General features: G+C 36.8%; 4 protein-coding genes, 3 long non-coding RNA genes and 3 pseudogenes across 10 annotated transcripts in view; 4 read left to right on the top strand and 6 right to left on the bottom strand.

Moving 5' to 3' along the window:
* LOC148196526 (65-kDa microtubule-associated protein 6-like) overlaps positions 1-12740 on the top strand; it is a 16636-nt pseudogene extending 3896 nt beyond the window's left edge. The window contains exons 7-11 of the transcript XR_015781037.1: positions 1570-1669; positions 1744-1858; positions 5838-5941; positions 9606-9666; positions 12443-12740. The product of XR_015781037.1 is annotated as a 65-kDa microtubule-associated protein 6-like (transcript). The remainder of the gene's footprint in view (positions 1-1569; positions 1670-1743; positions 1859-5837; positions 5942-9605; positions 9667-12442) is intronic.
* Positions 12741-22501: 9761 nt separating this feature from the next.
* LOC124820143 (chaperone protein ClpB1-like) lies at positions 22502-26032 on the bottom strand (annotated as a pseudogene).
* Positions 26033-40090: 14058 nt separating this feature from the next.
* On the bottom strand, positions 40091-44870 carry LOC148196525 (disease resistance protein Roq1-like). Of its 2 annotated transcripts, XM_088094435.1 has the most exons (7): positions 43997-44869; positions 42457-43576; positions 42296-42362; positions 41865-42091; positions 40966-41694; positions 40555-40870; positions 40092-40520 (listed from the first exon to the last, which is right to left on the bottom strand). In XM_088094435.1, the coding sequence occupies exons 1-7, from the start codon at positions 44518-44520 to the stop codon at positions 40351-40353; spliced, it is 3153 nt and encodes a 1050-aa protein (XP_087950561.1). In that variant the 5' UTR covers positions 44521-44869; the 3' UTR covers positions 40092-40350. The 2 variants fall into 2 exon arrangements, with proteins under 2 accessions (XP_087950560.1, XP_087950561.1); XM_088094434.1 differs by having other exon boundaries at positions 40091-40876; positions 43997-44870.
* A 3067-nt stretch (positions 44871-47937) lies between these two features.
* On the top strand, positions 47938-48417 carry LOC148196524 (uncharacterized). Its single transcript, XR_015780811.1, has 3 exons — positions 47938-48067; positions 48161-48264; positions 48346-48417. It is a non-coding gene; the product is annotated as an uncharacterized LOC148196524 (long non-coding RNA).
* Positions 48418-56892: 8475 nt separating this feature from the next.
* Positions 56893-57261, bottom strand: LOC148196523 (uncharacterized). The gene is made up of 3 exons (XR_015780761.1): positions 57200-57261; positions 57003-57125; positions 56893-56928 (listed from the first exon to the last, which is right to left on the bottom strand). It is a non-coding gene; the product is annotated as an uncharacterized LOC148196523 (long non-coding RNA).
* Positions 57262-59367: 2106 nt separating this feature from the next.
* Positions 59368-61849, top strand: LOC148196522 (uncharacterized). Its single transcript, XM_088094064.1, has 10 exons — positions 59368-59649; positions 59734-59859; positions 59942-60573; positions 60647-60728; positions 60803-60892; positions 60982-61104; positions 61183-61311; positions 61397-61500; positions 61585-61675; positions 61748-61849. The coding sequence occupies exons 1-10, from the start codon at positions 59368-59370 to the stop codon at positions 61847-61849; spliced, it is 1761 nt and encodes a 586-aa protein (XP_087950190.1).
* A 6455-nt stretch (positions 61850-68304) lies between these two features.
* On the bottom strand, positions 68305-69669 carry LOC148196521 (uncharacterized). Its single transcript, XM_088094920.1, has 3 exons — positions 69019-69669; positions 68813-68935; positions 68305-68727 (listed from the first exon to the last, which is right to left on the bottom strand). The coding sequence occupies exons 1-3, from the start codon at positions 69652-69654 to the stop codon at positions 68305-68307; spliced, it is 1182 nt and encodes a 393-aa protein (XP_087951046.1). The 5' UTR covers positions 69655-69669.
* A 1611-nt stretch (positions 69670-71280) lies between these two features.
* LOC148196520 (uncharacterized) lies at positions 71281-78618 on the bottom strand. 2 transcript variants are annotated; one of them, XR_015780929.1, is made up of 2 exons: positions 73401-74597; positions 71281-71624 (listed from the first exon to the last, which is right to left on the bottom strand). XR_015780929.1 is itself a non-coding variant. In XM_088094836.1 (2 exons), exons 1-2 carry the CDS (start codon positions 78616-78618, stop codon positions 71551-71553), a joined length of 1239 nt encoding a protein of 412 aa, XP_087950962.1. In that variant the 3' UTR covers positions 71281-71550. The 2 variants fall into 2 exon arrangements, 1 of the variants encoding a protein (XP_087950962.1); XM_088094836.1 differs by lacking the exon at positions 73401-74597 and adding an exon at positions 77454-78618.
* Positions 78619-88274: 9656 nt separating this feature from the next.
* Positions 88275-90446, bottom strand: LOC148196519 (uncharacterized). Its single transcript, XR_015780623.1, has 3 exons — positions 90046-90446; positions 89635-89739; positions 88275-88519 (listed from the first exon to the last, which is right to left on the bottom strand). It is a non-coding gene; the product is annotated as an uncharacterized LOC148196519 (long non-coding RNA).
* A 12214-nt stretch (positions 90447-102660) lies between these two features.
* LOC124844979 (putative disease resistance protein At5g66900) lies at positions 102661-106618 on the top strand (annotated as a pseudogene).
* The last annotated feature ends 11328 nt before the right edge of the window (positions 106619-117946 follow it).

Below are 117946 nucleotides of genomic sequence, written 5' to 3'. Positions count from 1 at the left end.
TTTATTTTGGTGGTGTTGAAATGAAGAGAAACCATGAGACATGGGTTATAAAAAGAAGAGACAACTGAATCCATATTTTCTAAAAATGAAGTAACTACTTTATCTAATATATTAATATGTCAAAAACTAACTAAATTTAAGATTATATTTGACTGAATTCTAAATTGTAATTTCTTTAACTTACAAAATCATCCTAAAACTTGCATGTATATATAATGACCTCACCAGAAAAATGATTGTCGCGTAGCTATTGGCAGAAAAAATGTAATCTTGAATTAGTTCAACTTAACTAGAAAAATAAATAAAATACTATAATCTTAAATCCTACAGTATACTTCAAGAGAAATAGTGGTTGACCAGCCAACGTCTTGTTTAGAAACCAATTCTGTAAAAATATGTAAAACTTTTGTTACTTAAATATTGTAATAACATTCTTTGGTCATCACAAGGAAGCTCCTCAAATTCATAGGTCTAACAATGATGGTAAAGGTGAATCTTTTAGCAAATCATGTGTACAAATACATGCCTCCACCTTTTCATGTGATAGAGAATTCCAATATGGCTCAAATACTCTTCCTTTTGTGCTGAATGCAGACTTAGAAATCGGCACAACACAACTAATAAATCACGTGCTATGTTTGAAAGGATTGGAAATCTGGATGAATTAATTTTCCACCAATCTAGAATATACAAATCAGCACTTATATCAAGTTCTTCCTTTAAATAATTTTGAAGCTCGGATTTATGTGAAAAGTTTTTATTCAAACCATATGGATCATTCTTGTAACTAGGTTTGTCTACATGTGCTTGTTGTGTGACATTGAGTTCCCCCTTTATGACTTTTATATTCACCAAACACCAACTTCAAAGAAATATCCAATTTTGACTTTAACAATCTTTTGTCTTTTTTGGATCAAAAAGTTGATCATTTTTGTCCATTTCATTTATCTCATTTTATATCTAGGATCTAAGACAACAACAATTAGCTGTAACATTCAATTTGTTAGAATCACCCAAATATTTCCCATTTTTTCAGCCTTATTATCTTAAATGTTGTATTGTTGATCCATTCCAAATTCTTACCACCTCTAACATGTGCATATTTCTAGAAAGATTAGAGGTACCATAGATGCTAAAGTATTTGTTGGAGATCTCATATCAACTAAAAATATAACCAAATATATGAAGGGGATGCAAATGTCGTCATAGAAATTAATGATAATTAACCTGGCAATTATCCCAGCTCTACTCACATGTATTCTAAATCTAGAGTTTTGATTCCATATTAATGTTGATATTCCAATCAATAAACACACATGACAATTACTAAAGACCGAACACATGCTCAATTACTTCAAACATTAACAGAGTTCAAGCAAAACTAATGGAATCAAAGTTTTGGTACTAAGGCTATTCTTTTTTTTTTCTTCTTATTGCACTAAAAAATGAAACATGACAATACTTAATGTACTCAACTGACTATTTATCCAATTTAAATTATAGAAAATATGAAACTATTGTCAGGTGCCAATAATTATATATTTCAATCAAATTATATGGATTTTTAAGTTTTTGGTTGATCTCCATATGTTTTACTAATGAATCTCACCATTTACGGCAGATAAGAACATCTCTTCAGCTTTTGGCTTTGCAGAGGGAGGGGACTGCTGTAAGTGTAAACATCTTTATATCCCAATTTTATTTTCTTTCTGAACTATTTTGGTTATTAAGACTGTATTCCAGGTATCTGTCAAGAAGCAGAGAAGTGCATTTCCTCCTAACTTTGTACATTCATTGGATAGTTCACACATGATGATGACTGCTCTAGCCTGCAATGATGCTGGATTATGTTTTGCAGGTTTGAAATTCTCATTTTACCAAAGATGACAACAAATATATGTGAAGTTTCCCTTTGGAGTAAAATATTAATAAATAGTAGTTGGTACTTTGTTATACTTTTTAAAGGTATTGGAATTGTTTGTTTTGTCTTGTGTTTTTTAATTGCACCACGAAGTACAGATGGAGTTGAAATCTATTACTTTTGCCATTGTGAAAAAAAGAAAGTGCAGTTTTCTTGACGCTTGCGTTTAGAGGAGTTCCTTTCTCATGGAATTTGTAGAGAGAAATAGTCTATATTCATGTGATAGAATTCCCCTTTGGTGTGTTGCCTAGGCTGAGGAACATGTATACATATATCATACTAGCATTACCTAGGGATGGCCCTAACCCATATACAAAATACATCTGCAATACATCTAACCAGATCCATTTTTTTTCTGGTGAAGTTCATCAATAGGGAAACTTATAGAATTGATATATGTATAATAAGTGATTAATTTGTTTTTTTTTTTAGAAAATTGCTTATTTGCTCTCTTTTTGTGAGATAGAAAATTCAATCTTAGTACAATAGAAGTTTCTTTAAACCAGCTTCACTATAATCAATGCTGTCAAACATGAGAGATTTCATAAATGATATAATAATTTGATATTATATGATGCTATAAATAACTTTTTATATTTTCTTACTGGAATATTATTATTAGTTTATCATATATATATATTTTAAAATATATATTTTTCTAATACCGCTATTCTTTTATCATAACTCTACTTGGTTATATGATATATTATACCTTACATGTAATAACGAAGTTGTTGGACTTTAAATAGAGGCCCAACATAGAAACAGCAATAAAAATAACAAAGCTAAAACCCGTGACTCAACCCTCTACTGCGAGCCTTAAATCTGAAATTGCACAAGGAAATGGGAGTAGCGACAATGGCTAACAAATAGAGAGAGCCTTCCATGGGGAGGGAGAGAGAGAGCCATGAAATACATTAGTGCACTTGTCTCATACATTATAACAAAACAGCATGTAGAGAGGAAGAATACACACCTATTCAAGTTACATGCTTTCTAATGTTGAATGCAAATCTCTTGTGCATCATTAGTGAGATGCAATTCTCTCTGTGCTTGTTTTTTAATAAATAAAATGACTTCATCTCTTGATATCAAATTCCTCACTCCACTGTTTTTCCAAATGATCTCTTATTTCATCTCTCTCCTAGAGTATATTTAGTTGTACTTGTTTTGTTCATAATGTCTTTCCAGATTTAGAAAAAGTTTATGCTAAGGCTATTAAATTTTGGGGATATTTTCGTTTTAAAAAAGGGGGTACAAATGATATTCGCCAACTACCAAAAGATACTATGTCAATTGATGTCACCAATTCTTAGGACAACCCTTTTCTTGTCCTCCAAGAAGACCCCTATTTCCATTCAATATGTTCTCCTTGTTCCAACCTGTGGTCCTCTAATTATTTTTGGTTTTGTTAACACCAACTCAACTGATTACCAATCTGACAACTCCACCACCTCTCTTCACATACCAATACGAGGCACAAAGTTCCTCCCATTCTTTTGAACTCTCATGATCCATATCCTCCTCCAACAAACTCTCATGCTATGGATCCTTCTATATCAACTCGTTCAATGACTCCACTTTAGATTAGCCTATTACTCGGGAAGGTATTCAATCTACACATAATCCATTTCCTATAGTTTTTTAAGTTACCATAGTGTGTCTCTATCATATTCTGTTTTTTTTTTCATTGTGTATCACCATTGTTCCTAAAATTGTTCATGAAGCACTTGATCATCCTAGATGGCGATTAACCATGATTGATGAAATGCAATAAATGTCATGTGGAAGGTTGGTTGCAGATGGGTCTATGTTGTGCAAAGTGGTGAAGTTTATCTCTTTAAAACTCAATTGGAAGCTAAAGGATATACACAAATTTATGGATTTAACTGTTGTGATACTTTTTTCTAATGTGGCCAAGATCACCACAACTAGGCTTTTTTTGGGTACTATTCGCCCATTGGCCATTTCATTAGCTTCCCTGTTAAAATGTTTTCCTTCATGGTAATTTTGAGGAAGAAATTTAGATGAACCAACCTCTTGGATTTGTTGCTCAAGAGGAGTCCAGTATAGTGTGTAAGTCTCTCAATGGTCTTAAGCAATCACCTTGAGTATGATTTGGTAATTTTAGTCATACTGTGTAGGTTTCTGGGTTGAAATGAAGTGAGACAGATCATTTAGTTTTCTATTGTTGTACTTCTTTTGGAAAGTGTGTTTATCTAATAGTCTATCTATTTTGATGATATGGTTATCATAGGGATTGATACCACTAAGATCTCTAAACTAAAGGACCACTTACTCAACCATTTTCAAATTAAAGATCTTTGTTATTTGAAGTATATTCTTGGCATAGAAGTGGCTCAATCAGAGCAAGGTATTTTTATTTCACAAAGAAAATATACTCTTGACATAAAGGAGATGGGGGTGGAAAATTGCAAGCGTATTAATATTTCTATGAATCCAAATCGGAAGTTGAAGGTAGACCTAGGTGTCAAATCAAGATGGTTATATGAGGTTGGTGGAAAAACTCATTTATCTCAATATTATAAGACCTAATATTTCTTATGTAGTTGGAGTTGTTAGTCAATTCATCCAGAATCCTCACACTGATTACTGGAGTGATGTTGTTTGCATTCTGACTCAAGGTCAAAGATTGTTATGAGAACTATTGAATATAGTAAAATTAGGTATAAGATTAATCTCCCTTGTGTTTAAAACACACATGGTAATATATTTATAACGAAGAATGATACAAGTATATATGACAACCAAACATAAATATGGTAAATAGAATATATTGTTATATTGTTAAAAAGCCATATCAACAATATTTACCAATATCAAAAGTTTGCGTTTCCCCAATTAACATAAAACACAATATGTAGATTAGGTTGGTTGTCCTATTGATAGAAGATTCACCATAAGATATTGTATATTCATTGGAGGGAATATTGTCTCCTAGAAGAGCAAGAAACAAAATCGTGTTGCTTGATCAATTGTAGAAGCTAAATATTCTGAGTTTCAAATAAGGACCAAGCACATAGAGATCTATAGTCATTTTATCATGGGAGAAGTTGTTGTTCAAGGAACTTTAACTGGATTTATCAACTCCAAGACCAACTTACAAAAATTACTAAGTTCTTGAGAGAGTCTAGAATTCAGTTTACATGTTATAAACATGGTGCATATAATTTATGTGCTCGAGTTTGAGGGCATTGTTAACATTATGGTTGTTATTGTATTGTAAAACTTTCATAAAGCTGCTTTTTGGGTATGTGTGCGTAGTCTAAGGGTGAGTTTTATATGATATACTTTTTCTTTGTAATGCACTTTTCCTTTTTCTCATAATTAAAATTTACATCACTGAGATTTGTACTCATTGGTTTTTCGTCATATCTAGTTTCGAGTAACTCATTCCTTTGAATTTGTCTTTGTTAAAATAGTGAATATACATTAGACTGTATACCGTGTGTAGGAACATACAGCGTATATGACTTTATATAGACTTATTACATCAGTTATGCATGAAGAGAGAGGATATATTTTTCCCTCTAAAATAAATAAGACATAGCTTTAGCAAACAAAATATGCTGTTCTGATTCTCAACAGTCTCATTAAATGTGTTCTGAATAGTGAGTATACAAAAGTTCTTGAAACCGTGGTTGAATCAACTTGCAATTGAAATGCTCAAGACATCTAATCTGTAAAATACCAATAACACAATATCTTACCTTAATCCATTTTTATGAATAAAAAACCCGTTTTAGTTTTCAGGTTCTATAAATATATTTACATTTATTCACATTCTAAGCTGAACTTCGATAAATTTGGAGGGGCTGGGGCCAGTGTCTGTAGAAGAAATGTCTGTTAAGAAGTGATATCTTAGTGCTTAATTATTGTGAAATTATTGTTGCAGGGGTTCATGATTCATTTTGGACCCACCCTTGCGACGTTGAGAAAATGAATCAAATTCTGAGAGAAAAATTTGTGGAGCTTTATAACATGCCCATACTTGAAAATGTAAGTACTTTCTCTGGCTCAAGAATTGTATGCTTATTTTCTTGAAGTACTTGGAATAAAACTTATTGTGGGTGAAACGATGTTTTTTTTCTCTCACTATCAAGCATATACAAATTTCAGTTGACCTTAATTGTGGGTGAAACGATGTTTTTCTATATTTAAAATATAATTATGTAAAATGAAAGCAAAACTGCAAAGGAAAAGAAACTTGCTATGTGGTTAATTTTTCTGAAACATGCCAATAGACAGATGTAACATCCCAAAATACAGTAATCACTATAATTCAGAATTAATTACAATTAACAGTAATCACAAACAGTCTTTGCATTAAAACAGGATTAAAAGCCTAACGGCATCAGTACAGAGGACGCGTATAAACGCATACAATGAAACCAAGAGTGAACGCTCTTAAATACATAAACTAACGAGCACCAAAATACATCTGAGATGAATAAGGCGAACGGCCTTACAAAAATAGGTGGCCGAACGTTATAACTATGCTAACACATACAGCCTAAATCAAACGAGCACTCTAAGGCTCGGCCTTTACTTCAACTTCAACCAGATTGGAGTCGTCCAAATTTTCTTCTTCCAGCATTGCTTCAAGGGATGCTCCACCATCTGCTCACATCCACAACGGATGATCATTGCATTTGACAAGACGGACGTACATATACAAGAGACAACACAATGGAAATGCAAGGGTAAGCTTATAATATTTAATTTATACAATCAACACATACAGTTACAATTCTAAACACACATACAGCATGTGATTCATCAAATAATAATCATAGAAAGACATATAATAAGACAGACCGTCCGGACTGTATGAACCATGTAGTTACAGGCGTCCTTGCACCCGAGTGGTGTATTAACTGATCAATCCCCAGCTGCCACTCGAGGTTAACCCTATCTGTCCGGAGTACTCAATGGACTAGAGCCTCCTGCCATTCCCACGCATGACTACCCCCTTCTACTTGAAGAGGTGTATCACGGAAAATCAGGATGGACCAAGCCAGCATTAACTAACCACAGTCATACCTTACCAATTCAATATTCAATCATATAAGAGACGTTCCTCCCTGGAACGCTCGTAAAAATCCAATTCCAATAATTCGTTCAACATATCATTCGTCCATATTAAACATTTCTCATTTTCACATTTTCATTCTATGTTCCACTCTCTTAAATTCACGAATGTTCACCATTTAATCAATAGGGACCAACATGTTACAGTACTCCTACCTTCTCGTTTCTGAACAAAAGAAACGAACCATTTATCCACTTAATACGTTTCGACACTTAATAATTTGAAGGTACTGATCTTAGAAAATATGGATGATACTTAGAAAGATTTTAAGTATAAAGACTCCAGGTAGAATCCAAAGGATACAACCAGTAAGAAAATATTTAGATAAACAACCAAATATGATTAAATTCAGAAGACAATTCTGCCAGTCCAAGAACGAACGTTAAATAACAATTTGGACGAACGCCAGTTACGTTCGCATCAGAATTCAATAATAAGGACGAGCGTTCAGTTATAAAACCGAACCCTCTTTGGACGAACGCTGGGTCAATGACCGAGCACAAATCAGAACGAACGCTTGGTATAAACCGAGCGCTATCTAGGACGAACGCTCAATCTAAGACTGAGAGCTCCTTTGGACGAACGTTCAATATAATAACGAACGCTCTGTAAAACGAACGTTCGACACTAGGTCGAACGACATTAAGGACGAACGCTCGACTTAAGGCCGAACGTCACGTATTTGTAAAGTTTCAAGTATTTATCTATACTGAGCTGAACCGAACGCTCATTCACAAAATTGGGGACGCTCGTTCTCGAGCAGAATTCCTTCCAAATGAAGGAATTCCAAATCTAAGTTATTTTGCTGAATCCCGAACGGTCTATGACCGTACAGGGACGAGCGTCACTTATCAGAGGGGAGATTAAAATTCCAGATTTCTCAAGTTTAACAGAAGTTTCCAGATTTCAAATTTATAACTTTATAACTTTCATTCCAGATTTAATTCATCACTAACATCATTCTCATACAGATTTCAACATTTTAATCATTCCAACTCTACCATAATCATACTCCATTCATTCGTAATCAAATCATCATGCATTTAAAACCACCAACAATATATACAATCCACACAAACAGTGATCGTTCATGACAGATAAATCAAGATCAGAAAACCAGATTCCATAACAGTGGTCAATCATACAGCTCAAACATCATGCAGTTCATACATGCATAATAACAGTGATCATCCATACAACTCAAACCTTACATTTTTCATTCATACAACTCAGATTACACAACATGCAGTATAAATTAAACACATAAGCTTCCCTTACCCGGATTGAAATTCAAGCTTGTTCTAGATGTATAAAATGGCTTCGTCCAACTACGTTTTGCTTAGGATTCTTGACTCTTCCAGAACCAAATCTAACCACAGATTACAGAACTCTTAGAATACCAGTTTGCATGCAACTAAAACTCTATTTTTCCAGAACCTAAGGACGAACTACGAAAGGGACTCACCAGTGTCAGTCTTTGAAGCTGTTCGGTCCAATGGATAGCTCTTAGTGCAGTGGTTGTTCCTACGGTGCTGAAAACGCGATTGGAGAAGAAACGTAAGGATTACAGCAGAGAGAAGTTTAGGGTTTTTAGAGAGAAGTTGGAGAAGATGAAAGGGTGAGTTCAGAGGTTGAAGATGAGTTCGTGCAAGTGAGAGAGAGTTTTCGAAAAGTCTGGTTTTGGTTAAACCAACGTTCAATTGGAAGAACGTGTCACAGGTTGCCACATGCACACCAAACTCTGATTTAGAAGATTCCAACGTGACAAGTGGCGTGTGTGCATGCAGAGTTTAGTGCGTTTTAATGTTTCAGAGAATGATGAGCGTGGTGCTTCGTGCACGTCAGACAGAATTGTGATCAGATTAGGAAGTGGGTTTTAAATGGCTGGGAATGAGGTGGCAAGCATTAAGGGTGAGGTGCCAGGATTAATTTAAGCTAATTATTAAGGATCTCACAACAGACATCATATGCACACGTTCATTAACAGCCATTTAAATACATGATTGGTCGTGGATTTGGCCTTATGCTATAATGGTATTTGGTTGAGGACACAAGCGCTAGAACTGGAAGGTTTCTACTGCCTGAAAATTTAAATTAAATTTATATTATGGTGGAATTGATGTCAAGTCTTGGGCGACTGTAAGTTTGCTGCCTAGGGACAAGGTCATGAATTTAAATCTTGGAAATAGACTGTTCTTATGGTTGCAAGCCTACCTGCATCGACCCTCTCCAAACCCCTCTTGGTGCGAGTCTTGTGCCTTTTATCTATCTCTTGCATTATTGTTGAATTGACTATTTATTTATTCGCTTTGTATGTATAAATTACTCTCCGTGTGAACTAGGAGCACTTAAAGCTCAGCTGATCCCACTACAAACTATTACAGATGTTGATTGAGAGAATGCTATGTTTATTATGAAAGTATCGTTGGCCAATATTAAACTAGATAACATCTAAGTTGAAAGTAAAAACTCACTCTAAAATATATTGTTCGTGTAATTCAAAACTTCTTTTCATTTTATACCAAACAAAACTCAGGCTATTTTCATGATGAAACTTTGATTTGTTGGCAGTTGCTCGAGGGCTTCGAGTCTACATATCCAGGATTGGCTTTCCCCTCATTGCCAAAGAGAGGTGAGTTTGACTTAGAGAAGGTTCTTGATTCTCCGTACTTCTTCAACTGAACAATTCTCCAGTCAACAATTATAAGTTGCAGTCAAAGTATTCGTACTTCCAATGCAAAATACGGATGAACGCATGGGTTGCAATTCATCCTTTCTGGAAATGGGAATAATGATCCAACATTTCTTCTAGAGAAGACCAGGAGGGAAAGAAAACAGGTTCTGAAAATATTTTGAAAAATTTCTTGTTCTAGAATGGCTATAGCTGGTGTCGAGATGTGTGAGACCCTTAATAATTAGCCCCATTTAATCCTGACACATCACTCTTAATGCTTTCCACCTCATTCCCAGCCATTTAAAACCACTCCCTAGACTGATCCCATTCCCTCTGACGTGCACAAAACACCACGCCCATCATTCTCTGATTTCATTAAAACGCACTAAAGTCTGCATGCAAGCATGCCACTTGTCATGTTGGAAGTTTCTGAAATCAGAGTTGGTGTGCATGTGGCTACATGTGAGTAGTTCTCAAATTTTAACGTTGGTTTAACAAAATCAGACTTTTCGAAAACACACTTTCACTTACACGAACTCATCTTCAACCTCTGAAACTCACCCTTTCATATTCTCCAACTTCTCTCTTGAAACAGTGAACTTCCTTTTTACTGTAAAAACTTATATCTCTTCTCCAATCACGATTTCAGCACCATAGGAGAGTTCGTCCAGCCTTGATCTTCATTTTGGACCGAACAGAAATTAAATCCAACCTGGTAAGTCTCTTCGCGGTAGTTCATCCTTTAGGTTTCTGGAAAATAGGATTTTTAGTTGCATGCAAACTGGTATACTGAGTGTTCTGTAAAATTTGGTTAGATTTTAGTTCGGAAGAGTCAAGATCATAAGAAAAAAAGTGTTGGACAAAGCCATTTCTACACCTAGGACAAGTTTGAATTTCAATCCGGGTAAGGGAAGTTTATATGTTTAATTTATACTGTTTGATTTATGATCTGAGATGCATATATGGAAAGCATGATGTGTGAGTATTTAGAAACGTTTACTGATATGGAATATGATTTCTGGTTTGTTTTGCATGTGTGAAAAATATGAAGTTGAGTTGTTAGAAATGATCACTGATATCTGATATGCATTCTGGTTTGGATGAATCTGTCATAAACTGATACGGCTTGTATGAATTATATTTGATGTTGAATTTGATTTAAATGCATGTTGAGTTGATTATGGATGAATGGAGAATGGCTATTGTGTGGTTGGAATGATTTTAAATGTTGAAATCTGCATGATGATGATGTTTGAAGGGAATTAAACCTGAAATGGAAGTATAAAGTTGGAAAATGGAAATCTGGAAAAATTCTGCTAAGTGTGAAAAATCTAAATTTTCTGATCATTCTCTGTTGCTAAAAGGTCGTTCGTCACTGTACGGTCTTAGACCGTTCGGTTTTTGGTTAACATGACTTAGATTGGAATTCATTCATTTGGAATGAATTCTGCTCGAGAACGAGCGTCCCCCAATTGAGTGAATGAGCGTTCGTTCTGCTCAGTATAGATCAATATTTAAAACTTTATAAATAAGTGACGTTCGGTCTTAAGTCGAGCGTTCGTCCTCAATGACGTTCGGCCTCATGTCGAGCGTTCGTCCTTATTGTTGTTCGACCTTATGTCGAACGTTAGTTCTAGAGAGCGTTCGTCCTTATACTGAACGTTCGTCCAAAGTTGGCGTTCGGTCCTATACCGAAACGCTCGTCCTATAAAGCGCTTGGGTTATAACCAGCGTTAGTGCTGATTCGTGCTTGGTCATTGACCTAGCGTTCGTCCACAGCAGGGTTCGGGTTCTAACTGAACGCTCGTCCTTATTATTGAGTTCTGAGCGAACGTAATTGATGTTCGTCCAAATTGAAATTCTGAACGTTCGTTCTTTGACTGGCAGTGCTGTTTATCTGAAATTCAATTATATTGGTTGTTTATCTAAACATTTTCTTACTGGTTTTATCCTTTGGATTCTACCTGAACTCTGTACACTCAAAATCTTTCTAAGTATCATCCACCTCTTTTAAAGATCAGTATTTTCAAATTATTAAGTATTGAAACGTATTAAGTGAGTACACGGTTCGTTTCTTTTATTCAGAAACGCGTGGTCAAAAGTACTGTAATACTTTCGTTTTATTTGATCAAAGGATGAATGTTGTAAAATGTTAAGGGAATGAAACACAGAATGAGAAAGGGAATAAAGAGAACTGGTTATTATGAACGAATGATATATTTTGAAGAAATTATTGGAAGTGGATATTAAAGAGCGTTCCAAGGAGGAACGTCTCTGATGTGTTGAATGTGAAATATTGAATGGTAAAGTATGAACCTGGATAAGTTAGGACTCGCTGTCCGTCCTGATATTCCGTGATACTCATCTTCACGTAGAAGGGGGTAGTCATGCGTGGGAATGGCAGGAGGTTCTTCGTTCATCGCTTAGATATGGGCGAGGGGCTAACCTCGAGTGGTAGCTGATTAGGTATATCCCGGCTTGTACACCACTCGGGTGCATGGACGCTTGTAACTACATGGTTCATACAGTCCGGACAGTCTGTCTTTTATATTTATTTTATGATTGCGAATTGATAATTTATGTGCTGCACGCTTGAATTGATATGTGAACGTATGTGTTAATTGTATAAATTAAATATTATAAGCTTACCCTTGCGTTTTTCCATTGTGTTGTCTATTGTCCATGTACTTCCGTCTTGTCAAATGCAATGATCATCCGTTGTGGATGTGAGCAGATGGTGGTGCATCCCTTGAAACAATGCTGGAAGAAGAAAATTTGGAGGATGCCAACTTGGTAGAAGTGGAAGTTAAATCGGAGCAGTAGAGATTAGATCCATAGTAGCTGTTAGTTATTTCTGTACTGTATTTTAACAGTTCTGTGTACAGTACTGCAGACGCGTTTTATCCAGAACTGTTTTATATTTTGATTAGTTTATGAACACTGTAATTTGCTGTTTTATTTTGGAGCAGCTACTGTAAATATTAGCCAGTAGGCTTTTATTTCTGTTTTAATGCAAAGACTGTTTATGATTACTGTTAATTGTAATTAATTCTGAATTATAGTGATTACTGTATTTTGGGATGTTACAAGATGTATTTGACATAAGGCGGCATAAGAGATAAACTTTTATCTCCCATGAAATTTATAATCACACCTTGGAGAAGGGACACGCCATAGAATTTTAATGTTGGTGATGTTCAATACCTGAATTGAGTTGCTGCTGCTCAATAGACGTGGCTACTTCTAAACGCGTGCAGCAGAATCTTCTGTACAGTGCGGAACATAGGGCTAGAGCTAAGCTTAACAGTCTGCTTGTAAAATTTATTTTAATTTATTATATATTGTAGATCAGAAGAATTTCGTTACGGATACAATCATGCTCTTATTTTTTATTTCTAATAAAATTATTTATTTACTTGAAATTCAATTTAGAAGTTTCTTATTATATTTGGTTAAATATTCATGGAGACTTGTCTTAAATTAGTTTCTTATTTTTTTTAATTGGGTTCGAAAAATTAATGCAATTGAACTTTTATTATTAATTGTTTTCTAATTGGGTTCTTATATACGAAAAATTAATGCAATTGAACCTTTATTATTAAATTGGTTGAACGATGTTAAATGTCAATGACATGGTTTAATTAAAAGACGTGACAAATTTAGGACATTGATGTAGGGTAATGATATGGATTTTGACATTTTAAACATTAAAAATTTAGTGAAATTTAATTAAAATCAATTGGGAATGTTTTGAGCAAATTTGTATTTTGTAAAATTAGGGTTCACTTATGCACTTTAGGGGTCTATCATCCACATTGAGGTTTGATAGAGTGAAATTGCGGATTAAATGAAGGAAATTATTATTCAGTGAAGAGATTTATGTGTTTAACTTCATCTTTCGGACGTTGTTGCTTGGAATCACGAGATGGTTGCAGGTCAATCACGAGGTGGTTTGAGGTGAATTGCGTCAGAGGTGAGTAAATGTTGTATTGGGTTTCAATTTATTCATCAATGATTTCTATAGTCGTATGACTTTTGTCTTTCCAAAGATGAATATTGCGTTTGTCCCACCATGTTGACATGCCTTTCTAAGTTTATTGTGTTGCGGTCCACTTTTAAAGTTCTTTTTGGTGTGTCATTTTCAGTGCATTCTGCGTTTAATAGGTGTTGTTTTTTGTTGGTATATTATTATTCTATAGGTGTAGAAATATTTATATTGTGTTGGGTGTGATGGAGGAGGATTTTGAGGTAGTTATCTATCATGGGGAAAAGTTCTTAAACAATGTCAGACTGAAGTATGAAAGGTAAATTGATACCTTAAGTTTTGACCCAAACCTTTGGAGTTACTTTGTTGTAGTAAAGTGTAGTGAAAATGTTGAGGTATGTTGGATTCAAAGAGTTGTAGTATTGTGTAGGAGGAGGTTTTGTGGTCGATGACAGGTTGAAGCCTTTGTGTGATGACACCGGAGCCATGTACATGGTCAACTTATATAGCTTAAATGGTTAGGTTCATTTATTCGTGGTTCACATAGTGTCTGAATCTTAAGTGATACACATGCTAGAATATGTTGGTGATGAAATAGCTAAAGAAGAAGTTTCACCTGTGTTACATGAGAGTGGTGAAGGTGTACGTGTAGGTGATGGTGAATGTGAAGAAGATGGTGGTATGACATAAGAAAGGGGTCAATGTCATGTTGATGTTGAAGGTCAAACTGAAATACAGGCTAAGGTGGCTTAGTGTGAACAAGATGTTGGTGCGTCACAAGGGATAGTTGAATGTGATGTGATGTTGAACGTGAGACTGAAACAGAGGTGGTTAATTGTGAGGTAGATGTTGATGTGTCAGAAGACAAGGGTGAATGTGATGAACGTCTTAAAGGTGATATTGAAACATAGGGTGAGGTCCCTCACTACGAAGGAGATGGTGTTGAACACAAGAGAGGGATGACATGAATATGAACCTACCTCAATTGTATAGGAAGAAGTTGATGTTCGCGGTTGGAGTACGTTAGGTGATGATGGTAATGTTGATGTAAATAATGATACTATGGAGAGGCTAGCTGACATAAATGTTGAGTGTGACTTAAGAGAATGATATTATTCTGGTAGTCTGCACATTAAAGTGGAAAGCCTTTCACATGAATATGAAGGGTCATCATGGAGTGATATGTCTGATAGCAATTTTGATGATGACGATATAAGTTGTGGTAATGAGAGAGGTTTGTTAGGTAATGAATGGCAATTTGAAGAATTAATTAGTGCAACACATAGTGATGAAGAAAATAATAAGGTAGAGGGTTATGGGAAGTTCATGACCTTTTCTATGTCGAAAAGTATGGTTAATTTTAAATGGGAATTGAGGACATATTTTTGGTGAAAAATAAGATTTTTTGGATGTAAAATAAAAACCTATTCATTAGAAAATGGTAGAAATTTAAAATTTGTTAAAAATTATAAGAGAAGAATGAGGTTGATATGTGTGGGTGCAAAAGGACAACGCCCCTGGATGGCATATTGGTCAATATAGACGAATATTCATGCACTTGTAGGAAATGGAGCATCATTAGAATACCATATTGTCATTCACTAACAACAATGAAGTTTCTAATATGGATGGAGAAGACTTGATACCTTTTTGTTTTCAGAAGTCAACTTATGAAGAAATTTACTCATCAATTATCTATCATATTAACAACAAAAACACGTGGGACATTACTCCATATTCAGATGTGTGGCCTCCATAAAAAAGAATGTTGTTAGGTAGACCTAAGAAGAAAATAAGGTGAATTATATAAATACAAAGTTGTTGTTAATTATTTGACAAACGTACTACTCTCATGTACATTAAAACTCATATCTTCTCCATTAATATACTAATTATGTAGAAATTACCAAAGTTCTTAAATTATATAAAAACAAAGTTGTGACATTCCAAATATTACATAAAAGTTCAAAACAATCAAATACATAATAAAAGATGTTGCTAGCCAGATGATAATGAACGTCTATCACAAACATTTCAACTTCCTCTATTGGTGGATGCATGTTCTTTACACGACACACAAATTATCTGTAATGTCTCATTAGTACAACCCCAAGGTATAATGTCCTCGTATACATCATGAAAATCAATCATTGTTTGTTCCAACAATCCTCTCCTCACATACACGAGCTCAACAAAGTGCAACCAACAATCATCAATGATTGTTATGACAGCCTCTAGAACAACATTTGACGAGCGCGAGAGGGACTGCTCATACTCAAATTGCCTTAACATGCGTTTGGGTAGATGCTAGTGTACAATCAGACTAACTTTAATCCAACCAAAAAACATATTGATTGCCATATGCGGACAACTAATTCGATGTGATTGATAATGACTCACATCACCCCATCATATGTGAAATCATCCAAATGTGCCATTGCCTCAAGTCGGTTGAAAATCTGCCTCATTGTCACCTAAACTGCTCGTACAAGTGGACTAATGCAACAACTCCTCAAACATATTTGCCATATGACTGCAAGTATCTTAAGAGAAACAAGTACGACACACGGATGAGGGTGTCACTTTTATCCGTAAAAATAGTGCATCCAACAAGATGTAACAAGTAGCCCATGCGACGTACTCTCACTACTGGTTCTCAACACAATTGCTATATATGTCTCTTAACCAGCTCAATCTAACTTGGGGACCATGACATTGTCTCAGCTCAGATGTAGCACTTGCACAATCCACGCCTAATAGGTTAAGGATCATACCCAAAGCCGCTTCAAAGTCTAAGACTTTCATTCGAATATAATTGTCCCACTATAGGCAGATGTAGCAACACATACACATAAACTAGTATATGATGATCATCTCACCGACAAGGACATGAAAAATGTTTAACGATTTATGTCATCTCTCAACAAATGCCAATATCAAGCTCTTATTGGTGTCATCGTAAGAAATATCGCATATAGGCATCAAACCATAATTTATCACAAAATTTTGAACATGTTCTAAATTTGTTTAATTTTTGTTTCCATGTTAGACCCAGTTGATCTTCTCTCTGTTTGGTACAAACAAAGTCCCACATCAGATAAAACAAGAGATGGACATGGGTTTATATACTCATAAGATACCTCCATTGGTAAGAGGCCTTTTGGAGTGGTATCAAAAGTAAATCCGTGAGGGCTTGGCCCAAAGCGGACAATATTTTACCAGTGTGGAGATCTATGTGTGTGTTGTCCCCATGGTTCAGGTCTGGTGATCGGGCTCAGACGAGTACATCTCTCCATGATCAGGTGAAGTCGTGGCAAGTGGCGAGTGACAGATAGCTAGATAAATCATGAGAGGTGGAGAACAAGAGATGCTCAGTATTGTGTGACCGTGGATCGTGAAAGATGGCAAAGAAATGCTCAGTGTTGACCATGGTGTACTCGAAGATAAGAAAGGACTTTCGTTATAGGGGAGACCTCCATTTTACAAACCGATGTTGGAGTTCTCATTTTGACTTCACATTGTAAAGAACTTTTAGCCTAGATGCACTTCACATTCTTACCATTTCTATAACAAACAAAGTCATAATATATTAAAATCAATACACATTAAAAAAATAACTAATTTAAAAAGAATAAATAAAGAAAACTATAAGACAAAAAATAAATAAAACTAAACAAAATATATATCAACGGATAGAGCCTGATCTAGTGTTTAATGTGAGTGTGCATGGGAGGGTGTGTGTGCTTGGTCTCAAGTTCAAACCCTCCTAAAACCAAAGAGACTCCTATTTGGTTCTTATTACCTTGTAAGAATTATATATACTTTAAAGAGCATTTATCTATACTCTTTAACCAAGAGTGTGGGTAAGAGAGTATTGAGAATTCTCTTTCATTGTTGGAAGAGGACCAAAGATCATGAAGGAAGAAGCTTGGCCTTTGAAAGCAAAGAAAAAAAAGAAAGAAAATGGGGGAGATATGATGGGCAATTTACGTTTCAATGGCCTTTCTTGAAAGTGGAATAGAAAAAGATAAGAAAGCATGAAGGTGGTTTTTGAGTTTTAGTTGAGAAAGAAAAAGTGAAAGTTTGAGAGGTGTGTGTATGTGATTGCCGTGTGATGAGTGGGAGAAGTGTGAGTGGTTACGTGATGGGTAGAAAAAAAGAAAAGAAAAGAGGATGGGAATGCATGGGGTGTGTGTTACGTAGAATGAAGAGAGAAAGAGTGATTTAGGTGAGAAATGAGTGACTTAAAGTGGGACCTACTTTGGAAGTGAGAGAAAATGTAAATTTAATGGTTTTGGGGTCCATTTGAAAATATAGATATAGAAGGGAGTGTGTTTAGAGTAAGAAGGGGGTGTATTAGAATTAAGTGTTTTATTTGATGTTGGATATTAATTAAAAAGTGGAGGTGCACTAGAAATGACAATAGATATTAATCATTTAAATTATTGTATATTTTAATTTTTTTATTATATATAAAACTTGATTTTTCTTAATTATTTTTATTTTAAATTTTGATATGCAAATATTTATTCTACATTTTATTTTTTTATTTTTTATTTTAAGTTAGATAATACTTTGTTATTTATCATATAAATATTATTATATTTATTAAACAAATTTAAGTTTCATTTAAAAAAGAATAAGCATTTAAAACTACTATATTATTAGTCTATATTTTTTATAGGATTAAAATAATTCATTTAAATAAAATTCAATAATATCAATAGAGTTTATTTAAAAACAATTCTATAAATATTTAATAAAAAAATTAATTTTACTATAAATATCAATATGATATTTATACAAATAATAAATTTAGTCTAGTTTTAAAGAAAATAATATTGTTTAATTTAAAAAAAATCAGAAAAACGAATATAAAATTTAAATTAAATATAAAAAAGGACACATGATCAGTAATATGTTGCACCCTAAGTGTCAGGTGACACACCACATAATAACATATGGATGACAAAAAAGTTTTAAACAAATTAAAAATAAATAAAAATTATAAATTGATACGTGATATATAATCTAACACTGTTAGTAAAATAATAACACAAAATAATTTAATTGAATTAATTTTTCAAAATTGAAACCTCATTGAAAAAAAAGGTTTTTTCCTTAAGTTGAAGAAAATAGTTTTAAAATTGTTAGTTGATGGTGGTGAGTGGTTAACTCTGAAATGAAGACTTTGAAATTGGAATATTGCATAACAACCGACAAAGGCATGAGTTTAACTTTTACTTTAATAGGTAAATTGAAAAAAGAATAACTAATAATAATTAATTGGCGTAATTAGATGTTAATGATGATGATTGAGATTTGTTTAATAATTAGTGTAAGAGCATATGCCAAAACAATGCATTTCTGACTGACTAAGAACTTTCCACCTATCTCGGTCAACCCACTAACGAAAATTAACAATAAATTCATCAAAATTATTTATTTACTTTCTTAACAACATTTCTCTATTATTCTTATAAATTATACCAACTTTTTTTATATTTAAAATAAGGTAAATAGTCAATTTTTTATATGACTATTACATAAAAAAGTCACAACATTGTTTTGTAAAAATCTTCAATTCAGATAATTTCGTTTCAAATTTATTAATATTTAAGGTAATTAAATACGTATTTAACTTTCAGTATTGGTGTCATAAACTTCTTAAGAACAAATTAAAATTAATATACAGTTAATTTTGAAAGAACAATCAATTATTATAATCTTACAAAACAAAAATAAAAAACAAAAGATTCTAATAACATATTAATTTAATTTTAAACACATGTAACATTATTATTTTTATTATACTAAAAATGACAATATTTATTTAATTTTTAAAAGAAATAGGCACATTTTGTACAACCCCGAAAAGAAAATTTCATATACTTTCACTAATATTCTTTTAAAAGCAAAAAAGAAGAAGAAAGGTTGTATCCTTGGGTTCAAAATATATATTTTCCTTATTATGGTTGATTATTTTAAGATATTTTTATTATTAAGGAATTTAATTTGTTGTTGTGAATTTAAATACGATATATTATATTTATTTACTTTTATAACTATTTACTTTTGATATATGTTATGGTTTTTATGAGGTTTTCAAATAAAATTCAAACTTTATAAATTCATGTTTATAATTTTATTTTTCTATTAATATCGATCAATATACTATATTACATAGTATGAAAGATAAAGTGAAAAATGTTTTATTAAAACCAGGTTAATCCTGAATAAATTTGAATTCATGTATTCAGTGATCAATAACCTATTTTAATAAAACCATGGATTTGCTTTTGGTATTGCTCCAAAAGGATGTATGTTATGTGTATATAAACCCATGTGTATTTCATACTTTATCCGATGTGGGACTTTGTTTGTACTCAACAAGAAAAGACCAAAAATATTTCATTTTTTACCTTATCTCAATATGTCTCGGTTATGAAACCGTTGCTATAATGTGAAAATAATCGTTGTCGTATGTCTTCGTTGCACTAGTGAACGTTGTTAATTTATATCATCTTTTCAAATATGCGGACCTAATCAAAACAAAAAAAATTATTGAACCAATTTGAGATTTTCATACCAAAATAGGGACTAAAAACATAATTAAACTTTTTTTTTATGAGCAAAGAAAACCATATATTTATAAATGGAGTACTTGGGGTACAATTACCCTTACATGATAATTACAACATGGATTGTGATAATATATCTCTTAATTACTTTTTCCTGCCAAACTTGTACATCAGCTTAGAAATATACCTACCCAACCCAACATATTGCGGAAAAAAATTACAAAATATTAGCCAATCTAAGTCCTATAAACAATAGTGCACTAACACATCAAAACACTGCATCAAACACTTATTAGAGTATTGCTTCATTCTTTACAAGGTTTTTCACACCAGTTCAACTCTCTTTCTGTAATCAGCTTTCAAAATCATTTTGTACGCCTTTACAGTGGGTATAAAACTTTGTTTTCCTTAGTGGTAGCTTCAAAATACCTACACAAAATTTGGATACAAACACAAGCATTTCCAGTATCTTATATACTATTCCCTTTCTTTCTCTATTACAAGTTATTTTATCTCTCCCTTTCTTAGCTACCCCTATGTTTAAGTTATACCTCTCTATACTACCTATGAGACATATCCAATGCACTCAATTGGGCATTGAAACCATTCTACGTATGAAAACTTCACAATAGAAATTTTGTGTTTCATCCATGTCCACACTCTTAATTTTCTCATAGAGAAATTTTTCTCTGCATCAACTTTTCCTTGCCTAAAAACAACTTTATTCCTATGACTCCAGATGTTCCATTTGACAAAAATCCATAATCCTTTCCATAGATATTTCCCTTTGTTGTTAAAAGGAAACATGGATATTTTTTTTGGAAATGAACATGTAATTGATTATGGTGTGTAGTGCTTATACCTATCCATCTATTGCACATTTTCCACACCTTGTTGGCTATGTCATAGGTAAAAATATAAACTAGTTATAGTCTCCTCTGGTAACCCACACAATGTGTAAAAGGTGTCTTGTAACATTGTTCCTCACCTCTTAATGAATCATTTACATATTAACATATTTTTCATCAGATAACAGACAAGTGTAGTACTATAGATTTGTAACTTCTTTAAATAGGAAAAATTTTATGTAAAATTATGATAATTATGCTTTATGGTTTAAGGTCGATGGTGTCCGCAAGTTTATATTTTTATGTGCTTCAAAAAAAAAGGAAAAAAGAAATCATTTACATATTAACATATTTTTCATGAGATAACGGACAAGTGTAATTACCATAGATTTGTAACTTCTTTAAATAAGAAAACTTTTATGTAAAATTATGAGAATTATGCGTTATAGTTTGAGGTCGATGGTGTCCACAAATTTATGTTTTTATGTGTTTCAAAAAATAGAAAAAAGAAATCATTTACATATTAACATATTTTTCATCATATAACAAACAAGTGTAATTATTATAGATTTATAACTTTTTTAAATAGAAAAACTTTTATGTAAAATTGTGAGAATAATGCATTATAGTTTGAGATCGATGGTGTCCATAAATTTATGTTTGTATGTACTTCAAAAAATAGAAAAAAAAAATCATTTATATATTAACATATTTTTATCATATAACAAACCATGGTAAAGATTTACAATTTCTTTAAATAGAAAACTTTTAGTAAAATTATGAGAATTATATATTATAGTATCGTGCCAAATTTATATGTCTGAATAATGAATTATAATTTAATGTTGGATTTTTAAGTGAATTAAGTTGGATGAAAGTTGGTAAATGTTGACTAAACCTTTTTCTTTGTATATTTTTAGTGTGTATTGATATCGTTTACTACATACGTTTCTTTAATTTAATATAACCTATAATTGATTTTAAAGTGTAATGTTGTGGACGTTGAATTTGAATAAGTATTATTAGAGTTTAATTTTGATTTTATTTTAGTGTGTGTATGTATTTGTTCTTTTGTGAACTCAATTTATTCTTAAGATTTTTTAGAATTAAATTACTTGTTAAATGTAGTTATGAATTAATATAAATGATTCTTGATTTTAAGAATTTCCAAGCACGTCCTTAAATTCATAAACATAAATAATGAAACAATTTGTTCATTCAGAAGAAAATTAATTTTAATAATTCTAATATCAAGTAACAAATATTTTTCTTAATAAATCTTCTTTGTTTACCTATTTTCTGACCAATACTAATATTCACCAAAAAATGAAGTATAAACTTGCAATTTGCTGAGAAAGTGATTTGAGTGAGATTCAAGATTAGGAAAATAACATTCAATTTATATTTAGCTTATGTCCTGAAACAAAATTCAACAATAGGGATATTCATCCTTCAACAACTCTCATGCAGAAAAAAAGTTGCTTAAAAAAAGAAAATCATCAACTTAGTATGAAAAGAAATTGTTCAAAAGAACCAAAAGCATCAACTTGAACCTCTCTTGGTCATACAGAGTTATTAGCCAACCCTCCGTTCTTTTCCACCCGGTAGATTAGCTCGCTGCCCGCAGGATCAACATCAATGTAAACGGTTGAGTTCTCAACAATTTCTTCCTTCACAAGCATTCTAGAGAGCTCCGTCAGAACCTTTCTCTCAAGCCTCCTCTTAATTGGTCTAGCACCATAAACCTGAAACATAACAAACCTTATTAAGTACTCACAGCCTCTGTTGTGCAGTAAACAATGTTTACAATATCATCATGATAATGATACCAACCGGATCACAGCTCTCACTAAGGATATAGTCAAGAACTGCATCAGTCACTGTCATTGCAATTCCCCTCTCAGCAAGACGAGAAGCAACCTCCTTCATGTGTAACCTTGCAACCTTCCTTACTTGCTCTTGGAAAAGAGGATCAAATACAACAATTTCATCAAGCCGTTTCAACAGTTCTGGCCTAAAATTTTTTCTTACCTGTTGAAAACATATTCAGAAGACACGAGTCACAACAAAGAAAACACACAAAAAACTCAGTCATTTGTAATAAAAATTGTGCCAAGAAATATACCTCCTGCATTGCTTTATCACGAGCTGCTTGCATGGAATATTTTCCTGAAAGTCCAGTAATGAGGTGCTCTGCCCCAATATTAGAGGTTATGATAATGACTGTGTTTCTAAAGTCCACAGTGCGGCCTTGGCCATCAGTTAACCTTCCATCATCCAAGACTTGAAGAAGAGTGTTAAACACAGATATGTGTGCCTTTTCTACTTCATCAAACAGTATCACACTTACTGCTTCAGTTAGCTGACCACCTTCTTTGTGTCCAACATACCTGAAAGTTTAAAATGTGGGTTAGTCATCCGTACTTCACACCCAAAAATCACAGTAAGCTGAAAAGGGAAAAGAGTCAATCCACTTACCCAGGTGATGCACCAATCAAGCTTGAAATAAAATGTTGCTCCATATATTCAGACATGTCAATTCTAACCAACTGATTTTCATTATCAAAAAGTTGCTCAGCGAGGGCCTTTGCAAGCTCGGTCTTTCCAACACCAGTTGGACCTAAGAACATGAAGGAGCACATTGGTTGTTGAGGTCTCCCAAGCCTGGCTCTTGATCTCAGCACAGCGTCTGCTACAGAATTAACGGCTTGTTCTTGCCCTACAACTCTCTGCTGTAATCTGTCAGCAAGACCAATCAACCTTTCTTTATCGTTTTGCCCGAGTCTTGTCACTGGTATGCCAGTCCAGTGGCTAACAACCTCAGCAATGTGTTCAGGTCCAACAGTTTCTGTCAACATTACATTTTCCTGAGTGCTCCCTTCAAGCTCTTGAATTGCAGATTCCACCTCCTGAATTGCGCCATGCCGCAAATTTGCAGCTCTAGCAAGATCATATCGCCTTTCAGCCTCTAGAGGAGCAAAGTTCAGCTCTTCTCTTTTTTGCTTTAGTCTTCGAATCTCATCTATCCTCTCCTTCTCCTTTTTGTACTTCATCATCAAAGGTTGCAGCTCATCAACACTTACTTCTCCTAAACGAGCTTTGCTGGCTTTGTCTTTCTCTTTCTCCAGAGCACGAAGTTCCACTTCTAATTGCATTCTCTTCCTTTCAAGGTTGCCAATTTCCTCTGGCTGACTATCAAGTAGGACTCTCAAATTCGCACAGGCCTCATCAACTAAATCAATTGCCTTGTCAGGAAGATGACGACCTACACAACCGAAATTATTCATTTAAATAACTTATTTAAACCTATAACCTATAACTTATTTAAATAACTTACAATTTCAATCAAAACTAATATACTGTATTGCCAATTAAAGAATACACTAAAACAGAGCAGCACATACCAGTGATGTAGCGACTAGACAATTGAACCGCAACAACCAAAGCATGATCAAGAATCCTTACACCATGGTGACCTTCGTATCTTTCTTTCAAACCACGAAGTATACTTACAGTATCAACAACACTTGGTTCTGCCACGTACACATGCTGAAACCTTCTTTCAAAGGTTGCATCCTTCTCTAAATACTTCCTATACTCCTCATGCGTAGTGGCACCAATGCACCTCAACTGACCACGCTCAAGCATAGGCTTAAACAAATTAGCAGCATCCATGAAACCCTCAGCACCAAGAAACAAATGAATCTCATCAATGAATAGAATAACTTTCCCCTCAGCCTCTTCCACCTCCTTCAAAACTGCCTTCAACCGCTCCTCAAACTCCCCTATATACTTTGCGCCCGCAACCAACGCACCCATGTCCAATGCAATGAGCCTAACATCAGCACGATTCCTAAGAACATTCTCTTTAACGATCCTCTGAGCCAACCCTTCAACCACAGCAGTTTTTCCCACACCCGGTTCACCAATCAAAACCGGGTTGTTTTTGGTACTTCTAGATAAAATTCTCATAACCCTTCGTATTTCCTCATCCCTTCCAATAACCGGGTTGAGCTTCCCTGCTTGTTCCACAAGGTCTCTTCCATAGGTATTCAAAGCCTGAAAACAGAGATATATACGATGTGAGTTATATGAACTTGTTAAATGCTTCACTCGTTTTATTAAACAAATGTTTTATATCAAACTAGTACAACTCATATTTCAAAGTTAACTAAATCATATTATTTCTTTTCAGGAATTATCATCCTACCGATATGAAATTATCAAATTATCATAGTAATCTTAAATCGTACAAAATATACTAAATTAAATTCATTGCGTTTATTCAATCGGAAAAACTAAACCGAAAATCTTATTAGCTCTTCGATAAATTATTTAAGCTAAATTTAGTACCTGAAAGGTTGTGTTACCCGTGGCGCTTTCCACTTTCCTTCCCTCCTTGCCGCGAAGCTTCTCGACTTCTGATTTCACCTTCGGTGCCGCAACACCGGCTTTCCTGAGCAACTCTATGATCTGAGAATCTTCCAGGAGGAGGAGATTGCGAGGACAACTTCTTCAGCGCTTGGCTGAACACTCTCTCCGCCGCCCGCGCTGATTCCTCTCCCGCCGCGTTGGATAGCGCCTGGGAGAAGATTCCCCCTGTCGGAGAGTAGAGAGGACGCCAGATGGAGAGGAGTGAACTGCGCGTGGCCACTGCTCGCCGCCATCTCGTGAGCACTCACGAGAGCCTCATTAGTCTTCTGCGTAAATTTCTCGGGATTCATCACTTCGCCTAGGTTTGATTCCTGAAAATTGAGAGAATAAAAGCGGAAGAACGAACGAAGAGAATTTGAATCAAGTTTGATTTGTTAGAACGAAGAGACAAAATTGAAGAATGAACAAACAGAGAATTTGAATCGATTTGAGTTTTGATGTATGGAGTTTTCGGTGATCGATGTGTGAAGTGAGAGAGAAAGGAAACGTGGCCAGTATAAGAAGTTAGACGATTATTTTCTTTATTATTTTTTCTAAATATCATTTTCAAGAAAATTATTTATGATAATTAGAATATTAGTAAATTATGCAAGCATTTATTTAAATAAATGATAGCAAATTCATGAAAAGGTGTTAATGGAAATTTTGAATAATTACATTATTATTTATCTTGTATTTAAGAGTTAAACACTCACTCATACTTTTCAAAAATCTTAATTAAATCATCAAATTAGTTTTTTTCTCTTTTAAAAAATAATTTTTTTTAAAATTATCACATATCAAATAAAAAATTTGTCACTTAAGACACAACAATACCATGTATTAAGATTGAAAAAAAATATCATATAAGTTCTTTTCTAATATAGTAGAAGTTGGTATTTAAACATATAATATGGAAAACCATTGTTTTTTAATCTCCTTGAGTGTGTATTTTCTTTAATGCATATTTTTATCAAAGGAAAACGATATTTTAATAATTTTTATTTGATAATTTTTGTTAGGTTTAATCTTTTAATAATTTTTAGGCTTAATAGATTACTTCGTCCCCAAGTTAAGAGGTGAATTTTTATTTAGTACCCGGTTTCAAAATGAAGATATTTGGTCCCCATTTTAAGAAAATTGTATAACAACCAACCAAAATAAAACCCACTCATGTTATCTACCCATTGACCACATAACTTAGATAACAAATTCTGACCTATCTTAATACAACTTGGCAAGTATAACAACCAACCAAAAACACTCTTCTCAATGTAACCCTTCTGCTCAATAGTCAACCGTTCGTTCAAAACACCTATCATCTTGGTTCTGCAGTAGTGTCTGAACACTAACTGCATACGAAGTCATGCTTACTAATTAAATACAGTCAAACAACAAATGTTTGGAAATCAAATACAATCCTACGTACCTTCTTCCTTCTATCACTTCCTTTGTCACTTTGTTCACCAAGTTCTTCCTCCATCACACTACACCAACACAAAAACTGAAATTACATTACACTAACACAATCAACTAAAACAACAAATTGGAAATCATAACAAACATTGTCAGCATTTGTTAAAACACAACAAAAAAAAAACAAAAATATAATAGTCATTTATTAATTCATATAATTCGTGCCACATAAAACAACATTTTCAAACACTCATGCTACAGGAACAGTACTGGTACCTTAGGCAAAATAAGTGGGTACCTGGGTTCCAGTTTTTGCACACCAAGGCCAACTACGTCCATCACTCTCATTTTGGGGTGGCTTGTTTGTTTTCCCTCATTTCACCTACTTCTAAGTCATCTGGGAACACTCATGTTAACATTTTTTTAACATATTCGTGCCACATAAAACAACATTTTCAAACACTCATGCTACAGGAACAGAACTGGTACCTTAGGCAAAATAAGTGGGTACCTGGGTTCCAGTTTTTGCACACCAAGGCCACCTACGTCCATCACTCTCATTTTGGGGTGGCTTGTTTGTTTTCCCTCATTTTATCTACTTCTAAGTAATCTGGGAACACTCATGTTAACATTTTTTTAACATATTCGTGCCACATAAAACAACATTTTCAAACACTCATGCTACAGGAACAGAACTGGTACCTTAGGCAAAATAAGTGGGTACCTGGGTTCCAGTTTTTGCACACCAAGGCCACCTACGTCCATCACTCTCATTTTGGGGTGGCTTGTTTGTTTTCCCTCATTTTATCTACTTCTAAGTAATCTGGGAACACTCATGTTAACATTTTTTTAACATATTCGTGCCACATAAAACAACATTTTCAAACACTCATGCTACAGGAAAAGAACTGGTACCTTAGGCAATAAAAGTGGGTACCTGGGTGCCAGTTTTTGCTCACCATGGCCAACTATGTCCACCACTCTGATTTTGGGGTGTCTTGTTTGTTTTCCCTCATTTGATCTACTTCTAAGTAATCTGGGAACACTCATGTTAACATTTTTTCAACATATTCGTGCCACATAAAACAACATTTTCAAACACTCATGCTACAGGAACAGTACTGGTACCTTAGGCAAAATAAGTGGGTACCTGGGTTCCAGTTTTTGCACACCAAGGCCAACTACGTCCACCACTCTCATTTTGGGGTGGCTTGTTTGTTTTCCCTCATTTCACCTACTTCTAAGTAATCTGGGAACACTCATGTTGACATTTTTTTAACATATTCGTGCCACATAAAACAACATTTTCAAACACTCATGCTACAGGAACATAACTGGTACCTTAGGCAAAATAAGTGGGTACCTGGGTTCCAGTTTTTGCACACTAAGGCCAACTACGTCCATCACTCTCATTTTGGGGTGGCTTGTTTGTTTTCCCTCATTTCACCTACTTCTAAGTAATTTGGGAACAATTTCTTAACATTTTATTAACAAATTCGTCTCCCATAAAAATACATTCTCTAGGACCCTTGGTTCACCAACATTACTGCTACCAAACCCGAATGAAGTGGGTTATTAGGTTGAAGTTTTTGACAGCAAGGCCAACTAGGTCCATGACTACCAATCCAACAGAATTACAGCAACAATGCAAGATTAACCAAAGAACATGTATAAAAATGAGTAGCAGAACAACATCCACTTGGGAGACGTTTCATACATAACCAAATGAAATCCAAAAACAACATCATCCATGTATTAAACATTCATTCCACTGAAAAATCAAAAAATAAACCAACCTTGGGTGAAGACGACGTGTGGCGGTTGGAACAGAGACGATTGCCTAAGGTGTGCGTGGGACGGACAACCCGGAAAACCCCTCTTTTTGGTCCACCTCACAGCCCACACTCCGGCGAAGCTCCCGCGGCACTCCGGGACAGGCACGGAAGCACCTGGGGTGAAGCGACACCTTCAACGCCTCCCTAAGTCGCTGGGCCGGAACGGAGGAAACACGATGCCGTGTTCGCGTCGAGCGCTCCACGTCGGAGCTGCGGCGCCGTGAAACGGACCCACCTGGAGGGGTTCGATCTTTTTGAACACGGCCTTCAACAATGAACGGCGGCACTCCGGCAAGGACTCCGTCTCTCTCTCTCGCTCGTGAACCCTTTCTCCAACTCTCTCGTCTCTCTGTCTAGGTCACACCATCCGTCCCCAATGTTCGCGCCGCTTCTCTCTCTACGAAGTTCGAAAATCAATTTCAAATTTGAAACGCACCTTCTAAACTGCCCGTGCCCGTCCCTCGCCACGTCACAGTTGAAGCAGGTTTTCTCAGAATGCAGCAGCTTTTTCCCATCAAAACGTGGACCGCTCAAACGCTGACACGTGTGCCGTGTTCAAATGTTGTCAAATTAAGTTGTTCGAGTATCATTTTCCTTTGCGAAAATGTTGCACAAGATTTGGCATACATATGTATTTAGAGATTAACAGCTTAGATCACGATAATGTATTTCTATTTAGGATGCTTTTTGCTTTTCTCTTCTCTGATTGTGTTGTGATTCTCCTTGCTCTGCCCAAAGGTGGTTCTCTCACAAACTACTGCTTGTCTTCTCCACAAAACACAATATTTCTGAATTTCCATTTGAAGAAGGAAGAAAGAAAAGTTCGTCATGCATTTTCATACAGCTGGCCGTTGTAAGTTCTTTATTTGTTGTTTCCACCTTCAATTTAAAAAAATATTTTATTCTTTCGAGGTGAAAATTGTGTACAATACTTGTCATTATTGAAGTTTATTCTTGGTTTGATTGTTTATTTCTGGTCATCTTAACATCATAACAAGTGTGATTGATGTAATTGGTTTTGGGTTGAAGAGGTGCCAGACACCACAGAAATTATAAGGACAAAGGGATTTGCTTACATAGTTGGTGTTGCATAATTTCATCTTAGACAAGCTCACTTACATTATTTGGAACTTCCTTTCCATATATTTTATAATTTTATATTGAAGAATAGAATTGGGTTTTGAGATTAGGAAGCATAACAAAAAATATATATACCCCAATTGCTTTAGGGCTACTAATATTTTATTTCAACTAAATAACTGACAAGTTATGAATAACTTTTAAATATTTAGAATGTTTATGAACTTGTATTTCACTCAATAAGTAATTAATTGTGAATTTAAATTTTAGAAAAGATAAATAATAAATAAATGTGTGATTATATATTTATATTTTTGTTTTCAAATATTTTTAAATATTTATATCCGTGTAATATAGTAAAGTTTTTAAAACTAAAATATATTCATAGTATAATTTAAGTTTATAAAATATAATTATAATTTAATATAAATACTTTATTTTACAAAATTAAATAATGATATTTTTATTTGATTTATCATTTCTCGAATTTAATTTCATCTAATGTAATGAAATGCATAAAATCACCATTCATGTAAAAGGTAAGATATAGATAAAGGAAAATAAATAGCATATAGTTATTGTTTTATTGTTTAACTTATGAGTAAGAATTCTTCTTTCTTATTCTTGCATAATTAACTTAATAAACAGGCTTAATACCTTATTTTGTCCCCAGTTTCGTTCGAAAATGTTAAATTAGTTCATCTTTAAAAAGTGCGTCAATTACGTCCTCACTTAATAAAATTTGCATCAATGAAATCCCTTCCGTTAAATCCGTATAGTTAACGTCGTTTGTACGGATTTAACGGAAGAGATTTCATTGATGCAAATTTTATTAAGTGAGGACGTAATTAACGCACTTTTTAAAGAATGGACTAATTTGACATTTTGGAGTGAAACTGGGGACAAAATAAGGTATTAAGCCTAATAAATATATAAATACAACAAATAATTAGATAATAGTAAATGTTTTTTCTATGTGGTATGGATTTGTTTAACTTATTCTATCACTACAAGAAATAATGGATTTATATACAGAAGTTTATATACGGATTTAAATCCGTATATAAGATAGATATTATATACGAAATTGATATACGAAATTTAGAAAAAATGTTATATACGGATATTATATACGGTTTTTTATATACGGATGTTTCGTATATAAATTCCGTATATACGGTTGGCGCGTGATAGTGGGAAAATTACTCAAGGATGGAATCCGTATATAAGTGGTATTATCTGTTTGTAATTAGAGTCAGATGTTATATGCGAATATTATATACGGATAAGGGAAATAATTATTTTAAAAAAATATATTTCTGATTAAGGGGAAGCTGGGTGTCATTTCTCAACCTCGAGCTTTCCTCTCTTTGTTGAACCCTGGACATTTCTTCTCTGTCGAACCATCACGCTTTACTTTCTCTTTCGAACCATCTTCGGTCTCAGTTCAGTGTCCTTCTGTGGAGCCATCTTCGGTGTAGGTGTTGGTCTTTGGAGTCGTCTTCGGTGTGGGTGTAGATCGTGCTTTGGTTCTTCGTCGCCTCTCTCTGTCTATTATTGTGACCTTCATCAAGCACTGTGGTTGGGGCTCATTGTTGGGTACGGTGTCGTAGTTCGGCGTTGAGTAGCTTGATCGGGTAAGTAAATCAAACCCTAATGCTTAGTAAATTTGGTTCTTCTCTGGCCATTCTTGTCATCAAGCGATTGTCATCAATCATAGGCTTAATCTCGCACTCTTCCAGTTGCAGAGGAACCCTAGGACTGTTGTTCTCGCACTCCGATTTTGGGTCGCCGTCATTCAGTCTCAGTGACTCTGGTAAGTCTAGAATGTTGTTCCTTTAATATATATCTTTATTTCTTTGGTGTGTAGTGGTTTAATGTTGTGGTTATTCACAGAGAAGAAGAAGTTCGAATGTCTAAGCATCTTTTAGTGTTCGATGTTGTAGATATGTTGAATTGCTGATTGTTGTGGTAAGTAAATTTTGTTCATTCCTAAGTGATTTCATTTGTAAAAGGAGAAAATCATAAACCCTTTGTTCTTTGGTTTTTCGGGCACAAAATGGGGTTTGGTTTGGTTGGTGTGCTGTGGAATACTTTGGTGCATTGTTAGGACATTGAGTGAACATTAAGAGGCGTGTTAAGGTATGTTTACGCAATCTTTAAGGACTATAACATATAATTTATATTATTAATTATATATATGTTTTATATGGTTTTCTTTGGTTGAATTTGTGTGATATAGGACTGCAAAGGATTCGAAGGGTAAGATAAGTGGAGGAAGCTTTTGGGATTCAAAAAGGAAAGTACCACAAAAGGGTAAGTAGTTATTACGTTTTGTTTAATGAGTAAATAGCTATTCTATTCAGTTTAATGGTTTTGATGTGATTACAATATACATTGTTAATTGAGAAGCCATAAGTTAAAATACTCTAGCTTTACATACCTAATCTACATCAGGTGACTGCTACACAAAAAATTGTCCTCTGCTAATTTTATAAACAAATAAAAACCAAGGAAGGAAAAAAAAATTAAAATTAAAAGCCATTGGCAATTCTCACTACTTGAATGCCCCTTTGCAATAAATCAAACACAATTTGAAGGGTCAAAGATATTTGTTTAGAACCATTTACATTTCACAACTCCCTTTGCTTCAATCTCTGTCTGAGGTGTATTAGTTTTCCTTGGACCTGTTTAGGTATATCATCATCAGATAAGCCAATTTCAATCCCTTCTACTTGTTTTCTCTGTATAATATCATGGTACATTGGAAGAAACCGAGTTTGGAAAGACCTATAGGAGAAATAGGGTAGCAACACACACACAACAACCAAAAGGGTTAACAACTCCTTTTGTTTGCAGTCACAAGAGCTTGGTCGGTCTGTGCATGTTGATGAAATATTTCAGCAGACACATATTTGTCAATCAACAGGGGAATTTGTGGACGAAAGGTCTAGGCGGACCCATGTAAGTTTGTACTAACTCTATCACATTATAAATTTTTGGTTTTTAAACTTCATGTGTAATGATAATATTTATTCATTTAACAGGAACGATTTGTTGCAAAATTTTCTCAAATAAGATCTGGACTGCATCTGTTGGTGTCTCAACATCTTCTCCTCTAGACCCTGCGGAGGAGGAAAGATTGAGAAACCGATGTTGGTTAGAGGCTGCTGGTGGAAAATAAAAGGGACGCGTATACGGTATTGGAAATGTCACTTCCCAAGATGATTGTGTTGATAGTTACATCCAACAGACACAGGCATCTTCTACTGCTCAACCACAAAATTCAGAAGAAATTGTTAACCTGAAATCGCAGTTACAACAATATGGTCAGCAGCTTCAAAAGTTTGAAGGCTTTATTGGCGTCCTCCTGCCATTCCTTCCGCCTTCAGCAGCCGCAACTGCACAAGACTTTTTAAACCTTCAAAATCCTCAAGTTCAAAATGAAGTACCCAATAATGTCCAACCAGAACAGCAACCTCCAGAACAGCAACCACCACACCAGCAACCTCCCGATGAACAACCACAAGATGGAAATGATTACATGCATTATTAGGCATTTTATAGAACTTACTTCCATTACTGTTGAACTTATTTAGAACCACAACTACAATTTGTTTATGAACTTACCTAATGTTTATTCTTGTAGTTATATTGATGTAAACAATATTTATGTATTCATATACAATGTTTCCTTTGTGGATTAAATGTATCTGAAAACCTTATTGAATTTATATGTCAATGTGCAATGTATAATGTCCAGGTTTGCTTATAACAATGGTGAATGTTCACTATAATGTCCAGGTCTGCTTGTATATTGTGCATGGGAAACTGCTATATACAGGGTATTTATTTAGATCTTCTTAAACCATTATATACGGAAATATCTGTATATAACTTATATACGGATAAATCCGTATATAATTTCCGTATATAAGTTATATACGGAAATTATATACGAATTTATCCGTATATAAGTTATATATGGATATTTTCGTATATAATTTCCGTATATAAGTTATATACGGATATATCCGTATATAACTTATATACGGATAAATCCGTATATAATTTCTGTATATAACTTATATACGGATTTATCCGTACATAAATCTAGCTACGACGGTATTATATACGGATTTTTGTCCGTATATAAACACGTATTATATACGGATTTTGGGTCTTATATACGGATTTTTGCTGTATGTAATACGCTTTTTTCTTGTAGTGTATTTTGCATCATATTTTAACTTATTCTATTTTGCATCATATTTCAGCCAGAAGCCAAAGAGTTACCCTTTTTAATTCTTTTTTCTTTTAAACCACCAATAATACGTCGAATTCTGTAGGGGTTTCGACATATTATTTGTCAGCCAAAAGTTTCCCCTTTTTAATTTGAGCGGGAAATTGAAAATTCATTCACTTTATCTTAGTGCGCGAGACCCTATTCTCTTCTCAAACTTTTCTTGAACGAAGTTTGACGACCATCACATGTAATCTTTCTTTCATTTGATATAAATGCAAGTTAATTAACTACTTTATGTATAATTTTCGTTTGTTTTGACCAATTATTTTCATGTTCTTTTCCTTCATAGGCGCATTCTGCTTTTTCTCTCACTAGTGGAAATACTTTATTCCGACGAACCCACCTTTTGAAGGTTAGTTTTCGTTTTCGTTTTGAAGAACTTATTTGTTTTTTTTTGTTGAACTTGTTTGTTGTTGTTATTTGGTTCAACTTGTTTGTTGTTGTTCTTGTTTGTTGTTGTTATTTGGTTCAACTTGTTGTTGTTCTTGTTTGATTGAACTTGTTTGTTGTTTGTTACTGTTGTTTGTTTACTATACTACACGTTCATAGTTCATCCTTTATAAAATACTAAAAATTGAAATTTGTTGCTTTTTTGCTTTTCAGGTCTTGTAGAATTGTAAAAAAAGTTCACAATTAATTAAAAAAAACAAAAAATTGTTTAACGTCGAATATTGACAAAGTTCGACGTCAATTTGATTAAGGTCGAATTTTTAAATTCGACGTCAATTTAACGTCTCCCGATATGACGTCTACCTTGAAAGACCAAAAAACAACGACGTTATATGGTATTTTTGTGCTAGTGACGTGTGCCTTGAGGACTTGCTCCCCGATCTCTTCCTTCTTCTTTTTCTTTTCTTCATAAGCTTGCAATGAACCAAGGAGTTGCTCTATTGACATGGCCTCCAAGTCTTTGGTTTCTTTGGTAATGGTGATAATATGTTCGAACTTTGGATCTAATGATCTAAGAATTTTCTCCATAATTCTTACATTATCTAACTTCTCACCATTTCTTTTTAATTGATTAGTAACCGTTAAAACTCTTGAAAAGTAATCAGAGACTAGCTCTCTTTCTTTCATATGCAACGCTTCAAACTCTCTTATCAAAGTATGCAGACGTACCTTTTTTACTTGATTTGCTCTCATGTAAGAGATCTTAAGCTTCTCCCATGCTTCCTTGGCTGACTTGTCTCTCTTCCTTGAGTCTCTCAAACCCTTTTGAGCTTGAGAAAGACTCTTTACATTCTCTGGTTTGGTGTGGCCCTTCTTGACTACCTCCTAGACATCATGTGCACCAAGGAGAGAAATCATCTTAAACTCCAATTATCATAGTTTCTTTTAGTGAGCATCGAGGCTTGAAAGGGAACTCCGATATTTGCCATTTCTATGAAGATCTTATGGCTCTTCATACCACTTTGTTGGGAGGAAATTTTAGAGGCTTGAAGGAAGTGTTTAAAAATTTGGGGAGGTTGGAAGATTTTGAGAGAAGGAAAGGCTTGTTGTATTGTATTGAATGCTTCTAAACTTTTTGGCTTGCTTACAAATGATACAACCATCTCCTATTTATACTAGTGGCACCTCCTCAACCAATGGTTAGGATCTTATCACCACAACATTAATCTAAAGGTTATTATTCATTCTTTAGGAATTTCTAAAACACTTCTAAAATTCTAAATTTATTTAGAAATATTTTATGGATAAACATCCTTAGATATTTTTGTAAATCATTCTAGAATCCTTTTAGATAGGATTTTTTAGAATTATATTTGCGTCTTTTATAATCTTGGACTTTTACCAAACATACAAAATCAATTTATTTTTCAAGAAAACAGTTGCAGTGGCAAACCACAAGCGCCGCAACAACTCCCAGACCTTGCCCATGACAGCAGTGGAACAAGCCGAATGCCGCAAAGTTCGAAACTTTGTCCTCTGAAGAAGAATGAAGCCCAGATTAGATTTTAGTGGGGATGAGAGAGATCTTTGTTATCAGTGCAGGAAAGGGAGTGACCTTATGGGGTAGGGAAAGAGAGGAGAAATGAAGTAAGACAAAAACATCAACATGCTTTACTTTGTTGCTCTTTAATAAAAGCTAGTAAGCTTGTTGACAGACTCTTTCTTTACTTATCTAGATCTAGTATAATAATTTGATATATATTTTTAGATCTCATAAATTTGATATTATTTTATTAAAAATATTTTATTGATATATAATATGTGGTGATTTTTAATATATATTTTATGCACAACTATATAAAGATAGTATGAAAAACTCATCAATATTTAGCTCGGACATAATGATGTTCTTTGGAGCACAATCATAATGAACTTTCTTTTTTTCCTCTCTCTCTAGAGACTCGAAAGCTTGTCTACTTGCTTGTTATTAACAATGTGGTTTAGAATAAATGGTTAACAACAGCTTCCCAAAGTTTCTTGGTCAATAGATTCAATAAAGATTTTTATTCTTATTTTCCAATTTGATAATAACATCACTAAACATAAGAGGTCTATGACAAAAAGAAGTTTGTTCTCGACCATGGTTTTGAAAGATTAAAAGGTTTAAGGCCAAGACGGAGAGGGAGTGGGGTGTTGAATTGAACTTAATTACACCTGTTATTTGTTGAAAACTTTCATTAAATCTAATTGATCAATGGAATTTCAAAACCTTTGTTATTGGATATGAACATTTTAACCGATTACAATAAATTGAAGCCCTAACAATAAAACTGGTTTTTGGTAATTCAAATTACGACACTCAAAGCAGTATTATACAATGCAAATCAAACTGAAACACTAACAATAAACTGATTTTTTTATTTGTGTTTAAACAACTGCGTTAATCATATTTGGATGTGGTAAACCAAAGATCTTGGTTTAAATCAAATGAAAATCAAGAATTTGATCAAAATGTGAAATGTATTTGTAAAACTCGAAAGAAGCAAACAAAAGTCTACCGACCCCATAAATAGTAACAAAGCCTTTTTTTTTATCCTCGATTGTTTTCTCTGATTTAAATATGACATTAGAAGAGTTTGCAGTGGTTTATTTAATGTTAACTTTGCGTATGCGAGTTATTGTGAGACAGTATGTAACATCCCAAAATACAGTAATTACCATAATTTAGAATTAATTACAATTAACAGTAAACAGCAAACAGTCTTTACATTAAATCCAGGTCTAAATAACCGAACTGCATCAGCACAAAATAAACGCGCGTAAAACGCATACAGACGAGGTCTAGAACGAACGTTCTGTGATATAAAATAACGTACATCAAAAGAAACAGAGATATATAGGACGAACGACTTTACAAAAATACTTAGCCGAACGTACAAGCTACACTAACATTTACAGTACTATTCTAACGAGCGTTCTAAGGCTCGGCCTTTACTTCCACTTCCACCAGATTTGCATCTTCCAAATTTTCTTCTTCCAGCATTTCTTCAAGAGATGCACCACCATCTGCTCACATCCACACGGATGATCATTGCATTTTGACAAGACGAACGTACATAGATAGGAGACAACACAATGGAAATGCAAGGGTAAGCTTATATCATTTAATTCATACAACACACATACGTTGAACGTTTCAGTTTACACATACAACATGTAACTTATCATATAATTTAACATAGAATTTAAGTATATAAAGACAGACCGTCCGGACTGTATGAACCATGTAGTTACAAGCGTCCTTGCACCCAAGTGGTGTAGTAGCCGGGATATACCTAATCAGCTGCCACTTGAGGTTAATCCTTCGCCCCTGCTAAGTGAGGAACTAAGGACCTCCTGCCATTCCCACACATGACTACCCCCTTCTACGTGAAGATGAGTATCACGGAATATCAGGATGGACCGCGAGTCCTAACTTGTCCATGTTCATACTTTACCAAATTTAATATTTATCACATCTGAGACGTTCCTCCTTGGAACGCTCGTCCAATATCCATAATCATATAATCACTCCATATAGTGTTCACACTGTAATTCAATATGATTTAACATAAATTTCATCTTTAACTTTATTAGTATAAAAGGACGAACGTTCAGTCCTTTGAAGAATTGGGACGAACGTCCAAATAAGGTATTGGATGAACGGACGTGGCCATCTGATTGGTAAGTTAAAGGAACCGACTCTTATTGAAGGTATAAGGATACTTAGAAAAATTTCAGGATAGAGATCTTGAACTAGATTTAATATAAGAAGGATAATCAATAAGACTTAGAAATTTTCTTTGAAGAAGTTTGCATACAGAAACCTATGCCAGAAATTTAACGAACGTAAAGAAGATGAATATTCTAGAAATTTAACGAACGTAAGAGGATGAATATATCAATAATGGAACGAACGCTAATTTATCCAAATGTTTATTCAATAGGACGAACGCTTTGGTATAAGACCGAGCGATATTTAGGACGGACGCCCGACATAAGGCCGAACGCTATTAAGAACTAACGCTCGACATAAGGCCGAACGCTATCAAAGACGAACGTTCGACATAAGGCCGAACGCTATTAAGAACTAACGCTCGACATAAGGCCCCGAACGCTATCAGACGAACGTTCGACATAAGGCACGCTAAGGACGAACGCTATCAAGACGAACGTTTAGAACGTAAACGAACGCTTTAAACGATTATATTTATAAAGTTTCAAATTTTAAATACCGCTGAGCTAAACCGAACGCTCAGACATCCAAATGGGGACGCTCGTTCTCGAGCAGAATTCTTTCCAAATGAAAGAATTCCAATCTAAGTTATTTTCAATGAAAATCGAACGGTCTAAGACCGAACAGTGACGAGCGTCATTTATCATAGGGACTGATATAAATTTCAGGTTTTTCAACCTTAACAGAATTTTCCAGATTTCAACATTTAAACTTTATACTATATAATTCATAGGATTCTCAAATTTATGAACTTTAAAATTTCATTCCAGTAACTTCATATTAAACATCAACATACAGATTCAATCAATTCAATCATTCCAACTATATAACATTCATACACCTTTCATACGTATCCAAATCAACATGCAAAACAAACCAGAAATCATATCCCATATCAGTAAACGTTCATAAAGACTCAAACATCATACTTTTCATACATGCAACTCAGATCATAAAATCACGTAGTATAAATTAAACATATAAGCTTCCCTTACCTGGATAGCAGTGTTCTTCTAATGCAACTGTTGAGTTGGTCTCTTATACGTTCTACCCTCAGTTTCACTATATACTTTCACTTGATCTAAACACCAACATCAGAGATTTCTCAGATACAGTCCATGTATGAACCGAGAACATGGTTTCGTATGAAACCCTAATGAACGAACCACTTAGAGAAGAAGACTTACCAACTTAGAATCTAGTTCTGTTCGGTTCAAACTAACGTCCGCGTCTCCAGGAACGTTCCTATGGTGCTGAAATGAGATCGGAGAAGAGAGGTGAGATTTACAGTAGAGAGAAGTTTCAGGATTTCTAGAGAGAAGTTGGAGAAGATGAAGAGGTGAGTTCAGAGGTTGAAGATGAGTGCGTGCAAGTGAGAGAGAGTTTTCGAAATTTCTGGTTTTGTTAAACTAACGTTCGTTTGGACGAACGTGTCCCAGGCTGCCACCTGCACACCAAACTCTGATTTGGAAGTCTCTCTCGTGACACGTGGTGTGCTTGCATGCAAAGATTGGTGCGTTTTTAATGTTGCAGAGAAATGATTGTGGTTCGGTTTCAGTGCAGAGCAGAGGGGTTTATCAGATTTGGAAATGGGTTTTAAATGAGATAAACATGGATTGTGGTGTGCATTAATGGTGATATGACAGAATTAATTTATGCTAATTATTAAGGGTCTCACACAGTAATATTAAAGTACCCCATGAGTTACACTTAAAATCTGTCACGATTAAGTCCCTGAAGTTCATGTGAATTCAAAATGAAAAAAAAGAGTAATCGAATGTATCGTGTAAGGAGAGACCATAAGAATATGGTCTCACCTTGTTAATTTTTAAACGAGTAGATTTTACAATAAACAATACTATATCTTGAGAAGAGAGAAGAATTGTGCCTATTCAAGGGGAATTTGAATGCAGTGCTGCTTCTGCTTCTATTGTGCCTCTCCCTGGTTAGATGGTAGCAAATCATACTTCCACATTCCACATTCAATAAAGGCTTCAATTCTTCACTTTGATGCTAACCGTTTTCTTCAAATAAGGAAAACTTGCGCTTCCGAGATGTCAAATCTGAATCAAAGTCAATTAGGTCTTGTTCATTTACCCAGCGATACTTACATTTCTTCACATCCGCCTGAACAACATTCTCATAACCCAACATTCTCATAACCCAACATTTCGAAATTCCACCTCCATTCGTCATGGAGCTGAAAACCATTTATACGAAATCCGGGCTGCACAGAACATTCAATATAGTGTATCAACATGTGATCTGACTGGTCAATGACTAGATCTCTTCTAAAATCCGTTGGAATTTGTTTGTTTCGAAATTTTTTTGTTCTTGAATATTTCACTTTGGTTTCATTGTCTAGACGAAATATTACACAATACAAAACACCAAGCAAATTATCGTCGTGCGGATCGGGAGATGGACCAATGGTTAGAACATCTTTCTCCACCTTCACACCCTCATTGTTGAACCAACTCGGTATTTGACTTCCAGGCATAATACTTCCAAAGAATGGCATGGAGTAGGTCGCCTGGTACTAGCAGAGTTATTCGTTAGTAGTTGTTCTCTAGACAAAAATAAATAATCAAAAATTCAAAGGCAAGAGGAAGGAAAGAGCATCCACACCTTAAGAATTTGTATTGTCCATGAAAAACTCTTTCTCATGCACTGTTCAATCTCAACTAATCCTGGGCAGCTGAAAATGATTAATCCTGCACTTTGATAATCACTTACCTCATCGTCATTCCAAAAATCAAGTGAATCAAATTTTGAAGATGGTAATCTCGGCAGTATGAAAGGTTCTGAGGGCAGGACAGTTTGTAAAGGGAGATCAGGCAAGTATTTCAATCGCTTGCAATGCCCTAAGTTTAAAAAATACAGTCTGAAAAGGTCCTTGAGGTTAGGCAATTCAACAAAATTGTTTCCCTCTAAACTTAGTCTTTCTAAGCAATGTAACTTTCCAATGTCCTCAGGAATTTTAACTAAGTTACAGAAGCTTAGATCGAGTTCACGCAAACAAGGGAAAAGAGAGGAGGGCGACAAACAGCTGATCAAGTGCTCTGCGTTCCTTGCCTCATCTAGTAAGCATTTACTATCTATTGAACAATCACGGACATCCAGACATTTAAGAGAATTCAGGCCCAATATAGTATTGGGTAAGATTACTAGTTTTATGCAGTTTCTCAAATTCAAAAGAACAAGCTTTCTCAGACTCTGAATCGATGGATTGAGTTTTTCGAGCTGTATGCATCCTTCAAGATTTATCCTTTCAAGATTTAGGGCCTCTGCTACATCGGGCATCTCAACTAAACTTTTGCAAAAAGAGAGATCCAGACGCTTCAAATTGGGTAACGGCTACAGAGATTGGCAAAAAAAAAACAAAATTAATAGTGACACTTGGGTTTTCTTTAATTTCTTTTTTTCCATAAATTAATCAAAGAATAAAGGAATTAAAAATAAAAAGTTTGTCATTTATTTTGTTTATTTTTAAAAGAAGTACAAATAAAAAAATTAATTTACACTACCTTTGTGCCTTCCCACAGTCGTTGAATACTGTCCCCACTCAGGATTAACTCAACCAGTTTGTGTGGCTGAAAACTTTGAGGCAAACACTCAAACGGATATCTCTTCCAAATAAGATACCCTAGTTCATTCGAAAGATGACTGAGACTTCCCGAAAACTCCACGTCCCCAACATAAAGCAATTTCAGGTGTTTAATTTTTGATAGACCATCTGCCTTGATGGTTTCATCTGTAAATCAGTTGCATGATTCCGTAAATTTAGGAGCAGTTTTGTAATTGTTGAATAGTCTATGATAATATTAGGAAGTTGCAGGTTACATGCGTGGACAGTTTTTTCTTTTCAGTTCTTTAACCTTAGGTGAGGCTATATATTAGCCAGTTTCTCATTCAATAAAACAGAGGAATTTCTTGTCACAATACAACGTTTACATACCTGGGATTTCAGCATTATCCCACTCCCAGTTAGAATTACAAACTATTGCTTCAAGGTTTCGAGTTGCCTATAACATCGCACATTGTTAGATGTATGTTTTGAAGTATTTAAATTCTAAAATAATTGCAATCTAAAATTTATAATCAAACATTTAACTTTACCTCGTTCTCTGACATAGCATCATGGAGATCTTTGAGTGCCCACAACCTACTCCACTTTATAGGCTCTTTGGGTGATTCTTCCCTAACAATACACCTGCCCAAATCCACTAGCAAGCTATGCATATGTATGAATCCATAGGGATCTTCGGTAATGAGTGATTTATCTTTGAGCACTTCTATGCTATCTTCAGGATGAAATCCACGGAAATCTAGAATTTCCTTCGCATCTTCATCATAATAAGAATTGAAGAAGCAAGCAATATCCAAAAATGTTTGTTGGTCTTTTTCATCCAGTTGAATATAACTTATGCGCAAAATATCCATAATATTTTTACTTTTATTTTCTTTTAGCGCAGCCAATACACTTTTCCATTGTGACAAACTTCGGCCAACCAAAGATGATCCAATTACTTCAATTGCCAAGGGATGGCCTTCAACATGTGATAGTATCTTAGGTGCCAACTTTTCATAATCGCTCAAAATATAATTACCTTTGATGAAAGCATTTCTATAAAATAGTTGGATAGCATCTTCCCAATTCAACGGTTGAACTTGATAAATATCATCCACTCCATGGATCTTCAATATTTGTTGATCCCTAGAAACTATGATGATTCTGCTTCCTCCACCTAAGCATTCTCGCAACAAATTGACTCTGTTTCCACTAAATATCCTCAGTTGTTGAACTTGATCAACGTTGTCAAGAACTATAAGTGCCCTTGCATTGTTCAGTCTGGACCTCACCAAACATGTTCCCTCAATAACATTGCAAATCTCTAGATTTTTCTCATTCAGACACTGAGAAATTAAATGCTTTTGTATGCCTAACGAATTAGAATCTCGATATATTTGGCTTACATCATCAATAAAACAACGATAATTATATTGACGACAAATTCTTTCATATAAAGCCCGAACAAGAGTTGTCTTTCCTATGCCACCCATTCCACTTATTCCGACAACTCGAACATCATTAAGGAGATCAAAACGCAAAATATTTCTTAAGTTTTGAACTCGAGACTCTATTCCAACTAGTTCATCCCTTGGAAGATTTAAAATATTTGGTCCCAAAATATTTATTATGGTTTGAACAATTTCTTTAATCTGTTCATCTTGTGGCCTGAAAATTTAAATGAAATGAATGCAAAACATCACGCAACACAACATGAAAAGAGTATATACATTTTTAGGATAAAATAATGACGTAAAAAATTTTAACCGTCAAACTATTATTATTATTAAACTAGTATATATTTGTACTCAATGTGCAGGTTTCCTCCTGAACCTCTGTTTTTAGATAATGACATAAGACAAATCATAATTAGCATAAAGAAAGTCGTAGAAAGCTATAAGATATTGTGATTAGCCTATGAGCAAAACTAGTTAAAAAGATGCAGAATACCGTATATATAGGCAACCGCAGTTTAATTTTTGTGAAGCACTTCCAAATATCAATAAAGCTAGATTTGTCATCAAATCAATTGATACTTCTATCATGTCCAGGTTACTAATTATTGAATTGAGAGAGAAGAGTACTCACTTATTTCGGATATCCCAACCGGAGAGATTGGCCACTTGTGTGAGAGCTTCTCTCCATCTTTGAGCTTCCTCCGTCTTCACCTTATCCTCTCTGAATCTATTTTTGTGTTCTGCAAATGCTTTCTCATAACATCCACTCTGTTTGCGCACCACCGAAGGATCAACATCGTAAAATATAGGTAAAACACGTCTTGTTGAAGTATTAACGCAGTTAAGTATCTCTGACAGTTCACGTAAGCACCAAGTGGAGAAAGCATAGTTCTTTGAGAAGACAACAACGAAAACTCGAGAGCCTTGAATGGCTTGCAGCAGCTCGGGTGCTATGGATTCACCTTTTTTGAGATATTCGTCATCTTTGAAGGCATCAATGCCTTCTCGACGGAGAGCTCCAAAGAAAGAACTAGTGAAGTTGTTGCGCGTGTCTTCACCACGAAAGCTCACAAATACATCGTATGTGTTAATTGCATGAGATGAAGAAGGGGTGTGATGGATGATGGCGTCGGACGCGGTCATACACTCGGACATGCCGGAGATGATAAGGTCCAGTTCTTTGGCACACCGGAGGATACGCCGGAGAATGTTCAAGACACGCGACTCAAATTTATTAAGGAAATCGGAAACCAAATGGAGTCGCACTCAATACCTCGAACTCTTTTCAGTATGACCACCAGCGGCGCCGCGCCGCAGACAACGGCAGGACACACTGCGACCTTGCCCTTGAGAGCAGTGGAACAAGCCGAATCCCACAAAGTCCGAAACTTTGTTCACTGAAGAATGAAGCCCGGATCGTAGATTTTAGTGGGAAAGTGAGAGATAGTTGTTATTAGAGCAGGAAAGTGAGTGGCGTGACCTTAAGGAGAAAAGAAAGAGAGGTAAAATGAAGGGAAAATGTTTGTTCGACAACGCCCATTTGACAACAAATTAACAACGACACGTGTCGTTGTGTGATTTGCTGTTTTAATTGGAGATTTGAAAAGTAAATAACGTGCTTTGGAGGGTAGTTTCGGAATGAGTCATTGGCGCCCTTACAATTCCGGACACTCTCTCTAAACATTTTCCCATTCGAAAACGAAGCCTTCCACCAAAAGAAGTCCGAAACTCTGCGTCCACTCTGAAGTTTGTCCGAAACTTTGCGTCCACTCTGAAGTTTGTGCACGCCAGCGAAATCGTGTTTGGAAGTATTGAAGTCCGGCATTGAAGTCCTCTGTCTCCGTCCACCATTGAAGTGTTGGGAGGAAGTGTGTTGAAGGGGCAAGCGTTGTCATTTTCTTCAAAGGAGCGGTTTTTTAACGTCGCCGTTGTTCGTTGGAGGGTTGGGGTGAGTGTTAATCGCAAGGTATTTTATATGCCCTTGTTCGTTTTCGTTTTATTGAACCTTGCAGAACGACGGTTTTTTCATTGCGAACCCCTGTTTTCCCATTTATTCCTTTCGCCATTTATGTATGTCCGCCATTGGTTTTCCCGTTTATTGTAAGTTTGATTGAAAAATGTATGTTTTAAAGCTGAGTTCAGGATTCCTTACTCCATGGTATGTGTACTTGCGTTTTGGAAGGAGTTTGAGTAATAGTAAGTTGATCAGCCTTTCCTATTGTAGGTGAATATTTGACAGACGCTATTTTTAGAGTTGAAAATGGAATCCTCTAATAACAATGTAAGTAGACAATAAACAGGAATGTTTTCTTTGTTGTTTTGGAGAAGCAATTTGACTGTTATAATTTTGACTTGTTTTATAGTGGCGCCTTCGAGCTTGGATACATACATCGTACATTGCCAACATGAACTCCTTACTGGCAGCGACACATAAGATGCGCATTTCACAAACTCCGTTTAAGTGGTGTTTAGAAATTGGAGATCCTTTAGAGGTGAACCTAAAATTGTTGAAAAAGATGGTTCGTCGATGGGTTCCCCACCATCAATCGTTTAGAGTTAGCCAACATCTGGTGCCTTTCAATGTGCAGGATGTGTTCATGACTTTAGGGTTAGGAGTTGGGGGTTTGGAAGTTCCTTTTGATGAATCAGTTGTGGGTAAAGTTGGTGAATCCTTTAACTCAAAATGTACGAAATTGAAAGACCTCATAGATATGTTCAATGTGCTTGTAGGTAATGATGATAGTGAGGTAGATGGGGTGTGTCGCCTGTATGTATTAGTTTGTTTTGTGGTGTTTTTTTTTCCCAGGAAGGCACGATATGTGTCCAACATGCCTTGTTCAGTCTTAGATGACTTAGACAGTTTGTCTAGTTATGATTGGAGTAGTGCTGTACATAGATATCTTGTAGATAGTCTAAATAGATGTAATAAGAAACTACTTTCTGGATCGATTGCTGATTCATTGAGCATAAGTGGGAATGCTGTTGTTTTGCAGGTATGATTTATATTGGTTGTTTGTTGCATTAATTGAATCCATAGTAATAACTGTTGTGATTAGTTTCATTGTTTTAACTGTAGCTTTGGGCGTATGAACGTCTTGGTTTGCATGATGATGAATCTGCCAAGGAATTTCCGCGCGTTAGGCGATTTTCTTCGTTAAATTATACAACAAAAAAAATAGATGTTATGTTTAAGACTGCCGAGGTAAGTAACTTTGTTATGAAGTGATGTTGTTATGTTTTAATGATTTTTGCTGTTGTTATGTGATTGTTGTATATTTATTGTCATTGTCAAAGGTACAATTTGATTGGTACCTCAGTGAGAATGATTGTTTAAATCCCATCATACGTCGTGCTTTCAATTTGGATGAGGGATTGAGGCCTGAAGGTTCCAACCGTGAAGAAAAAGTAGAAGAAAAAGTAGCTGAAGATGAATATGATGAAAATTGGCTATTATCCACTTTGGAAAAACTGAGAACAAACAATGCCAGGATAAGAAAAGTCAGAGATGAAATTGCAGCTGTTAGGAAGCTACTTGCTGATCGTGTGAAGTATCAAAAGGTGGGACAATCTCCTTCATTTCATGAACAACCTGCATATGAAAAACATGAAGATCAACCTGGACATGAAGAACCTGGACATGAAGAAGCTGGACATGAAGAAAATGAAGAACCTATACATGAAGAAAATCAAGAACGTGCAGATGAAGAACCAGCTTGTACCATGGTTGTAGAAGAAGAAGGAGTCGCCGCTGACCATCCAATAGTTGTCGTTGACGTTGGCGACGGTGTTGATGATGGTGAAGGAGAAGTGGATGTACAACCGTTGAATGTACTGGCTTTGTGTTCTTTTGTTGGTGATCCAAAAACAGTCGTGGATTTCGACAAGTTGTACCACGCAGTTACGCGAAGAGACATTCCACGGAGGTTAGAACACATTGATTTTTTATAAGTTGTTGTTATCGGTAGTTGAATTTATGGTGAATGATATTCGTAGGTGAATTAATGATGTTGTTTTTTCAGGTACGTCTCTGAAATTATGTATCAACTGTTGAGCACAAGTGAATGTAGCTCTTTAGGGCCAAGGCAATGTGTAGACAACATGGTAATTATACAGTTGACTTGAATTACTGTTGTCATTCAATTTAGAAAGTTCATAAATTTCATGTTGAAGTTGTTAATTGTTGTGCAGGCTTTAATTTTTGCAGCAACAATGTTCATGTACTTTGAAAAAAGGTTGACTGGAGTCATAAAGAGGATTGTATTCAGTCCTATGTTTGGGGTAAATGGTTTAAGTAGGTGTTGTTGGTTTTTGGTAGCCTAGAATTTAACATTGACATGGTTGTTTAATGATGTTTTTATTTGATATTGAAGACCCATGTCCTGCACGACTATAGGAAAAGACCAGTCAATCAACATGTGTGGCAACTTCTTGACTACCAGCCATATTTTCGATATGATCTGGTTCGAGTTGAGGCCTTATTGTCTGCTGATTGGGTGAGTAAGATGTACTTTGTAAGCAGATCCTTGTTTTTTAATGTGGGTTACTATTTTGACATATTCCAAACAATGTGTAGGTGTTCATCCCAATTGTAAGTGATGGTCATTGGTGGTGTTATGCACTGAAGGTCTGCACTTTTCAGTTTTATGTCATAGACTCACTTGCCAATGGTATCAAAGGACGTTGTCGGATTGATAGAAGCATTGTAAGTTTACCTTGATTAAAAAGTTGTTTGGAAAATTACTTCTTAAATCGTACTTAGTTTAAACAAAGTGTTTTCGTTATTTTAACCAAACAGGCTCAAAATATTCAACGCCTTTGGGGTTTGTTGACGGATAAACTTGAAGAGACTAAGTGTCCTTTGTTAGTTGAGAAAGCCAACATCCCAGTCCAACCAAACACGTAATTATATTTGACCCATGTGTTAAAAAATGTTGTCATTCCATTGACAAAATTAATGCATGTCTTTTTGAATTTGAACAGATACGATTGTGGTGTAATCATGATGAAAGCTATTGAAATCTGGGATGGAGAGGACAAATATGATGGGAAAAGCATGCCCGATTATACAAATGTATGTTATATTATGAATTTGTCAATATTACATTATTAGACCGTTGACATTGGTTATGAATTCCAATATGTTCATTTCAGGAAGAGTTGGCTGCGTTTAGGAAAAAGTATATATGTGACTGGATCCTGGACGAGGACAACGCGCGAAGATTGGAGACGCTGCATCATTTTGGATTACTATAGGATTAGAAATGTGTCCTTCGTTTAGATTCTTCATCAGTAGTAAAACAATATACATTGTAGACAATTATACTATTGAAAGTGTATTACTTGGATCTATGTACATGTGAACTTGTTCTAGTAATAATGAATACAGGTGAAGTATTGGTAATATTCATTTTCGTTGTGTTTGTTTTTAGCGTATGTTAGCGAACGAGCGTTCTGAGCTGCAGATAACGGGGGGTGAGGACGAACGTCTTCAGCGAGGCGAGGCGGAGCGAACGAGGCCACGAAGAGAAAGGACGAGCGTCATGAACGACCACAACGGGGACGAACGTCCTGAGCAAGTGGACGACGCGAGGGGCGAGGACGAGCGTACTGAGTGAGGACGAGCGTCCTAAGTAAGGACGAGCGTCCTGGGTGAGGACGACCGTCCTGAACGAAGGGGGAACGACAGCGAGCGTCTAGCTGGCGAGCGGAAGTTGTCGCGGGACGTTCAGCTTGGCGTTACAGTAATTAAGATAGTAGATAAGGATAGAATGATTCTTTCCACATAATTATAATAAATAGGCAATTACTATTGTTTCCTGCCTTTTCTGGAAGGAGTGATTAGTATTAATAAGGGAGGCAGCTAGAGCTTAGGGTATGTTTTTGTTTATTGGAATATTATTAGAGAGGTTATGCTCTCGTGCGACTGAAGGAGACCCTGCTCCCAGTCATTGTTCGTGTTTCGTGATTACCAGAATTCTAATAATAAAGAGTTTTATTCATTTACGTTCGTTCGTTCACAGTACGAGGCAAGTTACGTGGTCAGGCACGTAACAGAAGGCAGGGGTGGGAATGCAGTAATGAGTTGCTCCCCACGTATGGGGTGGACCTAACTACTCTGCCATCGTTGACACAGCATGAAGGAACTGGGTTAGGCAGGGGTGGGAAGGGAGTATTGGGCTTGTGTAATCGATTACAGATACGCTGTAATCGATTACTTTTGACGTGTACCGAAAGTTCGTTGGTGGTACCCTGTTATTATTGAGTTGCTCCCCACGTATGGGGTGGACCTAACTACTCTGCCTTCGTTGACACAGCATGACCTGGTTGGTGTTTGTCTTGGAAACCTGTATGTGTGGATGCAGTCATAAGGGAATGGGACATGATTAGGCTGGCCCCAACATTGTGTTTTGATGACTGCATGAAGGAACTGGGTAAGGCAGGGGTGGGAAGGGAGTATGGGCTTGTGTAATCGATTACAGATACGCTGTAATCGATTACTATTGACGTGTACCGAAAGTTCGTTGGTGGTACCCTGTTATTATTGAGTTGCTCCCCACGTATGGGGTGGACCTAACTACTCTGCCTTCGTTGACACAGCATGACCTGGTTGGTGTTTGTCTTGGAAACCTGTATGTGTGGATGCAGTCATAAGGGAATGGGACATGATTAGGCTGGCCCCAACATTGTGTTTTGATGACTGCATGAAGGAACTGGGTAAGGCAGGGGTGGGAAGGGAGTATTGGGCTTGTGTAATCGATTACAGATACGCTGTAATCGATTACTATGCACGTGTACCGAAAGTTCGTGGCTGGTCCCCTCTTATTACTGAGTCGCTCCCCACGTATGGGGTGGACCTAACTACTCTGCCTTCGTTGACACAGCATGAAGGAACATGGGTAAGGCAGGGGTGGGAAGGCAGTATTGGGCTTCTGTAATCGATTACAGATACGCTGTAATCGATTACTGATAGGCTGTCGTTGAAGCTATCAAATTAATACTACTTTTCAAGGCAACTTCAGTATTGCCAAGTAGTATTCAAGAAGGTAGATAGGGCTAAAGTAACCCTGAGTCGTCTCCTATCTCCATTGTCAATGATCCTGCATGCACATCTATCTTGGTTCGTGCTGTCATCATGAAGGGTCTTCCCAAGATAATAGTTGTTGGACTGATTCCTTCATCATCCTTCATGTCCAAGATATAAAAATCTGCAGGAAAAATTAATTTGTCTACTTGGACAAGAACGTCCTCAAGCACACCTGCAGGGTTAACTGTGCTACGGTTGGCCAGTTGAATGACCACACCAGTAGTCTTAAGAGGTCCCAGAGATAGAGAAGTAAACACTGATAAAGGCATTACATTTATGGAAGCCCCTAAATCTAGCATGGCATTGTCAAACTTTGAATTTCCAATAACACATGGAACAGAAAACATACCTGGATCTTTGCATTTTCGTGGTATTTCAATATGCTTCTTAATCAAGCTTGACACATTCCTTCCCAAATTCACAACCTCATTATCCCTAAAACGCCTTCTATTTGTACAAATTTCTTTCAAAAACTTGGCATATTTAGGGATTTGTTGAACAGCATCTAGCAAGGGAATATTGATCTCCACCTTTTTGAAAGTATTTAAGATCTCTTGATCTAATTCCTCCATTTTTTTGTTTCTCGGCTTCAACCGATTTGGATATGGAGGAGGTGGAGAATAAGATGAAGAAGAATTTTTAGAAGAAGAGTTAGAAGATACTAACCTGGATTTATCAATGGTAGTCTCAGGTGATGGTTCACTCGGTCCTCCATTGTCATCAATTTGTGCTCCTTCTTTCTCCTTATCTTCATCCTCTTGGACTCCTTCAGAGCTTTCTACTTGCTTACCCGTTCTCAAAGTAATAGCACTTACATTTTGCGGGTTGATCACTGTTTGTGCAGGTAGTTTGTTTGATTCCTTAGCCTCTAATTTTTCCACCCTCTGAGTCAAATCTACAATTGATTTCTTGATTTCTGAATTTTGCTCAAGTATTGTTTTCATGAAATCTTGTAGTGACATTTCAGGCTGAGATTGCTGCCTTTGTTGAGGTGGAACATAAGGTTGTCTGTTCTGCTGATATCTATTGGAGGATGAATCATGATAATTCTGGTATGGTCTATTTCCTCCAATCATGTTTGCAGCAAAAGCTTGAGATGGGTTTTCCACAGTGGTCTCCACCAAGCTAGGACATTCATCAGTATAATGGTTAGTTGAAATGCAAATTCCACACTTCTTAGCAATTTGTGGAGTTGAGGTTTTAAACAAATTTGCAATCTCGTCAAGTTTGCTTTCTAGCTTATTTAATCTTTCATCTATCTCTTCCCATCAACTGCACCATTTTCAATTTCATGCACTCCCTTCAGCAAAGTCACTGAATTTTCTCTTGTGCCATACTGTTGATTGTCTACTGCCTTCCGTTCTATTAGATCTATACCATCTTCTGGTGACCTGTCTAAGAAAGATCCTCCACTTGCAGCATCTGCCCATGACCTATCAGTAGGACTTAAGCCTTCATAAAAGCTTAGAATAAAATCTTCCATTTGGAGTTGAGGGCATGAAGAACATAATTTCTTGAATCTTTCCCAATATTCACTAAGATTCTCTCTATCTCTCTGTCTTATATCTTGAATTTCTCTGCGGATAGCTGATAATCTGGATGCAGGAAAATACTTCTCAAGAAAGAGTCTTTCAATAGTTTCCCAATTTGTAATCCGTGCAGAGAGATAATACCACCAATCTTGAGCTGCGCCTTGAAGAGTAAAAGGAAAAGCTCTCATTTTAAGGCTCTCTATTGTGATCCTGGGAGATCTAAAGTTTTCACACAACATGTGAAATTGTCTCAAGTGCTTGTGTGGATTCTCCCTTGATAACCCATTGAACTTTGGTAAGGCATTTAACAGGTCAGGTCTCAGCTCCCACTCCTCATTAGGATATTCAATGTTACTTCGGATAGCTGTATTGTGGGAGGTGGCTAATTGTCTGATGGTTCTTTGTGCCATATTGTTTGGGTTAGGATCAGGTAAAGGATTGGATGGTATGTTTGTGATTGGAGATAATGAAGGTGGAATAACTTCAGATGTAGAAGTGTTCCCTCAGTAGAACACCCAAATTTCAATCTTTTCCGCAGCTTACGCAAATTCCTTTCAACTTCCGGGTTAATTTGATAAAATTCTCCCGGGTTAGCTCTGGTCATGCACTACGTAATCTGCTTGATGTTGTTTCTCTTGACTTCTCTTTTTCTTTTGTTCTTGCTTTAGAGAAAGATTTCAAATAAGAGATAAGAGAGACTTGTTGGATCCACTCCCAGGAAAGAGAGGTGCGTCACACTGGACAACTTAAGTACCAAGTCTTTCCTAGCCAGAGTGTATTCAAACTAGCCTCAAGTATTTCTCAAAAGAAATTCTTAATAAAAACAAGAACAAAGATTTTTCCTAAAATAAGAATGACTAAACGCTACAAAATAACTCAAATTAAATTAAATGTATGTGTGTTAAAAAAAAAAAATAAAGATAAAAAAAAATAAAAATAAAAAATAAAATAAAATAAAATAAGAATCAAAATATTTAAAATACTAACCGTGTTCCCCGGCAACGGCGCCAAATTTGATAGGCTGTCGTTGAAGCTATCAAATTAATACTACTTTTCAAGGCAACTTCAGTATTGCCAAGTAGTATTCAAGAAGGTAGATAGGGCTAAAGTAACCCTGAGTCGTCTCCCAACGAACACGGAATTGCTTTTGAATATCTGACTCTTATGCTATGCAATGCTTATGAATAAAAATGATGTTTGGAGAATGTTTAAAGAACAAATAATAAACTTAAAAACAGTTATGATTAAATAGGCTAATTCCACTGCTTTTCCAAGATAGATTCATCATCGGTTATTCACGGATAATTGTTCAATTGATTATTGTTTAAGTTTCAAATTAATTAAAGTACATTCTTAATTAATTTGAGGGCGATCATGCATTTAACCAAAGTAAATTCTCAATCAAATGCAAAACCTTTCTAGATTATTCACAATAAATTCAACCAAAGTACATTCTCAATCAAATTCTATTGTGTTTAATCATGTCTATTCTTAAATCTCCTAACCAAATTAAAAGCTAATCAATCAAAGTAAATTCTCAATTGATTATAGTTGAAATTATTACTAATCAATCAAAGTACATTCTTAATTGAAAGTAAAAACCATTTAATCATATGAAAGTTTCTAAATTAAATCAAAGTAGATTCTCAATTAAACCTAGAAACCCTAGAACTCATATAATCAATATGCATGTAGATTCAAACACATTATGATGGAAAAATCTTTGCTTTTAATTTGGTAGAGAGATGAAAGACATAGAGAAAACAACTTAAATCAATAATCAAAATAAACAATTGCATTAACTCAATCTAACCTCAGAATCCATAATGGAATTACAGCAGAATTAGCCCTAAAATGCTTAGCTCTCCATGAATGGAGTTGAATACAAGATGAAAGAAAAGTGAGAGGAGTATGAGAGAGAATGAATGTATGAAGTGAAGTCCCCTTTTCTGCCTCCCTTGGGTCTCTTTATATAGGCTTGATTGGGCTTGGACTTTGAATAGTTTGTTGATAAGATATTTTCTGTTGATATATTATATCTTTCAAATATTCATTAGATTAAATCAGTTTCAAAGAATATTTGATAGATATTAACTTAATTATCTTATATCCTATATCTTCCAAATAACTAAAAGATTTAGATAATGATAAAATTATTTGGAAGATATTTTCTATTGATATTCCCAAATTAAATTCAACAACTGAATTTTATCTTTTAGATTTTCTGACTTTCCAAAATTGCACAAATACCCTGAAATTTCCTCTATCTGCACTTTAGCCCCTTCTGAATTTTCCAAATAAAATCTGACTTTGGGCCTTGAATTGCCATTTGGACCAATAAAACTTATATTCTCAGCTGCACAAATAAACATTAGAAAATCCAAGAATAATTTATGCATTAAAACTCACTTTTTACGTCTCTTTATTTTCCAAAGCCAATAATTCCAATCATCACAAATTCACTTAAAATAAACCATTTAAACACAATTATCCCATCAAAATTTTAATTTTCAAACATAAATGTGGGCATAAATATGCACTCATCAATTACTATGCACGTGTACCGAAAGTTCGTGGCTGGTCCCCTCTTATTACTGAGTCGCTCCCCACGTATGGGGTGGACCTAACTACTCTGCCTTCGTTGACACAGCATGAAGGAACATGGGTAAGGCAGGGGTGGGAAGGCAGTATTGGGATTCTGTAATCGATTACAGCTTATCTGTAATCGATTACTATTGACGTGTACCGAAAGTTCGTGGCTGGTCCCCTGTTATTACTGAGTCGCTCCCCACTTATGGTCTGGAACTAACTACTCTGCCTTCGTTGACACAGCATGAAGGAACTGGGTAAGGCAGGGGTGGGAAGACAGTGTTGGGCTTCTGTAATCGATTACAGCGTATCTGTAATCGATTACTATTGACGTGTACCGAAAGTTCGTGGCTGGTCCCCTGTTATTACTGAGTCGCTCCCCACTTATGGTCTGGAACTAACTACTCTGCCTTCGTTGACACAGCATTAAGGAACTGGGTAAGGCAGGGGTGGGAAGGCAGTATTGGGCTTCTGTAATCGATTACAGCTTATCTGTAAGCGATTACTGTTGACGTGTACCGAAAGTTCGTGGCTGGTCCCCTGTTATTACTGAGTCGCTCCCCACTTATGGTCTGGAACTAACTACTGTGCCTTCGTTGACACAGCATTAAGGAACTGGGTAAGGCAGGGGTGGGAAGGCAGTATTGGGCTTCTGTAATCGATTACAGCTTATCTGTAAGCGATTACTGTTGACGTGTACCGAAAGTTCGTGGCTGGTCCCCTGTTATTACTGAGTCGCTCCCCACTTATGGTCTGGAACTAACTACTGTGCCTTCGTTGACACAGCATGAAGGAACTGGGTAAGGCAGGGGTGGGAAGGCAGTATTGGGCTTCTGTAATCGATTACAGCTTATATGTAAGCGATTACTGTTGACGTGTACCGAAAGTTCGTGGCTAGTCCCCTGTTATTACTGAGTCGCTCCCCACTTATGGTCTGGAACTAACTACTGTGCCTTCGTTGACACAGCATTAAGGAACTGGGTAAGGCAGGGGTGGGAAGGCAGTATTGGGCTTCTGTAATCGATTACAGCTTATCTGTAATCGATTACTCTTGACGTGTACCGAAAGTTCGTGGCTGGTCCCCTGTTATTACTGAGTTGCTCCCCACTTATGGTCTGGAACTAACTACTCTGCCTTCGTTGACACAGCATGAAGGAACTGGGTAAGGCAGGGGTGGGAAGACAGTATTGGGCTTCTGTAATCGATTACAGCGTATCTGTAATCGATTACTATTGACGTGTACCGTAATTTCGTGCCTGGTCCCCTGTTATTACTGAGTTGCTCCCCACTTATGGGCTCCATCTAAGTACGGTCTTTTATAAACAGGAAAAAATTATTTTGTTTTCCTTTTTTTTAATTACATTAATTTATTGAAAAAGATTTATTCATTATCATTTAATGTTGATGTGACTTTGAAGAGGCATAATGAAGTAGTGTGGTGCATACCTTTTCCCGCTCTCCCATGCAATTGGTAATCATTTATCTTAATTAATCAGAGTTGCATTTAATGTGGGGAAATGGGATGTGACTGCAACACTCCATGTCTTGCCACCTGCTACGTACTCTATGACAATGCATTAAATGCTTCTTCCTTAAACACTATAATTCCTACCTTGTGCATAACTTCTGCTCCATCATGTACTTTGCATTAAATTATCCAACCCGAATCCCTACCATGTGCATTACTGGTGCTTTTTCTTCCCATTAGGAACTCCACTTTCATTTGTCTGTCTTCGATCTTTGTTAAACTACACATTAAAGGCATTGTTTCGAGGTTGGTAAGAAGCACAACAAGATCATTAAAGACGAAGTAAATTTCTTCCATCACGTTGTCTGTAAGTATACATGGTTATAACGTCCTTTAAAATAGATTGAAGTGGTCCTTTTCAGTAGGGGAAACCCTCGTCATTGGTGGTCTTTCTTACATAACGATGTATATAACACGTCTGAGTTAAATAAAACAACATCACACACTTCATTAACACTGTTACTGATGTCTGTAGTGTAATAAGTTTGTTTATGCCCTGTGTCCACAAAACTGCTATATTATTTGCAATTGTATTCATTAACCAATGTTTGCAGGGAATAAATTATTTTGATGGCCACTTATACCAACAACGTGAGTGTGGTTGGACAAACCATTGACGATGATCACAATTGTAATGACTTGGTTCCTACTGTAAACATGTGTTTTGACACAATGGAAGAAGCAAAGAAATTTTATTCCAATTACGGGAAAAGGTGTGGTTTTGGCGTTCGAACAAGAACTTCTAAAAAGGATGACAACAACGAATTAACTGATGGTTTGACACATGTTTCAATGTTTTCTGTCCTTGATGCACCATAATCATCAAGCATCTGCAATTACATCACAATTACCATTACATAAAACATTCATTCAAACAAATGTAATAAAATGATAAAGTACATACCACACCCGTCTCCATTGCACGTTTAATGAACTTGTCACCAACATTTATATTCATCCAATGCAAAAATCTTGGATATTTATGTACACAAACATTGGAAGGAATGAAACGATCACAAAACCATACCTGAAATACATCATAGACGTCATAATTAGTCATCACAATTCACAAACAGAAAACAATCCATGGAACAAATTTACCTGGAACACGTATACACAACCATCCACATAAACAGTGGTTGCACCTTTTCCTCTATTCCACGTTGTACAAGCTTTGCACAGACTGCTAAGTAGATAATGGTACACTATACGAGCCCAACAAAAAGTTCCCAGATCACTGATTCTATCAACAATTTCAAACAAAACTGGGAATATTGTTCTGCTGCGATTAGGAAACAGTACTTCACTAATTGCTACCAAAATGTACAACCTACAAACATCTATTGAAGGCAACTTTTTGTGTTGCTTCAAAATAAACTCATAGACCAAATCCAATTCATATTTTCCATCACCAAAGTACTTGCGACAATGACTTTCACTGAGTTTGTTTTCATTCAATTTAATCTGGTCACCAACCAAACCCAACCCTAGGCTTAAGCTGACATCTATTTCCTTGAATTCAACAAATTTATCTCTAAAACTAAAACCACCTCTCTCATCATCCCATCTAATCAGTAAATCGCTCAGAATATTCCTTCCAATCTTAATATTACCATGTAATTCTAAAAACCATCGAAAGTGAGTCTTGGAGATTATGGACTTCTGCTCCTCACTCAAAATGTCATTCAAAGAAGCAATACGTTTCGTTTTCAATGAGTGACGAACAAACAGCTGCAAAAAAAAAGTGTTTTTTGGTACAAATAACCAACGTAAGTCACAACCCAAAAGCTACACACACCAAAAAAATTACCAACACATGCAACACCAAAATCCCCTCCCCAAAATACGAATACGGAGACACGAAAAAGTTCATACCTTGTTCGAACAACCATTGTCACCGGACGAACCCATTGCACCAAAAAGGTAACAACTTCCACCAAATCGACACCGAACGAGACAAGGGTAATCTCTAACTCAAAGAAAGAAACTCAATGTCCATAGAGACACCGAACGAGACAAATCCACACCGAACGAGACAAGCATAATCTACAACTCAAATAAACAAACCCAATGTCCACAAACATTCAAACGAAAACAATGGTGACAGGGAAGCACGAGAGAGATCTTCAAAACAAAATGAAACCCTAAAAAAGGAGGAAGGAGAACACTGCTATGAAGAGAGAAGTTGAAATGAAATTAAAATCCCAAAATGGACAGAGAAGACAGTGATAAGGAGAGAAGATAGAGTTCGAAAACGAAGAGGGCAGTTTCGGAATCCAAACTTCAACCCATTTCAAATCAGATTTTAAATTTAAAAAAAGCATTCAAATTCGACCAATTAAAACTTGACACGTGGCGTTGTCAAATTTTTGTCAAATTGGCGTTGTCGGAATATCGCTATCCTAAAATTTTTAACATTTGGGTTTGGCGGTTTAGGGTGCGAAAGTTCAAGCCTTGCTTCATCTCGTTCGTTCAAGCCTTCTCTCTTCGTTCAAGCCTTCTCTGTCGTCCGTCTTCTCTGTCGCTGTGTCGTCCGTCTTCTCGTTGGTTGAAGCCTTCGTTCTCTTTCCGTCTTCGAAGCTTCCATCCTCGGTTTCCTTCTCTCCTCCTTCTTCAAAACGTGCGTTGAAACCTTGGAGGATCTCTGTGGCTGTGTGTTCCATCTTTACCCTACCCACAGCGTTCAACCCTTACATTTTAGTGTAAGTAAAAATGGGCGAGCCCTGACATTGTGTTTTACTCTGTGTTTTTGGTTTTCATTAAGTTGAATGATATAACTGAGTGTGGAATGTTGTCTTCTTAGGGCCGTTGCAATGGAAGGGAAAAAAGCAAGTGTAAGAAAAAAATTAAATTTTTTGTTTATATATTATTTAATTATCTTACGGATTGTAGTTAGTAATAAATTTTTTTTTTTTTTGTAGTGGCGACTTCTTATCTCGATGGATTCATCGATCATTATTGAAATGAATCGTTTACTCCGACAGTGTCATGTGGATCGGATTAGTATGACACCATTTATGTGGTGTTTGAATATTAATAACCCTGTGGAGGTGAATTTAAAATTATTGAAGGTTATGGTTAGCAGGTGGGTTGGAAATGATAACAGTTTCAGAGTTAGTCAAAACTTGGTGCCCTTTAGAGTTGTTGATGTGTTGATGAGCTTAGGTTTAGAAATAGGTGGTTTAGAGATTCCCTTTGATGAAGTAGTTTGTGGATTGGTTGGTGAAATGTTCAAATCAAAAACCATCAGTTTGAAGGACTTGACAGACATGTTTAATGTCATTGTTGATGATAAAAACATTGAAGTCGATGTAGTGTGTAGGTTATATATATTAGTTTGTTTAGTTGTTTTCTATTTCCCTAGGAAATCAAGGCATGTTTGTAACATGCCTTTTGGAGTGTTAGATGACTTAGACCGTTTGTGTGTATATGATTGGTGCACCGGTGTACATAAACACATTGTAGAGAATTTAAATAAATGTAAGAAGAAAATTATGGGAGCAGGTATCCCCCAGTCAGTCACTCTCAGTGGCAATGTGGCAGTGTTGCAGGTAATATGATATGTAGTTCACTATTTTGATGTAGTGCAGAACATTGTGAATTATGTTTGATGAAATAATTTTATGATGTTTTAGGCTTGGGCGGTTGAGAGACTTTCTTTGCATGGTCATCCTTCGCACCGGTTTTTCCCCCGCATAATGAGATGGTTCCCGTTTAAATCAAGGACCGAAAAAATTGAAAATATTTTTATGACCGGAGATGTAAGTGTTTTGTTTTTCGTTATTTTGTATGTTAAAATGGATTGTGTATTTTGTCTGAATTTGTTGTGTGCTTTTGGTGCAGTTAAATATGGAGTGGTATATACGAAATGAAGATCGTCATAGGCCGGAAATCCGTGCAGCTTTCAACTTGGATGACGAAGGATCCTTGGGTGAAGGATCCAAGGTTGACAAAGACGATGATGAAGACGAAAGCTCTGATGACGGGGCATGGGAAGCAGGTGCGGAGGAGAGATTGAGGAAAAATAACGAACATATCAGAGCATTGAATGCCAAGATTGGAGTTTTGACTAGGGAGCTATTTGAAATTTATCAAACTCCAATCTTCTTCCCATGTGCCACTGATGAAGAGGTTGGGGGTGGAGTTGGAGGTGAGGATAATGCTGAAGTTGGGGGAGAACAAGAAGGTGATGGACATGGAGTTGGAGGTGAGGAGAATGCTGAAGTTGGGGGAGAAGAAGAAGGTGATGGAAATGAAGTTGATGACCCCCTAGGTGCACATGCCGAAGTAAGAGGGGATGATGAAACTGTTCGTAACATTAATTTTATTGAAATAGAAGATGATGCTGATGAAGGAGAACCGGAGGTCGTTCCATTGGCTATACCCCCATTGCGGAGTTTTGTTGGTGATCCAAGCACTGTTGATGTAAACCAATTGTATACAGCAGTCAGCATCAGAGAGATGAATGTACACAGGTATGTGGTATGAATTGTAGTTGTGGTTGAGGAATATGTATTGTTTGTCATTGACTAATATTTGTATGTTTAGGGTTGTAAGCGAGATAATTGGCCAAAGCTTGAGCACCACTTCAATTTACACTTTGGCCCCAATGAAATACGTTGATAACATGGTTAGTATTGTCACATTTGGTTGTGTTTCATGTTATAGTTTATTTTAGTAATGTGAAAATTTTTTATTGTGTAGGTGGTGTTCTTTGCTTGTACGGTCTTTATGTACTTTGAGAAAAGGTTGTGCGGTGTTGTTAAGAGGTTTCATTTTAGTCCGTTATACTCGGTAAATAAAATTTGATATTGTCTCATATTTATGATTGAAGAAAGTATTTATGATCGAATTTTTATTGATGATTTTGAAATTGTCCACAGCACCATATTCTTACAGATTATAGGAAACGTCCACAGAATCGCCATGTATTCACGCTTCATAACTATAACACTTATTTGCGTTCCGATCATTTTGGACTTGAAGAATTACCCACGGCGGACTTTGTGAGTAACCTTGAATTTCCAAATCTTGTCGACTTTTGGTTGTAAATGTGTTACTGAAATTGTTTATATTTTTTGTAGTTGTTTCTGCCATTTGTCCACGATGATCATTGGTGGTGTTATTCAGTGAAGTTGAGGTCAATGGAGATTTTTGTGATCGATTCATTGGGGAAGGGGATCAGAGACCGCAAAAGGATAGACGCAGCCGTTGTAAGATTCGACATCTTTCATTGTTGATTACCGTGTGATTATGACCTGCATTGTTTAAGTATTTATTGTTTTTGTTAACTGGTAGGCTGAAAATATGGCACGGTTTTTTTGCATCCTGATGAATATACCGGAAGGTAGTATTGCTCCTTTGACAGTTAAACAAGCAAATATCCCATCCCAACCAAACTTGTAAGTTTCTTGAACTGTAGTGCCGGATTATATTGTGATGTATATGGGCAAAAGTAATCTGATGTTGTGGGTATATTATTTCAGACATGATTGTGGAGTAATAATGTTGAAAGCAATGGAAATCTGGGATGGAGATGAAAAATACAACGGGAAAAGCATGCCTGAATATACAACTGTAAGTTGGAACTGTGTGTTTGATAATATTCTTGTATGTCCTGGTTTCTAATGTGGAAAATGTTGGTTTCAGGAGGAGCTGCTTGGGATCAGAAAGAAATATGTGTGTGACTGGATCCTGGACAACGAGAACACTAGCAGAATGGAAGCCCTATATCTATACGGCATTGTCTAGGATTGCTTAGAAATTATCAAATTTTGACATGTATAAGATGTTCAAATATGTACCTAATGTTATTTGACAATTTTGACATGTATAAGATGTTGAAATATGTACCTAATGTTATTTGACAATGTACAGTATGTGTTTGTAATAAGAATAGTGGTTGGATTTCGAAATGAATTGTTTTTACTTTGCGTTTGTGTTTGTTATAATGACAAAATTAGTGATTGAAAAATGAACGCAGCATTATAATAAAAATTTGAAAAGTACGAGAGCATTTTCACTAAAATTAATGGTAATTAATGCGAAGGATTTGATCAATTTCTGAGTGGGGAGATGGGTGTTGGTGATTGATGTGAACGCAAGAAGCGTGGAGTTACCCGTGATGAGTAGGGGGACGAAGTAGTGCAAGGAATGAGTGAGACTGGTGAAAAAAAGCTCTGGTAATCGTTTACAGGACCCCTGTAAACGATTACCCGAGAGAAATTGCCAATTTGTACAGAAAGTCCTACACAGGTACTCAGTAAGGTCAACACAGGTCACCATTGGACAAAAAAGTGACTTTTAGGCACTTCTGCAACTGTCTGAGGCTTGTGCAGGTGTTCCAGTGGTGGGAGAGGGTGGGTGGTGATGTGATGTGAGTCCAAGGAGGGTGGGGAGACCCCTCATGAGTTGGTGGAGCAACCTGTGCAAGGAATGAGTGAGACTGCTGAAAAAAGGGGCTGGTAATCGTTTACAGGACCCCTGTAAACGATTACCCGAGACAAATTGGCAATTTGTACAGAAAGTCCAACACAGGTACTCAGTCCGGTGAACACAGGTCACCATTGGCAAAAAAAGTGACTTTAAGGCACTTCTACACCTGTCTGAGGCTGGTGCAGGTGTTCCAATGGTGGGAGAGGGTGGCTGGTGATGTGATGTGAGTCCAAGGAGGGTGGGGAGACCCCTCATGAGTTGGTGGAGCAACCTGTGCAAGGAATGAGTGAGACTGCTGAAAAAAGGGGCTGGTAATCGTTTACAGGACCCCTGTAAACGATTACCCGAGACAAATTGGCAATTTGTACAGAAAGTCCAACACAGGTACTCAGTCAAGTGAACACAGGTCACCATTGGACAAAAAACTGACTTTTATGCTAATCTGCACCTGTCTGAGGCTTGTGCAGGTGTTCCAGTGGTGGGAGAGGGTGCATGGTGATGTCATGTGAGGCCAAGGAGGGTGGGGAGACCCCTCATGAGTTGGTGGAGCAACCTGTGCAAGGAATGAGTGAGAGTGTTCAAAAAGGGCTCTGGTAATCGTTTACAGCACCCCGGTAAACGATTACCCGAGAGAAATTGGGAATTTGTACAGAAAGTCCAACACAGGTCATCAGTCAGGTGAACACAGGTCACCATTCGAAAAAAAACTGACTTTTATGGTAATCTGCACCTGTCTGAGGCTTGTGCAGGTGTTCCAGTGGTGGGAGAGGGTGGATGGTGATGTGATGTGAGTCCAAGGAGGGTGGGGAGACCCCTCATGAGTTGGAGGAGCAAGCTGTGCAAGGAATGAGTGAGAGTGCTGGAAAAAGGGGCTGGTAATCGTTTACAGGAACCCCGTAAACGATTACCCGAGACAAATTGGCAATTTGTACAGAAAGTCCAACACATGTACTCAGTCAGGTGAACACAGGTCACCATTAGACAAAAAACTGACTTTTATGCTAATCTGCACCTGTCTGAGGCTTGTGCAGGTGTTCCAGTGGTGGGAGAGGGTGGATGGTGATGTGATGTGAGTCCAAGGAGGGTGGGGAGACCCCTCATGAGTTGGAGGACCAAGCTGTGCAGGGAATGAGTGAGACTGCTGAAAAAAGGGGCTGGTAATCGTTTACAGGACCCCTATAAACGATTACCCGAGACAAATTGGAAATTTGTACAGAAAGTCCAACACAGGTACTCAGTCAGGTGAACACAGGTCACCATTGGAAAAAAAAGTGTCTTTTAGGCACTTCTGCAACTGTCTGAGTAAAGTGCAGGTGTTCCTGTTACGTGCCTGACCACGTAAGTTGCCTCTCACGACTGACAAAGGTACTTAACTGAATAAAAAGTCTTTATTACTGCAACTTTGGGTATCACGATACACAACCAATGACTGGGAGCAGGGTCTCCTTCAGTCACACGAGAGCATAACCTCTCTTACAATACTCACTAATCAAAAACATACCCTAAGCCCTAGGTGCCTCCTTTATTATCATTATGTGGAAAGAATCTTTCTATCCTTATTCACTATATTTATTACTGAAATACTCTGCTGAACGTCCCTTGAATTTCCCGCCTGTCTTACGCTTGCCAGTCGCATCCATTTGTTCAGGACGGTCGTCCTCACTTAGGACGCTCGTCCTCGACCTCGTTCCGCTCCACTTGCTCAGACGCTCGTCCTGCTGTTCGTTCATGACGCTCGTCCTTTCTGTTCGTTTGCCCCGCTCGTCAGAACGTTCGTCCTCGCTCTGCTCGCTCAGGACGCTCGTCCTCACTCCTTGTTGCCCCTCTCGCTCGGCCTCCCACTCGCTCAGACGTCGTCCTTCTCTTCTTGCCCCGCTCGCTCAGAACGTTCGTCCTTGCTCTGGTCGCTCAAGACGCTCGTCCTCACTCCTTGTTGCCCCTCTCGCTCGTCCTCCCTCGCTTAGGACGCTCGTCCTCCCCCGTACTGTGTTCAGTTAATTAAACCAAAACTACTGCATAACGTCTATACTTGCAATCGTGGTCATAACGGCACAAAACACATCCTTCCTCAAATTCGTTCGAAAACTGTCTTCTCTCAGTGCAAAACCCTAACGAAATACAATGGCTGATCGTGGAACGAAGAACAAAAGGCATCTTCTTCCGGTGGTGGACGTCGCCGTCGCCGGAGTCCAACCCCATCACCATCGTCATCCCCTCCTACGCCTACCAATGATCTCTTCTCGTCGGATGAGCAACAGAGAAATATGCCCAAACATTTCGTAAATCGGGAATTTGGAAGAGTTCGTATGTAGAGGACAATACTTTGAAGGAAAAAATTTTCAATTCTATGACATATTACACGAAGCTGGGCTGACTGAATTTGTGTGTTTAAGAAGACATTACCACCCACAATTAGTCAAGTGTTCTATAGCAAACATGTCAATATCGGATACGGGGGTTTATTCGAAGCGAGGTTAGAGGGGTCAAAATTAGGGTGAGCCCTAATCTTTTTCAAAAACTGACTAATCTCCCATGTGATGGTGTTTGTTACGAAGGCCAAAGTTGCAGATGAGTGGAAAAGAACAATACGATTCTGTCACTGCAAGGCAACTAGTGTGTAGAGATGATGGCCATACATCTAGAATACTGCGGGGCAAATGAAGGTTCACCAAGGATACTTCATACGTTCTCACTAGAGTATTAATTCCTCGTGCAACCAATATTGGTCAGGCATCCGAAGAGGATATTATGCTGCTATGGGCATTGTTCAATTCCATTCAAATTAACTGGGGACATCTTATTAGATATAAGATGAAAAAGCATTAAGGGAACGCAAGTTGCCGTATCCACATTTGATAACCATCTTCATGGAACACTTTCAAGTGCCAACTGAAAGTTACCCCATTTCAGAACTGAAGTTCAAGCAAAGAATTGGTTGTGAAGTTGTAGCATCATTTGGTTATATGCAAAATGATGAAGGAGAATGGGTTCCCAAAGGCAACGCCCCCCATCCCCCCTTACAAGAAGGTCACCAGAATCAAGGACAAGATGATGAACAAGGCAGTTCATCTACAACACTAGATAATGTAATCAACCGCATAGAACAACTTCAAACCTTTGTTGGTACAAGATTTGATGCCTTTGAAACTCGCTTTGATGCCCTTGAAACAAGATTTGGAAACATGGACATGGTCATCAGTACAAGGTTTGATGCGTTGCAATCGCGCGTTGGGAACATTGAAGAACAACTGCAACACTTGCCAAGTGCTTCTGCAAACAATCCTCAGACTTAAAATTCCTTGTTTAGGCTTTCTTTACTGCATTTTAAAGAACTATGTACTCCAGTTCCTGCTTTGATCATTTCAAGTATTTAATAAAATGAGGTTGTTTAGTTTCAAAATGGTTCCTCAATTCTCCACATTTATTATGTAATGTTCAATTTATGATACACTTAATACCATGGCAGTTGTGAGTAAAAGTCAGTAACCAATACCACTTAATACTAACCAATAACACTAACCAATACCACTTAATAACACTGCAGTTGTCTGTAAAACTAAAAGGCAGTTTTTTTTCGAATGGTGACCCCTGTTCACCTCACTGAGTACCTGTGTTGGACTTTCTGTACAAATTGCCAATTTGTCTCGGGTAATCGTTTACAGGGGAACGGTCAACGATTACCAGCCCATTTTTCCAGCACTCTCACTCATTCCTTGCACACCTTGCTCCTCCAACTCATGAGGGGTCTCCCCACCCTCCTTGGCCTCACATGACATCACCATGCACCCTCTCCCACAACTGGAACACCTGCACAAGCCTCAGACAGTTGCAGAAGTGCCTAAAAGTCACTCTTTTGTCCAATGGTGACCTGTGTTGACCTGACTGAGTACCTGTGTAGGACTTTCTGTACAAATTGGCAATTTCTGTCGGGTAATCGTTTACAAGGGTCCTGTAAACGATTACCAGCCCCTTTTTCCAGCACTCTCACTCATTCCCTGCACAGCTTGGTCCTCCAACTCATGAGGGGTCTCCCCACCCTCCTTGGACTCACATCACATCACCATCCACCCTCTCCCACCACTGGAACACCTGCACAAGCCTCAGACACGTGCAGATTAGCATAAAAGTCAGTTTTTTGTGCAATGGTGACCTGTGTTCACCTGACTGAGTACCTGTGTTGGACTTTCTGTACAAATTTCCAATTTGTCTCGGGTAATCGTTTACAGGGGTCCTGTAAACGATTACCAGCCCCTTTTTTCAGCAGTCTCACTCATTCCTTGCACACCTTGCTCCTCCAACTCACGAGGGGTCTCCCCACCCTCCTTGGCCTCACATGACATCACCATGCACCCTCTCCCACCACTGGAACACCTGCACAAGCCTCAGACAGGTGCAGATTACCATAAAAGTCAGTTTTTTTTCGAATGGTGACCTGTGTTCACCTGACTGATGACCTGTGTTGGACTTTCTGTACAAATTCCAAATTTCTCTCGGGTAATCGTTTACAGGGGTGCTTTAAACGATTACCAGAGCCCTTTTTGAACACTCTCACTCATTCCTTGCACAGCTTGCTCCACCAACTCATGAGGGGTCTCCCCACCCTCCTTGGACTCACATCACATCACCAGCCACCCTCTCCCACCATTGGAACACCTGCACCAGCCTAAGACAGGTGCATAAGTGCCTAAAAGTCACTTTTTTTGCCAATGGTGACCTGTGTTTATCTGACTGAGTACCTGTGTTGGACTTTCTGTACAAATTGCCAATTTGTCTCGGGTAATCGTTTACAGGGGTGCTGTAAACGATTACCAGCCCCTTTTTTCAGCACTCTCACTCATTCCCTGCAAAGCTTGGTCCTCCAACACATGAGGGGTCTCCCCACCCTCCTTAGACTCACATCACATCACCATGCACCCTCTCCCACCACTGGAACACCTGCACAAGCCTCAGACAGGTGCAGATTACCATAAAAGTCAGTTTTTTTTCGAATGGTGACCTGTGTTCACCTGACTGGTGACCTGTGTTCACCTGACTGATGACCTGTGTTGGACTTTCTGTACAAATTCCCAATTTCTCTCGGGTAATCGTTTACAGGGTTGCTGTAAACGATTACCAGAGCCCTTTTTGAACACTCTCACTCATTCCTTGCACAGCTTGCTCCACCAACTCATGAGGGGTCTCCCCACCCTCCTTGGACTCACATCACATCACCAGCCACCCTCTCCCACCATTGGAACACCTGCACCAGCCTCAGACAGGGGCAGAAGTGCCTAAAAGTCACTTTTTTTGCCAATGGTGACCTGTGTTCACCTGACTGAGTACCTGTGTTGGACTTTCTGTACAAATTCCCAATTTCTCTCGGGCAATCGTTTACAGGGGACCTGTAAACGATTACCAGCCCCTTTTTTCAGCACTCTCACTCATTCCTTGCACAGGTTGCTCCCCCAACTCATGAGGGGTCACCCCACACTCCTTGGACTCACATCACATCACATGTTACTCAAAATGACCACTCAAACACCAACATGTTACAAACAAGCCTGCAACTTAGGAGACAAAAAAAATTACGACATTCTGAAATCGACAAACCCACAACTCATAATAACAATGGTATTGAATAGATAAAATATGAGACCAATTAAAACCAAAACTCAAATTTTATTTCATTGAACCAAATCGAATACATTGAACATTGTTTTCTTAATCTATTTACAATGATTACAATTTTCATTACTTTCCAAATAACATTTTCAATCAACTAAATACACAAATCACTCATTTTTTATTCTAAGCACTACGGTCCCGGTGTATGGAGTCCTAAGAGCTCTTCCCTTGTAACGCCTTCGTGATCCAACCCTAACATACGTCTTCAAAGGTTGTTCATTTCCGTCAATGTCAGTAGGGGATACAAAACCAGTGTTCACAGATGGTTCTGTACGAGGCACACTTTGTCCAACGTCATCTTTATTTTGCCTTCTTGCCTTCTCTTCAGCCAATTGTGCCTCCAAAGTTGCAACCCTCCTTTTAAGTTCTTCAATTAGAAATTCTTGTTCCTCTAAGGCACGCATAAAAGTTTCTCTGCGAGCTCTTTTTTGTTTCTTCTTTCCTCTTGGTTTAGCATCCTTTCTTTTAGGTGTTGGTCTGTATTCCTCCTTATCCTTCGTTGAAGGACCACCATAAACATCGTCAACAACCTGAAATTTAACAACACATTACAGATTACACAACTTTGGTCAATATATGAAAACATAACAAAACTTTCGATAACAAACAACTTACCAAACCTGTCTCCATACACCGTTTAACGAACTTGTCTCCAACACTTATATTCATCCAATGCAATATTCGTGGAAATTTATCAATAGGACCTTTTGGTGGAACAAACAGCTCAAAAAACCATACCTAAAACAAATAAATCATCTTCACTTGTAACAAACTTAATTCAAATAACATTTTAAGTAAGTACATCAAATACTATTAATTACCTGCAGCATGTACACACAACCGTTGACGTAAACGTTTGAAATACCTTTGCCTTTCTTCAAGCCTTTTGAAGCTTTGCACAAACTATGTAACAGAAAATGATAAACTAGACTACCCCAACAATAACTACCCAAAGCACTTAAGTTGTCAACAACATTAAACATTACGGGAAACACTTTCCCGCTACGTTTTGGAAATAAAATCTCACTTATCCCTACCAGGAGGTAAAGGCTACAAAAATGAGAACAAGGAATCTTCTTCTTTTGTTTTCGCATTAGAATTTTGTATATTGAATTCAATTCCTTTGTTCCTTTGCCTATGTATTTCACACATTCACTATTGCCCAGCTCTTCCTTTAAGTTAATGTTTGCACCATCTGTACTCAGTCCCAACCCTAAATAAATATCATTTTCATTTATATTCAAAACTTTATTCCCAACTATAAAACCACTACTACAGTCGTCCCACTTACCCAATAACTCACTCAGTATATTTCTACCTACTTTAACATTGACATTGACATCTAAAAACCAAGCAAATGGAGTTGTCGCAATCAATGATCGATGCTCCTTTGTTAAGCGTTCGTTCAAAGTACATATATACTTTGTTGAAAAAGAGTGACGAACACTCAACTGCATAAACCAAAATCAAATCATCAAAACAACGAAACCCAATAACCCAAGCACCACAACACAACGATACGAACCCCAAACATTAACCCAAATCAAATAACCATGCTACGTGATGCCCAAACCGAATAACCAAGCTACGACATGGAATGGAAAACCACTTACCTTAGTCGTCGGACAATCGTCACCGGAACTTGCCATTACGCACGATAACAGGAGACCAAACTGGCCGGAGACAACAGGATGCAAATGGAACGAAGCGAGACGAAACGCAACCTTCGACCTCTCAAGAGAACGGACCTCGTTTGCAATGGAACAGAGAAAGGGAAAGGCAATGGAACAGAGAAAGGGAAAGGGGTATTTTAGGATTTTCACTCAAAATAAGGGTTACGGTCATAGGTTTTAAAAAAAAAAAAAATTTAAACGAACCAATGAGGTGGCGACACGTGACGTTGTCAAAAGAGTGTTAAAAATCTGTTGTTGGAATATCGCGGTCCAAACAAAAAATATATATCGATACTACTCTAATAATATAATAATATATATTATGATTTTAAAATAAAAACTAATATAATTATAATGAAAATGTTATTATTTAATTGTGTCAAATGAACGTAATTTGTCATTTTTTCTGTCTCAAAAGTTCAATTCTCCGACAAATAAACATTGGAGCGGATGCGAGCACACCATGCATGATGATGACACACGCCTCGCATAACTACTAGTATATGAAGAGAACGCTAACATGTACGGAGCACAATTTTTTTTCTTTTTGTTGGTTTTATAAATTGGTTTGTTTGTTGACACTTTCTCTCGTCTAAATTAGGGAAAATATTTATCTTGTAAAGAAAAAAAACATATTGACATTTTAAATATAGTGATATTTATTTTATTTCTTGAAAATTTCCTTTTTTTACTCTATGAAATAAAGGATAAGCAAAATATATCTTAAATAAGTAAACATAAAAAGGAAAACAGTTTTGTTGTGATGAATGAAAGTTGAGCCTGGTGTGGGAATAGGCATAGTCAGTAATGCGTGATTAGGTTAAAGTAGCGGGTCGGTTCAAAAAAAGCTTCTTTCGAGTATTATTATCTAATAGATATATTACAAAAAAGAATAATAATAGAATAAATTTCGCACTACAAAACATATTTTTTAATACATGTATTTTTCAAGTACTGTTAATGATATTTGTAATTATTTTTGTAGTAAAAAATAGTTTCGAGCATTGAATTTGCTTCAAACTTATTTTATTTTAAATATGCTAATAGATAGATTGAAAAAATACTTTATTTTCAAATATTTATTACAAAGTGATAAAATATTAAATGTTTTTATCAATATTTTTATAGCGAAGAACAATAAATTAAAACTATATTATTTTTTCGATTTTCTTCGCTTAAAAAAAATAGTGTATAGATTGTGTTGTACGTCTTTTTCTAGTAGGTTAGATATCTGTCTTCTTGCCCTAAAATGTAAAATTGTACGTCTGTAGAAAAAAATAATTTTCAACTTCTGTAAATATGAATTCGGGTTTTTAACATATTTTAGGGACTATCTTGAAATTATTTTTTTAGAATGTTAACAAAACATATGTGTGACATCCCAAAAATACAGTAAAAACCATATAATTAGAAAATCACAGTTAATAATAAAACAGTACAGTTTTCCAACTAAAATTTAAAACCAAACGAACGCTCAAGGACGAACGCTCAAGGACGAACGTCCTTGAATACAGTCTTACAACAATAAAGAACGAACACATAAAGCCGCACGTCCACACCAGAGTTACAATTTACAACTGAACGTAAAATTAAAACCTGACCGAACGGTTCACACAGGAAAGCACCGAACGGTCATACATAAAAAAAAAAAAAAAAAAATTAAAGGATTGGCCGAGCGTCTCACTGCTCGGTCTTCACTTCAACTTCAACCAGATTCTCTTCGTTCAATGCCTCTTCCAAACGCTCATCTCCCTCTGCTCACATCCACACGGATGATCATTGCAACGACAGGACGGACGTACAAAACGAGACAACACAAGGAAAAACGCAAGGGTAAGCTTATGTAATTTAACTCATGCATCAACATACAAATTCATGAAATCAATTCATCACACATGAACACAATTCAACATACATGCTTATTTCAACGCACACTTAACATAAAACTTAATACACGACTGACTGTCCGGACTGTATGAATTCTGCGTAGTTACAGGCGTTCACGCACCCGGGTGGTGTGGTAACTGGCATTCTCATCAGCTGCCACCCGAGGTTAGTCCATTCCGTCCAAATTACTGTAATTTCCAAATAACTGATATGTGACGGGGACCTCCTGCCATTCCCACGCATGACATACCCCCTCTATGTGAGGACGAGTGGTCACAGAATATCAGGATCGAACAGCCAGCATTAACTTCCCACAGTCATACTTTACAAATTCTCATAATCATCCAAGAGTCATTCCTCCCCGGAACGCTCATTCAATATTCATACTTTCATTTCATATACTGTACATCATCCACTATTTATCATTTCATAATCATTTTCATCATTCATAGGTAAACCATCAAAAACGAACGTTCTGTCAACAATTAAGACCGAGGACGAACGCTGTGAGTGAGACCAAAAGACGCTCGTTCGAATCAGAGTACGAACGGCAGAATTTCAATGACGTACACTGTTCACTGGACGAACGTTATTTACCTGGAAAATCATGAACGGACGCTCGTTAAAATCAGAAAACGAACGTGGTAAATCTGAAGTTGGACGTACGCTTTTCAATAAAACCGAATACCATTTTGAGCGAGCGCTCAGTGTAAGACCGAGCCCCATTATGGACGAACGCTCCTTTCAAAACCGAGCACCATTAGGACGAGCGTTCAGTATAAACCGAACACCCTTTAGGACGAACGCTCAGTCAAAACCGAGACCCGTAGGACGAACGCTCAATTCGGAGAACCATTTGGACGAACGCTCAGTTCAAAACCGAGCGCCATTTTGGACGAACGCTCATTCCGGAGCACAATTTGGACGAACGTTCAATTCAAAACCGAGACCATTTGGACGAACGTTCAATTCAAAACCGAGACCATTTGGGACGAACGCTCAGTTCAAAACTGAGCATCCAGAACGAACGTTCAGAGTGAGACCGAACGCTAGTAGCCTTTAAAATAATGGACTTTGATTTCGGAGAAGTGTTTACGAACGGTAAAATACACTATTATGTATATATGCGTATAACTGAAGGGAATTTTTATCAAAGACTACCAAACATAGTACTTGACCGAACGCTCAAATGAATCATTTTAACATGAGGACGCTCGTCCTCGACCAGGGATCATTCCAAATGAACGAATCCCATCTCTTGAATGTTAAATAGGGAGACCGAACGGTCAAAGACCGTTCAGTACGAACGTAAAAATCATAGGGGAAGTTCTTGTTCAATATTCATTTACATTTCCAGTTCATTCTACATTATACAAAATCTCTTAGTTTCATACGTTCATATCAATCATCAATTTCCACATTTCATACAGGCCATCTCATGTAAATTCACACATCTCATTTCACCAAGAAAAACGAACGTTCATGCAGTTCAGTAAATCAAATATCATGTATTATACTCATACCATCAAATAACGAACGTTCATACCATTCACTCATATCATTCATCATGCATTATTTTCATACGGCTAAATAACGAACGTTCACACAACATACATTAGTTAAATTAAATAAGCTTCCCTTACTTGGAGATGACGAACGTCCACAAATGCACAAAAATACTTCTTCTCTACGGAATCTCCTAACGTCAACGCTCGTAAATTCAACTACAAGAACGAACCCCAATCACCAATATCAGATTTGCTCCACAATCCAGCTTTGCCAACCGAACGTCTTCTCTGGAAGTCCTTAATGCCGTACGTCCTTTTACAGTGCCGGAACCCAGAATTGGAGGGGATGAAACGGTGGTTCTTAGAGAGAAGGTGCAGAGAAAAATGAAGAGAGAAGGAGGAGAGACTTGGATTCTTAGGAATGAAAAATGGTGTACGTGCAGAGGGTGGAGAATATTTCAGAAATTCTCAGATTCGTTTTCCACTCTCGTCCAGCGCACTCTCCACTTAGCCAACTCACATTCCCACTCAGCCACACTGGACGCACGTCCTGCACTCCAGATTCTCGACAGTCCATTCTGGACGTCCACTCCGCAGTCGCCACGTGTCTTCCACTTCCAATTCCTGACTCAGCTCCACGTGCAACAGCTGGCGCTCGTTAGTGGATGTCGGGCACTGCTGTCGTCCAAGTGCGTCGCTGAGGTGGCGCGCTCTCCAACTGCCACGTTTTTTTTTTTTTTTTTTTTTTTTTTCGAGGCCTGACATTCTCCCCAACTACAAAAATTTTCGTCCTCGAAAATTAAGACGTACTCTCAAACAGATGAGGATATAAATCCTTCATGGCATCTTCCACTTCCCATGTAGAGTCGCCCGTCTTTTCATCCCATACGACTTTCACCAATTTGACAGTTTTATTCTTGTAGTGCCTGGTGTTGCTATCTTCAACTCTAACGGGTTGCATTTCTAGTGTACGGTCTTGACGAAGACGAATGTCTTCCAACTCCAGTATGTGCGATGGATCGGATACGTACTTCCGGAGTTGAGAAACGTGGAAGACGGGATGCAAGTTGGATAACTGAGGTGGCAAAGATAACTCGTACGCGACTGGTCCGATCTTCCTCAAGATCTGATAAGGTCCGATGAACTTGGGAGACAACTTCTTCGGTCGAATGGCTCTCCCAACTCCAGTAGTCGGATGTAGTCTAAGGAAGACGTGATCTCCAGCATCGAACTCCAATGGCCTTCTTCTTTTGTCAGCGTATGACTTCTGTCTGCTCCGAGATGCCTTCAGCCTTTCTTGGATCAATTTCACCTTCTCAGTCGTCTGCTGAATGAGCTCTGGTCCAGTTAAGACCTTTTCTCCTTCCTGAAACCAACACAATGGCGTTCGACACTTCCTACCATACAGAGCTTCAAAGGGAGCCATTCCAATGCTGGCTTGGAAACTGTTGTTGTAGGTGAACTCTACCAAAGGTAAGACTTCATCCCAGACGCCCATGTGATCTAGGACGCACGTCCTAAGCAAGTCTTCGAGCGTCTGAATGGTCCTTTCAGACTGACCGTCTGTCTGAGGATGATAAGCCGAACTCATATGAAGTTTGCTACCGAGCTCACTTTGTAATGATTGCCAGAATCGAGAGGTAAACCTTGTGTCTCGGTCTGAAACAATGCTAGACGGAACTCCATGTAGACGAACAATTTCCTTGATGTAAAGCTTAGCCAGGTTCGTCATTGACATCTTCAGGTTGACTGCTAGGAAGTGAGCGCTCTTCGTCAGACGATCCACTATTACCCATATGGAATCATGATTCCTGACCGTTCGGGGTAAGTGAGTCACGAAGTCCATCGCAATGCCGTCCCACTTCCATTCCGGAATCTCTAACTGCTGAAGTAGACCGCCTGGCCTCTGATGTTCAGCCTTGGCTCGTTGACACGTTAAACACGATGCCACAAAACGTGCGACATCACTCTTCATTCCCGGCCACCAGAAAGATTTCCTGAGGTCTTGATACATCTTAGTCATACCAGGGTGTATGCTAAGACGACTGTGGTGTCCTTCCTCAAGAATCATCCTTTTCAACTCACCATCATTCGGAATGCACGTCCTACCCATGTATCGTAGACAACCGTCTGTTCCCGTGTTGAACTCCTTGGCCTGATCTGTACCGAGTGCGTTCAAGATCTTCACCAACTCTTCGTCTTCTCGCTGCTTCATTCTGATCCGGTCAAATACGTCACTGGAGATTCTAAGAGTACAGCATTTAATAACATTCGGTTCCAAGTCGAATTGTAACCTTAGATCTCTAAAGCTTTCTACCAAACTTAACTCTCGGACCATCATGGAGGAGACGTGAACTACCTTTCTGCTTAAAGCGTCTGCTACAACATTTGCTTTTCCCGGATGGTAAAGTAGTTCGAAGTCATAGTCCTTTAAGAACTCCAGCCAACGTCTCTGTCTCATATTCAACTCCTTTTGATCAAAAAGGTACTTGAGACTCTTGTGATCACTGAACACTTGAAAAGTTGATCCATACAAGTAGTGCCTCCATATCTTCAAAGCAAAGACGACCGCTGCTAATTCCAGGTCGTGAGTTGGGTAGTTCTTCTCGTGAACTTTCAACTGCCGTGAAGCGTACGCTACTGCCCGCCTCTCTTGCATGAGCACACAACCCAAACCTTGATGAGAAGCGTCACAATATACTTCGAAGGGTTTAGCCGTGTCAGGTATGACCAGTACTGGGGCGCTTGTTAACTTATTCTTCAATTCCTGGAAACTTCTTTCACACCGATCGGTCCAAGCGAACGGTTGATCCTTTCTGGTCAGCTGAGTAAGCGGAGCTACTATTTTGGAAAATCCTTCAATGAACCGTCTATAATATCCCGCGAGTCCTACAAAACTGCGAACTTCAGTAACCGAACGTGGACTTTCCCATTCCAGTACCGCTCTTACTTTGGCCGGATCCACTGAGATTCCTCCAGCTGAAACCACGTGCCCCAAGAATTGCACTTCCTTCATCCAAAATTCACATTTTGAGAACTTGGCGTACAACTCCTTTTCTCTTAGTATGCCTAGAACGATCCTCAAGTGACCCTCGTGCTCTTCATAGCTCTTGGAGTAGACAAGAATATCATCAATGAAGACTACAACGAATTTGTCTAGGTACGGTCTGAAGATACGATTCATGTAGTCCATGAAAACTGCTGGTGCATTCGTCACACCGAACGGCATTACTACATATTCGTAGTGTCCATAACGAGATCTGAAAGCTGTCTTCTGGATGTCTTCTTCCTTCACCCGAATTTGATGATATCCCGAACGCAAGTCAATCTTTGAAAATACAGTCGCACCATGTAACTGATCCAGTAGGTCATCAATCCTAGGTAACGGATACTTGTTCTTGATGGTTAGCTTGTTCAGCTGCCTGTAATCAATGCAAAGACGAGAGCTACCATCCTTCTTCTTCACTAAGAGTACCGGCGCTCCCCAAGGTGATGCGCTAGGTCTGATAAACTGCTTATCCATTAACTCTTCAATCTGTTCCTTGAGTTCAGCTAACTCTGCTGGCGACATCCGATAAGGTGCAATAGAGATAGGTCCAGCATTCGACACTAAGTCGATAGTAAATTCCACCTCGCGTGGAGGAGGTAATCCAGGCACTTCATCAGGAAATACATCAGAGAATTCATCCACGACTGATCGTCCTCCATTCGATTTACTAGACGGTCGCTCATGATTCAAATCTTCAATTCGTTCGTCTGAATGCGTCATGATCAGAAAACAACTAGCACCATCCCCGATGTCTTCTTTCAATTGACCGAGCGTCACAGATAGATCCACTTCATACTCGTCTGGAAACACCAATTCCTTTGCACCGCAATCTATGAGAATGCGATTGGCAGCCAGCCAATCCATTCCTAAGATTACTTCTAAATCTTGCAAGGGTAGACAGATGAGATTCACTTTATAATTTCGCCCCTCAACCTCTATAGGACACTTAACACATACAGTAGACGTCCTAACCTCACCAGCCGCTGGGGTTGATACTACCAAGTCGAACTGCATCTCGCGTTCGGCTAATCCCAATTTCTCAACACACGCCTTCGAAATGAAGGAGTGTGTTGCCCCCGAATCATACAACACACAAACAGGCATTCCAAACAACAAACAAGTACTGGTGACGAGCGTACCTGAGCTGGCAGCTTCGGCGCCCGTGATCGCATACACTCGACCAACAGCTTGTGCTCGTCCACCCCGATCCTGTTGCATTCTCCCGGCATTTGGCGGCCTCATTGCCGCTCGTCCGCCCATTCTACACTCACGTTCTATATGACCATTTCTTCCACAACGAGTGCAGGACTTCACTCCCAATAACTGAGGGCAAGACGACCGGTAGTGTGGTCCTCCACATTGGAAACACTTGACTGATCCGTGCTGTCCAGACTGTCCGGCAACAACCATAGCCTGAGAATTAGATGGTTGTACTGGGCGAGCATACGGCAACCTGTTCCGATTCAGATTCGGCCTGGACATGATTGGTCCTCTAGTTGGTTGTTGCTGCTTCTTCAGTCGTTCTGCTTCAGCCACATTTTTCTCTAACACTTTTGCTCTCTCAATCATGGCAGGAAAAGACTTAATGCAAAGGCTGGATATCAGTACCTTCAGATCACTTCTCAGCCCATTTTCAAACTTCCTGCATTGCCATACTTCACTGGTCGCCATGGTATTAAAACGAACCAGATGTTTAAACCTGTTGGTGTACTCAGAAACAGACATACTACCTTGCACCAGCTGGAGAAATTCCACTTCCTTGCCGAAACGAACACTATCCGGGAAATACTCTTCATAAAATTTTTCCTTGAAGACTTCCCAAGAAATAGGGCTGTGAGAGTCTGTCAGTAACATCTTCGTACTCGACCACCAATGACTGGCCTCTCCAGTCAACAAATACTCAGTGAATGCCAGCCTTCGATCGTTTGGACATTCCTTGACGTCGTAGAGACGCTCCATATCCTGCAGCCACTGATCTGCCCCATCAGGAGGACACTTTCCATCAAACTTCGCTGGACGATGTTGCAAAAAGTTCTCCAAACTCCACTCGGTCTGATGAGTAGTGTTTGAAGCGGAGGCTCCAGGTGTACCCCTAGTAGTTGCAAGGATCTCCATCAGTTGCCTCTGAGTCGCTTCAGAATTTGCACGAGCGGCCTCCAAACTCTGTAAGGCAGCCGCGTTCTGCTGCATCAAAACAGCATTCTGCTCTTGTAGTCTTTCAATCACTAATTCCAACAACCTGGTGTTGTTGGGCGCATCATGTTCATTGGTCGGTGGTGGAGGAGGAGGAAGTCTTGGTGCCATTTGTTCTCTGAGAAACAGAGAAAACGATCATTAATTAAGTTCAAGGAGTCTGAAATACTCAATAAAGAACGTTGAGCACACATCAAAACAAGCATGGTGTACTCACAACCTACAATGTCCTTAAAAGAACAAAACTGCTCTGATACCACTAATGTGACATCCCAAAAATACAGTAAAAACCATATAATTAGAAAATCACAGTTAATAATAAAACAGTACAGTTTTCCAACTAAAATTTAAAACCAAACGAACGCTCAAGGACGAACGTTCAATTCAAAACCGAGACCATTTGGGACGAACGCTCAGTTCAAAACTGAGCATCCAGAACGAACGTTCAGAGTGAGACCGAACGCTAGTAGCCTTTAAAATAATGGACTTTGATTTCGGAGAAGTGTTTACGAACGGTAAAATACACTATTATGTATATATGCGTATAACTGAAGGGAATTTTTATCAAAGAATACCAAACATAGTACTTGACCGAACGCTCAAATGAATCATTTTAACATGAGGACGCTCGTCCTCGACCAGGGATCATTCCAAATGAACGAATCCCATCTCTTGAATGTTAAATAGGGAGACCGAACGGTCAAAGACCGTTCAGTACGAACGTAAAAATCATAGGGGAAGTTCTTGTTCAATATTCATTTACATTTCCAGTTCATTCTACATTATACAAAATCTCTTAGTTTCATACGTTCATATCAATCATCAATTTCCACATTTCATACAGGCCATCTCATGTAAATTCACACATCTCATTTCACCAAGAAAAACGAACGTTCATGCAGTTCAGTAAATCAAATATCATGTATTATACTCATACCATCAAATAACGAACGTTCATACCATTCACTCATATCATTCATCATGCATTATTTTCATACGGCTAAATAACGAACGTTCACACAACATACATTAGTTAAATTAAATAAGCTTCCCTTACTTGGAGATGACGAACGTCCACAAATGCACAAAAATACTTCTTCTCTACGGAATCTCCTAACGTCAACGCTCGTAAATTCAACTACAAGAACGAACCCCAATCACCAATATCAGATTTGCTCCACAATCCAGCTTTGCCAACCGAACGTCTTCTCTGGAAGTCCTTAATGCCGTACGTCCTTTTACAGTGCCGGAACCCAGAATTGGAGGGGATGAAACGGTGGTTCTTAGAGAGAAGGTGCAGAGAAAAATGAAGAGAGAAGGAGGAGAGACTTGGATTCTTAGGAATGAAAAATGGTGTACGTGCAGAGGGTGGAGAATATTTCAGAAATTCTCAGATTCGTTTTCCACTCTCGTCCAGCGCACTCTCCACTTAGCCAACTCACATTCCCACTCAGCCACACTGGACGCACGTCCTGCACTCCAGATTCTCGACAGTCCATTCTGGACGTCCACTCCGCAGTCGCCACGTGTCTTCCACTTCCAATTCCTGACTCAGCTCCACGTGCAACAGCTGGCGCTCGTTAGTGGATGTCGGGCACTGCTGTCGTCCAAGTGCGTCGCTGAGGTGGCGCGCTCTCCAACTGCCACGTTTTTTTTTTTTTTTTTTTTTTTTTTTTTTTCGAGGCCTGACAATATGCAATAAGTGATATTAAATTGAGAAGCTTTGAAAAGAGTTTTCTAGATCAAGGAGAGTTTCCATATCTATGAATTAAATTAGCCTTATATTAAAACCCACACTTTGATTTGGTTGTTACTTTAAATAAATTACAAAATAAATTGTGCCTTGACATTAAAATCGTCGACACTTTTAATATCTGGGTTGAAAAAAAAAAGTAAACTTGTTGCTTAAATCATGTGAAAAGTTTTTATGACTAAGATAAAATATAAAATAAAAAGTCAAAAGCGAAAAGATATTGGTTTGAAAGAAAAAAAAATATGTAATTTAAATTAAATTCTGTAAAAAATTAGAAGAAAAAAAAAACATAGAGTTAAGAATAATAACTCAAAAAATAGTAAAATAGAAACTAACAATAATAGCATAAGGTTTACAAAATTAATTTTCTTTACTTACATACACGTCTCTTCATTTTAAACCACTCAAATCCAAATAAAACTTCCTCAAACTAGCATGTACTTTTTTCCATCATAAAAAGGTATAATCTAAACTAAAACACAGAATTCATATATATAGAATTAAAGCCCTTGTTATATACACAATGAATAATGTAACATCCCAAAATTATACAGTCATCAACTATATACTTAGAATAATCACATTAATCAATATGGCAAAACAGTTTTAATAATACAGTAAGCAGTGAGCAAAAAAAAATGGCCGAACGGCCTTTCATTTATATATAAATATACGAGCGTTTACAAAAGAATAAGAACGAACGGTTTACAAAACCATTACCGAACGTCCAACTATTTACCATTAACAAAAAGAGCGCTCGCTCATAACGCTCACTAATCTAACTACACTAACTAGAAACCGAACGTTCACTGTTCGGCCTTCACCTCCACTTCTACTAAGTTTTCTTCAGCAAGTACCTCCTCTTCCAGTGTTTGCTCCAAGGAAGTATCGCCTTCTGCTCACATCCACACGGATGATCATTGCATTGGACAAGACGGATATACATAGACAAGACAACACAATGGAAATGCAAGGGTAAGCTTATTGAATTTAATTCAAGTCAAACATACATTTCATACTTATCAAATACAGCAAGTAAATTCACAAACATACTCATTCAATTCATACAATAATTCCATCCAAATCCTGATACTAGACCGACCGTCCGGACATGTATGAATCCTGTATAGCTAAGGTGTCCGTGCACCCAGGTGAGTGACTGGAATACTCATCAGTTAGCCACCTGAGGTTAGTCTTTTCTGTCCAAGTTACAGTTATGGACTAGACCTCCTGCCATTCCCACGCATGAAGTACTCATCTCTACTTGAGAACGAGTATTCACGGAAATCAGGATGAACCACCATCTAAGCTTTCCACGTTCATACTTACAAATCTCAATTTTCAACCAAGAGTCGTTCCACCCTGGAACGCTCGTTCAAATCCAACAATCACAATTTCATTTCTCATGGTGTTCGCACATATTAACCTTTCATCTTATTCACACTTCCATTCTTAATTTCACTTCCATAAAAGAACGAACGTCCAGCCCCCTTTGTAATAGAGGACGAACGTTAATGTAATATCAAGAAGGCTCGTTCACGAACTTGAATCAGTTAGATGAACTGAATCTAGAATGATTTATAATTTACTTAGAAAATCCAAATTCAATAACTCTGGAATGAATCAAATGAATAGATATATCACAAATTGTTTAAATAAAGAATTCGAACATAATTTAATTCAAGAGACAACCGCCAGTCAATGACGAGCGTGAAAATAGACTTTTGATGAATTTTGGACGAACGTCACTGAGGACTTGGACGAGCGTCAACAGAACTTTTGAACGGACGCTGTTTAGATTTATGGACGAACGCTATTTCAATTCCAGGACGAACGCTATTACCGTTCGCTAATAATTGAGAGAATGAACGAACGTTCGGTATATGACCGAGCGTTCTTTATCACATACGTATTGGAACGAGCGTTCGGTATCAGACCGAGCGCTACTTATTATTTATGCTTTTAGGACGAGCGTTCGGTCTAAGACCGAGCGCCACTTTAGGACGTACGCTTTTAGGTCGAGAACTTTCACTGATTCAAAAGCAAAGAAGTTTGGGATTTCTATAAGATAAGATAACTAAAATTGATGTCTTAAAATTTTGACTAAGTGTTCCAAAGAATGTTATCAAGCTTCTCAACCTCACTCAACACTCATGAAGGGTACGTTTGGCCAAATGCTCAAACATAAAGCTGTTTAAGAGGGCGTTCGTCCTCAAGGATAATCCTTTCCAAATGAAAGGGGTTCGACTACTTCAAGGAATTCACCAAAACTACCGAACGGTCAATGACCGTACCGATACGAACGTTCACTTTCATAGTATTTTCAGATTTAAATTCCACATACAGTAACCAAATTTTCCAGTATACTCACATTCATTTAATCATATCATAACATATCTTATACTTCTCAAGCTTTGAATTAAACACCATATCAAATCATTCAATACCAAGATCATATAACATACAACTTTTCAGATCATTCATATACACCAGCATAAAATTCTCAGTACATACATGCATCACTTTTCATATATCATCTCAGAATCATAATCATATTTTCAAACTTCACACACGCACATGCAGTACAGAGATCACATGAATTAAACCAATAAGCTTCCCTTACCCGGATTGCGCTTTCGTTCTTCAAAATAAAACCAGATCCCAGTATAAACTCTTCTACTCTTTACGTTTCAACCCAAATTTCCTTAAACTAAAATTACAGAAAACCAAATAATGGTTCAGAGAAGGTGCATGCAATTCAAAACGAGGCTTGCATGAGGAAAATGAAGAGCAGTTAAGGACGTGAAACTTACCCGTTTCAGAATCCAAAACTGTTCGGTTTGATGGAAAGCTTAGGACGTCTGGATCTCCTCTACGGTTTCTGAAATTGGATTGGAGAAGGAGAACGTGAGTTATGGTAGAGAGAAGAATGGAGGTTCTAGAGAGAAGGTAGAGAATTTGAGAAGTCAGAGGGTTTGAGGAAGAAGATGAAGTGTGCAGTGGGAAAGGGAAGAGTTTTTCAGAGAATTAATTTCTCTTCCCCACGTAGGACGAACGTCCATCCACGCGTTGCCACTTGGATTCCACTAACTATTTGGAACGTTCCAAAGTGACACTTGTCAGCATGCATGCAATGTGAAAGTGAGTGCGTTTTAATGGAAGGGTGTGCGTGTCACGGGGTATTAATGGAAGCAGAGAGGTGACTAAGCAGCGTAATTATTGGGGCGTGACAAATAAATTCATAAAAATTTATAAACTCAAATATTCATAGAAGAAAAATAAAATAATTTTTTACATGAAAATAGAAATATGCATGATATATATATATATATATATATATATATATATATATATATATATATATATATATATATATATATATATATATATATATGTATGTATATATATGTATGTATATATATGTATGTATATATCTATATATATATATATATATATATGTATATATATGTATGTATAGTTTACGTATGTATAGTTTACGTATACAGTGGAAACAGAAAATTCACCTCACGCAAGTGTCCAAATACATTCAGGGCCTTCCCGGAGAAGAGGTGAAGGAGGTGAGTTTCCGGAGCAACCGCCACCGCGGGCCATAGGGAGCGAACACCAGGTCCTGGTAGTTATGGGATATGTATTTGGCTCCGGCGTTCGGTGGCCGGCTGCTGAAATTAGAGTCATGAATCTTCAAAAACTGTTCGGCTACCGACGCGGACGCCGCCACGACGACGTCGACGAATCCGGGACGCAACGGGTCGTGAACGCGGGCCAAGGCGGCGAGGGAGTGGTGAGGCACTGGGCCCATGTGTGGGAAATTCCCGAGAACAGGACAGGGCTTTGGTCCGGGAGGGAGTGGCAGAGAAGAAGAACGCCTTATGAAGTTTATTAAACCACATACGAGGATCGCTGTTGCGATTGTTGCTATTTTCAAATGAAACTGTAGTAGTAGAAGTAGTGTGTTGGGGTTTTTCTTCAGTTTGGCTCAAATTAGGTGGTATATATATGTAACATCCCAATAAATAGTAATTACCATTAATCAGAACTAATCACATTTACAGAAAATACAGTGCAGTCTTAATATTTACAGCAGCTGCTCAAAATTAAACAGCACTAACAGCAACGTTTACAGTGTTCAGAAATCAACTAAATTACAAAACAGTTCTGGACAAACATTTCTGCAGTACTGTATACAGAACTGTCAAAATACAGTACAGAAAAATAACTAACAGCTACTACAGTACTAATCCCTACTGCTCTGATTTAACTTCAACTTCCACAAGGTTGGCATCCTCCAAATTTTCTTCTTCCAGCATTGATTCCAGGGGTGCCTCACCATCTGCTCACATCCACAACGGATGATCATTGCATTGACAAGACGGACATACAGAAACAGTAGACAACACAAGGAAATTTGCAAGGGTAAGCTTAGGTAATTTAATTCAATACAATCAACATAATTTAACTTATAAAATCAGTCATACAGTTCATACAACATTAAACACATAACTAAGCATACAGTAACTCATTCAAATTCTCATAATTAAAGACTGTCCGGACTGTATGATCCATGTATCTACAGGCGTTCCTGCACCCGGGTGATGTAGTAACTGGGATACCCTCAACAGCTGCCACCCGAGGTTAACCCTTATCAGCCCAAGTACTATAAGGACTAGGGCCTCCTGCCATTCCCACGCATGAACTACTCTCCTCTACATGAGGATGAGCAATCACGGAATATCAGGATGAACAGCCATCAGTAGCTTATCCATGGTCATACTACACTACTTCTCATATTCACAACATGGAGACGTTCCTCCTTGGAACGCTCATTCACAATCCAATCCAATAAATCCATTCAAATCACCATTCGCACATATTCACAATTTCTCTTAATCAAATTTTCATTCTGTATTCACTCTCTTACTTTTAAGGAACGTCCATCACTCATTAGATAGGAAGGAACATATTGCAGTACTCATACATCCACGTTTCTGAACAAAAGAAACGAGCCATTTATCCACTTGATACTTGATAACACTTAATAATTTGAAGGAATTTGATCTTAGAAATTATGGATAATACTTAGAAAAATTTTAAGTATAAAGACTCCAGGTAGAATCCAAAGAATAAAGCTAGTAAGAAAGTATTTAGATAAACAACCAAATATGATTGAATTCAGAAAGCAACACTGCCAGTCAAAGACCGAACGTTAATTAATAATTTGGACGAACGCCATATACGTTCGCTCACAAAGCAATGAAAGACGAGCGTTCAATTATAAAAGCGAACACTGCTCAGGACGAACGCCAGGTCAATGACCGAGCACCAAATAGAACGAACACGCATTTGAACGAACGCGCATGGGAACGAACGTGCACTTGAACGAACGTGCATTCGAACGAACGTGCACTTGAACGAACGTTCGGTATCAGACCGAACGCTAACTAGGACGAACGCTCAATCTAAGATCGAGAGTTCCTTTGGACAAACGCTCAGTAAAATACTAAGCACCACTTATGACGAACGCTGGTAAACAAAACCGAGCGTCCTAACTATACTTAACTTTATTTTCAATGGTTGGACACGCTAGGCTAAGCTGAACGCTCACGCCTAACTCTTGACACCAATAACGCTCGTTCTTAATCAGAGTCCTTTCCAAATGAAAGAATCCTTATTCTAAGTGGTGTTCCAGGGAAACCGAACGGTATAAGACCGTTCGATGACGAGCGTACATCATCAATCAGAGAAGATCAGATTTCCAGATTTTTCATTCCCATTAACTTCAAAATTTTCATACGATTCATAACTTAGAATTTATCTTCCACATGAACCTCATACATTACAGAATTCATATTATCATCTCATAAATACAGAATCTCCCATTTTCCAGTTTCAAACATATCATCATCAACATACAGTTCAGATCATTTTCATTCCAAATTATGCAGAAATCAATTACATTACAACTCATACATCTCATTCACTGCATAATTTCACACAACATTCCTGACATACATCCATTTCAATTCTGCTCATTCACGCATATTCAAAATTCATATATTGCATACATTTCAGACATCCATCACAATTCATTACTGTCATACAGATCAAACATATATTAAATTAAATTACTAAAGCTTCCCTTACCTGGTATAGCAGTGCACTTCAAAATGCTAGAGTTTCACTCGTTCTCTCACGGCTTCTATCCAGAATTTCACCCCACAATTTCCACTTAATCTAAGATACCAAAATCATTAACAGATCAGACTTCTAACTCACGCATGCAACCAGAATTTTGGTTTGCATGAACTAAATGGACAAAGTGCAGGGACGAGAACTTACCAGATCAGTTCTCAGTTCTGTTCGGATCAAAATGATGCTCACAGTGCAGGGAAGGTTTCTACTGTGTCTGAAATGAGATTGGAAGAGATGATGATGAGTTATCTTAGAGAGAAGATGGAAACGGTTTAGAGAGGTTGCAGAGAATTTGAAGTTAGGATTTCAGAGAAGAAGATGAAACATGCAGGAGGAAGAGGGAGAGTTTTCCAGAATTATTTTTCTCTTCCCATGCAGAATGAACTCCCCATCCTCCACATGCCACTTGTCTCCCACTAACTTCTCATAATGCTCCAACTGTGACACATGGCAGGCGCATGCAGAGTGGGAGTGAGTGGATTTTTGACGTGTCCAGGTGCATTAAAATGTGATCAGAGGATGGATTAGTGTGCCTAATTTATCAGGTTCTCACAATATATAGCAAAATATATATATTTTTCTCACCGTTTTTTAATTTATTAATTTCCCCAACCACGCCAATTGGGAAATAACTTTTGATATTTGTTCTACACTATGATTGACACGGTCTCTTTATATTTATGGAGGCTGGTGATGATTTTACATTAAACATATTATCAAATATATGTTTTGAACATCTATAATTATTAATAATACTAGTATTTTTTCTTTATCTTTTGATTGACCAAGCTTTTGGTTTCTGTTATCCATAAAAATTAAAAGTATTTTTATTGGATAATAATAATTATGATCTCTTTAAAAGAGAATTAAAATGGTTTAGATTATCTTAATACATATTACTTTTTTTATAGAAATTGATAAAAAAATTGGGATTACTTTTTGCGTATAGAATTTGAATAACTGTAAATTGAATAAGTAGTTAGGGTGTGAGGCTGAGGTGGTTTGTTAATGGGTATATTTAATATATTTTAATGTGATTGACGTGAGTTTCAGTGTTGTCTCGTGTTTTGAACTTTAGCTATTGTGTTAGATCTTATTTTACGTGTTTTCATTACTCTGAGTTGTGAAGTAGATTGTTTGAGTTGTGTAGTAGATAGACGTTCACTCTTCTAGTTTTAAATTTAGAGTAAATACACTTGTTTGAAGATTATTTCTTAATAAATATTTTTTATACACATTATTTTAGAAATTCAGCACAAGTATACTAATTTAGTACATTGTTTGTCTACATTCTCTTAATTAATAAATATTCTTGATTATAAAATATATTTTATGAAAATTAGGAAATGGAAGCAGTAACTAATAACGGATAAAACATTTTTCAATATAGTAAATTTCATACTATTTTAAAAAATAAAAATGGAAAAAATTCCATATTCAAGGTTTTTTTTTGCATGTCCTCGTTTCATTATTTATTAAATTTCAAGCATATACAATTTGTCATATAAGCTCTTCCCCCGATTTTCATGTATTACAATAAATAGGGTGTTTTTCAAATTTATTAAAATGGATACCTTTTAACATTAACGTTCGTAAGAAAAAAAAATTCTACACCGTTAATTTTTTCTTAAAAAAGTAACCATAAATTGTGACATCCCAAAAATACAGTCATAACTATAAATTTAGAAAAAATCACATTTAATAATAATCTCAAACAGTTTTACACTAAAAGTTAAAGAAATGAGAAATTTACAATCGCTCAAGGACGAACGTCCTTGAGTACAAATCCAACATAACTGCGAATGTGCTAAAGTTGCACGCCACACATCAGAGTTACAATTTAAAACCAACCGTACAGGAAACCTGACCGAACGGTTTACACAAGACAAATACCGAACGGTTTATCAGAATAAAATAACGAGACAAGATGGTCGAACGACCACTCTAATACAGGTTACATAACTGGCCGAGCGCTTCACTGCTCGGTCTTCACTTCGACATCAACCAGGTTCTCTTCATTCAGCGCCTCTTCCAAACACTCGTCTCCCTCTGCTCACATCCACACGGATGATCATTGCAATGACAAGACGGACGTACAAGGACAATAGACAACACAAGGAAACGAAAGGGTAAGCTTACGTAATTTAACTCATGCATCAACATACAATTTCAGGTAAACAATTCAACATACATGCATATCTCAACATACACATTCATTACATAACAACCCATTTAAACGTACTCACTAAATAAACTCGACACGACTGACTGTCCGGACTGTATGAACTCTGTGTAGCCTCACTTTGAGCGAGCGCTCGTTATAAGAACGAGCCTCATTTAGGACGATCGCTCATTTCAAAAGTCGAGCGCCAATAGGACGAACGCTAATTTCAAAACGCAGAATTTTGGACGAACGCTCACATCAAAAGCGAGCGTCATGTTGGACGAATGCTCAGTGTAAGTACCAATTTGAGCGAGCGCTCGTTCTGAAACGAACACCAAACAGAACGAGCGTTCAATATAAGACTGAACGTCATTTAGAACGCGCGTTCGGTATAAGACCGAACACCAATTTGAACGAACGTACGGTATGAGACCGAACGTTTAATAACTCAGATTGGTAGGACTTGAAAAATAAATTAAGATACTTTTAAAGAGTATTTACGAACGGGAAAAATACACAGTTGCATATACACATACAATTTCAAAGAGATAGAAGTTTATGAAAATGTTAGCTTCAACAGTGTTTGACCGAACGCTCAAATAGAACATTTTAGAGTGAGGACGCTCGTCCTCAACCAAGGAAAACCGAACGGTCAATGACCGTTTAGTACGAACGTTCAATTTCATGGGGAGTTCATTTTTCAGTTCCAGTTTATTTCTCATCACAGACTTTCATAGTTTCATTCATTCACACCAAAACATCTCATTCATATATCTCATTTCATCCAATATCTCATACATCATAAGTAGCTTAATCATGTTTCATTTCCATTCAATAAATAACGGACGTCCACATAAATCAATCACAGCAACATCATAGAGTCACAATAACGAACGTTCATACCATTCATTCCATCATGCATTATTTCCATACAGTAAAAATAACGAACGTTCACATACAGCATGCATCAAAACAGTTAAATTAAGTAAGCTTCCCTTACCCGGAAATGAACGAACGTTCACAGGCGCACACAGACGCTCTCTACTCAAATCCTTATCACCAACGCTCGTTAATCCTTTATATGAACGAACGCTCAGAAACCCACCTATGGTTAGGACGAACGTTCAGAATATTAAAGAACGAACACTCAATTCGTCTAGTTTTGAACGAACGTCCAATTTGAAACCAAATTGGACGAACGCTCGAAAATGTGGACGAACGTCCAATTTGAAACCAATTTGGACGAACGTCCAATTTGAAATCAAATTGGACGAACGCGATTCTACAGATTCTGCAGAATCACAGGTTTTCCAGAAACCAGAAAAACCTCCATTTTTAACTCTAAAGCTTTTAGATTTCTACAAAAACAGTAAGATTAACTGATCAAAACGAAAAATCTAGCACTGCTTACCTCTTGAAGACTTCCTTTGTGAATCTTGAACCTAGAAATTCAAGTGTCTGGATCTCCTTTCAAATTCCAAAGTTCTTCACTTCTTCTTTCCCAGCAACTTTGGACTTCACGTTTTTCACCAAATGCAGCAGCAAAACTCTCCCAGTGCAGAACCCCTCAACCCCTTTTTATTTCCCACGCTTGAATGGTGCCAGAAACATGTGAGAGGAGTCACGGACTTCTTTGCTCCCCACTTCCAAATAAAACCAAACGTCCGTGACTTCCTAATTACCTCCTAATTACTTCCCCTACCCCTTCTAGAATAATATTAAACTAAAAATAAATAAATAAAATTATACTAGGTCCTTACATAAATTGTGTTGGTTCCGAAGCCAGAACACAATAAACATAATATTTATTAGAATACGAATTGAGAAGTATTATTACAGGAAAAGGACATTTTTGGTTTGTGATTTAAGAAGTTGAAGAAAGGAAGAAGTAATCGGTATGATTAATTAGAGTGCATGATGAGTTAGGTTTTGCATTGGATATAATTGAAAATGAAAAAATGGAAAAAGATTGAAAAGGTTTAAGTTTGTACGTTTAGCTGGTCTCGAGAATGTTAATATCAAATATAAACTGTTTCTGTAGGGATGTGGAGAACGAGATACGAACCTAACAAACTTGCTCTGCGCTGTCTCTCTATGCTGCTTTCACAGTGTTACCTTTTTTCTGTCTCCTTTGAACAAGGCCGGCTGGGTACCTGCAAAGATACTCCGACGCTCAAGTCAACAAGGGTGTTGTCTGAAAATTAAGAATATCTTTCTTCTTAGGGGAAAAACGTACCTTTTTTCTGAGATGTTCTGTGTATTTAAAACAGTAATAGTAAACCGTTACCTGGCAATCCGGTCAGTTACCGAAGCTGACTGCCTAGGAGTTGTAACTGCCAGATTGTGTATTGATACCGAGTCAACTACCTCCGTGATTCATGGTGTTGGTTAGCTAATTATGTGTAGCATGTGTAACTGCTTATTTGTAGCTGCCCTCTATGACATTGCGTCCTGTATGTCGGACATACTGTGTGTCGACATGGCTAGGCGACATGTCGTGTGTCGTGTGACTGTTAATTGTCGCGATGTTGGTTGTCGGGTACTAAGCGGTCGACCATGCTCTGTGATCGACTGTCGTCGGGCTATTGGCGGGCTATTGGTCGACCTTTGGGGGATTGGGTGTCCCATAGTACAGTGATCGACTGTTGTCGGGCTATTGGTGATCGACTGTTGGGAATTAAGTATCCTACAGTACATGCCCCCCAAGTCCGAGTAAATAGGGGACCGAGTTACGAAGGGCTTTTGAGTATTGTTGGAAGAATCGAGGTGACGTGGAGGAAACGAGGAGACGTGGAAGGAACGAGGAGATGTGGATGACAGCTGTGCGCGGCGTTACGAATTTTAGGGTTTTCCCGCTCCTTTAGAGAAAGGAGGGGACGCTAGCTAGGAGCCGTTAGATTAAAAATAATCCTACGGCATCTGATAATTAAACGGTTTGGCTTCTTCAACACGACTCAAAAGAGGGTTATTCACTTTGGCAGAAGAGCAAATACTGAGAGTGTATACTGCGAAAGAGATTGTTTCTTCGTCAATTTCGTTGCCTTCACTACTACGAGAAACAACCAGGTAACCCTAGAATCTCTTTTGTCTTAGTGTGCTTACTATTGATAATGGAAAGAGAGGGTCAGGATACTGGTGGCGATATGCCGGGGCCGTCATCTACGGCGGGATACCCTGAGGTTACCACCATACCTCATGGGGAAGAGGCCTTTATATACGGAAATGTGTGCGGTGAGGACCCCGGGGGTCGTGCAATATCTCTGATTAGCGGAGATGAGTACGCGTGGGCTGCGCGTGAGGTGAAAGAGCTTAGGAGTCAATTTAGGAGTAAGGCTATATTAACAAACTGGATTGAGGATAGTTGCCTGTTAAGAACCCTAGAGTATCAAACATGTATAAAGTTGAAAGCTTGTCGAGATGACGAAAGGGTATGCTATGGTAGGGAAAATGCCTCTGATGATTTCTTCTATTGTTATGCTGCCTTGTTTTACGATTTGTATGTGAGGTTGCCGTTTACCACATTCCAAATGGATGTTCTGCGTACCCTAAATGTTGCACCGAGTCAATTGCATCCTAATAGCTGGGGGTATATGCAGGCTTTTGCCGTAGTATGTCGGGCGTTAGACATTAGGCCCACTGTAAGTTTGTTTTTGTATTTCTTTAGGTGTCGACCGTTGGCCACGAAAGGGTGGGTATCACTAATTTCTGACCCGGGTAATGCACTCCTAGAGCTGTACTTGCAATCCTATAGGGGTTTTAAGGAAAAGTTTTTCAAGGTGTCGATCAACGATGTGGGTCGACAATTCTTTTTCGATGGTGAGGGGAATCCCAGGTTTCCTTTATACTGGACCCAAGATCCTCTAAGATTTACATCGTGGTCGGAAGATAAGATGACGATCGAAGAGTTGGAGGCTTTGAGTGTGTTGACCTCGTTGCCACGCCCCTTCTCTTCTCGTCAGATTATTGAATGTCTCGAGTTCGATGACGCGGGGGCGAGGGTGTTTGGTATGTGTCTTTGCTTTTTACTTTTGAAAATCGCTATGTTGTTGCTGACCATTTTGTATGTGTTTCGGTGTTTGCAGAGATAATGGGGAGGAAAGGAAGTGGTCGCAACTGGTTTCAAACCATTGACGACGAGAGGGATGAAAGCGCCGGTCCGGGGTCGTCTGTTGGGCAACAACGCCCCCAGGTGCCACCAGTTGGGGTACCTGCAGTTGTAGTGGCGTCAGCTGAGGAAACAACGCAAGCTGAGGTGTCCCTCGTGCGCAAAAGGAAGGCCAAGGCAGCCGACAATAAACGCGAGGCGTCAAAGAAAGGTAAGGAGGTGGAGGTGGGTGAGGACACTGAACGGCCCCTTCCGCTGGGAATATGGGATCGTGCCTTCATACCAGGCCATAGGGTGGACCTCAATCTGGATGCTTCGGAAAAGAAGGTGCTCGAGAATATGAGCGAGCAACAAATTGCTGATGGCTTGCTAGAGATGAATACGCGAGCGCAAGCGTTGGCTTGGCATTTGGCGTATGCTTCGGATAGGGGTCAGATGCGGTCCGAGTTGGAAAAGGTGCGCGCCCAACTGAAAGAACTAGGCGAGGTCCATGCTGGCTGTGAGGCTAGGCAGAAGCGTATGGAAGAACGTTTGAAGGAGGGCGAGATACGTTTGAAGGAAGCTGATGTGGCCTTCCAACAAGAACGCGAGCAGATGGCGCGGGACCTGGAGCAAGCAAAGAATTCCATGCTGGTAGTGGCTCGAGAGAGGAACGCGCTGAAGGTAGAGGCCTTTGGACATAAGGAGTTGATTGAGGAGCTGAAAGATGCGATTATGGATGAACATAGGAAGGGCTTCAGGAAAGCCTTGAGGCAAGTTGGGCACTTGCTTCAAGTATCTACCAAAGGAGTTGAATTTGACGTCCGTAAGGACGTGCATGAAGGCCACCTGAAGCCTTTGAAAGAAATACCAGAGGATGCTGTCCTGGAGGGGGAAGAGGATGAAGAGGTGGCCATCAACAACGAGCCCGAAGGGGCGATGGAAGTAGACGAGCCCGCCAAGGAGAATGCTGAGGCTGTTGAAGGCGACTCGTCTAAGATTGTAATAGATTAGGATGTAGGGAAGGTCTGTAGATACATACTTACTTGAATATTTGGTTGACGACTGTGAATGCTAAACTTTGATAATTTTATGAATGCTCGACTTGTATGTTTGGTGACTTTACGGTTTGCTTTTTAACTTAGCTGATTCTGCAATGTATCTGCTGTAGTGATCGCTAAGTGTGAGTGTCGGGTGTGTTGATAGCATGTCGTGTGACAGTTGAGACTGATGGTTGAGTGGAGAAAATACTGAGTGTTCGAGGATGAACATCGACTAATGGGAATGTGTTCCACGTGTGTGGGATGTTCAAGGGCGAACATCGATTAATGGGAGTGTATTCCACATATGTTGGATGTTCAAGGGCGAACATCGAGTAATGGGAGTGTATTCCACGTGTGTTGGATGTTCAAGGGCGAACATCGATTAATGGGAGTGTATTCCACATGTGTTGGATGTTCAAGGGCGAACATCGATTAATGGGTCTGCTCTTAAATCCTTTATAGGTGGAAGTATCCTGTACGACAGCCTTGGGACTCGACATCATGACATTGATAAATGAATCGAGACAATAAACATGATGAAATGTAATCTTTATTTGATAACTGAACTTGATAAAGTTGTGAAAAGAAATGAATAATAAACGGATATTAGCTAAAATAATATTTAAGATGAGTGGCGTTCCAGGTATTGGGGACTGGTTGTCCATCAAGCTGTTGGAGGCGATATGCACCGTTCGACATGTCTTCTGTAACCCGAAAGGGTCCTTCCCAGTTAGCTGCAAGCTTGCCATGGGCTCGATTCTTCCGAGCCTCTCCCCGCTTTCGCCATACCAGATCGCCGTTTTTGAAGGCTCTGGGTTTGACTTTCGTGTTGTATCTTCGAGATAGTATGCGTTTCTGGGCCTCTGCGCGGATGGTGGCAACCTCTCGACGTTCAGGAAGTACGTCGAGGTTTGTCCGTAATTGCTCTTCATTAAGTGACATATCAGTGATTTGTCGTCTTAATGAGGGTTCGCCTATCTCGACCGGGAGCATGGCATCGGTGCCGTATGTTAAGTTGAATGGCGTGTCACCTGTAGATCCGTGGGGCGTGCATCTGTATGCCCACAGGACCTCTGGCAACTCCTCTACCCATAAACTTTTGGCTTCGCCGAGTCGCTTTTTTAATTCTGTCAGGATGGCTTTATTCGCGGCCTCGGCTTGGCCGTTTGTTTGAGGGTGTTCGACTGATGACGTGACATGCTTAATGCCCAAACTGCTGAGAAAATCCTCTAACTTGCGTTCAATAAATTGGCGACCGTTGTCGGTAATGATCTTTTTAGGGAGACCGAACCGACAGATCAGGCGCCAAATGAATTTCTGCACTCGTTGCGCACTGATGATGGATAAGGGCTCCGCCTCGATCCATTTTGTGAAGTAGTCGACCGCCACGAGGAGAAATTTGTTTTGTGCTTTGGCGACTGGCAGTGGTCCCACTATGTCGAGACCCCACTGGGCGAATGGCCAAGGAGAGACAATATTGTGCAAGTCTTCGGGAGGTGCACGGATATCGTGGCCATGTGCTTGACAGGAGATGCATTTCTTGACGAATGTCTCACAGTCGTGGTCGAGAGTGGGCCAGTAATATCCAGCACGGAGAACACGACCTCTCAGGGTCCGCTTGCCAGAGTGAAATCCACATATCCCGGTGTGTAGTTCACGTATCACATAGTCTGCCTCCTCCGCGGATATACACTTCAATAGAGGATAGCTAAAACCACGACGATATAGGTCGTCGCCTATACATACAAAACGCGCGATTCTCTTGGAGTCGGCTGCCGTAATTCTACCTCCTTTGTCCTGCTGCTCCATAAGATCTTTGACTTTCTGTCGCCAGTCGGTTACGGGCGCCGACACATCGGTGGCGAAAGTTTCTACCCCAGGATGGTCGAGGGTCATTCTAATAACAGATGATAGCTGTGCTCGCTCCTTAGAATGAGTTAACTTAGACAATAGATCAGCCCTTGCGTTTTGTTCCCTGGGTACATGGATGATATTAACTGTGACGAAACCCTGTAGTAAGGTTTGAACCTTGTGGAAGTATCGCAGCAGTTGGTTATCCTTGACTTGATAGGTGCCGTTGACGTGGCTGACTACTAACTTTGAGTCCATCCGACACTCTAAATGATCGACTGAGAATTCTCGGGCTAAAGATAAGCCTGCAACCAAGGCTTCGTATTCGGCTTGGTTGTTGCTGGCAGGGAATTTAAATATGATGGCTTGCTCTACGACCACACCGTCCGGGCCTTCTAGAACGATCCCGGCTCCACCTCCCCTCTTGTCGGAGGAACCATCGACACTGAGTAGCCATGTGGTAGGGGAGTCGGCCGGTGTAGATGTGAGGTCAGCTGCGAAATCTGCCAGATGCTGACCCTTGATGGATCCGCGTGGCTCGTAACGGAGTCCGAATTCGGATAGTTCCACGGACCAGGCAACCATTCTCCCTGCCAAATCTGGCTTGCGGAGGATCTTGGCTATGGGATGATCCGTACGGACTACCACCTGATGGCTCTGGAGGTACGGGCGAAGTCGTCGAGAGGCGTTGAGAAGGGCCAAGGCGAGCTTCTCGATTCGAGAATATCGTTCCTCCGCCCCCTGCAGTGTACGGCTGATGAAGTAGATCAACTTGAAGGAGGGTGCTTCTTGTATCAGGGCAGCACTGACAGCATGCTGGGAAGCTGAGATATATAGCTGTAAGTCGAATCCCTCGTCTGGTCGAGCCATAATTGGAGGACTAGTGAGGATGCGCTTGACAGTGTTGAATGCAGTCTCACAATCCTCGTCCCAATGTTGAGTGGAACCCTTCTTCAAATTCTTCAGGATGGGTTTGATGTGTTCGGCCAGCTTTGGAATAAACCGTGACAGGGCGGTTAGGCGACCCACAAGACGTTGTACCTCTCTTAGGGTCTTCGGAGCCGTCATGTCGAGTACCGCTCTGCATTTGTCGGGGTTGGCTTCAATGCCTCGACGTGTGAGCAAGAATCCTAAGAATTTTCCGGCTGGGACGCCGAAAGTACATTTGGAAGGGTTGAGGCGCATGCTGTATCGTCTGAGTTGCCCGAAGACCTCCTTCAAATCTTGCAGGTGCTGGTCTATAGAATTGCTGCGAATTACCATGTCGTCCACATACACATCCATGCAACGCCCTATCTGATGATGGAAGACCTTATCCATGAGGCGTTGATAAGTGGCTCCGGCATTTTTTAATCCAAACGGCATTACTTCATAGCAGTAATTGGCGCGTTCAGTGATAAAGGCTGTCTTGCTTTGATCGGGGTGGTACATTGGGATCTGGTTGTACCCCGAGTAAGCGTCCAGAAAACTAAAAATGACATGACCAGAAGCTCCATCTACAAGGCGGTCGATGCTGGGCAAGGGGTATGAGTCTTTGGGGCAGGCTTTGTTGAGATCAGTGAAATCGACACACATCCGCCACTGACCGTTTGACTTCTTGACCATAACCACGTTCGACAGCCATGTGGTATATGTTAACTCTCTGATGAATCGGGCATTTATCAGCTTGTCGATCTCGACTTGAATGGCTTGACGCTTTTCTTCTCCGAACCTACGCTTCTTCTGGGCGACTGGTCGCGCTTCCCTGAAGATGGACAATTTGTGGGACATAACTCCTGGGTGAATTCCTGGCATGTCGGCGGCTGTCCATGCAAATAAGTCTGCATTGTTTCGCAGTATCTGACTTAGGGCCTGCTCTTCGTTTGAGGTGAGATCCTTGCCGATGCTGGTGGTTTTAGACGTGTCACTCGTCAGGGATAGGAGCTTGACTTCGCCTTGCGGATGAAGGCGCTCGTCCACATTGGTTCGGGGGTCTAGGTCGACTACTGCTGCGTCGACTACTTTTGTTCTCTTTGTTGGAATAAAAGGGGTGACCTTTAACCCCGCCACATAACACTGTCGGGCCGTTCGCTGGTCGGCCCTCACCGTACAAATAGTACCATGATTTGTTGGGAACTTCATGGCGAGGTGGGGAGTAGACACAATTGCTCCAAATGCGTTCAGACAGGGACGCCCTAGCAAGGCGTTGTATGATGCGTTCGCCTCGACCAGCAAGAATCGAACTCGAAGTTCAGGTGCCTCCCGACTGGTTCCGAGTCGAGTTCGCAAATCAAGGTATCCCCTGGTGTCTACTCGCTCTCCTGAGAATCCGACAATCTGCTCATTAAATGGGGCGATGAGATCCTCGGATAGGTCCATTTTCTGAAAAGTGGACCAATATAAGATGTTGACCGAGCTTCCTTGATCAACGAGGACCTTGCTGACATCATACCGAGCTATGTTAGCCGTGATGACCATAGGATCATCATGATCAGGGTCTGGAGCGTGGAAGTCAGCATTCGTGAACGTGATGTCCGGGATCGACCGAGCCTGTCGCTCGACCATATGGACCGATTTCAGCTGTCTCAAATGTCGTTTCCTCGCTGAAGACGACACGCCTCCTCCAGCGAAACCACCAGATATAGTGTCGATGCGGCCCCTGACTGAGCGTTCCCTCTCTATGCGTCGAGGCGGACTGCGTGATCGCCTGCGATGTCGATCATCTCTAGGGGGAGATCGCCGGGGACTTCGCCTGGGAGGGTCCCTTCGACGAGGAGTTGTTGCTCTTGCGGTAACTCTCTCCTTGATGTAATTCTGGAGATAACCCGCACGGACGAGCCGTTCTAACTCGTCTTTTACCGTATTGCACTCTTCCGTGTCGTGACCCTGGTTCATGTGGAACCGACAAGATTTGCTCCTATCGGCGTTCTTTGGGGTGGTCTTTCGCCGCGCTGTGAGAAGTTCGGTGTGTAAGGCCTCTTCCAGTACCCTCGCCCTGGGGGCGTTGAGGGTCGTGTAGTGATCATATTTAGATATCCACCCCGACTCCTTCCGAGGTGCTCGGTCCGGTCTGTAGTCGTTGGGGGGTCGCTTCGTTTTTTTAGTTTCCTGGTTGGGGATATCTTGGTGGTGCTTCTTTCTGGCATTGGCATTACGGTGGTCTTCAATGCGAATGAATTTTGCCACAGTGGATTGCAATTCTTCCATGGATGATGGGGGATCAGCATATAACTGTTCCGAGAACTCCCCCGGCCTTAAGCAGGATGACAGATTGCTGATGATGAAAGTGGGAGTAATATCCGGCACTCGCCTGGCCGTTTCTATATATCGCTGCATAAAAGCTTTCAAAGTCTCATCCTTCTCCTGCCTGGTATGGACGAGCTCCGTAGCAGTCATTGCCGGCTTTTGATTGGCTGCGTATTGTTTTCGGAATAAGGATTCTATGGTTGCGAAGCAATCTACGGAATTGCGGGGAAGTTTATGGAACCATTCCAAAGCTTCACCCTTAAGGGATAAAGAGAAAGCTCTGCATATAACCGGATCGCTGTCTGTGTAGAATGCCATGGTATCGATAAAATTGCGTAGATGGTCATCAGGATCTTCAGATCCATTATAGCGTTCTAGAGTTGGGGGAGGCTTGTCCGGCATATTCGCTTGCATGATGGCTTCCGTGAATGGAAGCAGGTTGGTGAGGCGCGCAGGAGTAGGCCCCTTCCTTCCTCCACCAACACGTTCGGAGGGTCCCCCATGATGGCTCGCTTCGTTATCCTCCTGCCTGTTTGAAGCAGATAACTCTGGTGTTGGGATCTGCGCCCTCAATGCCGCCATCTCCTCTGCATGCTTGCGCTGAATCTCCTGCATGGTTTGTGCCTGTGCCTCAACTTGCGCTTGCAGTTGCCTGATCAAATCGTGCGTATCTGAATTTTCCATAGCTCCGGTGGTCGTTGTTGGGATAGTAATCTCGGCCCCACGGTGGGCGCCAAAATGTTTCTGTAGGGATGTGGAGAACGAGATACGAACCTAACAAACTTGCTCTGCGCTGTCTCTCTATGCTGCTTTCACAGTGTTACCTTTTTTCTGTCTCCTTTGAACAAGGCCGGCTGGGTACCTGCAAAGATACTCCGACGCTCAAGTCAACAAGGGTGTTGTCTGAAAATTAAGAATATCTTTCTTCTTAGGGGAAAAACGTACCTTTTTTCTGAGATGTTCTGTGTATTTAAAACAGTAATAGTAAACCGTTACCTGGCAATCCGGTCAGTTACCGAAGCTGACTGCCTAGGAGTTGTAACTGCCAGATTGTGTATTGATACCGAGTCAACTACCTCCGTGATTCATGGTGTTGGTTAGCTAATTATGTGTAGCATGTGTAACTGCTTATTTGTAGCTGCCTCTATGACATTGCGTCCTGTATGTCGGACATACTGTGTGTCGACATGGCTAGGCGACATGTCGTGTGTCGTGTGATTGTTAATTGTCGCGATGTTGGTTGTCGAGGACCAAGCGGTCGACCTTGCTCTGTGATCGACTGTCGTCGGGCTATTGGTCGACCTTTGGGGGATTGGGTGTCCCATAGTACAGTGATCGACTGTTGTCGGGCTATTGGTGATCGACTGTTGTCGGGCTGTTGATTGACCTGTGGGGAATTAAGTATCCTACAGTACAGTACATATGTCATCAAACGTGACACAACAATAGCTAAATCACTCAAAATTTAATGCTGTTGGTATTTCATAACTAAATCCAACAATTTCATTAAAAATATCGTCTAATTTTATAATTATCCCAAACATCCAGTATATCTTTCACTCTCAACTTGTGAATTATTTATTTTCAATATCTCCTCACATTCCTCATGTAAATATTTATTTTCATTTATATTTTATGTGCACAAATTTCTTTTTGTCTTATCTCCATTATCACTATATCCATATTCTCCTCTAGATTTTAATATCAATTAATTATTTTTGAAAAAGTTATAGCAAATAAAATATAATATTATCATAGATTAAATGTTAAAAGGTGTATTTCATTTCTTTAATATTAATCAATTAAAAAAATTATAATTGTGTAAGTTTTAAGACAGAATAACAAATAACAATAATAAGAGTCAAACAATTATATAAAATATTATATAATTATATATAAATAAAGTTTTATGACAACTAAAATATCTATTAATTTTACAAACATTAATAAAATAAAAATATAAATTTATAAAATATATTTGAAACAAATATTCAAGCTTAAAAATATTTTAAATGTTTATTTCCTTTCTTTCTTTGTCTAAATTTTAATGAAATCTCTTTTTCTTACACTAACAAATATTATAATATTACTTGAACAAAATCATATACAGAAAAAAATATTAAACTAATAATAATTCAGATTTAGACATATTTTTCATCCTTTGAAATACCATCTATCTTGAGTGGTGATAAACAAAATTCATGATAATAACGTTACATTATTATATTATAGTAAATGAAATATCATTCTACAATTGTAATAGTATAATTAGTTTGAGAATGAGTTATAAAATAAAAAAAATTATATAAAAAATCATCAAAACACTATACAATAAATAAAAATATTAAAAAAAGTATAAATGATAAGATGTGTGCTTTACAAACTATTTGGTACATTATTAAATAAAATCGTATAAAGAAAAAAAAAATGTGTATGATAGAATGGAAAATATCTTGAATTTTTTTTTTCAAATATCAAACTAGTGAATCAATTAAAATATGATGGAAATGGTTTTAGCGAAAAAAAAAATCTCAAATGAAAGAAAAAGAAAGAATCAAAGACAGTAAAAAAAGGCAGGTTTTATATTACTTCCAAATAACCTAATGTTAGGCATCATCATGACACCTCGTTATGTTTATACCTAAACATTCATAAATAATTTGTCATTATATAAAAATTTATTAAAAAGAAAATAAAATAAAATTGTCAGAGGTGGTTACTGTCCTTAACAAATCAAAAAGATGAATTGATTTTAAATAATACCTTTAATAATTTTTTCGTAAAACATAAATTCTTTAATAACAATTTAAACAAAAAGAGTAAAAAAAAAAGAAAATCACACAAATAATATATATATATATATATATATATATATATATATATATATATAAATTATTTACAAAATTTCATAAATTTTTTTTATCGAGTTTTATCCTTTTTTTTAATCCAAACAACCACTTCTCCAATTTTTTTTTCCCTTCAACTTCATTTTATCTTCTTTTTTTCAAATTATCCTCGTTCCAAATACGTGCTTCCTGTTTGAACGTGTGGGTATCAACATTCTCAATAAAGTGATGCAAAATTCTTAATTAAATCATGCAAAATTCTCGAGTTTATAAAACTATAATATTTTGGTATTTCCATGGTGGAAACAATTCAATCTGTATACTCGTAGCTACTTACACCCATAATGGGATTGGGTCAAGATACACAAGTTTTCATATCACATAAACACTGACGACATGTAAATGCTTATGTAAACTAATTAGTCACTACAAATAAGATTAACTGGTTATCTTTATATTATTAATTAGTCACTACAAATAATCTTATTTTTTATGTCAACTGATGTCACATAAAATATATAAAAAAAAAAATCTCTTGGTTTTTACATTTTATTTATTTTTTTTACTTAATAAAATATATTATTGACAAAATATAAACATGTGATATTTCGGTGAGACCTATTCAAGAAAAAGGATGCTTAATTGAAAAGAATAATATATTAAAAATGGTTAAATTGAAAAGAATGAAAGGTGAGATGTTATTAGTTTTGAACTGTCGAACAAAACGAAATCCTTTCATTATTAAGCGAGTTGTCTCTAGAATACTTGACTTAGTAATTGAGGGAGTGATTTTGTCAACTTAGTCGAAGTCAGGATTCATAAAAGTCTTTGCCTGTGCCAAATTGTCTTCAATGTTCTCACTAAATTTTACTACAATAATACCACCATTTCTCTAATTATTTATTTATAAGAAGCACGACTATTTAAACAATTTCTTGACTACCTTATATCAATGTGAACATTCAAGAGTGCGTGAACCTCAACTTGCTCAAGTTATAGATTCTTGATCTCACTGATGTCAAAGCCATGTCAACACGAAACACGGTTTAGAGGGAAAGGGCCTCGTCAAAAGAAAGAAAACATAAATCCTATAAATCCAAGAGAATTTTGATGTGAACAAAAATATCTGGTACCGGGTTCTCCAACGTAACAGCGTCTTAGAAAGAAAGAAAAAAAAAACTTCGGAGCATTATTGTTGGCATTCTTTATTATTTCACCACACTTTTTCTATTTTCTTAATTCCGGTACCTTATTATTGAGTTTGTTTGGCTTACATACCAGTGTTAGAACTTAGATCAAAGTTTCAGGTTTTGGGTGTTTTTAGTTAATTAGTTTCTGTGTGCAGTAGTCATGGCTATGATTCTGGATGCTGTTGTTGGACGAGTGCTTGATGAACTGCTGAGCACTGTTATTGCAATGAAAGACAGGGCAGTGAAGTTCAGAGCCACCCTGGAAAATTTGCATTCTATCCTCAAAAAAGTAGAACCGATGGCTAGGGAGATAGATGGTCTTAACAAGCGATTGGATAAACCAGCTACAGAAACGCAGAAGCTGATCGATGAGATGGAGAAGGGGAAGGAGCTTGTTATTGAGTGCTCCAAAGTTGATTGGTGGAATTGCTGTTATAAGGCCAGTTCCCAAGAGAAACTTCAAGACTTGATCGATTCTATTACTCTGTACTTTCAATTGGATATGCAAGGAAATATAAATGTCATTGTGCTGGAGAACCAGATGCTGCTGCATCAGATTCACGAGAAGCTTGTGGAGAATGTTCCGAGAAGGATTGCAGGCTTGTGCTCTCCACCTGAACCCCCAGCTTTCACTGTTGGGCTGGATGTTCATTTGAGGGCGTTGAAGTTCAAGTTGCTGAATAATCATCATGTGGGGTCAGTGCTCACAGTAACTGGAACAGGAGGTTCGGGAAAGTCAACGTTGGCCAAGAAGTTTTGTTCTGATGAGGAAGTTAAAGGTATGAATGTGTCTATCTCATCATCTTTCACTTCTCGTATTCGTATTATTTGAAAAGGTAGTTTGATGGTCTTTTTGGTTCTATTGATCTCAAACCATTAGGTGGTTATTTAACTTCATTACTAGTTACTGGATACTATTGACTACCGAATCTAGTGAGGTTGCCACTTTTAGTCATAGTACGCAATCTATTAGCTTCAAGTAAATGTTTTGATGTCAGAATGCAACAAATGGGTTTTAGGCTGTATTTGGAAAGCCGTTACAGTTTCATCTAAGGGACATTTTACCCATTTTGAGGCAGAAACATTGAACTTGATGAAAATACAAGAACACTTAATCCATTAGGGGAATATCTGTGTGAATGTGGAGAGAATAAAATGATTTAAGTAGTTGAGAAATGAAAGTACTTTATATGTTCTTGATGATGTCCAAAATAATTGGCCTAAGAAGCTAGATCTTATTTTCTGTGAAGGTCATATTTTCACTTGTAAACATGTCTAAGGAATAGTAACTTCAGAATGATTATCCAGAGCTCTAAACATGTTGAAATTTGTTTAGGTGAATTCAAGGACAACATATTCTTCATCTCCTTAGCGGAAGTGCCCAAGTTGAGCACCATAGTGGAGAGACTGTTTGAACACAATGGTTACGAGAAGCCACAGTTTCAAAGTGATGAGGGTGCAGTTGATCGATTGGAAAATTTGCTAAAACAGATTGGAAAAAACCCCATATTGTTGGTCTTGGACGGTGTTTTGCCAGAGTCAGCATCTCTAGTTGAGAAATTCGTGTTTCAGATCCCAAACTACAAGATTTTAGTGACATCAAGATTCACAATTAAAGGATTTGGGCAGCCATACGTGTTGAAATCACTGAATGAAGCTGATGCTTTAAACTTATTTCGCCACCATGCATCCCTGGACCAGACCAGCTTTAAGATTCCGGATACTATTGTGAAGAAGGTATACTCTTTGTTGCTCAATTATGGTATTACAAATGTGGTGTGTGAAATAGTAACTACGGAATGCTTGTCTAAAAAAGTTTTCACCTTCCAGTAATGGTAATAGCAAAACAATGCTAAATGTTTTAGGAGCAATTTCTGATTTCATTGAACATATCAAATAAATTGCAGATAGCAAAAGGGTGCAGTGGTTCTCCCTTGGCACTTATAGTAACCGGAAAATCTTTAAGTCTTGAAGAACCAGTGGTTTGGCACAACAGGGCGAGGACATTGTCGAGGGGTCAATCTGTTCTTTCTTATAGTTCTAATAGCGATGGGCTTCTTACTTGCCTCCAAAAAAGCTTTGATGACTTGGATGCTAAGCTTGCTGAGAGTTTTATGGACCTGAGCTTATTTCCTGAAGCACAGAAGATACCCGCAGCAGCACTTGTTGATATTTATGCAGAACAGCGTGATGAAGACGATGACATTGCAATGGAGAATATCCATGACCTCGTCAAAAGGAACGTGGCTGATCTTGTTGTCACAAGGTATGGCGAATTACTGCTTCTCATTGGAGAACATCCATGCATTAAACCATACAAAGTCATTCCAAGTCATCTTGAAAAAATATTTGATATTTGAGTTATTCTCTAGATAGAAACCATGATCCTATTGGCGCTTTCTCCTATAAACTGTTACAAAATTTACTTCTACTAGATGAATAGAATATTGTTTGTGCTGTTTGCTGTGCATTGACTAATGAGAGATTGATTTATTTTCATTGATCAGGAATACTACGAGTGGAACAGTTGACTACAATTACCACTATGTTACGCAGCATGGTCTTCTTCGGGACCTAGCCATCCATCAAACAAGAAATTTGCCGACTGAGAAGAAGCATAGGCTAATAATTGACCTCAGAGGGAACAATATCCCCAAATGGTGGACTACACAGAATGAGTATCACATTGCAGCCCACTCATTATCCATATCAACTGGTATGTTCATCTTTCTATCTCGGTGCACATATGGTATGCACACATGCTGACAGAGTTCTCAAACACTAATTATTGAGTCTGATTTTGCAGATGAAGAATTCACTTCAGAGTGGTGCAACTTGCAGCCAAATGAGGTCAAGGTTCTAGTGATGAACCTTAGAGAAAAAAAGCGCTCTCTACCACCGTTCATGAAGAAAATGAATAAATTAAAAGTCCTGACAATAACGAATTATGACGTCAATCGTGCTGAGTTGGAGAATTTAGAGCTGCTTGATTATCTTTCTGATCTCAAAAGAATCAGGTTAGAGAAGGTTTCAATTCCTTTCCTTAGCAAGACTGGAGTGCCACTGAAGAATCTGCACAAGTTCTCTTTCTTTATGTGCAATGTGAACGAAGCCTTCAAAAACAGCACCATCAAAGTTTCTGATGTGCTTCCAAATTTGAAGGAGATGAACATTGATTACTGTGATATGGAGGAATTGCCGGCTGGACTCTCCGATACTGTTTCCCTAAAGAAGCTAAGCATCACAAACTGCCATAAACTTTCAAAACTTCCTACAGGAATTGGAAAGTTGGTGAATTTGGAATCATTGAGGCTTACTTCTTGTACAAATTAGAAGAGTTGCCAGACAGCATCACAAGCCTTCATAAACTGAACTTTCTTGACATTTCTGACTGTGTAAGTCTTAGGATGTTACCAGAAAACATAGGGGAGCTGGGTAGTTTAGAAAGGTTGAATTGCAGAGGTTGCAACAGATTGTCTGAATTGCCATACTCAGTGAAGGACCTTGAGAGCTTAAGAGTGGTAGTATGCGATGAAGAGAGGGCTGCATTATGGGAACCTATCAGATCCATGTTTAGTGATCTAAAGCTAGAGGTAGTCCTAACTGATTTCAAACTAGATCCTCTTTTATAACTTGCATTTCAATACTTTGTTTTACAAGCATTCTGGTTTTCTCCCATTTTGGAGTGATTATAATTAATTTTCTTTTATTGTTGTAATATTGGAAATGTCATTTATTCTCTCATTATCCTTTTTTGTGTGTGAAAAGCATTAGTCCCTTATATATTTGTGATGGAATCTATAACAAAATGCTACAGAATTAGATGTCAAAAAATATTTGTAGGAAAATTTTCTTTCTTAATTAATAGTAATGATAACAAATTGGTATAAACTCTTTAATTCCGTAAAAAAAAATATGTATATCAAAATATCAAATAGCAGTCATAAATATTTTATAAATATATAAAATATTTCAACAAATATTTATCACTTTTAAGTAATCTTTTTTATTGGAATATTTCTATCTCGAACAAAAACATTTTTTTAGAACAAGTATGTTAGCCATGACCTTTCCTTTTTATAGTGGTCTTTATCAAAGAAAAATATTTATTGAACATGAGTATCTAAATGATTTATCTTCATTTTATAGTGAGATATCAACTTTGTTGGACAACTTTACCGAAATAAAAGACTTCAATATAATTGGATAATAATATGAGTTGTGAATAAACTTATATTGTGGCCCTTTTAGTACATTAAATTTGTAATGTCTTATTTAAGCAAGACAATATACTTTAACCAAAAATAATATTGTCTCATTTAAGTAAAGTATGATGAAAGCGTTTAAGTAAATAGGAGACTATGTCATGGCTAATAAAACAATATACAACAATATACGGTAAAAGTATTAAAATTGTGTAATATTTTTCTTAACATTAAAAAAATGGTCAAATTTAAAAAAAAATGAAAATAAACAAGTGATATAATTTCAATTTAAAAAAATTATGCCAGTTTGACATAATTTTTCACTCCATTTATATCACCACATATTGGTATCAAACTTATATGACTTCTTCACAATAAAATTAAACTAACACAACTTGTTTATTTTCATATATTTTTTAAAATCATTCTATTTCGATAATTTTGAAAAAAAATGCATCTTTGATTTTTTTTGCTGACAATATACACTTAAAGTAAGATATGTTATATTTGTAGTTTAGAGTCATCATAAGCACTTAAAGTAAGATTGATAATTGAGCATTTAAGTCTGACAAAACACTTCCTTAAATTGATCCCTTCTAATATTTTAATTTTGTGTTTGTTGTCTTTATTTTTAGAAAAATTAAATAATAATTACATAAATTTTAAGATTATCATAATATTAATAATTTAATGGTTATTTGCCAAAAATCTTACCAATAACTTAATCTTAAAACTAATTAAAATTAAATAAATCTTTAAATTGTTCATTTATAAAATATATTAACTTGGAACTGATTTTAGATAAGTTTTATTCTTTTGAATATATTACTGCTGATGTTCTAGTATGATTTATTCATTTTTAATACAGTTTTGTCTGATTATGTTATTTTCATATTTATATTAAAAGCATGTTTGAAAATAAAAATTATTTACACTTTTTTTTTCTGATACAAAGTAATTGCAATTTTAGATGTATAATAGAATAAATTTGAAAAAATTAATCTTAAAAGATATACTGTTTTTTTTTTAAATTGTAATTTATGAATATTTTAAAACAATTTTTCCGTTGAAATTTCATACATATTTTATTTTCTTGTGTTAAAATTAATATTGTTTTGCTTTCAAATGAAAATAATTGTTCAAAATTAATTAATTAAATATAAATTAATATGATTTTTATTAAAACAAGACTTTATTACAAATAACGTCTAATTTTTTAATTATCTCTTTCACTCTCAACTTGTGAATTCTTTATTTTCAATATCTCATCCTATTCCTCATGTAAATATTTATTTTCATTTATATTTTATATGTACAAATTTCTTTTTGTCTTATCACCATTATCACTATATCCATATTCTACTTTATGTTTTAATATCAATTAATTACTTTTAAAAATATTATAGCAAATAAAATATAATATTACAATAGATTAAATGTTAAAAGGTATATTTTCATTTCTTTAATATTAAAATTTTTTAAAAATTATAATTATGTAAATTTTAAGACAGAATATCAAATAACAATTAAATAAGAGTCAAACAATTATATAAAATAAATTATATAATTACACATAATTAAAATTTCATGACAATTAAAATATCTATTAATTTTACCATTATTAATAAAATAAAAATGATGAAGTTATAAATATATTTAGAACAAATATTTAAATTTAAAAATATTTTAAACGTCTATTTATTTATTTTTCTAAATTTTAATGAAATCTTTTTTTACACTAACAAATATTATAATACTACTTGAAAGAAATCCTATGAAAAAAATATTAAACTAATAATATTTAAAATTTGGACATATTGTTTTGTCTTTTGAATTATAATCTTTTGATGACGATGAACAAAATTCATGATAATAACATCACATTATAAATTATTATATTATAGCAAATAAAATATCATTTTATAATTGTAGTAGTATAATTAGTCTTATGAGAATGAGTTATAAAATAAAATAGTTATATAAAAAATCATCAAAACACTGTACAACAAATAAAAATATTAAAAAATATATAAGTGACAAGATGTGTGTTTTAAAAACCATTTGATATTTCATTAAATAAAATCGTACAAAGAAGAAAAGTACATGATTAAGAGTATGATAAAATGAAAAATACCTCAAAAATATATATATTTTTTTCAAATATCAAACTAGTGAAACGATTAAAATATGATGGAAATTGTTTTAGGGTGTGTTCACTTGGAGGGTATTTACTGTTTACTAATATTGGAAAGCGATGAAAAGCAATGTATTGGGTGTTCACTTAACTGTATTTGCGCGGAAGGAACGTGACTGATTTGCGGGATGGAGTTCTTTTTGATCACCCGCCCGGCTGAGAAGATTTGGAGGGACAGTAGGATCAATTACTCATGTGCCCCTGACATTTTAAATTTTTCCATAACCACTGTTGCATGATTCAAAATTTCCATAAAAAAGTGTACACATTTATTCTTTAAATAATCTAAAATATTCAACAAAATAAAATAAAACAAAAAATTGTAACACGATTATATTAATAAAAAATTAATTTCAATCAAGTATAATTTAATTATATTTTTTAAATTATTTTTAATAATTATTCCAAATTTTTAACTTTTAATAAACATTTTTACAATTAAATATAACATTAACAAATATAATTTTATATTACTTTAATACCTAGGGACATTTTGGTAATCTTCAATTTCTACCAATTAAACTAATTTTTTAAAATCGTCATATCAATCAAATCCTACACTAATTCTCACAAACTTCAACCCAAAATTCACTCTCAATTACCTTTAAATCCACTCAAATAAACACACAAAAAAATCACCCTCAAATCCCCTCAAATCCACTCAATCACTCTCCCCCAATCACTCTCCCCCAATTACCTCCAACTAAACACACCCTTAGCGAAAAAAAAAATCCTATATGAAACAAAAAGTAAGAATCAAAGATAATAAAAAAGACAAGATTTTATATTACTTCAAAATAGATGTTAGACATAGCCATAAACTTTGACATATCATCATATGAAAATTTATTGAAAAGAAAGTAAAATAAAAGAATAGAAAGCATGGAACCATACAAAACCCATGATAAAAATTACATTTAATGAAATATAAACAAATTATATGAAAACTTTGAAATTCGCATATTTACAAAAAAAACATGTCATACTAAAGAAGAATTATTCTCCTACCAAAACATTTGAAAATCATCCCTCCAAGCATGCTTCAAATAAAAAATGGTCCCCATAAATTTAGTATAAATAGAAGTTTGTACCTTAAAAATAACTGAAAAACTATCCTCACATTCACTCCAACTTCCTCTAAGTATACCATGAAGTCAAACCAAGACAACCCATGTCTACACCATTAATATTCACCTTAAGCCAATTGACATATGGAACTTGTCATATTATCTCCATAATTGAAACGACCCTATTTTTCTTAATTTGAATATTGAAAAATTTCAGCACAAGAAATTAGATACAATATTACTTATATTTGCTTCTTAGATTTATTCTCAATCATACACATTAACTTCTTAATTTGAAAAATAACATAAGTAAATACAATTGGATTCTGAAATCTATTATGATCTCTTATCATCCAAATAACTGCTACTTTAAGGATTATAAAAAGACTTCATAAACTAAAGAATAAAACTACAAATCATGAAAAGCTTCATTGAACCATGGCCACAACCATATAATGATAGAACAATGAAAGCATAAATGAGTCAAATATTCAAAGCGTGAGTCTAAGTCTCACATTGGATAGAAATGAGAAAGTAAAACACTATATAAAGGTGAAAGACACATTAACTCATTGCAGTGGTGACAATCTCTTATGAGGTTGGGCTCAAATATCATTGGTGTTTGTATCTCCCTAGTGAACCTTCTCCTCGATAGACCCAACAGTGGTATCAGAGCTAATGGTATGTCTTGGTGATCGGCTCAGACGAGTACAATAGTTCATGTATCGAAAGTCTTTTTTTTAATCTCCAAATCAATAAATAAATAATAATAATACAACAATTTTCAAAAAACAAAAGTTTTAGCCTGTGACACCTTATCCAACCAAATCAAGTTTTCTAATTCTCACGTATTTTTGATAAAGCACTCCAGCATCGTCCAAATTAATTCCAATTAGGCACACCCTCATTAATCAATAAAAAAGAAAAATCACATAAACTTGGCAACAAAAGAAAGAAAAAGTCAGTGAACACCTATCTAGGCTGAACTAACAACAAAGTATAACCTTACTCTGTTAAAATAAAGAAATTTTAGGCAATTTAGAGATGCAAAAAGTTAGAACACCATCATTTTAAAAATTAATATAATCACTCTTACTTAATGTTCTATGTATATTTTAGTAATTGACGATGATGAAGATTAATATTGGGATGAGATATCTACACATACTTATCACATCTCATAGTCAATTGAAAATAATAATAATAATAATAATAATAATATTTGTATTTATATTTATACTTAATCAATATAAAATTTCTAGTCATAGATGAACTTAAATTATTCATAAAAATAATTATTTATCATTTTCAATTATGTATATTAATTATTTTACCAAATTAAAGATTTATGTATACTTTCAAACACTTAGCTTTAAAAAATCTATGGAAATGTATTTTAAAAATGCAAATACATTAAACATGAACTATTAGGGGAAAGAGACTTGAAAAAAAAAATTGTCCACTATTTATGAGGGTTATCTTTATCCTCATTTTTTTTTCGAATATTTCTTTATTTACAACAGTGCTTTAGTGACTTGGTACCTTTTTCTTTATACTTTATCCGAATACTTTTATAATATTTTATCATTTCTTTTGCAACTTCCACATAGGTAGACCAGCCTTAATAATTAATTAATTAATTATTTAAACATAAAAACTAATATTTCCAGTGACAATTATGTAATTGTTTGTATTAAGGATTTACTTTTATATACACAGAATATAAAAATATACGAAATTACAAAGAGTAATCTTTCATGGTTCTTTATCAATTTTTTCTTAATATTTGTGCGAAATTCATAATGCTAAAAATAAAATAATTTATATAACTTTAAATTGAAACCACTTTACTTTTATTATGCTTTATTAATTGACCGTTTGGTCTCGTGTTGGTTCGTAGTTTAAATCCTTACGTATTTCTTACTTCTTACAATATTTTCTTTACAATTTCAATGTTGGTGACCTAATAACTAACTTTTTTATTTATTCTATTTTTATAAATCACAATTGTTTTGTTTACTAAAAGTAATTACTTTTATTCAAATTACTTAAAATTATTATAAGTTACCAAACCCTTCTTACAAGTCTTCTTTATTAACCAACGTTTGGTTTATTTGTAAACCAGAGGCGGGGTAGTTAAATTGCTTTATATCTTCTAAAAGTAATATTTAGTGTCGTTAATTTTGATGAGAGACAACTTTTAAAATCATGAATTATAAATAAACTTCTATAAAAAAATATAATATTAAATTCAACTCAAAATCTTAAAAGAATAACGTGTTAATAAATCCTTTTAATTATTATGTAAAATTTAGAAATTCACATTAATTTCCAAACAATTTTGCAGAATGACAAGTAACTTCATCAATAGAGACCCATTCTGTGTACAGGACATAGATTCTGTGTGCAGTTTTCCCACTCATTCCAATGTCTTAATACTATGGCTCTCCAAACAAAGGGAAAGGGATAATTACAAAGAAAAATGTTCCTTTTACATTAACTTTTTTATTTTTATTTACATTCTTAACAATTACTTTTCTATAATAAAATAATAGTAGTAAATCTAAGTATAAAAAAATAATAATTTATGAGTTTATAATTTAAATATAAAAAAAGTCAAGATGTTAAATCATGATCACCGAACAACAAATTATGAAGACCGAATAAATTATGTCCCTCGTTACCCTAGCAATTCCAACTTCCAAGCGCGTGGAGCCAGACACGGAACACTGATTCCATTTTTTTAGTTACAGTTAATTTTAATACATTTTTATTATTCATTAATGCTTATTAAAAATTGAGAAATAGATTCTTTAATTAAAATTAAAATTTTTAAAAAATATTATTTTAATAAATTTCAATCTATAATAAAATATATTAGAAAAATGAATTATACCAGAAATACAATAATTTGTGTGATTATCTAATGTGAAAACAAAGGATGGTTTTAGAAAAATATAAATTTAAGACACTTCATTTATGGTTTTATCCTTAATTATTTTTTTAATTATAAACTTTTAGTATATTTTATTCCATAATATCATTTATAATTTTGATAGCTAAATTTTGCTCCTTTTTTGTTTTGTAAACTCTTTAAATACTTGAGAGGAACTATGATATTTGTAAGCACTAGTGTAAACCAATCAAGTCAACCCAAATGTTTAAAGCTTGAACTTAACTTGCAAAAATTATTAGTGATTGAGTTTGGCTTATTTATTTAATCGAAGCATAATTAAAACCTTTGAAGAAAATACTAAGTTTGAGTTAAACTTTTTTAACTCGTTTATAAATTTAAGTTTTGTGTGTGTTCCTTTAATACATATGTTCTCAAATGATATCCTATCCTTTTAAAAAGACATACTCAGTCCAGATTTTTTTCATTATATATATAGTATTCTGAATATGTTTATGAACTTTTATTGTTGTTAAGAATTTTGGATTTTATTTTTTATTATATTTTTATTGTTATTTTATTTTGAGAAAAAAATTATATTTACATTATATTTGTTAAATTAATAATAATAACTTTTTTTTTGTATTTTAAGCATAGACTGAACTAATTGGATCAATAACAACTCGGTGATTCAATTATGATTCACTGACACAGGTTTCAATAAATATCGTCAGATTTTACCACCAATAATAAATATTGCAAAATATCGTAAAATATTAAAAAATATATTAATAACCTTTTTAAAAGTAAAAAGACTGAAATTCAAAATCTTAGTGCGCATCACCCCAGGTGCCAAAAGACAAAGACATGACCATCGTCAATGTTTTGCCGTGACAGGCATGATGGAGTAAACGTAACGGGAAGGGAGGAAGAAATTAGGCTTATTATTACATGTCCATTTTTTGTCAGTTTTATTTGAAATAATTTAATTTTTTAAAAATATTTAATATAATTTAAAAGATCGATGTATTCAATTTAGTTTTTTTTTAAACATTATTAAATTGTTAACGGCCAAATGTCCAACTCTACAGTTAGTGACACATCATCCTTGACATATTATCATCATCTCCTACTTCAAGAAACCATAATTTTCCTATACAGAACCCTAGCCACCACCTAACACTAATTGTCACCGCCATGCTCACGGCCAACTACCATCTTCGCACCTCCATCATCAAACATTTCGAAACCCTAACCAAATGGCCACGCCACCACCATCGTTGTTCATCTTCTGCGTCCAACAACCACCCAAAACACACCACCATGACCAATTTCCCTTCCTTCCCTCCTTCACTGTGAATCGCCATCAACATCTTGTCACAACAACCATGACTGCCGCAACGAGATAACGAACCATGCGCAAGCTCATCTTTTTCGTCAAGTCTTCAACCTACAAAGGAAAATACAGAGAACGAAAAAGTCAATTGGAGCAGAATCGCCGTCGCAAAAGCGTCATTCTCTATCAATCTTCATCTTCTCCAGTCATCGCGAAGCTGCTCTTCGAACCTGCAAGTAGAAAGAAACCAAAGAAACCAAATCGCAGACAAACAACCACGAGCAAGATTCGCATCGTGACACTCTTGCATTTCGAAACAACCACGTGGCAGTCTCTCATTGGCTGTGTAATGTTTCAGTCAAGGCAAGTCAGCAGTTAAATAACATGTCATTCACTGATTGCACAGCTGAACATTTGGTCGTTAACTATTTAAATACCGTTTACAAAAGGGAACTAAATTGAATACAAATTACGATCTTTAGGACTGAATTAAACATTTTAAAAAGTTAGGTCATTTCGAACAAAGCTGACAAAAAGTGGGGGAATAGTGATGTTAAGCCAAGAAATTAAGATAATTGAAGTAAAATTTGATGTTTTTATGACTTTTGTAAAAGAGATTCAAATTAAAAAATAAAATAAAATAGTTTATAACATTACGTGCTATTGATTTAGAAAGGGAGACAACGAATTATAAATTATAGTTATTTTTTATGTAATAATCAGTTCTCTTCACATATATTATTTTAATATAAAACACATCCTTTCTAATAAAAGTTTGGTTGAATTTGAATTATATAAAAAATAATAATTTTATGCGTATTTCAAGTCACATAATATATTATAAATATTTTTTTTCTTTTATTTAGTTTCAATAGCTCTGTCGATATTATTTAAAACTAAATTGACTTTACATGAATTTTTTTATAAGACTAATAAACACTTATTTTTTAATCTAATTAAGGTGTGTACCTTTAAGTTTTTATGAAGAAGATAAATTTGATGTGAAATTCACTTATTTCATAAACTAATTACACCTAAACGCTTAATGAATTTAATCTCTTTTTTATTTGAATTTCAACTAGAATTTTATGCATGTCTCATTAATAAACTTTGATTTTTTTTGGTTTTATAGTAATAATGGAAATGAGAATACAATAATAATGGAGAAAAAAAGAAAATTTATAAGATGGTAAAATCAGAAATGACAGTAAGTGTCAATGTTGTAGTGATTATATTATTCTAGTAAAACATAAAAAAACAAAAGTAAATGACAGGAAATAAATTATGAAGAAAAGTAAAGAAATTTAAAACATAAATCAATGAGAACGGTAATCCAGACTGCGACAACCAACATTAGATTAGTCATTTCTTTTATTAGTAGCATTTTTCATAATGCAGTAATATTTACTATTATAAAATACAAAATAAACCTATTTGTTATTTTTAGTCTCCTTTAACGTTTATATGAAATAAATTCAAAATTTAAATAAGTTACATGCTAAAGTGTCCTATAATTAATCGTCCTAGAGTTTTTTTCCCGAATGACTACCAACTAGATGTCACATATCTTGAGCGATTATACATTATGTTTCATAACGACAATTGTTTTACTTTTCTTTTTTTCAATTTGCTTTGATTATCCTTGATCAACGTTAGTTGTATTATTTTTTTTATCGTCGTTCTAATAGAGGTTAAATAACCAACTTCTATCTTTTTTCATTGTTAAATAAGGGATAAATAGCCGAGTTCTAACGAGTACAAACCCTTTTTTTTACACCCTTCATTGATATCATCCTAGTAAGATATTATATGTTACGACCTTTTAGTTTCTCATTCTCTTTATAATACTCGTCCTTTGATTGATTGTGCAAAATAGCATTTTACTTACTCTTGACTCCACACTAGTCATTTTGAATACTTTCTTCATATGTCCTCAATAGATGAATAATATAGATTGTGAAAATATTTTTAATATATCTTGATTAATATATTAGTGTATGGATTGGTGTCACTTAACTATTATGTTTCACTTTTTCATTTTTTTTCCATCTTTTTATATTTCTCTCTTACATTAACAAGAGATAAAAAAAAGTTATAATATATAAATAAATACAAATTTTATTTTACAAGTTTATTTTATAAGGTTGAATTAAATTTAAAATTTATTTATTAAAATTATTATTTATTAAACCTATTATATACTACATGTAACATCCCAAAAATACAACAATAAACCATATGATAGAATAATTACATTAATAATAATCCAAAATCAGTCTTACACTAAAGTCGAGCGTACGCTCATGGCCGAACGACTTACAAAAAGAGTTACAAATCAAGCCGTACATCACTACCCAAAACTATCCGACCGGTTTACAAAATATCGACACTGATCGTTCATACTTATACAAAAGGAAGGTGAGCGGACGTCCACCTTACTATAACTAGACTATTGACCGAACGTCCTACTCTTCGGTCTTGACTTCGATTCTTCCAAATTTTCTTCTTCCAGCGCCTTTTCCAACAGCTCGACTCCTTCTGCTCACATCCACACGGATGATCATTGCAATGACAAGGACGGACGTACAAAACCAGACACGACAGGAACGCAGGGTAAACTTATGTAATTAATTCATGCATAAACATACATTCCAAACAATCCACAAAACAAAGTACATTTCATCATACATATCATACGAAGCCTAGTACTAGACTGATTGTCCGGACTGTATGAAATCTGTGTAGCTACAGGCGTTCATGCACCCGGGTGATGTAGTAACTGGAATACTCTCATCAGCTGCCACCCGAGGTTAATCCTATTCATCCAAAGTACCCCTAAGGACGGGACCTCCTACCGTTTCCACACATGACCTACCCTCCTCTACGTGAGGACGAGTACTCACGAAACATCAGGATGAACTGCCAGCACTAGTATAACCACAGTCATACTTTACAATCTAAATTCTCAATCCTGAGTCGTTCCTCCCTGGAACGCTCGTACAAATCCACAACATTCTATTCATCTCATATTTTCTTCATCATTCTTTATCAATCATCTCAAGTTTGTCTTTCATACCAATCATTTTAGTTTCATCTTTCACTTTCAACCATTTCAACTTCCTATTTGATCAAAAATTTATAAAGACGCCAAACCGAACGTAAATCCTCACTCAGAACGAGGACGAACACTTGAGACGAGACAGATAGGTCTCCAGTTACAGAATAGAATAAGACCGAGAGGTTTACTGTCGGTTTGAGAGAGAACCGAGTGTAATAGATATAGCAAGGAACGAATGAACCAACGTTCATTACAAAGTGATCAATTATATGAACCGACTCTTGATAACTCTGACCGAACGCTGAAAGGACTCGCCAAAG

Source organism: Vigna umbellata, chromosome 7, assembly GCF_029865625.1.
Source record: "Vigna umbellata cultivar VRB3 chromosome 7, Vumbellata_1.0, whole genome shotgun sequence".
In the NCBI taxonomy this organism is placed as follows: domain Eukaryota; kingdom Viridiplantae; phylum Streptophyta; class Magnoliopsida; order Fabales; family Fabaceae; genus Vigna; species Vigna umbellata.
Note: the sequence above shows the minus strand (reverse complement) of the source record. Positions and strands in the feature narration are given on the sequence as shown.

Bases quoted from the DNA above. Each gene is read 5' to 3' on its own strand.
- LOC148196525 (XM_088094435.1), bottom strand. From the start codon at position 44,520: ATGTCCGAGTGTATGACCGCGTCCGACGCCATCATCCATCACACCCCT. The intron at 42,363-42,456 runs GTAAAGTTAAAT...GCGATGTTATAG, and splicing joins ATGCTATGTCAGAGAACGAG to GCAACTCGAAACCTTGAAGC. The intron at 40,871-40,965 runs GTGTGGATGCTC...TGCTAGTACCAG, and splicing joins GGACAATACAAATTCTTAAG to GCGACCTACTCCATGCCATT.
- LOC148196522 (XM_088094064.1), top strand. From the start codon at position 59,368: ATGTTTAATGTCATTGTTGATGATAAAAACATTGAAGTCGATGTAGTG. The intron at 60,729-60,802 runs GTTAGTATTGTC...TTTATTGTGTAG, and splicing joins TGAAATACGTTGATAACATG to GTGGTGTTCTTTGCTTGTAC. The intron at 60,893-60,981 runs GTAAATAAAATT...AATTGTCCACAG, and splicing joins ATTTTAGTCCGTTATACTCG to CACCATATTCTTACAGATTA.
- LOC148196521 (XM_088094920.1), bottom strand. From the start codon at position 69,654: ATGCAGTTGAGTGTTCGTCACTCTTTTTCAACAAAGTATATATGTACT. The intron at 68,936-69,018 runs GTAATTAATAGT...TATTTGTTTTAG, and splicing joins GTTGTGTGTACATGCTGCAG to GTATGGTTTTTTGAGCTGTT. The intron at 68,728-68,812 runs GTAAGTTGTTTG...GTTAAATTTCAG, and splicing joins GGTGTATGGAGACAGGTTTG to GTTGTTGACGATGTTTATGG.
- LOC148196520 (XM_088094836.1), bottom strand. From the start codon at position 78,618: ATGGCACCAAGACTTCCTCCTCCTCCACCACCGACCAATGAACATGAT. The intron at 71,625-77,453 runs GTACGCTCGTCA...GGATGTGAGCAG, and splicing joins CGCCGAAGCTGCCAGCTCAG to AGGGAGATGAGCGTTTGGAA.